Here is a 135,212-nt window from a genome sequence, read left to right on the forward strand (position 1 = left end):
AATGTTTATTTTTGAGAGTGCGCTTGAGCAGAAGGGCAGAGGGAGAGGGAGATGAGAATCCCAAGCAGATTCAATGCTGTCAGTGCAGAGCCTGATGTGGGGATTGAACCCACAACCGTGAGATCACAACCTGAGCTGAATTCAAGAGTTGGACACTTAACCAACTGTACCACCAGGTGCCCTTTGAACTAAATTTCTTAAAGTGAGAGTTTTTGAGACAGAGTTTGGCCTCTTTGCCCAGATTCTGATGAAAGGGATCGTTTTTCCAGATCTTTGTCAACACTACCCTTGGAGATATGTTTTGGATATCCCTCTGTAACTCAAGATTACTTTTCTTCTGGTACATTTCTAAATGGTTTTGCTTTTGACATTTAAATAAATATTGTCTGTTTGAACTTAACTTTGGTATAAGATGTGAGGAAGGAATTGGATTTATCTAACATTTCTCTTTTTTCTAAATGGTTAGCCAGTTGCCCTTATTGAGATCATCAAATAGTTGTCCCGATTATCAAAATAGTTGTAAAGGAATTAAAAAAAAGACATGCATATTTGAAACTACTTACTGATGTAGGGCCAAGGCCTTCTGAGTATGAAGGAGATGGAAGAACTTTGTACCCATGTATAAAATCCCAGGAAAAAACCTGATTGGCTTTGGTTAGGTCATGATGCCTATCTCTTAGACCTGTTACCACACGGCCAGGGGCTGTTAGGTCGGTACATCAGCACATGATCAGAATAGTTCTCAAATGGAAGTGAAGAGGGATATATTTTAGAGTAAAGTAAAGGGTATATTGCAAGCCCCCCCCCCACCAAAAGGGGCAATCAATCAACGGGTTGCAATGTTTAGAACATTTTATTAAAGTACAAAATTGTTGAAATTAAGTGAAATAGAAAAACATAGTAAATATTTACAAAAACATTGATAACACCACTCAAGTCACACAACATGTAAAAATGCAGAAAGGCCTTAAAAAGTTTGTAAGTTGAAAATTATAGAGATTTCCCAAAGTGGATATAACTGCTCCTGAGTATGGCACTCATAGAAGATCTTTGAATGCTGTCCTCCACTTTTCTGCAATCCAGTGCTCCCTAGATATTTGTTCTTTGGGAGATTTGGACTTGGAGACAGCCCAAGGGGACAAGTCAAGAGCTGAGATAGTCACATAACTTATGGTCTAATTTTCTTCATCCTATTGACTGTGTTGAGGTTATATAGACACAGCCAAGGTGTTTTCTTCAGCCTCTGCTAATATTCAAAAGGATATAAAGAATATGAGTAATTTTCTTATTGCTTGAGCAGAAATTCAGCACATAAAAGGCTGAGTGGGGAGTATTTGTATTAGAACTATAAAATTCTATCTGATGGAAAATTACCTAAATTTTAAGGTAAAACAGAATTAATCATGCTCTATCTCATATTTACGGAAAGTAGGAAATTGAAAGGAGGCAGAATAGACACTTTTATAACAATTTCAGCTTAATGAATGGTCAGTAAACTGTATTATGCTGAAGTGACCACACAACTATCTCTAGAGTCCAGAAGAATTTAAAATCAGATTCTAAAGACAAAAGAAAAGACAGTCAAAACATAGACAAAGCAGAGAAGAAAACAATGCCCATGAGGTGGTCACTATTTAGACAGTATTATAAAAAGGGAAGGGATACTTGGGCTTTACACACTTCACTTTGATGATTCGGCATTAAAACTACCTTCCCCAAATGAAATTCAGAAGGGAGGAAATTAAGGGATTCAGGTAACTCTAAAATCAGTCTTGGGCTCAATAAGACCATTACTTAAAATAATCACATTTTAGAACAGATCATCTTCATCTGATTCTTCGAGGTACTTTATAGGTTTCTTTGCCCGTCCAGATTTGGCCCGAGGAGCCACAGCTGAGTCTAAGTCCAGATGGAAATCCTCACTCTCCCCCTTGGATTTCTACAAGAGGAAGTCCATGTAATTTGCACAATGTTAGTCTGACAGCAACATTTCACTGGAAAAACTGTATCAACAGACTATAATTCAAGAAGTTTCCCACCTTCTAATAAGTAGTAAGAAATAGATCTAAGGCTAGTCTCTCATTGACTAAGTGGCACATTTTTAAATGTAGCTGTGATACAGTAAGTAAAAGCTAAATGGATTAGGAGATTTAAATTTATTTTCTTAAAAATGTGTCAGATTAAGAGCAAATCTTAATTATGCATTTTAAAACAGCTATAGCAGACAGACAAACTAGGATAAATACTCACCTTGCTTGTGACTGTCTTAGAAATCATTTTCTCAAAATTAGAGTCAGAATCATCAGAAGTGGATGGCTTCCTTTTGCGGCGATTTTTGGTTTTGGGAGGATCAGGCTTTTGAGAGACATCAGAATTCAAGCCTGGCTCCTTTTTGGTTCCTTTTGGTGCAGCCCTTTTTTTGGCACCTGCAGTGGAGGTGGAAGACTGACCTGCAAGTCAACACAGGCATTCATCATGTCCACGCTAGATGGATTATTCTACTGTGGACTTTTTTTAGCAAGCTGTTGAATGCTTACATTTAACATAGGAAAAAATCTAATAGAGCTGAAAATACATTAGAGAATCAAAACTATTCTTAACTATTTTTAAGTAGGCTCCTATTTTACTAGGCGGGGCTTGAACTCATGACCCTGAGATCAAGACCTGAGCTGAGATCAAGAGTGGAACACTTAACCAACTGAGCCATCTAGGAGCCTCAGCATCTAATTTTTTTATAGGTGTATGTTTTACATTAAACCTTTGCAACTGTTTATAAACCTTATCCCTGTCATAGATAATGAGATAGATAACACCTGGCATTTTGAGATATATGCTGATTTTAGACCTTCTGACCACCAGTTTTGATTACAAAGATCTAAATGTTTGCTTTCACTTGGGAAAGGTTTAATTTCAATATTACTAGTAATTTTTGGGAATAAAAAATTGAATTCATTTGTGGTAGCCAGCTTCTTAATCATAACATTAACCCTTTTGAAAGACTGAGGCTCACTTTTTGCTGCTGTCTTCTTCACCGCTACCTTCTTTTTAGAAACAGGGTTTATGACTTCAGTTTCAGCTGAGAAATCAGCAGCCGGAGAATCTAGAGAAGGTGGTACACTGTCCTTGGCACCACCAGCATCAAGGTCCATTACTTCAAATGGAAAGGAAAATAGCACATATAAGCAACACACAAAAATCCATTTCCTTCTCTGAGTTTCCATTTAAATACCAAGTCTGTGACTTTTCTAGAATATTTAAAACATACTCTTATAACTTTGTTCTAATTTCTGGATTCTTCATCAGCAGATATTTTTTGTACCTCTAGCACCCAGCAAGCATGTGATGACTTTCAGTATATTAAGTACAGAACCTGTTTCTGTGCAAAACTAACCCTAATGAACAACATCAACGCAATGCTAACAAGAACCCACATTTATCTTCCAAGGCAGGACTCGGATAACGTAGTCCAGATTAGAACCCACTAGACCCAAGTGCCCCAGTGAAGCAGACATCTCACTACTTTTAATTAAATACATACCTGATGTGGCACTCTTCTGTGGCTTCAGTTCTTTGTTAGTAGGTCTAGAATAAAGAAGAAACCATCAACATCCTGACAACCAATTCTACATGTGTCAAAGAATGTATCATTGACTATTGACAACAATCACGATGATAAGATTCATGTTAGAGAAGATACTTACACTGGTGGGGAAGTTTTGGTCTTAACTGGGCTAACATCTGATGGGACAAAATCCTCATCTTGAGTTTTTTCATCAAAATCTGAGAAATCATCATCTGAATCCAAATCCACTGTAAATTTGGTTTTTGCTATAAAAAACATACATCAAAGAATAAAAGAGGGGAACAGAAATATGTAATTCACAGATTGCTATAACAATTCACGAAAATTTAAGCTTTAGTTTAATATCCTAAAAGATGCTGTAGTTTTTTAAAAACTTAGTAATTACCGCTCTAGTATATAATAATTTCTGGGATTTGTGCCCTGAAATACACTGGCCCAGATCTTGCAACATATCTAGCATGTTGTTCGCTTGTGCTTACTTGCTGCTCTCCGTGGCTCTATCTCTCGTGGGGGAACATCAAAGTCACTTTCATTACTGCTCATATCTGATTCTGAATCAGACCAGGGGTTTCTCTTCTTTCCTTTTTTGACTGGTTTAAATGGCAACGTAGTTTGCTTCTTTGTCTTGGTACCTAGAAGGGAGATAGGAATTAACCACTTTCATATATTCTTAGCCACACTTTTCTCCATCTACCACCCATCCATCTTTCAAGTATTTATTGAGCTCTGTGCTAGTATTGAGAATACAACGGTGAATGGAAACGGATATAGTCCCTCTTCCTATTGAGCTTATATAGCTTGGTCATCTAATCCCATAAATAAATATAATGTGTCTATGTAGGGTATGAGGCATGTGTGTATGTATTTAAATAAGAAGACTGTTCCAAGAAATGCTTGAGCTGAGACCTCAAGTTTAGAATGAACTAGTTGAAGGCAAGTGGGTAATGAAATATTACAGCGCAGAAACTACCATGTACAAAGGACCTGTGGGGAAAACAGTACATGTAGGAAAATGAGAGAAATCCATTATGGCTAGAAAACAGAAGTTGCAGGGAGAGAGGCTGGTCTTAAGCCTTTAAATTTTTAAATTTTTATTTATTACTTATTTAAGTAAGCTGTACATCCAATGTGGGGCTTGAACCCATGACCTCAAGATCAAGAGCTGCATGCTCTACGGATTAAGCCATTCAGGAACCCCAAGGATTTTGTTTTAAACAGGGAACCAATATAACCAGATTTGAGTTTTAAAAAGTTCTCTCAGGTTGCAGGATAGTGATTGGAAAGGGGCAAGAATAGATGCAAGATCAACAGAAGGTTATTGTTGAAGTCAAGGCAAGGGAGACAATTCAAACAGAAAAGAATGGCTAGGATGAAACCTTGAGGGTGTTTAATGGCTGAGTAAGGAGGTTTAAAGTCACTAGTCCTGGCCCAAAGAGGAGAAGGGCAGCACCCTCACTGATCTTATACCATCCTTCATATTCTTGTCAGTATACCGATCTACGTCAGATTTCCTAGTTGAATCTAATCTTATCCAGCATCCTCCAACAACCTGGTTTTCTATCTCTCTGTCATCTAGTTTAAGTTTTTTTGTTCTGTTTTTTTTTTTTACTATTTCCCAATATAAGCGTGCCCCTCGGCCCCCGTTGAGGTCTTCTCATTATCCCATGCATATTATATGCCCATTTTTCTTTTCCTAATCTAGAATACCTAAATCTTATCCAGTCTTCAGGACTGTAACCCAAGTTTTACCTCTCTCACAAAGCCTCTACAATGTACATGCACCCACACTGATCTCGCCTTTCTCTCAGTTCCTACAATGGCTAGTATATATTGCTTTAACTTTCTTGATAAACCTCTTGAAGGTAAACACCATGCTCTCCCACTTCTTGTGCCCTCACATTATTTGAGAGTAATGGGAACATGAATGCTCAAAACATTCAACTGATTCGTTGGTTTTATGTGCTAACCGACTGCTAGCTAGGTTTAAAGTTAATATAATTTTGCACAATTTGGCATGCTTTTATTACTTCTTTAGTTTAATACTAAGATGTTTTCATCTGTTTTATTCATCTTTTCATTCCCCACAGAACTGAGCACACATTATCTATTAAAAGTAGATATTTGGGGCGCCTGGGTGGCTTAGTTGGTTGAGCATCTGAATCTTGATTTTGGCTCAGGTCATGCTCAGGTTGTGGGATTGAGCCCCATATCGGGCTCCACACTGAGCATGGAGCCTGCTTGAGATTCTCTCTCTCCCTCTGCCTCTCTCCCCCTCTCGCATATGCTATCTCAAAGTAAAAAAAAAGTAGATAGTCAAGGTTAGATTTACAGATCAATCAATGGAATTGAGTTGAGAATCCATAAATAAACCTTAATATTTATGACTAACTGATTTTTGACAAGGGTGAAGACAATTTAAAAGGGAAAAAAGGTTTTTCAATATGGTGCTGGGACAACTGGATATCCACATGCAAAAGAATGAAGTTGGACTCCTTCCTAACGCCACATACAAAAATTAATTCACAATTCATCAGAGACCTAAATGTAAGAGCTAAAACTAAAACTCTTAGAAGAAAACATAGGGGTGAATCTTCAAGACCTTGGACTTGGCAAAAGATTAGATATGATACCAAAAACACAAGCAACAAAAGGAAAAAAAGAAGATAACTTAGATTTCATCACAATTAAAAACTTGTGCTTCCTATCAGCAATAGGCAAAGTATGGAAAGAGCCCAAATGTCCATCGCTGGATGAATGGATAAAGAAGATGTGGTGTGTGTGTGTGTGGGACACACCTAGTCTTATTTGGCAATCAAAAAGAATGAAATCTTGCCATTTGCAACTATGAGGATGGAATGAGAAGGTATTATGCTAAGTGAAATTAGTCAGTTGAAAAAAGACAAATATCATATGAGGACTTTAAGATACAAAACAGATGAACATAAGGGAAGGGAAGCAAAACTAATATAAAAACAGGGAGGGGGACAAAACATAAGAGACTCTTAAATATGGAGAACAAACAGAGGGTTACTGGAGGGGTTGTGGGAGGGGGGATGGGCTAAATGGGTAAGAGGCATTAAGGAATCTACTCCTGAAATCATTGTTGTACTCTATGCCAACTAACTTGTATGTAAATTAAAAAAATAAATTAAATTAAAAAAACTAGAATAAACTGTTCTTAGAGGTTGAAAAGTTAAAAAAAAAAAACAAAACTTGTGCTTCAAAGGACATCATCAAGAAAATAAAAAAAATAATCTATAGGAGAAAATATTTGAGAATTATGTATCTGATAAAGGACTGGCATCTAGAATACATAAAGAAATCTTACAATAAACTCAACAACAATAAAAGACAACTCAATTAAAAAAATGGGCAGACTGCCTGGGTGGCTCAGTCAGTTAAGTGTTGAACTTTAGCTCAGGTCATGATATGGCAGTTCGTGAGTTTGAGCCCCACATCGGGCTCTGTGCTGACAGCACAGAGCCTTGAGCCTGCTTCAGATTCTGTGTCTCTCTCTCACTCTGCCCCCCACCTCACCCCCACACTCTGTCACACTCTCTCTCTCTCAAAAATAAATAAACATTAAAAAAAATTTTGGGGGGGTGGGTGCCTGGGTGGTTCAGTCAGTTAAGCAACTGACTTCGGGCTCAGGTCATGTTCTTGTAGTTCGTGAGTTCGAGCCCCGCGTTGGGCTCTGTGCTGACAGCTCAAAGCCTGGAGCCTGCTTCAGATTCTGTGTCTCCCTTTCTCTCTCTGCCCCTCCCCTGCTTGTGCTCTGTCTCTCTCAAAAATAAATAAACATTAAAAAAAAATTTTTTTTTTTAATAAAAATAAAGGGGCACTTAGGTGGTTCAGTTGGTTGGGTATCCGACTTCGGCCCAGGTCATGATCTTGCGGGGAGTTTGAGCCCCTAGGTGGGCTCTGTGCTGACAGCTCAGAGCCTGGAGCCTATTTCAGATTCTGGGTCTCCCTCTCTCTCTGCCCCTTCCCTGCTCATATTCTCTCTCTCTCTCAATAAACATTAAGAAAAAAGATTTTTAAAAAATGGGCCAAGGGTCTGAATAGGTATTTTTCCAAAGAAATATAAAAGGCCAACAAGCAACATGAAAAGATACTCAACTCAATCATTAGCTAATAGGGAAATGCAAACCAAAACCACAGTGAGATAACCACTTCATATCCACTAGCATGGCTAGAATGAAAAAGAGTGACAATGAATTAACAGTGTTGGTGAAGATGTGGAGAAACTGGAACCCTTCTACATTGCTGGAAGGAATGTAAAATGGTGCAGCTGCTCTGAAAAACAGTGCAGAGGGTTCTTTAAAATGTTAAACATAAAAAATCCTATCACCCCACACGATTCCACTCCTACATATCTATCCAAAAGAAATCAAAACATTAAGTCCACGGGGGCACCTGGGTGGCTCAGTCAGTTAAGCACCTGACTCCTGATCTCAGCTCAGTTCTTGATGTCAGAGTTGTGAGTACAAACCCCTGGGTTGGGCTCCACACCCAGCGTGGAGCCTACTTAAAAACAAACAAACCCATGAAGTCCACATAAATACTTATATATGAATGTTCATAGCAGTGTTCACAATACCCAAAAAGTGGAAACAAGTCAGATACCTATCAACCAATGAACAAATAAAATGTATATCCATACTATGAAATACTATTTGACAATAAAAAAGAATGAAGTATTGATACATGTTACTACATGGACCACCCTTGAAAGTATGCTAAGTGAAAAAAGCCAGGCACAATAGACCACATATTATATGATTCCATTCATATGAAATGTCCAGAGTAAGTAAATCTAGAGACAGAAAGTAGATTAATGATTGTATAGGGGGAGGGGAAATTGGGAGGAAACAGAGAGAGTGACCATTAATGGGTAAAGTGTTTCTTTTTGGGACAAAAAAGTGTTTTAAAACTGTTGAGTATACTGAAATGATTGAAGGTATACTTTAAATGGATGAATTTGATATGTGAATTTTTTTTCTTAATTTTTTTTAATCTTTATTTATTTTTGAGAGAGAGAGAGAGAGAGAGAGAGTGTGAGCGGGGGAGGAACAGAGAGAGAGGGAGACACAGAATCCGAAGCAGGCTCCAGGCTCCAAGCTGTCAGCACAGAGCCCGATGCGGGGCTCGAACCCACAAACTGTGAGATCATGACCTGAGCTGAAGTCGGTCACTTAACCGACTGAGCCACCAGGCGCCCCTGATATGTGAATATCTTAATGAAGAAGTTAAAAAAAGTAGATACTCAGTGAGGGCATAATCAAATGGCTAGTAAAATTCTTTTTAAAAAAATATATATTTTTGAGAGAGAGAGAGAGAGAGAGAGAGAGAGAGCACACAAGCTGGGAAGGGGCAGAGAGAGGGGTGGGGGGCGGGTGGAAGACACAGGGTCTGCGCTGTCAGCACAGGGCCCAATGCGGGGCTCGAACCCACAAACTGTGACATGACCTGAGCCTAAGCTGGACGCTTAACCAACTGAGCCACCCGGGTGTCCCTGTGTAGTAAAATTCTTAAATTTAATTTGCTGGGTGCTACTTATAACCCAGACGTGGTTATAGGTATTCAACTATAGGGGTAATACAAACATGACTAAGATGTGCTCACTGTTCTCAAGAAGCTTTATATAATATATATCAGGGCCTTTTAACTGGCTAGAAAGTGAAATCTAATAAACTGAGTGTGTTTTCTTTAGATTCCCAACTAAGGAATTCAAGTTGCCAAATTAACGAATTATTTCAAAATGATCTCTTCTAAAATAAATCAAATCCAAGGACAGTGTTAGGGGGTTCAAGTACACTTCAGACATAGTCCTCCATCATGTTAGTACTGAACATGTATGCGGAATATACTAGGTAACAGACAAAATTTAATCTCAACTCTATACATTTTACTTAAAATGTTTTAATACCTGGTTCTCTTTTCTGTTTCTTCTCCAACCTTTGTTTCAGACCTTCTAGTTCCATACCATCCTCTTGAGGGCTCCCTTCAGTGTTTTCACTCTAATAAAAGAGAGCAAGACAAAGATGGTCAAGTTCTGTCAACTTATTATTTGGAATAATGTAAGGTCAAATATACAAATATATATCTAGTCAAAGAGCGATTTTTTTTCTTTAAGTTTTGGTTAAGAGCTATAAAAAAAGGTATGGGCATGACTTTTTCAAGATACTTAAACACCAAAAAAAAAAAAAAAAATTAGGTTCACAGGAAAGACAAGTTTTGATTAAATATAGGATAACTTACAAATTATGGGCTTAGAAATTTTATAATATCATTTATTCAATTTTAAGTTGAAATATGTTTCAAGTATTTTAGTGTATAACTTTTCAAGAGTATTACCTTAATTTTCTTTTTAATTTTCTTTTCTGCCTCTGCTTTCATCTCTATGGTCACTCGGGGGATGACTCTTTTCCCACATGGAGAAGGCAAAACTTCAGCCATCTGTATTTTTTTCCCCTTTGCTTTCCCCCCTTTCCCAGGGAGTCCTATTTGTTCTTCTTGTTTTTCCTTTGTTTCAACAGCCTACAAAGGGGTAAAAGAAAGCAAGTTTATAAGCCAACAAAGACAATACAAAATCTAGGCTAGTTATAGGAATAGAATAAAAGGCAACAAACTGATTTCAATCTGTACATCTTAATATAAAAATTTTTTAAAAATTTATGTATGTATGCAATCTCTAAATCCAGTGTGGGGCTTGAACTCAGGACCTCAAGATCAAGAGTCACATGTTCTTCTGACTGAGCCAGCCAGGCACCCCACATCTTAAGGTAAATTTGTGGTAAACTGTACAACTAAGTATATCACCAATAATAGTGAATATATAACTAAGGCCCACTTTGACAAGTGTGGAGACAGAAGATTGGGTTCTACTCTTGATTCCACCATTTAAACTGCTGAAGATAAAAAGGGGAAACTGGGTTAGGGATAAAATACATAGGTACATATATACATATTTACAAACTTAAATAAGAAGTGAGAAAGGGTGGAACTCTACTTGTACATCCATACCTAAGTGTAATAATATAAAACTGCACGGTAAGCATTATAACTTAGTTTATGAAATGCTTTTCTTATCTTAAAATAATATTGGAAAACAAAGCAAATTAGTGAGATTTAGGTAACAAAGTATCTTCTGAAACTGATTAGCTAGTCCTGAAGGTAAATATCTTTGTCCTTTTAGGTTGACTTGGGGGGCTGGGTTGGTCTTCTTACACATTTAAATTCTTTATCTTCTCAGTCTCAATAAGTCAGAAGTCAGCTCTTGCCCTTTGCTCTCTTTGTCCAAAACCTTCTAGGTAGTATGCTTCCCAGTATCATTTACTTTATCCTAACAATCCGTTCTTTTATGTGTTATCTCGGAATGTTTCCTTTTGCCTCTTATATCCTTTCTATTTGCCAATTGTGAAATTTCTTGACAAAGAGGTATACTGCTGGAGTGTACTATTTCATTAATAATAACTCTTGGGGCACCTGGGTGGCTCAATCTGTTAAGCGTCTGACTCTTGATTCGGCTCAGGTCAAGATCTCGCAGTTTGTGAGTTTGAGCCCCACATCGGGCTCTGTGCTGACAGTGCAAAGCCTGTTTGGGATTCTCTCTCTCCCTGCCTCTCTCTGCCCCTCTCCCATGCTCGCTCTTGCTCTCTCAAAAATAAATAAATAACCTTAAAAATAATTAAAAAAAAAAATAAAAACTCTAATGCAGACATTATAAACGACACACCTCCAGCTCTTCAATAAAAGCAGCTAGGTCTTCTTTCCACAAATCCGATGGACTCTTTCTCTTTAATGTTTCTAGCTCTTGTTCCTTCATAAGATAGTCAGAAATTTAAGAGTTAATTTATGGGCATAAATAAATAGCACATAATTTTCATGAAGCAGTTTTTACTTTCACTACTAAAACAACTAAGCGGCATGTACCCTCTACCAATAACTCACTTTTTCATTTCTCAGCTTGCACAGTTCATCCTTCTTTTCCTTGGTGAGATACCAAAGAGGCATATCAAGAAGGTAGTTGAAGGTTGGTCCAGAATCTTTTACAGAGTCACCCTTTTCAGCTTCATTTTCATTGTCACTCTCTTCATTTTCTTCTTCATCTGGTACCTAAAGGAGGAATTAAAATGTAGCTTTAACAGGACATGTGGAACAGAGACAGATTATACACAGTCTTTAATAACATAGAAAAATGCTAACCAAGAGATTACCTTTTGCTGGGCTTCTTTCCAAGCCTTCACAGGATCAGAATCATAACCCCTCTGAATCAGAACTTTAATTAATTCCTTCTTTGGCTTATTTTCTATTAAAATAAAAGTAAACATAGATAATGGGTTTGAGCATGAGTTGTACCATATTAATTCAAAAGATTAAAACTAAAAATTAAATGGTCTTTGTCTTACATAAATTTGTATATCCTGGTATAGAGAGAAGTCTTCTCCCCAAACCACTGTGGATGTAAATTACCACAAGGCAGGCAGTCAAATCATGTATGAGACTGCTGACCTAATCATAACTCTTAAAAGAATAGAAGACAATCATACCTTTATTTCTGATAAGTCTCTACCTCAATTATACTCCCTTATTAACGTTTCAACATTTCATTGGGCAAGTTTTTAGTGCCACCAACCCAACCATTGGGTTCTCCATGCTGCATCCATTTCCTTTTTCTCTTCCAAGGACTACTGCAGCCAATTTATTACACTTTGAGGGATATTGAATTACTAGCTACTGATATTTCAGAATGAATTTCTGAGTGCCATCTTTTATTAATTAATTTGATACAGATTACATGTTTAGGCCCTCCACATTTTTATACTCAAGAAGACTGGATAGTCACATTATTTCATCTAAATACAACCTTTACTTTTAGTTTTCTTTGAGTCATGTCCAATATTACTCATTTTAGCCTTGCCTTAAGCAACAGTCTTATGAAATCAGGGAGCTGACAGTTAGTGTTATTAGTTTTAAAAACATTCATGAAATTGAACATTTAACTATGAAGTTAAACATTTTTGTGTACCACCAGAAAATTATTCTGTGATCACAAGGAACTCAAGTTGCCATGTTTTGGGACTTGCTCCTATAACCCATAAGTTAGTTACCTAGCTTTCCTACTTAGCCCTGGACAGGGTTGAGCTATTTCTTTTAATCTTCCTTATACTCCAGCTTTTATCAAAACTATTTACTTCCTGGTTACTTAAACCCTGACTTAGGTGCTTCTAGAAGGTCTTTAAAAAAAAAATTTCTGAGACATAACTCAGTCTTCAGTACACAATTTACTTGTAATATAAGCCATTTATAATCTTCCTTCCAGTCTCTTTTTTTCCCTATCAGACAGACCTAACTTCTCTTTACACAGGTACTTTTTCTAGCTCTCTGTTCTGTCTAAATGTGAACTAAATATTGATTTCTCAAGATAGTCTAAGAAAGCTATCTTTTTCAAACTATAAATGCCTAGGTATTTAAAATAAATGCTTGTATAAGTAACCAGCTGAACTAAATGGATTTTGCCCTCCCTCCCCACTATTATTCTCTCTAAAAATGTTTAAAGTTTGGCATAACTGTATAGACAGTTATTATTCCAAAAACATACCAATGATTATTTTGCCATCTATTTTCTCTAAGATAAAGCGAGCCTGATTGTTCAGTTTAGCAGATTCAGCACCAAGCATTCCTAGTAGCCATTCTTTTCTTAATCCATAATATTTAAGCCTGAGTTCAAAGAAGTCTCTTAGAATATCCAACACTGTGTCATATTTCTTTAAACATCCTACATGGTCAAAAAGCACCTAGAAAAGAAAAACAAGATTAGAGACAAGAACAGATAAATTGGCTAAACTTTAATGGTTTTAGAGAAATGAATTTATTCTTTGGAAATATAAAAGTATTCTAGGATATCCTTTTAAAACTGGTGGATCTTTAATACAAATCGAAACATATGGATCTCTCATAAAATAAGACATACCATAGAGTTGCATGTGAGACTAGTTTGGAGTTTGAAGACTTTGTGTAGTCCCACTCTCTCTGCCTCTGCCAATTTCTCTTCAGTCATCTTCACAACAAATTTCACAGTGGTGTCTGTATGGTATTCCCTATAATCGGTTATGAGAGGTGGTGTCTTCTCAGTGCCATTCAACATGGGTTCTAGAACCTGTTCTTTATATGTCTAAAGAAAGATAGAATAATCTTTTTGTTAAGTGTGTAAAACACAGGCTTATGAGTATTTAACAAGCTGTAGTACAAAGTGTTTCCTTGATCATAAAAATCAAAGAAAAAAACCCCACAGTTACGTACCTGGGTCCATGTTCTGATGGGAAGTTCTGAGATTTCAATGGTTGTGGAATTAAGAATAGCCACTTCACCACTAATCACATATTGATTTGGAGCCAGCTCTTCAATCGTACCCCTGAAGTTCTTGTAACTCGGAAGCTAAATTGGTATTTTAAAGAAGAACAGGTTTTCTAAATGTGACACTAAAAACAGAAATCCCCACAGCATTAAACAATAAATCTAATGAATATTAAAGTATGAAATAAATTTGATGTGTCCTCTTTAACCATATAGCCTGATGAATTGAAACCAGGTGAAAACGAAGGATCCTGATTACACACAGAATAGTTACCATTGGCAAAGGTTCTTCTCCATCCATCAGACGCCTGATATTATTTACAACTTCACGAATATCAAAGTTCGGGATTTTGCAGGACCACCCAGTACCGATTCCTTCAGCACCATTTATCAGCACCATGGGTATAATAGGAATGTACCATTCAGGTTCAACACGTTGATTGTCATCATATAAAAACTTTAATGTATGATCATCTTTTGGTGGAAATAACAACCGAGCCAAAGGGCTAAAGAAAACAATCAAAGAATGTTATTTTATAAAAATACTGGCTTTGATACTTAACTTGTGAAGGACAAGTATTGTCTCATATCTATGCATAAAACCTTCCATATTACGTTGGCTTTAATTGCTGACTAGTAATTGTTTAACAGTATTTATTGAGCACTTTGTATGTGCTAGGCACTGCAGACATAAAGTCTCTAAGGAGCTCACAGTCTACTACAGGGAGATAGACAATGCACATACATTTTGTCAGGTGGTGGGGTAAATGCTAAGAACAAAGAAAAAGTAGGTAAAAGTGATTGAGTGTGCTAAGGAACGGTCACACGTTCTGAAAGGATAATATTAGAGCAGAGAAGAAATTGAGAGAATGAGCCATCATGTGGTTATCTGGAGAAGGAGTAGTGTAAGCAGAGGGACCAGTAAGTTAAAGGCCCTGAAAGGTGTGCTTGGCACATTTATGTATAGGCAGAGGCCAGGTGTGTTCGGAACAGCAATAGTATGAGATGGAATCAAACCATATGGGGAGTGGGCACATAGATCATGTAGGTCCTTTAGATTTTGCTCTAAACGAAGCAGTTGGAAGGTTCTGAACCAGAGTGGCCTATTTAAAAAAAATCAACTGGCTACTATAAGGATGAAGAATGAAGGATAAAGAATGAAAGAAGGATGGTAGACTATATTAAAATACTTTAGGTAAACAGAATGCCTTAGTATTTTTCTAATGCAAAACCCATAGGATTTGCTGATGAATTGGATACCAATGTGAAAAAAGGTGACTACAAGGTTTTTAGTCTGAGAATTAGAACAATAGCATCCAATTTGCTGAGACAGGAAGGCTAAGAATTTTGTTTTGGACTTCGGTTTGAGATGCTTATAAGACATCCAAGAAGTAAATTTTGAGAGGGTAGGCAGCTCTACGAGATTCAGGTTGGGACTGTGAGTCTAGATGGATGGGATATCATCCATGGATAGGAAGTTGAGTGTAGCTAGTGGAAAGAGAGCTAATGAAGGAGCTTTGGGGGCAGGCCAGAAGTTAGAGCCTGGGAAGATGAGAAAGACCCAGCCAAGAAGACGAATGAGGAAAGCCAACAGTCTAGTGTCTTAGAGTCCAAATAAAGAAGAGTTTCAAGGAGGATGAAGTGATTAAGTATCCAATGCTGCTGAAAGGTTAAATAAGGTGACAGCTGAAAATCGACCATTCATAGTGTACTTTCCATAGACTTAGAAAGGAAGTAAGATTTCAGCTGTGGTATTTCAGAGGAATTAAACTCTTTACTCTAACCCCAAGTCCACAGCACGGTTTCTCAACCTGCGCATTGACATTATGGGTCAGATTATTTTTTGCTGTGGGGGACTGTCCTATGCATCATAGGGTGTATCTCTGGCCACTGCCTTCTAGATGGCACAGCTGTCCTAGTCATGACAATCAAAAATGTCTCCAGACACTACTATGTCTTCTGGGAGATGGGGTGGCAGTGCAAAAATCTATCCTGGTTGAGAACCACTGCTCAATAGGATGAAAGAGAAGAAAACATAAGAGACGGAAGTAAAAACATTTAGTTTGGCAAGGAAACAACTAAGAAATTCAAAGGCATGGCTGTCAAACTGAAATAGAATTTAGACTTTCTACTGATCATAAAGAGTAGCATAAACTTTAATGAGCTAGTTAAAAAAATTAATACTCTAAGCATTTACATCAAAAGCACATTTTCTGATTAACTGAATTTATATATTTTTGGCCAACTAATTATTTCAAAATTAGAAATGGCAATTCACTAGAAATTGAAAGCATACCCACCTGAGCATTGTGAAGATGTATCGAGGACTAGCAGAATCCTTACCACCATGCAGCCTGGTACCAAACTGACCAATGGGTTGCAAGAGGTTCAGATTATTGCTACCCACAAAATTCTGAGCCAAATTGATAATGGTCATCATTAGTGACATCTGGAGGTGGAAAAAGATTCATTAATCTGATCTGTAGGCTCTTAATAATAAAAATATCATTATAACTAAACCTCACTATAATTGTGTACGGTTTTATGAGGCATAGATGTTTATTGATTCTTCCCAGATAAATACATGGCAGACGTACCTAAACCTAAGACTTCCGGCTCCAAGTTGAGGGCTCTTGCCTTCTAATAGTTTTTATCAAGTCCTACTTAACCTTGAAGGCATAGCTCTTCTCTTCACCCTCAGCAGAATGAAATATTTCCACCTTTGTGTTACAACACTTTGCTCATTTCTATTCTAGCATGCATCACTTTATTCTATAGTTGCATGAATGCGTGTTGGCCCTCTGGTTAAATTGTGATTATACTTTGAAGAACATATTTGATTTTTTTTTTAATATATTTAAAAAAAAAAATTTTTTTTTTCTTCAACGTTTATTTATTTTTGGGACAGAGAGAGACAGAGCATGAACGGGGGAGGGGCAGAGAGAGAGGGAGACACAGAATCGGAAACAGGCTCCAGGCTCTGAGCTATCAACTCAGAGCCCGATGCGGGGCTCGAACTCACCGACCGCGAGATCGTGACCTGGCTAAAGTCGGACGCTTAACCGACTGCGCCACCCAGGCGCCCCTTTGATTTTTAAATATATACCTGGTGCATGGTAAGCATTCAACAAATGTTTGTTGTGTGAACATTTTGATTGAAAGTGACAAGCAAGACAATCATTACATTTTAAAGTACTAGAAAATGTGGCACGTGGATAGCTCAGTTGGTTAAGCATCTGACTTCAGCTCAGGTTATGGTCTTGTGGCTCGTTAGTTTGAGCCCCGCATCATGCTCTGTGCTGACAGCTCAGAGCCTGGAGGCTGCTTTGGATTCTATGCCTCCCTTTCTGTCTGCCCCTCCCCCACTCATGCTCTGCCTCTGTTTCTCTCTCAAGAATAAATAAAACATTGAATGCATGGGTGCCTGGGTTGAGTGTCCAACTTCAGGAGAGGTCATGATCTCATGGCTTCTGAGTTCCAGCCCTGCATTAGGCTCACTGCTGTCAGTGTAGAGAGGGCTTCGGATCCTCTTTCCATGGCTTTCCCCTACCACCCCGCCGCTCACCTGCTTGCTCTCTCAAAAACTAATAACATTAAAAATATGTATACATATGGTGAATGCAAAAATGGAATTTAATCACAAAATCTATAAAAAGGAATATGTTTGTGTAAAGTCAAACAATTCAGACATATAAAAAATTGAACAGTTGTCCTTTTCAATTGACAGGGATAACCAAAGTTAACAACTGGGAGGACACCCTTGTAGACATTTTGCTTAAGGTATTGTTTTGGCTTTTTCTCTGCACAGACAATGGGCTGGATATTCTCAGCGTTAGTACACACAGATTTACTTCAGTTATATCATTGACCCCAGGCATAGATGTGTCACAATCTAAAACAATTTGCCAATTGATAGCCATTTTTGATGTCTAAATTAAAAAAAAAAAAAAATTTTTTTTAATAACGTTTATTTATTTTTGAGACAGAGAGAGACAGAGCATGAACGGGGGAGGGTCAGAGAGAGGGAGACACAGAATCTGAAACAGGCTCCAGGCTCTGAGCTGTCAGCACAGAGCCCGACGTGGGGCTCGAACTCAGACCGTGAGATCATGACCTGAGCCAAAGTCGGACGCTTAACCGACCGAGCCACCCAGGCACCCCTCGATGTCTAAATTTTAGAATCAGTTATATTAAACATCACTAAATATCTTTGAATATTGATCCTTGCAGATTTATGAGTAACCTATCAGGATATTATTTTTGGAAATAGATTTGTTAGGTCCAAGGGTAAACACATTCATAATTTGACAGATTTCAGCAAATTGTCCTCTACTGTGGATGAACCAGTGTTCATATCACTAAGTACTCTCATTAAGTGTTTGGAAAATGATATTACAGGTATTACTGTTATAATGCTTTCTGGAAACATTATGGATTGTGTGTTTACCTCACCATGATGATAAGAGGACATCTCAGCCACTGACCCAGCTAACTGAGCAACCTTCACCTCTCGCTTGTCATTCCGTTTGAAACAGGTAAACAAAACCTTTCTTTGACCTGGTTTCAAACCTTCAAAATGAAAGAAGTGCAAATATTAGTATCCTCAGTTTAGCCATTTCTGGACATTGATTTCTGAGTATGATAGAAACACGCTAATGAATTGGAACTCACCATCCACCATAGATGGAATAGATCTCTCGTTATCAGAATTTGAGAACAGGATAAGTTCCTTGTTTATGAAGTCATTGTATGTCAGATATGTGGTAGTTTGCCCATACAAGTAATCCTGAGGGACCAAAGAGAGTATTAAATGATCTAGTTTAAAATAAAAAAGATTAAAAAAAAAAAAGATCACTGGTCTTAACAATATTTAACACCAAAAAAATCTTTCAGCATATTATTTTTTTTTCAATATATGAAATTTATTGCCAAATTGGTTTCCATACAACACCCAGTGCTCATCCCAAAAGGTGCTCTCCTCAATACCCATCACCCACCCTCCCCTCCCTCCCAACCCCCCATCAACCCTCAGTTTGTTCACAGTTTTTTTTTTTTTAATTTTAAAAGTTTTTTTTCAACGTTTTTTATTTATTTTTGGGACAGACAGAGACAGAGCATGAACGGGGGAGGGGCAGAGAGAGAGGGAGGCACAGAATCGGAAACAGGCTCCAGGCTCCGAGTCATCAGCCCAGAGTCCGATGCGGGGCTCGAACTCACGGACCGCGAGATCGTGACCTGGCTGAAGTCGGACGCTTAACCGACTGCGCCACCCAGGCGCCCCTGTTCACAGTTTTTAAGAGTCTCTTATGCTTTGGCTCTCTCCCACTCTAACCTTTTTTTTTTTTTTCTTCCCCTCCCCCATGGGTTTCTGTTAAGTTTCTCAGGATCCACATTAAGAGTGAAAACATATGGTATCTGTCTTTCTCTGTATGGCTTATTTCACTTAGCATAACACTCTCCAGTTCCATCCACGTTGCTACAAAGGGCCATATTTCATTCTTTCTCATTGCCACGTAGTACTCCATTGTGTATATAAACCACAATTTCTTTATCCATTCATCAGTTGATGGACATTTAGGCTCTTTCCATAATTTGGCTATTGTCAGCATAGTATTTCTATGATAATTCTTAAGTCTCTCAAAGATACAGAATTATGCAGACATATTTTACAGGTTTTAAAGATAAAGCCAATGTAATTGCTACACAATTAGGAAAAAGTGCATTGCTTTTGCAATTTCTTTCAGGCCCCAAACATTTATGTAGTAGTCTAAACAATCACATTTATATAGTTATCCATTATTAAATTTTAACTAGTCATCATTTTGTAGGATATGTAAGATTTTTTTTTACCTCAGGAAGGCCAAGTAACTTCCGTTGCCTTCTGTCCTCCATGAAATGAGTTAACCATTCCTTTCGATCATCTATCTGTTTCTTGCTAAAGGCCTACAAATTAGAAAAAACTGATATGAATAGGTTCTAAAATATCTCTTGTATACAAACTAAGCAAACATATGGTCCCTTTCTCTAAGATATGCTTACCAAAAACATTCCATAGTCTATAAAATATTCTATTATATAAAAATTTATGTTTCAATTGACTAGCTAAAGTAGTGATTTACAAAACCAGAATGTATGTATGAAACAGAACTCAAACTGACCAGGCTGATGGCGGCATCATCTTCAGGACCGGAATATTTGAATTGAATACGATGTCTTTTCATATCTGCAAAGTATTCCTTAGCCTCTTTTGATGTGCTCGTGCCCAAACCTATACAGCCAAGAATACCAAGTTACTCCATATAATCTTGTACAACGGTATATAACAAAATAAGAAGTTCTATACGGGTTTTCTTACAAACCTTTGTAGTACTTGACTTTCCATTTTTTATGATTTGGTGTAGAACTCTTCCATTCTTCAAATTCAGGAAGGCTATAGAATGCCATTTCTTGCTTGTTTTTAGACACCTGTGGTAAAGAAGATATTGCTATGGTTTTGTATACTCCTAGGTCCCCTGTATACTGTCCACCACTGGGCTTATAAGCATATAAAGGGTTGACTAGAGCCTTAAAATATCCATTATAGTAATTTAGAAGTTAATATACCTTTACAATAGGAGTGATAAATTCTTCCAGAAAACGGTGTCGCAAAAGAGAGGGCCAGTTGTGATGGATAAAATTAATCAGCAAGCCTTTGATATGGGAACCATCTTGGTCCTAGAAATATTTGGAAAGCCAAAACACAAAAGAATTATTCTGAGACCAAAAACAAATGATCGACCTACTGGTAATTTCTCAAAAATTTTTCTATGGGGATTAAAAAAAAGAAAATCTGCTCACTTAGTATGTAATATATATATGTGATGATTATAGCTCCAAGTTAAGTAGTTTCCTTACATAGGAGGAAAGCCATAACCGTAAGGCATGTTTAATTTAGTATTAACAATCTAAAATATTTGAAAGCAATTCTGACCTGATCTGTCATAATCATTATCTTCCCATAACGAAGAGTCTTCAATGAATCTTCATCTTCATAGTTTTTCTTGTACTGAAGACCCACAATCTTGATGATATTGTTAATTTCAGCATTTTCCATGATCTGAAATAGACATATACCAAAAAAAGGTAATGTTTTGTTTATAAATTTGAAAAGAACAAAGAAATAGGACACTATATATTGTCTGGGTTTTCTTGAGCTTCAGTATTTTCAGTTATTAGCCTATACATTAGGTAAAGTCAGAAAGATCTGTTAAGATATGCTACAATGTACCCAATTTCTTAAGATAATAATAAACTATCTGAAATATATTTCAAAATGCCAGTGAAGGAATGAAATATGAGCATAAAATCCTGCATTATAAAACTGGATTTAGATTCTAAAGATGGTTCTACCTGTTTATGAGAAGCTTCTCGAACATTGAGTATTTTTCCTCTAAGTGGGAAAACCCCATATTTGTCTCTCCCAACCACACCAAGGCCCGAAACAGCCAAAGTTTTAGCTGAGTCTCCCTCAGTCAGGATAAGTGTACACTCATTGGAGTTTCGACCCCCTAAAATAAAAATACACAAATTAAATTCTTGGCACATTTAGTTGAACCTCAAATATACTAACTCAGATGTGCTATTAATAGTTTTATGATAAAACACTAATAAGTAGATCTATATTAGAACTAAAGTTCAGAGTAAAAAAAAAGTCCTAGTTTCTTAGACTAATTTCTTTTTCTTTTTAAAAAAGATTTTAAAGTAATCTCCACACCCAACATGGGGCCTGAACTCACAACCCTGAGACCAAGAGTCACACACTCCACTGAGTGAGTCAGTCAGGCATCCCTCTTAGACTCATTTCGCATGATATTTATACTATTATAGAACATTCATTTGATATATTATGTTAAAAAATGTTAGTGATGGGGTTCAGAACATAATACACCAAAATAGGGCACGTGGCATATTGAATATTTTAAGCTGAATTGAAACAGATCATGAAACCCTCATGTGAGAGGTGCCCTCCATATACCAGAGACGGAGGGAACATTCTTATCTCCCAGAGTGACACTGAAAAGAATCTGAACGAACAGGCCTCACGGAGCTTCCTCCCCATTTACTATACTTAGTTCATACTCTTTGCCCTTATCATATCTTTTCACTCTTCCTCAAACCTAACGTAAAAAAACCCCTCAGGTTTAACCATTTCTTTGGGTCTTCATTTTCCTACGAAGACCCAAAGCTCCTGTGTCCAGTACAATTTATATTAAATAAATTTGTATGCTTTTCATCTATTAACCTGTCTTTATCAGTTTAATTTTCAGACCCAGCCAGGGACTTAAGAGAGCTGAGGAAAACTTTTTCCTCCTCTACATTAGGTAATAGATCACTATATAGATATTCTTATTTTATACTCTTAATAGTCATCTCAACCTTACTGTAATAGCCAAAAATTAGAAATGATCTAAATGTTCAATAACAGGGAATTGGCTGATTTTTTTTTAAAGTGATGCCTTTTTATAAAGTTAGTTAGTTAACTTATTTATTTAATAAGTAAATCTCCACCCAGTGTGGGGCTCAAACTTAGGACCCTGAGATCAAAAGTCGCATGCTCTTCTGACTGAGCCAGTCAGGCGCCCCAAATTGGTTGATTTTTAACCAAGTAAAAATATTCCATTGAATATTACATGTCAGAGGGAATGCTGTTAATGAGTAAAACAAATAACTGAACCAAAAGTTTTGAAGTTTGGAAACATTATTAGTTGTGTACCTGCATCATTGGCATCATCGAGTTTGGGAATTCCCTTGATCCTGTTATGTTTTACAGCTGAACACTTCTTGTTTAACTGGACTTGGGCTTTAAACTTCACCCAGTTTAGTATGCTTTCTACAATACCACAACCAATTGCCTGAAAATGAGAAGATTCATGTTAGGGAAGAAGAGTTCTGTCAGAACTCTAGAATACAAGTGAGCGCCTATAAAAATAAAAATAAAAATAATTCAACATTTAAAAAGAGGCAAAAAAATAATTTCCAGACAGAGGATGACAGCTCTTCCTGTCTTAGGTTATCATAACTGAGGGAACTGGTTCCTTTGGGCTCATTCATTCCATAAATATATACTGACTACACACTTAACATTGTGCTAGGCACTGAGATCCATGTTGGAGATCTAGCGGTTAAAACAAATTGGTCATGGTCCTTGTCCTCATGGACTTTAAGATACAACAAGGAAGATGGAAATAAAATGAGAAATTATAAGAGTGATGAGTGTAATGGATAAGTGAAAAGTGTGCTATATCTAATAATGTATGTCCACTGTTGTAATGGAACCAACTTAGTTGGGGAGAAGAGTAGAAAGTAAAGGCTTTCCTAAGGAAATGATATTGAAGATCTAAAGTAGTTAGCTAAGTAAGAGCATTCCAGGCAGGATTACCATGTGAAAAAGCTGTAAGGAAGGAAGAGTACTAACGCTTTTGAGTAATTTGAAGCCAGTAGGATGAAGCTTAGGTAACATAGGAAAAAGTTGCACTGAGGTGAGGTTGGAGATGTCAGGGTCTTATAGGCCACATTAAAGAATTTGAACTGTTTTTGATTACTCAAGAGCACACAAAAAAAGGACTGAAATGTTATAAACATCAAAAATCTATTATAGTAATACAGAAAAGAGATGATAGTGAGAAGCTATTGAGGTACCCCAAAGATGGATACCTTACTGGTTGGATTAGAGACAAGGCAGGGGGGTAAAGAGAAGGCTCCCACCTTTGTTTATGCAACCTAGTGTTTAGTTGGAGCCTTTTACTAAAACAGGAAATAATTTTGTTTTTGGGGAAGCTCTTTGTATAGAGGTCAGTGAGTATAAAGAAAACGGAGTCAATTTTGTAGGTGTCAACTGAGAGGCAACTTTAGGCATTCAATGTTTGGTAAGCAGTTAAATGGGCTGAATTCAGAAGTGATCTAAACGAAATGGTGGTATGTAATGGGGAAATTTAAGCATATGGATGGTAACTAAGGCTGTAGTAAGACCAGTGAGGTGAAAGCTATTTTTTATTTCCTTTTCAGAGGCAGAAGACCTGTGGGAGGAATCTTCGTTTTTGCAGGGCTGGGAAGGGCAATGGACAATAAAGCAAGGTGCTTCTATTTCTTATATCCGTCTAAGTACTCACAGCTTTGATGAATTTTTCACTTAAATGGCAGGTTGATCCAAAGCTCTTGACTTGTAAAGTCATATTCTCTTTTGTCTGAGAATCAAAGGTTGGGTTTTCAATTAAGGCATTCACAAAAATCCACATGTGATTTTTCACCTGCAGAAAAAGTTGACATTACATCACTAAAAACTTAGGTTTTTTATAGCCCTTCTCTTCTTGTCTTTAGAAGAAGAAAAAAAAAACAAAACAGGCTAAAATACCATACCTGATGTGCTTTTACTGCAACACCACCCTTGTTCTTCTTTTTAACAACCTCAACAAGTTTAGTCACAATCTGATCAGCTATATAATCAACATGTCTGCCACCCTATGGGGAAAAATACCAAATTGTAAAGCTTAGGATCCTCAAAATTATAATAATGACCAAATATTGAAAACAATTTAATTTAGCTCTCTTTACGCCAAGGTAGCCAAATATTCAAATTCATTTTATATAAAAGAGTAACACTTCTGTGTAAAGATAAATCATGATTAATACAAAAATAAAATTACCTTGGAAGTAGCAATGCTGTTGACAAAGCTAATTTGCTGAAAGCCTTTTTCACTCATTGTTAAGCATACTTCCCACCTGGGGTTTACTTGTTCATGGATAATTTTCAACGGATTGCCAGTTTCATCTACCTTATCCTTCAAATACATATCTACATAGCTACGGAATCCTTTTACCTGCACAGGAATTAAAAGTTATGGTATTAGAAAAAAGTTGTAAAAAGTATTCAATGATAGACCATGAGGATTTTTCAAAACCAGTGAAATAATGTTCACTAATGGGCATAAGAGAGTGGTCTTAAAGGGCACAAAAGGATTTATTTAGGAGACCGTTTGAGAATGACATTTCCTTTAGTGAATTTAAAAGAGCTAGGTAAAAAGATGTGGCATACTGTTTTCTTTTCAGGAGTGTATCCAAGAAGCGATAAGAGAAAAAAAAAATGTATATATATATATATATATATATATATATATATATAAAATGAGAAAAAAAAATCAGTGTTGCCTCTGATGATGACCATATAAAGTCTTTCATTGTCCTTAACACCCCAGAAAATACTTACTGGCAGCTTATTTCCATTGAGAAACACTTTGACATCTTTAGTGGATCCGGCAATATCATATGCTCTTCTGACCATTAGTGCAACAATATCTTTGTCTAGGCTTTGCATTTTAAACTTGGACAAATCAGGTTGGAAGGTAATACATGTATAATCTTCCCCATTGAAGGGCTTGAGTTCCATCTCACCAGCCCTTCCCATGTTATCCATCCACGTCTGTCAAGTAAAAAATAGGAAAGAGAAAAAATTCAAGTCTTTTCACAACGAACTAGAACTAAACACAAATTTATAAGTCCTAAAAAATAACCTAATATATGTTCATGAATAATTTTCCATGATTTAATAGCTTATAAATTTTGTTAAGTTAAACTAACCATTAATGCTGTTATACATTGCTAAAGTATTATTCATTTATTTTAAATGTTTATTTATTTATTTTTGAGAGAGAAAGAGATAGAATGAGCAGGGGAGGGGCAGAGAGAGAGGATACTAAGCAGGCTCTGTGCTGTTAGCACGGAGCCCGATGCCAGGCTCAAACTCATGAACCAGAAGATCATGACTTGAGCCTAAGTCAGATACTTAACCAACTGAGCCACCCAGGCACCCCACTGAAGTACAATTTATAATGGAGGCACAAAATACTTCTTCACTTGCCTGTTTGAACATTTTCTTGTATTCTCTACTGGCTGTTTCCACAGTAAATTTGGTACTGAATATGTTACACAATTTGGCCCCATAGCCATTTCGACCACCTGAGAAAATAAATGTAAAATACTTTGCTATCACTGTCAGTGTTAATCAATTATAGAGATTTATTCCAATATTTCTAACTTTTATGCCACAGTCATTTAAAAGATGTGTTTTTTCAGCAACCAATATGTTCTTTATTTTCCTCAATACTCTACCTGTTACTTTCTTTTCATCATCATCATAGTTACTAGAAGTTAGGAGCTGTCCAAAGATGAGAGCTGGGACATACATCTTCTCAACTTTGTGTTCAACAACAGGAATACCTTTCCCATTATTCCATATACTAATTAAATTGTTTTCCCTAAGAAAAGAAGAAACTTTTATTGTAAAACAGATGTAAACTAGTGCTTAATATTTTCATATTTAAATATCATTATTTCTAAAATATATAAATTGACAAGTCTCAATTTCATTGACTCTTCTTCATGTATATATCTTCTGAAATTCAGCATGAACTACCTTTCCCATCATGCTTAGTTCCTGACACTCCTGTAATAGGAGCCAAGAGGAAAAAAGAATGAATCCTTTTCCAACACCTGGGCAGACAGCGATAATGCTAAAAAAATATGAAATTTTAAAATGTTAGGATAAACAAAGGGAAATGATTTATGCCCAATGGAAAGGACAAAATTCAGGAACAATATTATTATAGTGCTTGCTTTTTAAAAATTATTTATTTTTTTATTTTGAAAGAGAGAGAGAGAGAGAGAGAGTGCGCACACATAAGCGGGAGACAGGCAGAGAGAGGGAGAGAGAGAATATACCAAGTAGGTTCCACACTATGTGTGGAACCAGACGCTGGGCTCCAGGGCTCCAGAGCTCGGTCTTACCACTGTCAGATCATGACCTGAGCCAAAATCAAGAGTCTGTGGCTTAACCGACTCACCCAGGCACCCCTATTATACTGCTTTGAAGAGGATCATCTGTACTGTCCCTAGCACGCTTAGCTTTCCCACCCAACAAAGCACATTGCAAAACAAATATGAAAGGGAAAAACATTAGCAATTGTAAACTTCCCTGCTGGCCAATAAAATGGTAAAAATTTATTTGGACTTATTTCTCTCTTAGCTACTTTATGTTAATTCTCAGAAGATAGTGCAATTTTAGGTATAACCAGACACACACTATGGATCTTATTCCGAGTAGTGCTTAATATTATCTACAAAAGACTAAAACTAGCTCATTTTTTTAAAGACTATGATATCAAGTCCTTCGGAGCAGTCAAATACATCATTAACACACTTCCTCCAAAGAACCTAAAATACAGCCATTAACTGAGCAGGCTAATAAAAAGGTGAAACATGCACCCGTGTATCCATAAAGGGACACCCAGCATTTATAACCAGAAACATTAGATCCAATTATTCTCTATCACCACCTGCTGGTTTCCTACTTGAATAGCATCATGAGAAGAAAAAGCTCTAGATTCCAGAATGCTTAGACAGAGCATTTATTGGAGATGCTTACTGAAATACTTAGGGATGAAGTGTCATAATGTCTGTAATTTATGTTGAAATGACTTAGAAAAAATACAGATGAAGCAAATATAGCAAAGTATTGATAACTGTTGGATCTGGGTGGTAGTTATCACAGATTGTTCATTGTAATATTCTGCTTTTCTGTACTTTTGCAAGTAAGGGGGGGGGCGTGGGAAAGCCAATGTTAGTATAAGGCAAAGCAAATGCAACTAACAGTAACAATGAGCTATAACAAAACAAAAGACCATGCAAGAGACTTACGGGTCAATTGTGACTCTAATACAAGACATTTTTGGGTCCCTTTGTTTGTTGTCTGCAGCATTGACTGGAAGAAAATACACATTTGTAAGAAATTAAAGTATTTTTTAAAAACATTAATATGTAGAAAGAAAAAAAATCTAAAACAGCACAGGAGTATTACCCAGGTATTAATTTAACATTTATTCATAGTGCTGCTTCTAGGAAAGAATTCAAATCGCTAGACTCCAGTAAACTGCCCCACTTTTGCCAGCTACATGGTTTGCTAGAAATGATACTTCTTATGAAGGATTTGACCGGTTGATCTTTATGTGAAAGAATTTACTTACCTAGAATCTCATCAAAGATTTTGTACAACCCAGGGACAAAGGTGACTTCCCTGTAGTTAATGCCAATATCTTCATCGTAAACCCACATTTGCTAGAAATAAGGCAAAGAAATATAGTTACTTTTACCCTACATTTATTCTGTCTTATCATTATGATTACTGTAAAGTCTTCTGGATTAAATACTACAATATACATAAGATAGCTCAGGCTGGTTCTAGTGACACTAAAAATACCTGAAGTATATAGCAAATTAACCTGAAAAAGTATACATCTTAACTACTTGGTAACTGCATTTCATTACGTGGTTTTACCTGGGTCACTAATTCCACGGAGCCAATATAGGTGTCTGGGCGGAGCAAAATATGTTCCAGTTGGGTTTTCTTTTGATAGATCCTTTCAATAGACAGTCTTTTCTTGGCATCTTCATTTTTCTTTGTTTTGTTGATTAGCATATTTTCATTTACAGGCTAGCAATTTTAGAAAATTGTAGAAAAGGGTTTTGTAATCAGAGGTTTGTTAAAAACAAAAACAAAACACCCACCGTAATGATTCACCCACTGTAACAAATCACAATCTCTTACCAGGTATTGGTGGAGCTGACATCGTTTTGTACAAACACAGCAATTTAAGTTAATTTGCAGCAAAGCTCCCAGGGGTCGGATTGAATAAACATACATTAAGTGCACGTGACGTGAAAATAGTTTCCTTGAATGTTTTAGATGTCATCAATAAAATACACCCACTTTTCTCATACATTTCACAAATATTTGCTGAGTGCCCGCTATGTCCCAGGCACATAACAGATTCTGCTCAGCATCAGTTTGGGAAGCCATCGATTCGATCCTTTGGCCAAGTTAACGTTTTGAATACAGAAGGGACATATTCCAAGCAACTCGGGCCTGCCGTCTCGTCAATAGGAACGTCGTGCAGTGCTCTGCACCTTCCAGGGTCAGGGGCAATCAATCTCATTTTCAACGGGAGGGAAGGAAAGGAAAGCATCTGTCTGTGCGGCTTAAAGTCACACGCGGACCATTATAATACAGGCCAGTGTAATACTGACCCTAGAGACAGTAAAACAGAACCCAACACCCCAGAAGCCAGAGTAGCCGATAATACTTCAATACTAGCACCATAAAGTGGTGTTATCCTCTTCACGATCCCGCCGAGCCCAGGAGACCCGGTCGACGCGGAATACCGGCTCCCAGCCGGCAGCGATCGGACCACAGCCCCAGAGCCTAACCCTTCGCCTGAAGCCAGAGAGATGCCGGGCCGCGCTGAACCTCCACGACCCGCCCCTTTCACGAGCTATACCTGCAGTGGTGACACCTCCATGGTGACGGTCGTGAAGGGGGTCGTGCAAGCGACTAAACCGGCGGGACCCACGAGGCCACCACGGAACCAGCCGCTTCTCCACAGACGCTCGTCGGTTAGAAAAGTTCTTCCAGTCGCATTTGAACCTTCCTGGAGCCCGCCCAAACCAGATGAACCAATCCCTGACTCGCTCTCACAGGCTCCGTCTTGAGAAACCAATCATAGCTTGTTTTTTATATCCACCAATGAACGCCTGAGTTGGCCGGGGGCCTGTTTGAACAAGCCAATTAGACAAGGGAGGCGGGACTAGAGGGGTTTCAAAAGGCACCATTCGGCGTCTTAGCGGAGAGACGGACAGGGAATCTGGCGAATGAGGAGGAGTCTATTTGTTCTCTTGGTGCAGACTACCCCGAAGAGACTCGGGGGGGCCACCGTGGTTTTGTGAGGTGCAGGCTGGGGCAAAAGGAGGAAGGAGAAGGGTTCCTCGCGAGCTGCTAATTTCTTTCAGATCCCTGAAATCTAAAAACCATCTCCCGTCCTGAGGCTTTTTAGCGAGAGGAACGGGAGTCCTAGCTTCATTTTCCTGAGGAAACCGAGAGCCGGTCTTCTGGGCAGATTCTGGCGTCTGCCTCAACCTCCCCTCCCAAGAATTTCTTTTCGAAGAAACCGAAGTGCCACAGTGGTGGTTTTGGGGTAGAATAGAGGGTGTGGAGAGGCCACGCAAAATGGAGAGCAGCATTCAAGTCCCCCAGTAGAGCGGCGTTGGGCTGCAAGCTGGTCAATCCAAAAGAATAGTTTGTGGTTACCGCTTCCGGAGCCGAGGACGGTGTTTAGGGGTCATTCGAGGACAGAAACTTTTTCCTCAGAAAGCCAGTAGGATGCCCTGCTGCTTGTTGCTTTTGCTTTCCTCTGTGTTAAGTTCCCTGAATTCTGCTATGCAGACAAGCTGTTCACATTTGAGGAGGAAATGCCAAGCCAAAGACTGAAGTTGTTGGTTTTTTTTTTTTTTAACTCTTCGGTGTAAACGTTTGAGTGGGTTTATTCTGTCCTTGTCAATCCACAATGTTAAAATGACAACGTATTTTTTTTTTTTTTATTCCCCTTACAAGATGCCAGAATAGAATAACTGCACAATTTGAATGACTACTAATTCTGTCGTCTGAACCACTTCCTTCCAATCATTCTTAACCTGAGATTCTATCCCTGCTGGGCAATTTGCCAGTCGTGCGGTCTGGATGGAGGCAGCTTTTTGGTGCTTTTGTTTTCTCTGCTGAGAAAGGAGAAAAACCGTGTTACCTCAGCTGTGTGAGGATTACACAAGATAAATGTAAGATGTTTAGAATAGTAGACTAACTATCAGAATCAGGAAGCCAGAATCTTCCTTAGTCTGGCTTGACGATTTGTGGCTTTAATTCTTCCCCCACCCCACCTTCTAAAAGAAATCAGAGGTCAAAACAAATTGTTAAATCACCCCAGCATATCTAATAGCTGCTGGGCTAGCAAAGCCCCAAGGAGGGCTGGTGATGGGGGGCGGGGAGGGGGGGAGGTTTGTCACCGGAAGTCAAGGATGGAGGTAGCCTATGGGCTAGGGCTAGGGTGATTGGAAAAGCCAAAGGAATGGAGCTTTGGCGTTGCTCTGGCCCGTGTCCACTGGTCTCCTGGCCTCCAGTAATTCCAAGTGTTTCATTCCACTCTCCTCACTACATGTGTTGATACCAGTAGGCAACTTCCAGAGCACAGGACCACCAGGGTCTCAGAGCAGTTGTAGGGAAGCCCATCCAATCCAGTAAGCTGTGCTCATCCAAAGGGCTGACCAGGCCTTGGGCTCCAGGGCCAGCCATTGATTCTCTGCAGCCTCCCCAGAACAGAGGCTGGCCCTGACAGAGAACTGCCATGCTGCTTTCTACTTCCTGGAGCACAGAGGCCCCACGAGGTAGTGGTCAGTGGACATGCTTTCCCAAGGACGGCAGCCCAGCCTCTGCCTTTCTTGGCCTCTGCCTTGTAGGTCATCCCAGCCTGCAGTACCGTATGAGACCCCGCTGGGGATGAGGCAACAGGAATTTAATAAGCAGCTCTCGCCCTATTTTCTAGGACCCTGCAGTTTAGTTTGATCCTGATTCTGTGAGGCTCTGTTCCAAAAACCCAGAAGCAGAACTGTGGAGTCAAAGGGACTTGAGTCACACAGGCTTGAGTCAAAAAATTCTCCGTGAGCCTCAGTTTTCCCATGTCATTATCCTTTATCAAAAGTGCAGAGGGATAAATGAGATATGGAAGCACTTAGAACAATTTTCCAGCCCTCTAGTGGGATCATCTTGTTATGGGGAGGGTTGGGGTAGGGTTGGGGCTTCTCTTTAGGACACAGGCTGTTTCTTTGTCAGTCTCTCCTCCTTTCCAGAGCCTATCACAGGGTGTCCTACAGGATGTGTTGGGGGCCATTGAAGGAAGTCTGGGATGGGTGGGCTTGGGAGGCAAGAAGGGGTAGGGAGTCAGTTCCAGGGGCTTTGGTGGGGAGAGGGGGCAGCTACCACATCCTCATTACTGCCCGCCTCCCTCATCTTTACAGGGAGCTCAAACTAGCTACTCAGTGCCTTGCCCCATCCCTACTTCTGCCCTGGGTCAACATTAAGTACCGGAGTCAGATTCCTGGCTACAGTACTTGGCTGGGTGTATGACCTTGGCGAGTCATTCAGTTTCATTGTGTCTCCATTTCTTCACCTAAAATGGGGATAACGAGAGTACCTCCACATAAGGGATATAACACATGTATACAGTGCTTAATGCATTGCTTGGCAAATAATAAATGCTCCAAACATGTTAGCAGTTATTACCTCTACTCCTTTTCAAGACCTTCCTCCCTCTCCCCTGCCAATTCTCCAAGTCCTCTCCTCCAAAACCAATTCAAAATTCCCCTTGTTCAGGGAATCTTCTTAGACCCTTTCTGCAAGGCTTCCTCCAGTTGTTTGGAGTACATTTGCATATGCGGATGAATTCCTTTGATAAATATTTTTTGGTTGTTTTCTTATGGGTATTTTGCATTTTCTGTCTCTCCACTCAGCAGCAGGGGGAAGGGGTCCTAAAGGAGCTGTGTCTCCATCCTCCACCAGGGAGTTCCTCTTGAAAGTGCATTATTTCTTCCCTCTAGCTGGCTGACAGAGTGAAGGGGGTTGGACTGAAAATGTGGCTCTGGATTTCGGGGATGGAGCTGGCTAGGCTAGGGTTCACTGGGAATTCCTGAATGAGGCTGGACTGGTCCAGGGTCTGGGGTGGTTAGGGCTGGGCCAACAGACCCTCTTTACCTTGAGGTTAATGACTGATAGGGTCAGATCAGTACTTTTTACCAGGGATACCAGTCTTGGGATGGAGGAGGCCAGGAGAGCCTAAAACATTCCATGGAGCTCAGCCTCTCCCTTCTGGTGGCACTGCAGGTCTGGTCCTTGGACAATTAGGGGTTTCAGACAATGGGGCAATGAGGGCCACCAAACAGAGCTGGCAGGAGAACAAGGGAAGCTCCGGTGGGGAGCAGCTCAAGATGAGAGATTAGTCCCCAATAAGTTCACACAGAGGTTTCCTTCTGCAGTCTGGCAATCCAGTGTCTATCGAAAATTTAAAAGTGTACACACCTTTTGACTCAATAATTTATCTTCTAGGAATACTGATACATTCCCACAATTGTGTGTATACATAAAGTCATTGCGATATTATTTTTATTAGCAAAGGACTGGCAGCATGGAATAGAATGATAGGTGAAAATTTATAAAGGAAAATCTCACTAAAAGGGAGCCAGGAAGCCAGAAGGGAGAACTCTCACACCCTACCGTTCCTCATCAATTGCAGACCCAACAGGAAGAGACGTACCTTGCAAATCCATACTATAGCTACTTCATTACTACCCCAGCTGGAGGGAGAAAGATTTCCTCCTCCTCCAGCAACAGCCTAGCCAATGAGAGATTCCCACAACTGAGCCAAAGAAAAGCCACTAGGAACCCCATTTTGCTCCAATGGACTTTTTGTTTCTAATGGCCCTCCCTACTCCCCACCCCCCCCCCCCATAAAGAAGTGGTCCTCTCCTTTGTTCTTTTTTTTTTTTAATTTTATCTATTTGTTTTTTGAGAGATACAGAGAAAGCAAGCAGGGGAAGGGCAGAGAGAGAGGGAGAGCAAGAAATCCCAAGCAGGCCCCACACCGTCTGTGTGGAGCTGGATGTGGGACTCGAATTCATAAACCGTGAGATCACGACCTGAGCTGAAACCAAGGGTCAGAGGCTTAATCGACTGAGCCACCCAGGTGCCCCTCTCCTCTGTTCCTTGGACTTGCCTATGGTTTTGCTGTAGCTTGCTTGTCCTGAATTGCAGTTCTCTGCTATTCCCACATAAACCCAGTTTTGCTGGTAAAATAACTGATGGTTTTATTTTTAAGGTTAACAATATGCAGCTATTAAAGAGAATGAAGTTGGCCTAGGTGCGCTGATATGGAAACATCACTAAGATATATTAAACATTTAAAAAGTGGGGCGCTGGGTGGCTCAGTCGGTTAGAAATCCGACTTTGGCTCAGGTCCTGATCTCACGGTTTGTGGGTTCCAACCCTGAGTCTGGCTCTGTGCTGACAGCTTGGAGGCTGCAGCCTGCTTCGGATTCTGTGTCTCTCTCTCTCTCTCTGCCCCTCCCCTGCTCATGCTCTCTCTCTCTCTCAAATAAAAAAACATTAAAAAATTAAAATAAAAATTTTTAAATGAAGTGAAGAATAGTATGTAGAACAGAATCCATTTGGGTAAATGTGCATTGAAAAACTCTGGAAGGGGGGGCGCCTGGGTGGCTCAGTCGGTTAAGCGTCCGACTTCGGCTCAGGTCATGATCTCACGGTCCGTGAGTTCGAGCCTCGCGTCAGGCTCTGTGCTGACAGCTCAGAGCCTGGAGCCTGCTTCGGATTCTGTGTCTTCCTCTCTCTCTGACCCTCCCCTGTTCATGCTCTGTCTCTCTCTGTCTCAAAAATAAATAAACGTTTAAAAAAAAATTAAAAAAAAAAAGAAAAACTCTGGAAGGAATTATAAATGGTGGAAGGGGAGGAAAACTCCTCATATTTTCCATTCTATCCCATTTGAAAATTAAAAATTATAGAAGGGCACCTGGGTAGCTCAGTCAGTTAAGCGTCTGACTCTTGATTTTGGCTCTCAGTCGTGGGATCGAGCCCCGTGTTGAGCTCCACACTGACAGCATAGAGCCTGCTTGGGATTCTCTCTCCCTCTCCCTCTCTGCTCCTCCCCAACACTGGTGTGCACGCCCTCGCCCCCTCCTCTCTCTCTCAAGATAAATAAATAAACTTAAAAACATTATAAACATTTATTATTTTTATAATGTGAAAATTTAGCTTAAACAAGCACAATTTAAAAAATTTCCCTCAGTAATTGTGGATCTTGATAATCCTGTGTGTTCCTTATCTTTTGCCAGATGACTATTTTTTTTTTTTAGTTTTAAAATATTTATTTATTTTTGAGAGAGAGAGATGGCGTGAGAAGAGGAGGGGCAGAGAGAGAGGGAGACACAGGATCCGAAGCCGGCTCCAGGCTCGGAGCTGTCAGCCCAGAAGCCAACACAGGGCTCGAACTCATGAACTGTGAGATCATGACCTGAGCTGAATTCGGATGCTTAACTGACTGAGCCACCCAGGCACCCCGCCATGTGACTTTCTACGGGTTTGTTTTCTTCCCTGCCCTCTGCCCTTTTCACTCCTGTCCCTTTTTTCCCACCTCACTAAAGGCAAGGCATACTTGTCTATACAAGCTTGTGTGAGAATGTAAGTTTTGTACATATAGATTTTCAATATATGTGGATCCAGTGGGGAGACTCCCTACAGAAAAACCAAACTTTGGGCCAAATTGAGGGACAGGGACAGTGTGTTGTGGTGGTAAGTTGTAGCCCAGCTCTTTTGTCACTAGTTGCATGGCCTTGAGTAAATCCCTTCCTTTCTATAGGTCTGCTTCTCTACCTGTGAACTGAAGTCTAGGTAGCCCAGCAAAATGCCTTCCACAGAGTATTAGAGAGGTAATGGTGGGGCTGAGGAGGGCAGTTAGTGGAAGTGAGACCAGGGTTCTCTAACCCAGAGGAGCTCCACTTTTGTCTTTTTATGTCCTGTGTAAGAGTTTAGTTCTGTGTAAGATTTCATTTGAAAATGAGGATTGACTAATCACATTAAACAAACCAACCAACCCTGGGTAAATGATTGTTAAGGGCCCTTCTAATTCTAACACTGTGTAATTCCAAATATGACTTTTTGTGCACTGAGTTGTTTTCAATCAGTTGGGTTTATTTTATTTTTAAAATTTTTTTTACAGTTTATTTATTTTAGAGAGCGAGAGAGGAGGAGGGGCAGAGAGAGAGAGAGAGAGAGAGAGAGAGAGAATCCCAAGCAGACTCCACACTGCCAGCACAGAGCCCAACATGGGGCTCGAACTCATGAGCAGTGAGATCATGACCTGAGCCGAAGTCAGATGCTTAACTGACTGAGCCACTCAGGTGCCCCTAATGTTTATTTATCTATTTTGAAAAAAAGAGAGGACGAGCAGGGGAGGGGCAGAAAGAGAGGGAGAGAATCCCAAGCAGGCTCTGTGCTATCATTGCAGAGCCTGACATGGGGCTTGATTCCACAAACCATGAGATCATGACCTGAGCTGAAATCAAGAGTCAGACACTCAACTGACTGAGCCATGCAGGCATCCCTCAATCTGCTTGAGATTGAAGAAAATCAAAGGCCTGCAACTAAATGCTGCTTACATGTTTCTCCTCCCTTTTGATCATGAAAAGAAAGAAGCTACAGAAGCAGAATGGTGGGAATTTTACAGAGCACAGAAAAGACTGTCAGTTGGAGCAGGCAGTTAGTCCTTTTCTTACTAGAAGAACCAGAAGACACAATAGGAGAAAGCCTATGTGGGCTTTTAAAATGAAGCTGTCTTGAAGCCCTTTGAATATTTAAGAAAGAAATTTTGGTATCACAATCCCAGATTTCAAGATATACTACTAAGCTGTAGTAACCAAATAAGATAAAAATAACACACGGATCGATGGAAGAGAATAGAAAGCCCAGAAATAAACCCACAATTATAGGGTCAATTAATCTACAACAAAGAAGACAAGAATATGCAATGGGAAAAAGAAAGTCTCATCAACAAATGGTTTCTTACACTATGCACAAAAATAAACTCAAAATGGATTAAAGATCTAAATATGAGACCTGAGACATAAAAATCCTAGAAGAGAGCACAGGCAGTAATTTCTCTGACGTTGGCTATAGCAACATTTTTCTAGATGTCTCCTAAGGAAAGGGAAACAAAAGTAAAAATAAACTGTTTATTGGGACCCAATCAAAATTAAAAGTTTCTGCACATGAGTGCCTGGCTGGCTCAGTTAAGCGTCTGACTCTTGATCTCAGTTCAGGTCATGATCTTGAGGTTCATGGGTTCCAGCCCCATGTCATGCTCCACGCTTTCAATGGGGAGCCTGCTTGGGATTTTCTCTCCCTTTCTCTCTGCCCCTCTCCTGCTTGTGCTGGCACTCTCTGTCTCAAAATAAGTAAATAAAACTAAAAAAAAAAAAAAGCTTCTGCATAGCAAAGGAAACAACAAAACAAAAAGACAACCTACTGAATGGGAGAAGATATTTGCAAATGATATATCCGATAAGGGGTTAGTATCCAAAATATGTAAAGAACTTGTACAACTCAACACTAAGAAAATGAATAATCCAATTTAAAAATGAGCGTCAGAAGACATGAAGAGACATTTCTCCAAAGAAGACATACAGATGGCGAACATACACGTTGAGCATGAAAAGATGCTCAACATCACTAATCATCAGGGAAATGTAAATCAAAACCACAATGAGATATCATCTCACACCTGTCAGAATGGCTAAAATGAAAAAGAAATAAGTGTTGGCAAGGATGTGAAGAAAAAGGAACCCTTGTGCACTGTTGGTAAGAATACAAACTGGTGCAGCTACAGAGTTCCTCAAAAAATTGAAAATAGAATTACCATTAGATTCAGTAATTCCACTACTGAGTATTTACCCAAAGAATACAAAAAGGCATATGTACCCCTATGTTTACTGCAGCATTATTTATGATAGCCAAAATATGGAAGCAACCCTAGTGTCCATCTATAGAGGAATGGATAAAGAAGATGTGGTACACACACACACACACACACACACACACACACACACTGGAATACTACTCAGCCATAAAAAGAATGAAGTCTTCCATTTGCAACAACATGGATGAATCTAGAGGGGATAATGCTAAGTGAAATAAGTCGGCCAGAGAAAGACAAATACCTTATGATTTCACTCATATGTGGAATTTAATAAACAAGACAAACAATCAAAGAAAAAAAGAGACAAACAAAACCCCCAAACTCTTAAATATAGAGAACAACTACCGCAGAGGGAGGTGGGTGGGGAGATGGGTAAAACAGGTGAAGGGGACTAAGAGTACACTTCTCGTGATGAGCATTGAATAATGTATCGAACTATTGAATCTCTATATTGTACACTTGAAACTAATATAACACTGTATATAAATTATACTAGAATTAAAAAAATTAAAAAAACAAAAAAGAATTTTGACCTGATCAATAAACATTTAGGGCAAGTAAGGAAGTATTCTATTCAAGGATGGGAAAAATTCAGGATAAGATTTGTCTTTGATAAGTAAAAAAGAATAATTAATGAGAGGTACTGATGTAAGAAAGTACCATGTAAAGAAAAAGTTTCCAATTAGAGCTGGTCAAGAATAGACATTCTTAGGATCTAGGGACTTTTCTTACCACTGGAATGTTGGAGTCTAGACGACCATTTTCTGAGTATGTTGTAAGAGAGATCTCTCCAAAGTGAGGGTTATATCTAGTGATCTATAAGATCCCTTCTAACTTTAAGATGTTATGGTGATTTTACACAGGAGTTTGTTTCTGTAAATTGTGCTCTAAATTGTTTATAGTATTCAAACATAGTCCCATTTAACAAAGAGCAACTTCTCAGAAAGCATAATCAACTAGAAAAATATAACATAGTCCCTGTCTGGAGTAGCCTCTGCCTTGAATGACCTCTGTGATGGTTAATTTTCTGTGTCAACTTGGTTAGATTATGGCATCCAGTTGGGTCAAACACTAACCTAGATGTTGCTGTGAAGGTAGTCTGTAGATGTAATTAGCACTTACAATCAGATGACTTTGAAAAAAAGGATTGTAATGCCTTTGTAATGCTGGTGGGCCTCATCCAATCAGTTGAGGGCCTTAGGAGCAAAAAATGGAGGTTTCTCAGAAAAGAAAGAATTCTGTCTCAGGACTGGAACAGAAATTCCACAAGAGTCTCCAGCTGCCAGTCTGCCTACAAATTGCAGACCTGTCAGCCCCCACCATCGGAGCCATTTCCTAAAAACCATGTAAGTTTTCTGAGTGCCAATTATGTACTAGACATAGTAACCAGCCCTGTACATAATTTTCCCCCTAATCTTTACACCAACCCTTTATACTGAGGAAACGGAAGATTAAGGGGGTTAGGTAATTCCCTCTAGATTGTAAATTTCTACTTATCTTTTAAGACAAGATCTCACATCACTTCCCTTTGAAGTTCTCTCTAATCACGCACTCTGGGCTCCTCTGTGCTTTCTTGGCATCCAGTACATTTCTCTTTGTTACATAGCACTGATCATTGTGTGTTTAGCTGCAGGTCTCCCTCTTCTGGCCACAAGCTCTTCTGAAGGCCTGCTCTTTTGGAACCTTCAACACCTGGTACAATGCCCACTCCCCAGGAGACCCACTGTGAATGCTATCAGTACTATCATTGTCCACCTGGGGGCAGCATACCCAGCGGCAGGCCCTCTTGTGCTGGAGTGCCAACTCTGGAGGGACAGCCAGTCAAACCCCAGAGTGAAAGGAAAGATCCGCACATGCCTCTGTTTACTACCCCCTGGAAGCTGGGACCCACTGTACCAACAGTTTGCTCCATACTCTTGGGATTCAGTGGAAGACTCAGTACCCATTGCTGACATTGGCTGTGCTGCCTTTGGGGACACTGGGGCTGTCCCAGGGCTTTTGTAACTTGAACTCAAAGATTCAGTGAGGGAACTGATGGAATGAAAACCCGGAAGGGGCAGAAGGGGTCAGCTGCAAGAGTCCTAGAGGAGACTTTTCCTGAGTAAGGCTGCATCCCCATGAAGTGAAAAGGGGGGAGAATTCTGCACTAGGGTGAATGAACCCTGGTTCTAACTGGAGTAGGTAAAGAGAAAGCCCAAGCAATCTCATTCACAAGACCCTGACCTCCAATCCTTCCCTTAGATTTTCTGTTCTTTCCAGATCACTTTTTAAAAATTAACTAATTAATTAATTATTGAGGAGGGGAGGGGCAGAGAGAGAGGGGACAGAGGATCCATAGCAGGCTCCCAGCAGACAGTAGAGAGCCCGGATGTAGGACTCGAACCCATGAACCGTGAGATCATGACCTGAGCCAACAGCAGGCACTTAACCAACTGAGCCACCCAGGTGTTCTATTCCTGGATCGCTTCTAAGGCTAGGGTGAGCTGGGGGTGTGGATAGATGAGGCGCTCTTACATCAACATGTCTCACCTGAGTTCAGCAGAGAGGTGGGGACCAAGTTAAAATTGTTCCTCAATCTTCCTTCTGTTCCTCTGTCCTACCTCCACTGCCATCCCAGAGGTCCCAAAGTTCTTGAAATTCCTCACCCAGATAGGCACTTACCTGACATTCAGGAGGCCAAACAGGACAGGCACACCTAGAAGGTATGACAGGAGCAGGGTTGGATTTCCTTAGAAGAGAGAAGATTAAAACTAGGCTGGTTCTTAGATTACCAAGTTCAACCTCCTCATTGTACAGATGGGAAAACTGAGGCTCAGAGAGAGGTATAACAGGCAGAGAGCTGGCCTGGAGGATGGGGTGAGAAAGCCAGTATGTCTCCTAATGTGGTGGGGAATGGGGTCACTTGGACTTGTCACTTTCTACCCAGTTCTGAAATTGGCAGAAATCCCAGAGAAGGTCCTTGGGAGGTGTGATGTTTTGATAAGAAATATATATTGGTCTTTCTTTGTTCTTGGCACAGAGCTTCTAAAACCCTTGGAATTTCCTAAGAGAGCCTTCAAGGTGTCTTTTGTTATGTTAATGAGACGACTTTTGGAAAGCCCCTAGGTAACCCGAGGCTGGGGGCCAGTTGCCAGGGAGCCACCCCAGTGGTTAGAGGGTGGGAACTGTTCCAACCCCCAACCTCTGGGGAGGGGAGAGGTGCAGGAGATTGAGTTCAATCACCATTGGCCAATGATTTAATTAATCGTGCCTCTGTAACGAAGCCTCCATAAAAGATGGGGCTCCTCCTCTCTTTCTGGGTCCCACCCATGGTTCCTATGATTCTGACACCAATTCTGATGTGTGGGTTTTCCACTATCATCAAACAGCTAGTTCTCTGAACACTGCCCTATTGGGTTCCCCTCCCATTCCTTAATGAGAGTCAGGGTGGGAGTAAGGGAGGAGACAGGTATTCCTAGGAGCTAGTTGCTCCCCCTCTGACTTTGGTTTGTGAACCTGGGGGTCTGATCTGAGAAAGATCACCTGGAGCTGCAGAGACATGCCCTCCCCCTCCCCCCCAGCCTATCACCCTCCAAGAGCCCTTGGGTGCTGCTGGGAGCAGGCCTCTGGCCAGATGCAGGCTCTGAGACCTGGTCCAGTTTGGCAGCTACTGCCTCAGTCTCCATCTGAAGAATGAATGAGTGAATGAATGAATGAACGAATGGAGAGGGGGATTCTGGACTGGGATCTTTGGTTTCATATCTATCTATAAATCTCCCCCCTCCCTCCCAAGTTCTTCATTTTGTCACATCTATTCATCTTTCTCTGCCTTCCATCTCTGTGTCCTACTCCAGATTCAGCCCCACCGTCTCATGGCCTTCCTCTTTTTAGTACCCTTTCCCCTTCTTTCTTTCTTTTTTTTTTTTAATTTTTTTTCCAACGTTTATTTATTTTTGGGACAGAGCATGAACGGGGGAGGGGCAGAGAGAGAGGGAGACACAGAATCGGAAACAGGCTCCAGGCTCTGAGCCATCAGCCCAGAGCCCGACGCGGGGCTCGAACTCACGGACCGCGAGATCGTGACCTGGCTGAAGTCGGATGCCTAACCGACTGCGCCACCCAGGCGCCCCTTTCCCCTTCTTTCTATCCTTCTACTTCAAAGCGTCATAGAATCTTAGAATCAAAAAAGGTCACAATAATGACACCACTAATTGGTGACCTGCTTTCAGGTATCTATGTCCTTACACTTATATAGGTAGCCTCATCTGATCTTCCTTAGCAGCCCTGCAGAGTGAGTAGGGACTGACATCCCCATTTTACAGATGAAGAAATTGAGGATCATTGTGGTGAAGTGACAAGCCCACAGTACATGGCTTATGACTGCAAGACCAGAGCTCCCTGCCCCACAGCCTGTGTACTTCAACCTGAGGCCAAATTTTTCTCCATTCCGGGCTGTCTGGCTTTCCCTGGCTTGGGGCCCAACTTCTGCTGCTTTTTAGATCATCAAGACTGGGTGGGGGTGAGGAACAGACTGCACAGATCTTGAGGATTACTGGCTCCAAGCATCAAGCCTCTGGACACCGGGAGGACTGAGGGGGTGAGGCTGGGAGGGATCCAGGTTTCAGGAGAGGAGAAGGTGGGGGCTATGTGGATTAGGGGTTCCAGGCAGGTTGGCCCTTCTTTCTGGGCCCCCTCAGTCCTATCCCTTTGCCCTCCAGTTGTCTCCAGTCCTCATCAGCCATCTTTAGGACTACCCCTACTTCGCACAGGACAAAGAAAATCAAAGACTGCAGTAGAAGAGGCCGCTGACAACCAGAAGCCCTGGGGGCCAACGTGGCTTCTCTCTGAGATTCTCTCTTCCCACTGCCGGGGCTAGATCTAGGCTCTGGGCTACATCCCCAGCACCCCAAATGAGGGCACCAGAATTGTCAGATGGGTGCTAGATCCTGCCAGGCAGGGAAGGCACAACAGCCTCTGGGTCGCCCAGAACCCTGACAGCTGGAGCTACTGGAGACAAGAGCTTCAGTTGCAGAGGGCAGCCTGGCAGGAGGAAGAGGTGCTATTTGGGTTTGGGCAAACGTCTCCAAGGCTATGGCGCCTCTGGAGGTGGTATGGGCAAGTCAGTAGGAGCCTGGGTTCCATTATCACACAGCTGGGTTTAAATCACATTTAGTTGCATGTGACCTTAAGCCAGTCTTTTTACTACCTGGAACACCATCTATAAAATGGGTTAATAAGGTTACCATGGTGATCAATAATAATAACAGCTGACACGTATTGAGCCTTACTCTGGGCACTGTGCTAAGTGCCTCTGTGTAATGTTTCTGTAGGTTCTCAAACAACCCTATCAGACTGGGCTGCCATTAGCCCTCCTTTACAACTGAGGGTATTTAAGGATAAGAGGGAGGATGTCACTTGGCCAAAGTCACAAAGCAAGTAAATGGCAAATCCAGGTTTTAGTGCAGGCATTTTGGCTCCAGGCTCTTAATCTCACTCACTTGGCTGGTCATGGCTAATGACCAACACTCACTGGGTACTTAATATGTAGCTGGCACTGTTGTAAGCATTTTACACATTCTCACTCATTTAATCACAGTAGCCACCCTACATAAGGGTCACTTAATGCAAAAGATGAGGACGCTGAGGCGTAGAGAGGTGTGCTCACTTATCCGAAACCTACTGCCAAGAATCCAGTCCAGGCAGGGGTGCCTGGGTGGCTCAGTCTGTTAAGCGTCTGACTTCGGTTCAGGTCATGATCTCATGGTTTGTGAGTTCGAGCCCCGTGTCGGGCTCTGTGCTGACAGCTCAGAGCCTGGAGCCTGCTTCAGATTCTGTGTCTCTCCATCTCTTGGCCCCTCCCCTGGTCATGCTCTCTGTCTCTCAATAATAAATAAATGTTAAAAAAAAAAAAAAAAGAATCCAGTCCAAGCAGCCTACTTGAGAGCCAGCAGTCTCTTAAAAAACAAACAAACAAAAAAGTTGTTTCTTAAAAAAATTAAAGTACAACACACATACAGAAAAGTGCAGAAATAAATGTTTAGCTCAATGGATGTTCATAAAGTGCATACACCATGTAACTAAATAATAAACATCACCTGTACCCTGTGAGGCCCTTTCTAGTAACTACTTCCACCATTCTCCCCAAAAGTAACTCCTATCCTGATTTCTAACACCATAGATTAGTTTTGCCTCTTTTTGAATTCTTTATAAATAGAATCCTACAATAGTAATCTCTTGCTCACTTTGTGATTCATCTATGTTGTTGGTATAGCAATAGTTCATTCAACCATAGATTTATCCATTCTACTACTGATGCCAGTGTTTGGCTATTCTGAATAATGCTGCTATGAACACTCATATATGTATTTTGGAATACACACACACACACACACACACACACACACACTTCTAGTGGGTACATATCTCAGAGTAGAATTGTTGGTTGTACACATTTGTTTTCTTACTGATATTAGATGACAGTCCCCTAACTCCACACTTGGTACTCAGTCTTTAAAATTCTTACTGATCTGGGGCACTTGGGTGACTCAGTCGGTTGAGCATGCAACTCTTGATTTCGGCTCAGGTTATGATCTCATGGTTCGTGAGATAGAGTCCCACGTCGGGCTCTGTGCTGAGAGGGCAGAGCATGCTTGGGATTCTCTCTCTCTTCCTTGCTCTCTGCCTTTCCCCTGCTCTCTCTGTGCGCATGAGGTGTGCACGCTCTCTCTCTCAAAATAAATATATAAACATTAAATTTTTTTCACCAATCTGGTGGGAATAGAGTGGTATCTCAGTATGTTTTTCCATATCTATTTACTAAATGAGGTAAAAACAAGCAGTCTGTACAGCTTGTCATAACAACCCTATGAGGTATGTGTGGTATCATTCCCATTTTGCAGATGAGGAAATGGAGGCCACAGTTGCTCCCTTTCCCCTTCCTCACTTACAATACACTCATCTTTCCTGGAAGCCCCTTCCCCACTTTTCCCGGTGGGGTTAGGATGCCTGGTTACCACCAAGTTTCGGGGGCCCCTTGGGCCAGAATGTTCTTCTGGGTAAGCAAAGAGGAAGGGTTGGGGTGAAGTCGACAGGGGTGCGGAGGCAGAAAGGATGAGGCATAAAGGTGGGTGTGCGGAGATTCTGGCCCTTGGCATGGGATGAGAGGGCCGGCAGGGACGTCTGGGAATATAGAGAAGGCATGACTGGGGATATTTGTGAACTCCCAGTGCTGGTGTGGAAAGAGGAGGTGTGCATCCAGGGAATAAGAGCGACTGTAAATATGGGTATTGGGGATTTCTCTGGATCCCAGGGCCTCTTTCTGGGGTTTTGCTAAGTCTGAGGACTCCTCTGTGGGGTCTCTCAAAGCTAGAACCCGTTTGAAGGGTCAGTCTGGGTTCAGCAGCCCCTTGGTAGAGTCTCTCTGGAGTTTTCTAAGAGGAAGGTAGCACTCTGTTCCCCAGGCTTGGGGGAGTAGGAGGCAGGGCCTAGAGGCCTGGAGGTCCTGTGGGAGAAGGACACGGGGTCTGCTCTGATTCTGGGCTTCTGATCTATCAGGCCAAGAGGCACCCTGGCAGGCAGATACCCTGCTCTTTGACTCAACAAGTGTCAGGGGAGGCAGGGCAAATAATTTCCCCTTCCTCACATGTGTCACTCTCCTCCCAGAGTCCCCTCTGTGTCTGTACTTTTGCAAGTATCATCTGCATGGATTCTCCCAGGTTGTACCTCCTTTGTCTCCTCCTACCCCAACCTTCCTTGAGTCCTTAGCCCTTAGCTCACTGGTGGTGCTCTGGCAACAGAGAAAGCATGGCTCGGGGCACTATGTCTGTAGCGGGTAGTAAATATATTTGGCTTAAGTCTTGGCTCTATTAATTACTAGCTGTATGCCCTCGAGTGAGCCTCGTCACCTCTCTGGGCAGTGACAGAACTCTCATAGGACTCAACAGCATTCACTTGGCTTGTCTCCTACACATTCTCTGACCAATGAGAAAGTGATTCCATGGGTGTCAGTTGGCTTGGAAACTGCAAACTCTGGGGGGTTGGGAGCCATGCCGGCATAGGGCCTGGGACCAGGCAAAAAGACTCCAGAGGTTCTAGATTCCTAGACTGCCCAAGCTGGGAGGGGGCTCACAATTCAAGGAGTTCCCCTCCCCCATTTTACACATGATAAAACTGAAGCTGAGGAAGGAGAAGTGGCCACAAAGCTGGCAAGTGGCCAAGCTGGTTGGACTGGAGATATGAAACCAGATCCTGGCCAGCTCAACTGCAGATGGGCTCTCCTCTCCACTCCCCATCCTCCGTCTGGGTGTCCTTTTCTCGAGCTACGTGTCCTGAGGGAAGGACCGAGGCTCTAGCCTCTGAACCAGACTTCCCTCTGTACTATGGGGTCTCTATGGAGATCCTAGCTCTCCTGATCTGTTCTCTCCAAGTATGGGGCCCCGGTGCACAAGGAGGCAGCTGTACTGATGTGCCATTGCTCAGACCACACCTGCAGCGCCCCCTGGAGGATGCTCTACCTGGGGTCTGGACATCAGCCAACCTGGAAGGGAGTTGAGCCCCCCTATTCCGGGCAGGCACAGTGGGAAGTCCAGGGCGCCAGGGAGGGGTTGGGAAGCCAAAGCTCTGGGGAGTTCTGGGGTCCATTTCCATGCCAATGCCACTTCCACTCTCCTTCTCTGCACCCATCGTGCACTCTGTACCATAGTCTTTTTCCCTCGGCAATTGTTTAGAGTACTTCTGACAGCTGTTTGGAAGGCTGTAAAACATGAGAGTTAATCATACAGACTCTGGAGCCAGACTGCATGGGGTCAGACCCCTGTTTTTCTACTTGCTTGTTGTGTGACCTTGAGTATGTTACATACCTTTCTGTGCTTTAGTTTCCCTTCCCTATCTTAACAGGGGGACAATGATAACTCCCACTTCATGAGATTGTTGTGAACTACATGAGTGAAGCACTTAGAACCATATGGCTCGTGTTAAGTGTTAGCTTTCATTATTATGTGTATTTTTTAAAAAGTTTTTTAAAAATTTATTATTTATTTTTGAGCAAGATAGAGTGTGAGCAGGGGAGGGGCAGAGAGAGAAGGAGAATCTCCCTCAGGGGATCTTCTGTCAGCGCAGAGCCCAACATGGGGCTTGAACTCATGAAACTGTGAGATCATGACTTGAGCTGAAATCAAGAGTCAGATGCCTAATCAACTGAGTCACCCAGGCACCCCTATTATGAGTACTTAAAAAAATTTTTTTTTGAGAGAGGGAGGGGGGTGGGAATATGAGAGAATGCATGCGAGCAGGGGAGGGGCAGAAAAAGAGGGAGGGGGAGAATCTTAAGTATCCATGCTCAGTGCTCAGCACAGACACTCAGGACTCAATGACCTTGAGATCACAACCTGAGCGGAAATGGAGTTGGATGTTTAACCAACTGAGCCACCCAGGCGCCTCATATTATATGCATTTTGTCTACTCCATCAGATACTCTCTAGAACAAGCCCATGAGATTGGGGTTTCCCTGAGGGCAGGACTATCAATTCTCGAAGAAGCCAGCCTGAACCCAGTAGAAGTTTGCAACTGAACTAACAAGGGAGCTAATGAGACTCTAAGCAACAAGCCAGGAAGGGTATGGGCTGGGAGAAGTGGGCAGGGAGTGGGAATTTTTCTCACTCTTCCATCAGGAGCATCTTCCTGGTGCCCTGGGTGTCTAGAAGCTTAGGGACAGAGAAGGATGCTGAGGGGGAGGCATAGGTTGTTTTTCTTTTCTTTCTTTTTTTTTTAAAGTTTATCTTATCTTTTAGAATCCAGTGTAGGGCTGGAACTCACAACCCTGAGATCAAGAGTCGCATGCTCTTCTGACTGAGCCAGCCAGGCGCCCCACAGTGGTTCTTTTTCTGGTAGAGCCCTGGGCGCCCACTCCTTAGGTTCCAAAGCCCTTTCTTGGCCATTATCTCGTTTTCTCTTGCAACCCATCCTGTGGGGTAAGCCCAATTATCTCTCTTTCTTTCTTTCCTTTTAAAATAGAGGATAAGGGGCGCCTGGGTGGCTCAGTCGGTTAAGTGCCCGACTTTGGCTCAGGTCATGATCTCATGGTTCGTGAGTTCGATCCCCACATCAGGCTCTGCGCTGATGGTGTGGAGCCTGCATTGGATTCTCTGTCTCCCGCTTTCTCTCTGCCCCTCCCCTGTTTGTGCTTTGTCAAAAATAAATAAACATTAAAATAAAAAGAGGATGAAAATGACCCTTCAAGATCTTAAGTGTGTCCAAGGCCACACAGCTCTTCAGTGGCTGTGCTGCAGTTTGAATCCAGGTCCTCTGACTCCAAATCCTATGCCCTTTATGTAGCCTCTCCCAGACACCAGCAAGCTGTGGGAGGCAGGGGGGAGACACTAAACCCAGTCCTCTGAGAACCTCCAGTCTGCCTGGGGAAACACAGGCCCTGCCTCCAGAAGAAGGAGAGGAAGAAGCAAACACACGGTGCTCACTGTATGCTGGGCAATTTGCACAAGCCTCTGTTTCTGTCTGTCCCCTCCCCATCCTTCTTTCTTTCTTATCACAAAGCCCTATTTTCCAGGTAAGGACAGTGAAGCTCAGAGTAACTTTTTTCAAGTCCAGTGGCAAAGCAGGGATTAGAATCCAGGTCGGCCTGATGCTCTTTCCCCTAGCATGGAAGATGGTTGTCTCAAGAGTTACCTTCTCCATGAAGCCTTTCCAGGCGCCAGATGTAGAACTGACCACTTGTGTGTCTGGGTCCCCACAGCACCCCATGTGGATGTCTCCCAGGGCACCTGTACACTTCTTAGACTCGTTTTATTTGTATGCCTGTCTCCCCTCACTAGGCAGTGAGCTCCTTGTGCGCAGGGAGTGATCTCAGCCAGCTCTGGGTCCTCGAATGTAGCACAAAGCCTGTGCACAGTGTCCAGTAAATATGTGCTGCATGAATGGTGGGGAGGTGCTTCGATGATCTACTTATGTCTATTTTCCTGCCTCTTTGGAATTATCGCAGACACTGATGTTTGGCGGTGGGGGTGGTGAACACCAGTGGATGGATAGGGGTCTGGGCACCTGTCTTACCTGGAAGCCTTTCTGGATTTCCCATACTCACCTGCACTCATGCTTCACTTCCAGGTCCTTCTTTTGGCTTCAGTCCAGCCTCTCCTGCAACTCCTTCCTCCATGTCCCAGCACCTTTAGCTCTCTCAGGTTTGCTGTCAAGGGGGCAAGTCTGGCTTTGGGGTTGGAACCCATCCTTTCAGTTCCCATTTTATTCCCACAAGCGCTTCAAGAGGCAGAATAGGTGGAGATGATGTACCTCCATTTTATAGTTAGGGACAATTCCAGCTCCAAGGGGTGGGGTCCAAGTTCATACAATACGTTGGCGCCTCAGTGATGATGGAGGGGGATAGAGCTAGGGGAAGTTTTCTGAATCAGGTGCAGGCTGGGCGTCCCCCGGGGACGTAAAGAGCCTGGCTCTGTTTGCCCTTATCCAAGACAGAAAAGACCCCAGTTTGTCTGTGAGATAGCAGGGAGAGAATCCCAGAATCTTGTCCCCGGGCCCTCCTGCCCCCCACCCCGTCAGAACTCTCCAGATCTTCTGCAGTCTTGATAGTTGCCAGTAGGTGCCGTCAGTTTGCAACTTTTGTGTTCTGTCCCTACAAGTTCAGCTTCCAGACCCTCTCTTCTTCCTATCACCTGGACAGTTTACACTTGGAGAAAGTGGAAGGGGGCCTACTTGCTGGGAGACTGAAAGATCGCTGTCCTGGGAGTCTGAAAGATGGTTTCTGATCTGTACTTTGGCTTGGCTGCCTTGTAGCTTTATAGGCCAAGCCAAAAAAAAAAAAAAAAAAAAAAAATCCATGGTAGGTCGCCTATTATGCCCTGACAGGCACCCTTACCCCTCAGGCATCCTGAAACCAGCTCCAGGACAGCAGAAAGCTTTGTGGGGGAGGATAGATGGGTACCTAGGGAACTGGGGACCAGAGAGAGAACCCAGGAGACAGGTCCCTACTCAAATGTTACTGTAGGGTCCCTCCCAATCCCAGCAGGACTGAGGCGAGCGTGGGGGAAACAGGCACCAGCAGGATCTCACAGAGGACCTAGCCAGCCCCTAGCTAGCCCAAATAGCAAAGCTGGTCGAATTAGGAAAAGACACCCCTACCTGGAAATGCTTGTCTGCCACCTGCTGGAAAACTGTCATAACAGCTACACAAATCTACAAGGGGCTACCAGAGAAATAGGAGTTGTGCGATGCACAATTTGCACAACGACGGTGGCAATCTCCCTGGTCAATCTTCCTCTGGGGAGGGAGTCGGGCAGTGGAAACAAGCATCCAGGAAGGAAGAAGGGGCTTAGCACCTCCTTCCCCAGGAGTTCGGTTGATACAGTTCTCTGGAAGGCAGAGTGGACCAGGGCCCAGATGAGCCCTGGGGAGATAGGGTGTGTGTGTGTGTGGGGAGGGAGGGGGGCGGGGAAGCTGGAAGGACAAGTGGGAAGAAAGTCTACTAACTTCTTAGGGCCATCAGGCTCTTCTGGGTCCCTCGTTGGGTGCTTGCTGCCCTTTCCCCACTTCGCTCGACTAGGTCTCCAGTGGTTGGGACTGGAAGCGCTAGGGTGGGGTGGAAAGGGCTCTGGTCAGGGAGACCGAATCCGCGGAGCCGGGAGTCCAGGCGAGGAGGTCGCGTTCTCAGTGGGGGGGACTGCAGCCGCCTGGGGGGGGGGGCGTAGGGGAGGAATCCTCCAAGGTCGGGGAATGGGGCCAAAGAGCAGCCCCTTTGCGTCTCCTCTTCTCTCTCTCCCCTCCCAGGCTCGGGTTCAGAGGCGCTCTCGGCGCCTGCCAAGGCTTCCAAACTGCGCCGCTTCCTTCTGCGGCAGAAAAGGACTTTCAGATGTTGTAGCCGCGGCGGCGGCAGCGGCGGCGGCAGCGACTCAGGACAGCGCCCCCTCCCCCTAACGGCCGCCTCTCCCTCTCCCCCCCGGCGCCCCCGCTCCCCCACCTCTGGGAAGGCGCTGGGGGTGTGGCCAGGGGCCGGTATAAAGTCCGGGGGAGCCGGTCCCGGGCAGCCGCTCAGCCCCCTGCCCCCCCGCCCCCCGCCGCCCGCTGCCCGCCGCCCGCCGCCCGCCGCCTGGGCCGGGCCGAGGATGCGGCGCAGCGCCTCGGCGGCCAGGCTCGCTCCCCTCCAGCCCGCTTGCTAACTTCCCTGGCTCCGTCCCTGTCCGCCCGCGGGGCCGCCCCGTCTCCCCGCGCCCTCCGGGTCGGGTCCTCCAGGAGCGCCGGCGCTGTCGCCCCGTGTCCCTGCTGCCAGTCTGCGCGCCCGTTCTTCCCTCCCACGCCCCGCGCCCGCGCCCCGTCCTAGCCCGGTCATGCTGCCCCTCTGCCTCGTGGCCGCGCTGCTGCTGGCCGCCGGGCCCGGGCCGAGCCTTGGCGACGAAGCCATCCACTGCCCGCCCTGCTCCGAGGAGAAGCTGGCGCGCTGCCGCCCCCCCGTGGGCTGCGAGGAGCTGGTGCGGGAGCCGGGCTGCGGCTGTTGCGCCACTTGCGCCCTGGGCAAGGGGATGCCCTGCGGGGTGTATACCCCCCGCTGCGGCTCGGGCCTGCGCTGCTACCCGCCCCGGGGTGTGGAGAAGCCCCTGCACACGCTGATGCACGGGCAAGGCGTGTGCATGGAGCTGGCGGAGATCGAGGCCATCCAGGAAAGCCTGCAGCCCTCTGGTAAGGTGCCCCTGCCCTTGCATGCCCTCCTCGGTGTGCTCCGCTCCTAGAAGCCCTTTCCCCATTCGGGCTGGCCTGGAAAGCCCTTGAAAATCTCCAGTGAGTTAAGAAGGCGGGTACCTGGCAGGGCTGGGCTGGCATAGGACAGGCTCACCTAAGGAAACTGCTGTTGAGTCCCTAGCAGGCCGTCGCCCCCAGCAAAGAAGACTCTGTCTCAGCCCTTCATCTCCAACCTCCTCAAGGGTGCCTATTTGGGAGGAGAGGTCTCAATGGTTGTCCCAGCTGCTGGGGTAACAGTGGAACATTATGTGACTCGGTCCAGCCACCCAGCCTGCAAGTGAGCGGCCTAGGGCCAGATAACTAGAGGATGGGTTGGGCGGCGGTGGTGGCTTTCTGTTCCTGATCCAGGGACTTCCCTCATCCTGGCCACAGGTGAAAGCCCAGGGGTCTAAGAAGCCAGGGCGTGGCCTTTTGACATCCAGGTGGGGTGGAGTGGGACATCCAAATTAGAGGGGCTTTGGTGGTGAGGGGCATCAGAGTTGCCCCTCCCTAACGCCCCTGGGCAGCTCACCTTGCTGTTTGAGAGGTATTGGGAAGACAGAGGTCTCTCTGCCAGGCCTGGGCACCTCATCTTGCTCTGGTACACAGGCACCCCGTTCCTCTCTCCTGGCAGGTGTCGTCTGAGGTAGCAGAAGAGAAGCGAGTCTTGGCTCCCAGCCCAGAGCTGTAGAAACCTAATGGTGTGGGATAGGGAGCAGAGAGAAGGGAGAGGGAGGGCGGGGGGGTGGGGGGGAGCGGGGGGGGGGGTGGGGAGGAAGAGCGGGAGAGAGAGAGAGGGAGAGAGGTTTAGAGGGCCCTTTGCCCTAAACTCATTCTTATACTTTCTCCTTTTCCGTTTCTTAGTGAGCCTCTCTCAGTTTCTCCTTATAATCGTTCTCAGTCTTTCCTTCTCTCTTATTCTTTTGTTATCTCCTGCTCTGTCTCTGTCTCTAGTTTCATGACCAACATTCCCGAGTTCTCCTTTCCTCAATGACTTCCGCCTGTTATCAGTTTCTCTTTCTCTGTCTTGTTCCCTTTCTGCTTCTCTTTGTCCTCGGCCCCTTTCTGTTGCTTTCTCTCCGTGTCTCTGTCACTGTTTCTCTTTCTTTGTTCCTGCCTTTCTCTGTTACTTTTGGAATCTCTGTCTCTCTGTCTGCCTTTCTGTATTTCTGCCTCTGTTTCTGGTTCCCTCTCTGACTGATTTGTTCTCCCTCTGCCTCTGTCTGTGTCTGTCTCTTTTCCTGGTGCTTGAAGCTTCCATTGTTGCAGTCCGGATGCTGGGACTCCGGCCCCAAGCTTCCTGCCCTGGGTCCCAGACCGCTCCACTTCCTCAATCCTCTGCAGCTTGTTAGCGGAGGAAAGCAGGATGCAGGGAAAACAGGAAGGAGGTGGACCCCAGGGGTCTGGGCCTCAGGCCTCTCTGCCCTTCCTGTCCCTAGGCAGTGAGAGATGGGTCAGCAGAAAACATACTAGGAGAAATGCCAGCCTGGCACCCGGCACATCTGGGAAGCGGGGGTGGGGTGGGGGGATGTCCTGAGGGAGTAAGGCACTGATCCTGGGGCACAGATGCCGGTGCCAGTGGGAGAGGAGGGGTACTCGTACCAGACCAGATTGTGAGTGAGGGCTGAGCTCCTGGGCTCTCTGAGTATAATGGGATCTCTTTCCCTTTCTATCTGCATCCTCCACTGGCCAGTGGATATGTACCAGATTAGGATGGCTGGTAGCCTCCTCTTCTCTCGCTGACTTGAACATGGGGCAGAAGAGCCCTCAGATGGTCTTGAGCACCCCTTCCCCCCTGGCTGGGTAGGAGCTCCCTATCCTGTAGTGGAGGAAAATCTAATCCCATTGGGATAGGGGCTCTGGGGGAAATGGTATGAAGTGTGTGATTGTCCTGTGGACATCATGCAAATCGGCCTTTACATCCGGTTGGGATTACAGGTCCCAGGTCTCTAATGCCCTCCCCCCACCCCCCACCCTCCTTGCCTGTCCTCCACCCATTGCAGGGGATGCAGAGATCTGGAGAGGGGAAAGGGCAATCCTGGAGGACCCTGGGGAATCTAGGTACCGACTTGGCAAGCTGTGTCCATGCCTCCTAATCATCACAGAAGGACCCCCTGCACCATGTGAAAGGCGCCCCCTAGAGTTGTGCAACAGCCCTGCAGGGTCTCTGGTGAGAAAAGATGGCCAGAGCTTGGGACTGATCCTCACTATTCTCTCTAGCCTTCCACTGTCAATAGGCCACTGTCCCTCCTATGTCCCAAGGCTTGGGCCTTCTTGCCTTGGGAATAGTTCGGCAGAGGGCATCAGGCCCCTCTTTCTGCCTTTTCCTCTTGGGGCTAAGCTTCGGCAGGTGACTGGGGGAGGGCAGCCACTTGGCATACCCCTTCCCTTGGCCTGCTATGCCCAGCTGCCTACTATTTGCCCCAGGAGCGGGTGTCCTCCTTCCATTTGAAGCCTCTACCCCCCTAAGCTCCCCATAGCCCTCCTGTCTCAGCTTTCCGAGCCAGAAAAGGTTGTGGATTAACACTGCTCAGGCCCCCAGAGGTGGGGGCGGGGTGGGACGTGTGCGTCAGAGGTCCACAATTCTGCATCAGTGTACTGACCCTTGACTCATGGAATCTGGGGGAGTGGACAGTGGGAAGATCAGCGTTTGGACTGGGGAGCTCCTAAACTGTGCTCTTGGGTCCCTCTGGGACAGGGTTAGGGAACAGACAGACTGGGTTAATTTTTAGTCAACGCAGCAAATATTGTCCCCTTTACTTCAATACTGGGAATCCAGTCATGTCATGGGAACAGGGCCTTCCCAGAAATTCTGTGCCTTGGGGGAGGTGGGAGGAGGAGCATGGCTGCTTAACATTTTTTCTTTAGTATTGGCAAAGCCGGAATTATTGGTGCCTCGGGTATCAGGAGTCTTTCCATTTAAAGACATAGGAGCTGCAGGGATAAGTCTGTCCTCCTTCGCCCCCACCCAGTCTACTGCATTTCCTCATCTGTAAAATGGAGGTGACACAGGACTTGCCTCACAGGCTTGGGGTGTCTGGCATGCGTAAGAGCTCAGTCAATTGGAGCCATGCTGAGGGTGGTAATGAATAAGAGGCCGAGAGGGTTTCGGTTGACGCTTAGATCCTTCTCTGATGCTGGGGCTTTGGGGGCACAGTAGGGCAAGTGAGCAAAGTAGGGGAGCATTCAGAGGAGTTGAGAGGGGTAGGGAGGAACTTCGGTGCTTTTTGCTGCCGTGAACATGGGAAGGATGGGCCCGCTTTCCTTCAGTCTGAGGCTGGCAGCTGGCACAGCGGTGAGGGGATGCCCCGAGGGCCAGACCTCGAAGAAAGGGCGGGGTACTTGGCATGGGTGATCTTGGCTTCTCTAGCCAGAGTCCAGGGGGAAGGAAAAGGCCTTTCTTGCAGGGCAGGTGATCCTCCAAATTGTGGCTGAAACACCGGTGTCGGGGTGACTGGGCCCACCCACCTCACAGCCTCACCCTGGGTGTCTTGAAGGGGATGTGGCTGGAATTGAGGAGGAATCAGGGGGATGAAACCAGGCTGCCAGAAAGAGGAAATCCTGTAGCTTTGACCATGAACTTTTCAGCCAGTGGTGCCAAAGCTGTGAAGTCTTTCCTCTCTCTGGGCTCCTTCAGTTGCTGGAGCGAAGACCAAGGTTTCCCCTGTGGCTGAGTGTTGTTGGCTTGGCTCCAAGCAGGGGCTGGAGGAGATGACCTGGCCTACCTTGGAAGTCCCGCCTCCTAAATAAGCCTCCGGAGGTCAGATGGTCAAATCTTTTGGGGCAGGGGCGGCTAGGTCTGACTCTGGCTCCTGCTCAGAGGGGATCCCACAGGGATTGGGGTTTTTCCGGAGGGCCCCACCTGGGTGAGCAGTACCAGGTGGCTGGATTTCCTGAGTAAGCTGGGAAGTAGCAAGTATGTAACCGGCTTTGGAGATGGGAAGGTTAACATTTTCAGAGACCCAAGGCTACAACCCTCACCCTCCCAAACCCAGTGCCTAGGGCTGGATGCTGGGGTCGATCCTCAGTATGCCTATTAAGCAAGGCTGGGCAAGGAAAAGTTACAGATTAAGTGGAAAGTCAACAGGCTATGGTGCAGGCAACGTGCCCTGCCCCGGGTCTGTGTCTGCCCAGGGCAGGGTCAGAGTGCCCGAGTGCATGTGGGGGTGCACGTGTGGACCCGTGTGTGCCTGGACACGTGACTGTTTGTATATGCTTGTGGTTCTTAAGTCCTGACCTGTCTGTGTCTGAGTGGGCAGCTATGGATATACGGTGTGTCCCTATGAGATTAAGGAAGCAACTACTCTCCCTATCTGGTGTGTTCTTCTCTGAGCTTAGACACAAGCTGGGGACAGACCCAGACCAGACCTGGCAGAGCAGCTGGGAGTTGGCATGGTGGTGTTAATGAAGGATTGATCTCCTCTGTGGAGTGCCCTTTTGGTGGGGAGAAGTAGTCTGGTCTCAGGCGAGAGGGGTCCAAGTATGGCACTGATGAATCTCTGGACTCAAGTCTGGGTGTTCTGGAGACTTCTAGGGCTCTTCAGTTCTTCAAAAAAAGAAAAAAAGAAGCTTGCCTAACAACAACAAAAAAGTGGGGAAGCCAAGGAGAGGGAGTCCAGGCACGCTGCCTGCTTAGCTTTCTCCAGATAATCCCCCTCAGTGTGGCATGGGGCCCTACCCACACAAGAGCATACACTACGCTTCCAGCCTTGCCCTATGGCCTGCGCGGCCCCAGGTTTCAGTGAGTGGACCCAGTTGTCCTCCTTAGAGATACCTCCTAAGGGAAGGGATAAACATTTCATATATCCATTAACACTCCCCCGAGTGTTAGTCATTTGTGAACTTCAACTTGTAGAGACTCAACATTGGAACGCCAAGTTGCAGTTACATTTCTACTCCAGATCTCACTTTGTTCTTGAGGCCTTTATCACTCTGATGTGCCACACTTCCAGGGGTGGGGGGCGGGGGAGTCTCTCTACTTCCACTTGCTAGAAAACTCTTCCTTACTTCTCGAACCTAAGAACATTCTGCTTGCCTACCAAGAGGAACAAGTGTCACTGTGCAAAGTAGTGCTTCCCTTTATAGTCATGAAAAGAAAGCAAACGCAAAGAAAAGACAAAACCCTTTTTCAGGTTCCAAGGGTGCCCCTCAGGTTAGCATTATGGGCTGTGGCAATTGAGTCCTTGTGATCCCTTCCAGCCTTTCCCGAGGAAAATGGTGTGCTTTTGTTCATGTCTTAGCTTAGCTTCTGTCGTTCCAAGATTTGGTTCTAATTTCTTTTTTCTTTTCTTTTCTTTTCTTTTCTTTTCTTTTCTTTTCTCTTTTCTTTTCTCTTTTTCTTCCTTTCCTTTCCTTTCCTTTTTATAAAGTGTTTATTTATTTATTTTGAGAGAGAGAGAGAGTGAGCATGAGCAGGGGAGGGCAGAGAGACACAAGGAGAGAGAGAATCCCAAGCTATGCGATGACAGCACAGAGCCCAACATGGGGCTTGATCCCACGAACCATGAGATCATGACCTAAATAAAAATCAAGAGTTGATGCTCAACCAACTGAGACACCCCAGGTGCCCGTGGCTCTAATTCTTTTTTTTTTTTTTTTTAATTTTTTTTTCAACGTTTATTTATTTTTGGGACAGAGAGAGGCAGAGCATGAATGGGGGAGGGGCAGAGAGAGAGGGAGACACAGAATCGGAAACAGGCTCCAGGCTCCGAGCCATCAGCCCAGAGCCTGACGCGGGGCTCGAACTCACAGACCGCGAGATCGTGACCTGGCCGAAGTCGGACGCTTAACCGACTGCGCCACCAGGCGCCCCCCGTGGCTCTAATTCTTTTAGATCTTCCATTTCCTCTTTCACTCCAATACCCACTTCCAGACGATAGCTCTGAAACACTGTGGCCCCATCCAAAAGTCTTGTGACTTTGTGCAAGGTGGATGCAGGGGCAGGGTCACTGGCCAGCCTGGGCCAGAAAGGTTCCTTGGGAGAGCCTGGATCCTGGACCTTTTCTCTGGTTCTCACCGAGGGTTTGGGTCTATCTGCTTATGGCCCCCTTGACAATCCTGGTCTTCTGAAATGTACCCGCATCTCTTGCTACCCACATCACTGGGAGGTGTTTTCCCCTTGGTTGACCCTTAAGAACTTGATGTTGTCTCTGAGGCTGGAGTCCCCTCCAGACTATCCTTCTTGGGATGTTGAATATGCAAAAGGATAGATCTATCTATAGCTCTATTTATTCCTTACCTTTGATTCTTCTTTCTAAACCAGCCCTCCACCCGTGACAAAACCTTCTTCCCATCCTTGGTGACTCAATTTTATAAATAACCTTTGGTATGGAATCTTGACAAAGCCTTTCTGAGAGTCTCGATTCCTCGTTTCCTGGTTTCCCTTTATCTACCTACTTCCCCCCACCCCACACCCCCAGAACTAGGAGAACAAAAAGAGAACTAACCCCCCAACTAACTTTGGCTAGGCGGAAAAATACCATTTGACCCAGAGGCAGCTCTGGGACTGCTGCCATGCATGGAGGAACCTGCTAACTCCTCAGGAAAAAAAAAATCCTGACGCAAACCAGATGTAACCTTCTGTCTGGCTGCCAACATCTGGAATGCTGGCAGGGGCTTTGCACTCAGGCCGGCAGTGAGCTGCCAAGCCCAAGCGTTTCAGAGGTGGCTCTGAGCTGCAGAGAGGACTTGCAACCTCTTTCTCCAGTTCAGGCCTGTATTCCTGTTTTGGCTGCCTGCAGGGTGGAGTGGTGGTTACAGTTCTGGGACTTCTGGCTCAGGTTATTCTTGAGTTCAGGTAGAGTCTTCAGGAGATCCCAGGGAGAGTGTGTGGGTCCAGCCTCACCACCTCCTATCTCCAGATTCCCCAGTGCCCTGCCTCTGGGCCATAGTTGTGGACTTTCGGTGGGGTCTAAAGTCCAAGGATGGGAGATGTCGAGGTGGGGGACTGAAGTGATGTGTGAGGATGTTTTGGGTCCTGCGGCCACACAGTGTGTTGCACACACATGCGTGTGGGTGCACACTTTCTCATGCAGGCAGGCGGACACACCCACTCCCGCTTCTTCTTCCCTGTGTAGCCAATGGGGAGAGCCCTTTGGGCCAGATTTCTCATCACTCATGGAAACTCTGAGTTTGGCCATTTGGAAGAGGGGCGGCAGAGCCAACAGATCTGGGGATCCCCTGGCTGGCTCAGCCAGATGCTGAAAAGACCAGGAAAGGAGACAGGAAGAGAGAGCAGACGGAGAGGGGGATGGTAGGAGGAGCTGAATGGAGGGGGGTACGAGATCCAGGGGGGAGGCCCCTGCCCGCCTTAGACCTCCCTGCAGGGCCCAGGGGACCCTCCTGCTGTCTGCGCAGCTGCAGCTGGTGACTCATCTGAGGGCTGGACTGGGTGGGGTGGGGGACAAGTCAAGGATGTTAAGAAGATTTTCTCCTCAGGAATCCAGGAGAGCAGGGAGGAGACAGGGGTGTTGTTTTCACCCCCCCCCCCCCCGCCAGCCCAGGGTCCCCCACCCTTTCTCAGAGCCAGGCTGGAGAATCCCCTAGAAGAAAGCAGGTGGGAGGCTGGGTTGGTGTTCTGCCCTGTCCTTTCCCTGTGCTGACCTCTCTCCATCTCGGCCTGACTACAGACAAGGATGAGGGTGACCACCCGAACAACAGCTTCAGTCCCTGCAGCGCGCATGACCGCAGGTGCCTGCAGAAGCACTTAGCCAAAATTCGAGACCGCAGCACCAGCGGGGGCAAGATGAAGGTCATCGGGGTGCCCCGGGAGGAAGCTCGGCCCGTGGTGAGGACCTCAGCCCTACAAATGCGCATGTGCACAGGCACACACACGCCACCACCACCACCACTGGATCTGGACTATGGTCATTCAGAAACATTCTTTGGATGCCTACTGTGTGCAAGATGCACCTAGTATGCGTCATCAGGACCAAATCCTCATTTCATTCCTTGAAATTCCTTTCTTGGTCATCAGTTATATACCTTGATGCAGTTGAAGTAATTTTTAAGTACTGAAATACTTTTATACTAGTTTGTAAATAGCGGTTGCCCCAAGCCTCCTGGTGTTTCTTAGCCCTTCTCTTGGACTCGCCACCCAGACCTTTTCAGTAACTCAAGGGCTAATGCTGGCCACAGCAGGGGGCCTGCCGACCTTGCTCCAGGGTCTGGTTACTGTCCTTCCTGATGGGGGGTTCCCAGTGGATCCTTGCCTAGGTCTTACAAGTCATTAATGATATGATGTCAACTATCCCTCCTGCTTAGAATACACCCCCTTCCCAACCATCTCCATAGGGTTCCACAACCTCTTTCCCCACAAAGTCCTTTCCATTCACAGTCCTCCTTTTTAGAAGCTCTTTGGCTCAAGATCCTCTCTTCAGTGTCCTTCTGCCCTGCCCACCGGTGTCCCCTGAACCCATTGGGCCCTGCCCAGTCTCTGGGCCTTGAGCCTCCTTTCAGGTCCTTCAGTTGTGAGCTGACCTCCAGCCTTGGTCTTCCTGCCTCTCTCCCTTCTGCTAAGCTGTTCCATCCTCCCTTCCTCCAGCCCCAAGGCTCCTGCCAGAGTGAGCTGCACCGGGCCCTGGAGCGGCTGGCCGCCTCACAGAGCCGCACCCATGAAGACCTCTACATCATCCCCATCCCCAACTGCGACCGAAATGGCAACTTCCACCCCAAGCAGGTGGGTCTTCATCACTGCTGGCTCGGTCCTGACCTGAGTTCCTGGGGGCATTCCTGGTCTCTCCACAGGAGATCCTGGTCCAGGATGGAGATCTCAGGGAGGGGAAGACCTCCCAACCCAAACCTAACCCCTTGGGCCCTCCCTCAGCCTCCTGAGCCTCAGCTTATTTTGCCCACCACACTCATTTTGGAAGTGAGGAAACTGAGGCCCGAAGTCTCAGAGTGAGTTAACGGCAGACCAGCTATCCTGCTTCCCCATCCAGGGCTATTTCCATCACCTCCGGATTCACCATTTAGCACTCCTGCCAATGTCTACCTCCCAACACACTCTCATTCCCCCTGCTCCATCCTATGAGTAGTTCTCCTTTGTCATAGAATGTCTTAGGTTTCATCTTGGAATGGAGGGGCTCGGTCAGGAAGGGTTAAGGAGGAAAATCAGCCTGCCCCTTCCCCCAGGCTGAGTAACGAAACCACCTGGGGTATAGCCAGATCTGACAGCTGGGGACAGGAGCTTTGGATGGAAACAGAGGAAGAAGGGGGACAGGAGCGAAAACACGAATGCAGAAACCTCCATATTCCCTCATGCCCTTGGAACACGGGTTCCTCTGATAAGCCCTCAGGAGACTAGGATGTTCAGCAAGGTTGGCCTGCCTCAGCCCCATCTCTGACCCATGAGAGGTGGGCTTACTTGGGAGGGTGGCATACCTGGGCAGAGCAGCGGGGTGCCTTGTGCTGGGTGTAGCCTGGGGAATCCTGGCTGGGGTCTTCTTCAGCTCTTTGTGGGCACAAGCACATGCATTCTCCCACTCTGTGCTCTATAGACAAATCCGCAAAATGGGCTGCCACTTTGAGGCCTAGGCAGGAGGAGAAGGGCTGCCTCCAGGTCTGCAAATCCGAGGCTGGCATGAGGAGGGTATGGGGTGGTGTGCAGTGAGTGGACGACCAGAAAGGGCTCCAGAAACCAGTGCCAAACCTGTCTGCAAGCTTTATCCCAATATAAACTTTATCCTTGTCCCAATTTTTAAAAACTGTTTTCCCTAATTAAAAAAAATGAATAGACTTTATTTTCTAGAGCACTTTTAGGCTTATAGAAAAATCGAGCAGGAAGTACAGTGTTCTCATCTACCACCCCCCCCCCCCCGCCAGTTTTCCCTGTTAACATCTTGTATTAGTGTGGTATATATGTTATCACAGATTAAGGAGCTAATATTGGCACATTATTATTATTATTATTATTATTATTATTATTATTATTTTAACATTTATTTATTTTGAGAGAGAGTGTGTGTGTGAGTGGGGGAAGGCAGAGAATCCCAAGCTCTGCACTGACAGCATGGAGTCTGACTCTGGGCTGGATCCCATGAACAGTGAGATCATGACCTGAGCCGAAATCAAGAGTTGGATGCTTAACTGACTGAGCCACCCAGATGCCCCCATTATTATTATTATTTTTTTTAAATTTATTTATTTGTTTTGAGAGGGGGGAGGGGCAGAGAGAGAGAGAGAGAGACAGAGAATCCCAAGCAGACTCTGAGAGGCGGGCTTGATGCGGGGCTCGAACTCACAAACCATGAGATCATGACCTAAGCTGAAATCAAAAGTTGGACGCTCAACTGACTGAGCCACCCAGGAGTCCCTAGTGTTGATACATTTGTTAACTAAAGTCCATAGTTTACATTAGAGTTCATTCTTTGTGTTAATTCAGTTCTATGTGTTTTCTTCCCCCAATTTTTATCCCACTGAAAGTTCTGACACTTGACCCTTTATCTCTAGACCAGTGCTGACCTCTGAGACAACCTTCACTTCTTGGCCAAGTTCTCTCTACTTGACCTTTCCTTCTTGGCCAAGATCTCTTTATGCCATGGGCTCAGAGGGTCCACGATCATGAAAGAGCCTCTGCCGTTACAGGCCATCTTGGATCAACTGTCTGACTTGAGGGCTGGGCTGGGGTTGAGGCAGGCTGCCTGGGAACTGACTTCTCCCACCCTTGTCTTGACAGTGTCACCCGGCCTTAGATGGGCAGCGCGGCAAGTGCTGGTGTGTGGACCGGAAGACAGGAGTGAAACTTCCAGGGGGCCTGGAACCAAAAGGGGAGCTGGACTGCCACCAGTTGGCTGACAGCTTCCGCGAGTGAGCCCTGCCAGGAGGCAGGGGGCTCAGTGCTCCCTGTCACCCCATCCCCTAGAGGCTGCAGAGCTGACCTGGAGCCTGGGTCTGAGTCCTGGCTCTGTCTCTGGCCCAGAAATTTCCCTTTGTGTGTGTATGTGTGTGTGTATGGGTGTGCCCTTGGGGTGAGCCAAAGCCTAGGGGTGTCCTCTCTGGGCTTAGATAGCCTGAGAGGTCTGAGAGTGGCAATAGGGAGCCCTTGTGTTTCCAAATTGATCCTGGACTCATTCATTCATTCATTCATTCATCCAGCCACTCATCTAAAAACATTTATTGACAACATACTACAGGCCAGCTCTAGTTTTTAACCCTGGGGGCTCTTATTCTGACTTTCTCTGATTTGGGCATGTGAGGCTACTTCCTCTAAGCTGAGCACAAGCTTGTGGGGCAAGAGGAGTCTCATGTCCGGAATCAGAGGAGGGAGGTAGACATGTACCTTGACCATCGTTCCTTGTACCATTGTCCCTCCCCTCAATCTAGTCAGAGGGTGGAGGCTGTAAGGAAGGTGTGGGTTGGCAGATGATTCAGTGGTGAGGAGTCCCAGACCCACTCCCAAAGATCAAGCCTGCCAGGGTGCCCTTCCTCTCTTCCTTAGTTCCCTCCAGGGGGAAGGACCTATAGAGACAAGCCCAACTTTGGGTCTGGTGTGCTGTCTACTTGGTGGCCTGGCAGCCCAGACCCTGCTTTGGGGGAGGGAAGAGGGTCAGAAGAAGGCATGTGGGACAGAGGGCTGGGGAGGTGGGCCCCATCTCTGAACAGTCAGGGTGGGAGGAAAGAATGTACAATTGAACTGCATGTGCCTGATAGAGAAGAGACACACATGCTCGGGGGTGAAGGACTTGCCCGGGGTCCTGCTTCCTCCCCTGTTTTCGTCACAGCCACAGAGTCACCAAGATGACTCTGTCCTTCTAGTGGCTCCCTGCCTGTGGCCTTGCCTCCTTCCCTATACCTCCCTACCCTCCAGGCATTTCTGGCTTGACTGGACGGAAGGAGACTTAGGGACCTACCAGTTGACCATGATGTCTTGTCTTTTTTTTTTTTTTTTTTAACAAAACAGAACAAAACAACAACAAAAAAACTAGGCAATTGTGTTTGGTTGATTTATTTATAATCAGAGACAGGGGTGCGCCAGGGGTGGGAAGGCGGGGTCATCATGCAGTCCCCAGCCCTGTCCTACATGGTAAGACAACTGCAAAGAGTCTACCAGCTCATCTTCTTCCCTGCAGCCTCTTCCCAGGGGGCTTCCCTAGAGTCATGCTGTCTGTGTTCAGACTCCGGTGAGCAGAAAATGGCTTCTGAAGGAAGACAAGCAGAGACAGCCCTGTTGGACCAGAGCTATTTCTGGGATCATCTGGTGTGTGAAGCTGGGCTATTTCCTAGGGCATCAGGCAGACTGGATTTGCATCTGGATTTGATGTATTAATTTAGTGAAGGAGACATTTCCCTGAAGTTGGGGAGAGGGGGTAGACTCTCCAACGCATTCCACAGCTCTGACTGCCTAGATTCCTTAATGGGGTGGTTGTGTTGAGATTTGATTCTGCGAAGTTGGGAGTGGGGCCATCTTTGATCTTGCTGTCCTGAGCTCACCAGGCTGTGGGCTCTTGGTGCCAGACCCAGATTTTGTGCCCATGTGGTATGACTGGATTTCTGGTCGTGTCCCAATGTCCCTCTTCCCCATCTCTGTGTTCTGTGTGTGTGACACTGATCTGGGTGGGGGCCCCTTCTCGGGAGGTCATGGGCAGGGTGAAGGCCCTGTGCACCAAGTGTGCGGCACTCTGGGGGAGCCCCCTCCTGATGGGTTGTCTTCTGGGTTCCTAGCCCCTCCCCAGTTCCAGAAGCACGCCCAGGCCTTTCGATTTCATTGGCCCCTGATGAGGTGGCCCCTGTACTATCTGTATCTTGAAACTGGGGCTGCAATCCTCCTCCCCTTAGCTCTGCCCCAGTGGCAGCATTCCGCAGCCATCTGGTCTCCCTGAGGCACCACAGGACACTGCCAGCAGTAGGAGATAACAAAGTGACCTTGGTTCCCTGACCACCCTTCATGGAATCCCGTACTTCTTGGGCTGAGGCCAAGGCATGTTGGAGTAGCATATCAGCTTTCACTGACACATAGACCCTTAAGTTCTAGGTCCTTAAACCAAATAAATGTAGGGATAGTATCTCTTTCCCTAAAGCATCTTTGTAAATTCCCCTTTTTTCTCCAGCCCCCTCCTCTCAGTGCTGTACCTTGGCAGTGGGCACTAAGAGGTCCTTTTCCTTTCCTGGGCTTCCAAAGAAAGCTGGATCTGCTTGGGAAGTAGCTGCATATATGGCCTGGGGTATGCCTCTGTGATATTTGTGGTATATGTGTGTGTGTGTGTGCGCACGCGCGAGTGCACACATGCGTGTGAATATAGCAAAGCGATGCCTTTGAATGTACAAAGCGAGACGTGAGTGTATGGGCTTTTACAGGGCATGTATACCTGATCCGGGCGTGTGAAGAGGACACACTAATTTGAGAGGCATGTCTGCGTGGGTTGTGAATCTGAGTGTGAATGTGTGTGATGTGAGGAGGGAGGGACTAGAGAAATTCACAGAGTGTGTTGCTACTTCCCTCTGGCTGTGAATGAGTGGCCTTCGCTCATTAGGTGTCCCCACTGCAGGATGTGTGGGGAGCTCTAGCACCAAAGAATAGCGGATGTGCACCTTGAGAGAGGGAATTCAACATCCCACAGAAACACTGCCCCCCACCCACCCCTGGTGCTTGCCTCCGCGATCCCAGAAGCAGGTCCTAGGTGTCCAAAAAGAAGGAAATAAAAGCAGCTCTGTGTCACAGTGGACACCCTCTACCACTGCCAGGCCAGAGGAAGTAAACTGCCCTGGGGAGTGTCACAGGGGGGAGAATCAGGCTCCAGAGAGGAATTGCTGGTCTAGTTTGCACCTAACGCCACCCCCACCGCCCCCATCACCACCCCAGCCATGACCTCCAAATACCCTTTAATGGTCACTCTAATAGTCACAGGGCATCGGCGTCTCTGGCAGAAGTGGAAGGGAGGAGGTGGCAAGGACTAAACTCTCGTGTCCTGGTGGCACTTACCCAGATAAACTTAAAACTGAGGTCCTTGAGTGCTCTGCTCTCCTCCCCAAGAAATGTTATGCCCCTCCACTGTGGCTTGGAGTGGGGATGGGGGTGGGTGGGAGGCACCCCATCAGGATCCCTTAGCACATTGGTGCCCATCTACATACATCAGGCATTTGGTTTCCATTTCCCAGCTCATTAGTGGAGATCAAGCCCTGCTGTTGCTGAGGGTTGGGGGCTGGGTTTTCTGCTGGCAAGCAAGCAGGGTGGAAGTAGGGAGAAAAAAGGGGAGACTTGGACAGACTCCAGTATTGGATTCAGGCAGGGGCATCTCTGGAGAGTTGGCCAAGCTTCCTGGCCCCTCCTCCTCCGAAGGCCCCTGGGTTCCGGCCACTGCAAACTCCTTCCAGGAAAAGGCCGCTTGTCCCAACCCCTCTGCCCTCTGGGCCAGATTGGGCTATACCAAGCTGCTCCAGGAATGTCATGAGGCATGCAGGACTTGGGGTGCCTGCTTGGCCCCCCTTCCTGGGGAGGGGGAATATGGCTGTGGGGTAAATGACCCTAAACATTCCCAGCCAGAGAAACTCCCCCTGCATTCCAGACTCCTATGGCAATGTCACCTCTGACCTAGAAGGAGAAGGCAAGATGATGTGGTTGGATGGAGCTCGGAGGCAGGCTGACAGCTGGGATGCTGGGTCAGTTGTGGGTTGGGTTGTGGGGTTGTCAGAGGGAAGAGGGGAGGAGGGGGTGGTTTGTGAGTCAGGGGAGAGGGTCAATGGGGGAGGAGGCATATTCATGGGGGAGGAGGGAGTTAATGGGAACAATAAGTGGAGGAGAGACAATGGGGGCAGGACTTTGAACACACCCACGGGGGAACAGACACCACTTCAGCCAGCCAAGGGTCTAATTAGATCCTCACTGTCAGAGTGATCTGTCCCCTCTATGTCTGAGGCCCCAGGGGCTGGGGAGAGGTAGGGTCAGGGAGTAGAAGTGGGGGTGCAGAGGATAATTAGAAACATTCTCTACTGAGTGAGCAGGCGCCACCAGGCCCACTTCTCCCCTCACCGCCCTCCTCTCTTCCCCAGGTCCCCCACCCCCTTCCCAAGGACCTGGACATTTCCAGCCAGACTAGGGGAGGGGTTGGTGGAGCCTGGGAGTAGAAACCCAGTGGGATTGGCTTCCCGGGCCCTTACACAGTCTCTAAAGTGCAAACAACATATTTTCGCCATGCAACGGTATTTAATTACACATAAAAACAGAGCCATTAAACTGAAATTAAACCCTTGTTGGAATCACTTAATTCAGGGCATGACAAATTGCTTTCAGTGGAGGCGGCAGTGAAGTCCCCCAGGGAGAGATGGAGATTAGCGGCTTCCATGGCTGGCTGGGTCCCCTCGTTCTCTTTAAAGCCTGGCTCTCTTGCCAGCTCTAAATTCTGAAATTGGGATCAACCTTCTTCCTAAAGACCACCCAAGCCAAGGGAAGCCTCTAGGTTTGTTTAGGATGATAGAAATGGAGGTTTGGGGAATCACAGAATCACTGTCCAACCCAGTTTTAGACAACACTCCTCCATTTTATCGATGGGGAAGTTGAGACCCGAGTGCCAAAGTCCTCTGGAACCAGGATTAGAACCTTGGCAACAAGCCATGCCCAGGAAGGCTGCTTTTTTCAGGCTTTGTATCCTTTCATCCTGGGCCTGGAGACAGGAGTTGGGACTGAGCAGGTGAGGGTTCCAGAACCAGAGCAGGCCCTAGTTGGGGAGGGTAGGTTTCTCCAGGACTGGGCTCCCACCTGATCCAAGTCTAGAGATGGCAGGGAAGCCAAAATGGTGGCTCCGGTTGCTTACCACCTGGGTGAGGTTGGGCAGGTGGGACTTTCTTCTCCTATGAGCCATAGTTTGCTCATCTGTTGAAGGGGTTGGCGATTCCTGTTAAGACGGGTGGGTGGGATGCTTGAACAGGGCTTGGGGCTGAGTCCAGTAGGTGGACCTATTAGACTTCCTTCTCAGGACCTCTGCTTCCCCATTTGTGATAAGATCCAGTTAGGACCTGGTGGTTTCTAGGACCTTCGCTTGCTCTGACTCTGTCTGTTTGCAGCCCTTTCTTCTCCTTCCAGGCCCCTCTTTCCTTAGGTTTCTCTCTCTCCTCTGTGGTCTGCTCTTCTAACATGGACAGAGGTCTGGGGTCTGTACTACTGCCCCCTAAATTTCCCCTGCCTCACCTAGTCTTCCAGTGACTGTGTGAGGCCCACCTGGGAGGTGAAAGGAGATCACATGGGAAAGGGGCTGCACTCTGGAGAGGGGCTGGGGGGTGGATTGTGTGCACAGCCTCCCTCCCCCATGTGCCTCTATGATCTGGGACCCTGCTCTCCTGATTGAAACCAGATGGGTCTACTGCAGGCCGGAGGCATCTCAGAAGTCCATTCTCTCAATGCACCCCGCCCCCCCCTCCCAAAACGGGAGTTGGGTATAGACTAAGGGAAGGTGGGGATGTGGGGGCTTCTCTTTGCTGGGGCTAGGAGAGAGAGGCCTTTCCCTTTTCCCTACTCTACCTACTAGTGGCCTGTGAACTTTTCTATTAGCTCAGGAAGGGTGGCAGTGGGACGCTGGCCGGCTGAGGACAAGTCTCTCACTGAGGCTTGGGTGGACAGCAAGCCCCCTCCCCATCATCTGACAGCCTCCTCTGGGAGCGGCCCTCCCTCCCCCACCTCTGCAGTGAAGTTCAGCTGTAGGCTGTCAAGTAGGGGCTGACTATGTCTGTACCCTGTCTCCTGCAGTGGCCTCAAGGTCATTCCCCTTCCCCTTGGCCTCCTAGGCCTTGGTAGACAGAGAGGTTCCTGTGTTGGGGGTTGGGGTGGAAGGGCTGGGGCCCAGGGTTCCCGTCATTGCAGGCCTGGCAGCGACCGGGCCGCAGATGGCTCCCCCGCCAGCCTGGCGGCCAGCACAAATGCTTTACAGCTGTACCTCTATCGGCTTGCCCCGAAGAGTCTAGAGACAGAGGCAGGAAGCTGGGGGACCCAGAGGGGCACACATAGATTGCTGGCGTGGGTCTGGGACAGGCCAACACAGCTGCCCGGCAAACCCAGGTTGCTGAGAAAGCGAGAATGGCAATGGAAACTGGGACCCTGAAACTGCAGAAAAAGCGTCCTTACATGCAGGGGCTGGAATGGGGGCTCCTTGGGGAAGGATCGTGTTGCGGGGGTGGGTGCTGCCAGGGCCAGGGCTCAGGGGCCCGGCCTTCCTCCTGGGTCCTGGTCCCTGAGCAGAGCCGGAGCTTCTAAATTGGAATAGCAGGGAGGGAAGCCCAGTCTTGTCCCCACCCAGGGGAAATTGGACCAGACTGCTCAGGAAATAAATTGAATTTTCCAGCATCATGGAAGGTTAGTCGGACAATAGAGGTTTTTTCCCCCAAAAAACATAAGAAAAAAAAAAGTCCAGTTGCCTTTGGCTGAGCTGTTGCCCAACTTTGTTTCTCAGCCTCAGTTCAAGGCTTCCCATTCAAAGTGACATGTGACTGCTCAGTGACCCTGGCCTGATCGCTGGCCCTGTGAGGGGTCAGGCCAGGCCATCCCGGAACTGTGACCACCCCCACCTCCGAAAGCCCTGGGCAGGTCCCGCCCCATGCAATGAGGGAGAGGCTGTGGTAAAGACAAAAACCCTCCCCCAAAGAGATTTCGAATTTAGGGGGCAGTGAGTCCTAGATCCCAGGCAGTAGGCCCAGAGGCGTTTATATTGAAATGTAAACTGAGACTTGAAAAGTTTTGAAAAGTTTTCTTTTTTGGGGACAGTGGTGGGGAAGGTTGCCTTTAAAATGCAAGGGGTTTTTGTAAACCCCTGCATGGGGATGTTCTTGGGGCTCTAATGAGGGGAGCAGGCCCACAGGCTGGGGAACGGAGGGCCAGCCTCCGTTTACGCTGTCTGCAGACGGTGGCCTTGCAGAGGACTCTGCGCCCTGGCAGAGGAAGGGAGGGTCAGCACAATCCAAAGCAGAGGGCAGGTCTGGAGTGGGGGGAGAGCAGAGGCTGCCCCTAGGCAGATCCCAAAGTTCCAGGCTGGGAGATAAGGTGGGGGGAGACCACACAGGAAGCTCTGGGGAGAGCCCTGGGGAATATCTCAGCTGGAGAGGAGTGTGTATGGGGGGAGAGAGGGTGGCTCTAGCCTGGTGGCTGAGAAGGGTCACTATCAAGAAGACCAGGGCTGGGGCGCCTGGGTGGCTCAGTCGGTTAAGCGTCCGACTTCGGCTCAGGTCATGATCTCACGGTTCGTGAGTACGAGCCCCGCGTCGGGCTCTGTGCTGACTGCTCAGAGCCTGGAGCCTGGAGCCTGTTTCGGATTCTGTGTCTCCCTCTCTCTCTCTGACCCTCCCCTGTTCATGCTCTGTCTCTCTCTGTCTCAAAAGTAAATAAACGTTAAAAAAAAAAAATTAAAAAAAAAAAAAAAAAGAAGACCAGGGCTGAGAGCAGCCTTTAAGGTCTTCTCTAGTTCACCCATTACACAGTGGGGGAAACGGAGGCCTAGTGGGGTCTGTGACTTGCTTGTCTGAAGGCATAAATGACCTGGCGGCAGCAGTGGATTAGAACTCAGGGCAAGTTCTATTTGCACCATCTCCCGGGGAGTCCAGGGGGGTATTTGGGCATCTACCCTTTTTCCATAAGAAAGGACTCTTCAGGGACCAGAAAGGGGAAGCTAAGTAAGGCTATAGTTGGGGAAGAAGGAAGGAGGTCCTGAGGGAAGATTCTGGGATTCTGGGTGGGAGGTTATAGGGGGAGATGTGCCCCTTTCCAGGCAGAAAGAGGGAGGGGTGACTTTGTCAACATCCGGAGTGGCTTGGGGCTAGGGACCTAATCCCTGATGGAAGAGGAGGGGTTTGGCAGAGACACTAGGAAGAAGGGCAGACAACCCTGTCCTGGTGAATGTATGTAGAGGCAGGGGATTGGATTTAATGACCTCGGTTCAATAAGCTCCAAATGTGATCATTATTATCATCGTCACCGTGGGTTTGGGTCCAGATTGCTTGGGTTCAAATCTCGCTCCGCTATTTATTATGGTTGCACCCTGGGAAACTGACTTAATCTCCTAATCCACAATTCTGTATGTATCAAACAAGGTTAAGTAATGGTACTTATGCAGTGGTGTCGTCAAGATTCAATGAGCCTACATATGGCAAAGCTTCTAGCAAATGCTGCAGGCATGATGTGTGCCAGGCACTGTTTTAGGTGCTGGGAGTTCAGCTTTCCTCACAGAGCTCCTGCTCCAGTGGCATGGTACTTGGAATATATTGAATGCTCAATGACAGATTGATACGAGTGCCATCCTTCTCATAATGCACGTTTGTACATTCACGTTCAGTGTCTCTTTAGGCTTCCCACAACCTTAATTTTGTGAGGTGGGTATTATAGTGCCCAGAGAAGTGACTTGTCCTAAACCATGAAGCTTGTCAGTGGCAGTCGGGACCTGCCACTCAGCTCTGCCTGACCACCCGGGCTTCTAATTCTTGATGCAGAAGAGGGAAGTGTTGGGGGGGGGGGGTGGGCGGTGAACTAGGCAAAGATATGTCCCATCTCAGTGTTAATGCGGCATCACATCTCATGTTGTAGAGGAGAGAACATCTTTCCCGGGGCACATACAGACCTCTTCTCCATTCCCTGCCCAACCCCAGTGTGCCTAATCCTGCACCGCTCACACGAGAGCTCAGCACACGTTTGGTGAATGAGTGAATGGTAAATTGAATGGCATTCTCCCTTCTCCTTCCCCTCTTGTTCTCTGGTTCCCTCCTCCTGGCTTGCCTTCCCTGGCCCCCAGGCCTGCTGCCAGTCAAGCTCCACTTGACTACCTTGCTAAGACTCGATTGCAGGGAGTAAAGGCTGAGATACCTTCCAGGAAGCAGAGACTTACCGAATAAGCCCCGCTACCTCCAAGGGCGAGGGTCAGGAAGAAGAGAGCCCCAGCCAGCTGGGCACAGGGGGACTGTGGGAGTGGGGAGCTCAGCTGGGAGAAGATTGAATTGTGTCCCTCCAAATTCACAAGTCCTAACCCCAGTGTGATTGTATCTGGAGATAGTATTTTTAGGAGCTAATTAAGGTTAACTGAGATCGGAAGAATGGGGTCTCCATCTGACAGACTTGGTAGCCTTATTAAGAAGAGAAGAGAGGGATGCCTAGGGTGGCTAGTCAGTTAAGCATCCGACTCTTGATTTCGGCTCAGGCCATGATCTCATGATGCGTGGGATTGAGCCCTGAGTCAGGCTCTGTGCTGACAGCATGGAGCCTGCTTGGGATTCTCTCTCTCTCTCTCTCTCTCTCTCAAAATATATAAATGAACTTAAAAAAAAAGAAGAGAGCTCTCTTTCTAGAAGCACACACTGCAGAAAGGCCATGCACACAAACGATGAGAAGGTGGCTGTCTGCAAGCTAGGGAGAGAGCTCTCACCAGAATCCAACCATGCTGGTACTTCAGGTTCCAGAACAGTGACAAAGTAAGTGTCTGTTGTTGAGGCCACAAGTAAGTGTCTGTTGTTGAGTCATGTTATGGCTGTCTGAAGAGACCCACACCAGTGGGATTGGGATGCCTTGGTCCTGCTCTTTCCCATGTGGCCCTTCCATGTCAGAGGAACCAAGGACTCAGGGCTAGATCAAGTAGGTTCCTGCCCCAGCCTGTCTCCTTAGGCTCTTATCTCTTTCCTGGCCTAAAATCCAAATTCTCACAGCTTCCTCTTTTGATCACACTTCTCCCCAGCCCAGCCCTCAGATCCAGTCTCCTGCCCCCCCACACCCCCAAGCCATATTTCTAAAGCACAAATCTGGTCACTTACTCCTTGGCTGAAGAGCCTCTGATGTCTCCCTAGCGGTCATCAGATGAAGTTCAAGCAGGTTGCTGTGCATGATTGTACATTGTACGACCTGTACAACTGCATACAGTGGTCTTGAGTTCAGCCTCATTCAGTCATTCATTGACTCATTCATTCATTTAATAAGTATTCATGCCCTAGACATTCTCAGCCTAGCACCCAAGGCTCTTGATAATCTGGCTGCCGATTCTGCTTCCCCTTACACTTACTCCCTTGAGTACCATATACTTCAGCCACGGTGAATATGGTATCGTCTCATACCTGTGTGTTCCACATGTAGATTCATCCATCTGCTTGTCTGAGAATGCTGAGGCAGTAGAGTGGGCACAAATTTAGAATCTTATTTCTTGCCACTGCCCTTGAATATGGGCAAGTTAACCCTCTGAGTCTCAGTAAAATGAGATTGAACATACACATTGTGACTCACATTGTACTTAGCACATAAGAGCCCCCCAATAAAAGTTGGTTTCTCTCCCCTGCTTTGCATGCTAAACTCCTATTTACCCTTGAAGACCCAACCTGAATGTTACCTCCTTGGCAACATTGCCCTCATTCCCTCCAAATGGATAAGGTTTACCTTCCCTGTTTCTAAACTTCCTGCCAGCCCTGCATGGCACTTACGAACCTCTGTTAGAACACTGTTACGCTGATCTGTGTGTCTAGCTCACACGAACAAAGCCTCCAGCCAGAAAACCCTTGTTGCATGAAGCAAGGCACCGATCTCTGGGTCGGGAGCCCTTCACCTCCTAGCCCTGCCCTGGGTCCAAGCCCTCAGCCTGTTGGATGGCTCGAGAGTTAAGGACAGGAGGCTGAGGATGAAAGAGAAGAGGTGAGCAGGCAGATGTGTGTAGGTGAGCAGACAGATGAGGTGGCAGGGCGGGAGGGTGCTTCGGGTTTCTGGGGAGGTCACTCTGTAGCCAGAGAGGAGGCAGGCTTTGGAGAGGGTGGGAATCTGAGGCTTGAAAAATGGTTGGCGGTGCAGGTGGCTGTCCCTCTCCCTTCCCATCAACTCTAGCTGGCCTTTGCTCTGGGTCCAGCCATCTGGGACAATGGGGTGAGGAAATTAAATGGGACAAGAGTGAGGGCACCCTGGTGGCTCAGTTGGTTAAACGTCCAACTCTTAATTTCAGCCCAGGTCATGATCTCAAGGCTCGTGAGATCGAGCCCCACGTCTGGCTCTGTGCTGACAATGCAGAACCTGCTTGGGAGTCTCGCTCTCCCTCCCTCTCTGGCCCTCCCCCCTCTAAATAAATAAATAAACAGTAAAAAAAATAAATGGGACAAGAGTTGGAGAGAGGAAGGTTTTTCTGTAAAGAGGGAGAGGACAGGTTTGAGAGCAGGTGGGTCAAGAAAGAATGAGGTGAGAACGAAAAGGGAGAATGTGGGGAGGGAGATTGAGGGAGGGGTGGACAGGAGGTATATGTGTATAGACAGCAGGACATGGAAGGATGGAAAGTTGGGAGGAATGACACTGGTGAGGGAGGCTTCAGACCAAGGGCTGCAAGGCCTGGGGCCTCCTGGACAGAGAACTCTTGAGATGTGAAAACCCCTCCTCTCCTGACTCCTGGCTTGGTGGCTGTCCTTCCTCCCCTCTGCCCATCAACCCTCCTACCCTTGCTGGGCTGGCTGCTCTCCCCATCGGCAAAAGTCTAAGTCAAATTTTTTGTTAAATCTTCCTGGAGGAAAGATGAGTTTTATGGTAAATGCGGCAGAGAAGATAAATTACCTTCAGTGGACTCAGCCCACGGCCAGGTCGAGGGGGGCTGCTGGGGCGGGAGGCTGGAATTGAAGTTTGGTAGTGAGAGGGGAGGCAGGGCCCCTCAATGGCAGTTCAAAGCCGTTGGGAGAGTCTCTTCACAGACCCTTCAGGGCAGCTCCTGCCACTGGGTCATAGAGCTCAGCCTAAACAGAAGCAGCAGCCCCCCTTCTTAAGGGTCTCTAGGAAAGTGGATTTCCTGAGGCCCCTCCTGTACCATCTGGCAAGACTTGGACTGCCAATTGCCAACTGGCAGAAGCTAATGGTAGAACGCCCCCCCCCCCCCCCAGCCCAGGATGAAATGATGAAGCCATTGTCCATTTCTCCAGGGCTGAGTTGGTAGCCCGGGGCTCATCTGGGTTCAGAGACTCTTCCAGACTCCCCTTGAGCTGCCCATGTTTCACCTGCCTCTCGTCCCTCAGGGAGCCCGAGTGAGACCTTGGAATCCATCGGGGGGGCTACACACACTCACCTTCAGCCCTGGGACACGGGCAAAATCTCAACTCTCCGTCTTCCTGGCATAATGGTAGGCAAGGAGTCGTGAAGAAGAAAACCGAGTATGCCAGAAATGTGGTGAACACCACATGAATGGTTTAAGAGATGGTTTATGAAGGGAAGCCAGTGGCTACTGTACTGCTGTGGCCAGGGGAGTAGGAGGGAGTGTGGCAAATGCAGTCTTCTCTAGGACACTGTCATTGCCTGCCAACTCAGGTCGCCTCTCTGTGTAGGTCTCCACCTCTGAGGGGGCAGCCCTGATTGCCTTAGAACCAACCGTTATGCCAAGACAGAAATTTTATTTTCCATGGGAACTACACAGGCACCCATGGGTAAAAGGGGTCTCTGCCAGCCGCCTGAATATAACCTTGAGAACTTGGCCACTGTGACCTCGAGAACCTTGTCCAGTGTTCTGTACTCTCCAGGGATGGGGCAGTGCCTGAGCACAGGCTGGGTGGGCTGCTCTCAGCCAGTCCCTCCAGCCCAGGGCAGCTTCAGTCCAGTTTGGCTGCCTGGGTTGAAACCATAATCTGTCAGGCTCAGCTTTGGCCAAAGATAATGATAATGATGCGGTGGCAGGGCCCACAGCTGGGAGGAGGCAGGCACTTGCTCCTGGTAGAACAAAAGTGGGCTTCTTCTCCGAGCCTCTTCCATCCTCATGTTGTGGTTTTCTTAGGACCCCAGGCCTGTTAGACAAACTATTCCAGCTTCTTGGGAGTCTTGATGGAAGTGGGGTGGGAGAAAGACCGCCCAGCTTCTCCAGGCCTCTGGAGTTGGCTGGCTGTTTGCATTCATGACTCTCTGCTGCTCCCGTGTGGCTGGAAGGCCAGTTGATGCCCTACTGCTGTGCACACTTGTCGGCGTTTCTCTATGAGTGTGTTTTGGGGACCAGGAGACTCTCAACAAGACTGGGGCTGAGGCAGAACCAGAGAAAGCTGACCCTTGTGTCGGGTCTCCCGGCCCCCACCTCCTTCCTGTGGGTTGCATAAGGAGCATTAGGGCAGTTGTGACACCAGCTGGAGGACACTTGCTAACAAAAAAATTGAAAGAAAAGATGGGGCTGATACTCATTTGCAGTGCGGGGATTAGACATCGGGAATGTGAGGACAGCTGGGTGGTCTCTGACCATAGGGCCAAGTTTCCCCTTGCTAAGCTGCCCTGACAATCATGGCCACATTGGCCTAAAGAATCCAGGGCAGGCAGATCCTGCTTTGTCCTGGGAACAGCTGCCCAAGAAGCAATTGCAGAAGTGGCAGGGGGGTGGGGTGGGGGAAGAAACGGATATGGAGGGAAATAGAGTCAGTCCATTCCTCCTTTGGTCAATTCTTGCAGACCATCTTTCCCAGGTCAGCCTTGAGCTAGGGTAGCATGGGTCCTGACCCAGCACCTGCTGTTTGCCACGACAGAGGGTCACACGTCTCTAACTCAAGCTGCTGTGTTGGTAGTATCCACGTTGATGGAGTCCGGGGTCCTCAGAGGTTGTTTCCATGTGGTCCTCAGGTGTGGGTGTGCTTCAGGATCACAGGGAACTTGTTAAGATGCCCACCAAAGTCTGAGAACAGCTGGTCCTGTCTATGGCCTCCTTATTTGGTTGAGGAAACTGAGACACAGTGGGGTCTGGCTGAAGGTCACTGATGAAGGTCACAGGGTTTCAAGGATTTCACCAAGGTGTGGTATCTCTCTCCTCCAGTCCAATAGATTGGCTCATCAGTGTATGATGGGATGTCTGGGAAGGTGCAGAGGGAGCTCCCTCCCCCTACATCCTCTCTGTGTCCTGCAGCAGAGTACCCACGAGGCTGAGGACCTGGGAGGCCGATTGGACCGTGTCATACTCTGCGAACAGGTGGCATACATTTTCCTGGGACTCTGTCTGGCTCTTGGCCACAAATCCAAAGATCCTGGTGGGAGAGCACAGGCTGAGTGAGGTGGTGGGGCCCAGAGAGGTTAGGAGAGGTGATCTCAGCAAATACAGTGCTCCCCCGCCGCCCCTTCCCCAGCTCGCTGAGGATAGGATATGCCTCCTCCTCCTCAAGATCTAAGTTTCCCTCATTTTGAATTGGGGGGGGGGGGCTCTGAGGACAGGACCTGTGTATTCCTCATCCTAGTGGGAGGTTCCTGAGGGCAAGGATGTGTTTTGACCATCAGATTGGGCATCCCTATAGATTAAAGCTCCCTGAGGTTAGACCCTGTGCCTCCTACATTAGACTGGGGGCTCCCAGGCTCATGACTCCTCCTTCAGACTGGAGGCTCTCTGAGGACTGGGGCTGGTGCCACCCCATCAAAACCATGGGCTCTCTTAAGATCAGGACAGGGGCTCCCTCCTTCTGTAACTCCCTTCTCCTGTTGGGTCCCAGGCCCTGCCCCAGGGAGACCTTTTATGGTGACTGACAGTGCACAGGAAGGCCTTACCAGGAGGGCTTGCAATATTTTTGCCACCTGTGGGAAAGGAAGATGGACATTTGTGAGTACTGAGACCTCTCTGCATTCCGCAGGACTCCGGCTGAGCAGCGAGGGGAGCACAGCCAACTGCGTCCACACCCCACGGGGTCCCACCCTGCCTTCATCCCGTTGCTCCTGGCCCCTCGAGGCTCACAGGCTCTGTCTGTGATCCCAGTCCCAGAGTCAGCAAGAAACCCCAGTGGGCAGCTAGGCCCTGGATGGCTTTCCTGAGTTCAGCCCAGCCTTGAACTCACTTCCGTTGCTCGGGGTCCATGCCACAGAAGCGGATGGTGGTGAGGGGGTAATGGCGCCGGAAAAACACCCTGGAAGAGGCAGGGAGAGAAGGAGAGCTGATGAGAGCCTATCCCAGGGCCATGTCCTACCTCCATCATCTCCAGCTCTCCCGGAAGTCACATGCCCTGCTCTCTAAGAAACCTCCCAGCTAGACCCTTACAGCCTGCCCTGCTGGGCCCTGGGGCACACGTTGGCACTTCTTTCCAGTCATGGAATGAATCTGCCTTGTGTCCTACATATTGGGGTTTTTTACCCTCTCCCCACCCCACGCCCACTGTGTCATGTAACTGCTTGAGGATCGTAATGGCATCTTGCTCATCTCTTGTACCTCCAGCCCAGGAGCGGGCTCCTGCTAGACTGTGAAGCCCTAAGCCTGGGGAAGGAGTGATCTCATCCACTGTGTCCCAGTGGGCAGCCAGAGTCTGGCCTTTTGCAGATGCGCCATCAATGGATGCAGATTTAACCAGTGCCCAGTGAATCCTGGTTAATTCCATCTCTGTTGGTCATAGGGAAGGGGGACTTTGGTAGGAGGTCATTGGTGTGAGGCTCAGAGAAGGCAGGGAACTTGCCTGGAATCACTCAGCAAGTCACTGACCACGTTGGGTCCACGATCCTGAATCTTACTTTCATCACTGATCCATGGCCGTCTCAGCCATCCCCTCCACTTCCCCCTGCCCAGCCCAGCAGCCCCAGGGCAAGGGAAGTCCCTTACTTCCTCTGGACATCCGTCAGGGTGATGCCTTGCTCGGTGACTTTGAAGTGGACCACGGTTGGTGTGGGGAGGACGTCCCTCTCAAAGGTGGTTGAGATGGCCTTCCGCACGGCCAGGGCTCCGCTCAGGGTCTCTACACTCACGGAGGTCAAGTACAGGGCATGGCAGCCTGTGGAAGGTAAATGCTGTGCTTGGGCCCTGCCAGGATCCACCATGCAGAGGACCAGTCCCAGAGGACTTCGGGATCATCTGTGACTTTGCATTGTTCTGGTCTCTGGCCCTTAGGGTGGAGTAAAGGAGGGGCTGTTGCCCTATGTTAGGGATGTCCAGACAAACCTTCCTTCTTTCCAGAAGCATGGGTGGCACTGCCTCGACCTCCACCCACCCTGGGGCCCTGGTTCATTGTCAAGAGAAGGTGGAGAAGACAAGGATGGGGAAGGGCCCGTTGCAGGAGCTGTCACTCAGACAAGGGCTGATCTGTGCCTGGCCTCTGGACGAGAAGACGAACGACCTTTCCCCCTTGGAAACCCCCAAGACTTGGACCTGATACTCCACAGAGGATCCCAGACCCACAGACCACCTCCAGGGCAGGTCCCTCAGGACCAGAGAGACCTCGGCATGTCCACATGTGCCCATATGTGTGCAGGATGGGGTGTAAGCCTCACCCACCTCCCTGTCTTCTGCCCACTGCCCGCACCCCCCAGGCCTGCGGCCTTTCACCTCCGGGTTTACAGGGATGGGGAGAACCGGGCACCTTTGTAAGGATGAAGAAATAAAGCTGTGATGGGAACGTGTGCGGGCCTGCATGCCCATGTGAGTGAGTGTGGGGCTGGGAGGTGCCCGCACACGGGGGCATAGCCAAGACTGGAGCCTCTTCCATGCCACTCACCTGCGGATTTCTTTAGGCAGGAGGCCCGGCTGCCTGTAGCAGGGTCTGAGGCTTCTCCACCTCCCAATTCTGAGCCAAAGCAAAGAACAGGCCCCGGAGGGGGCGAGGGCGGAGTGAACGGACCCTTCTCTTAGGAACATTAATCCCTTTGAACCTCTCCCACCTCCGCCCCCACCTTCAGGAAGCAAGCCGCTGAGGAACCTGGAGTGATTACCGTAATCGGACAAACGGGGCCACTTGGGGCTCCCCAGATGCCTAGCTTGCAAGTCTTTTGATCCCTCCTTTTCCTCCTCACTCCTCCAGCCCCTGGATCTGCTGTAATCACCTGACCCTCAGGAGCCTCTGACCTCCTCCCTTCTTTCAGGCCCCTCCTAAACCCAGGCCTTTCTTTTCAGAAAGTAGGGAGGCCCTCCACATCACCACACTGGCAGCTTCCCCTGCCCCGACTCCTCTCCCAGAACCGCCCTGCTGCTCCTCCTGCACACCCTGAGATCGTCTAGTCCGGCTCACCAGCCTACTGGGCTGTAGGCTCCGGATGGGACTTCTGGTCTCGGTTTGATGTATGATCTGTATACCTTGGGGTGAATTACTCAGCCCCTTGAGCCCCCTTTTTCTTATCTGTGAAATGAGGATAATACCTATTTGACACAGTTGTGGTATGATGACGGCTGTCCCCATTTTGTAGAGGAGGAAACAGAGGCTCAGAGAGGTCAACCTCCTCAAGCCAGGAAGTGGCGATGCCGGATGGATGCTAGACAAAGCACTTTTAACTGTGACACTAATCCATAAATAAGGTGAGATGTGACCACTAGGAGCCTTTGTAGTAGGAACACACAGGCCCAGTGCCCCGATGCTGCCTCTCTGGGGCCCACACCCACCTTTCTGCGGGATGGTGAGTTTGCAGGGCAGGGCCAGGGCCATGATGGAGTGCTGGCACACAAAGGCAGAGAGGCTCCCTGCAAGGAGACGGGCAGCTCTGTGTGAGAAGGCCTGTCCCCGACCAGCCTCCCGGCCCGGAAGGGCAGGGCCCACCCCGGGGCCTGCAGGCCGGAGACGCTCACCAAAGTAAGGCTCCTCATCTGCTCCTTTGAGATGCACCCCTTTGGCAGAAGACTCAATGAGGAAGTGGCGGATGAGGTCACTGTTGTCCTCACCTGGACAAAGAAAGAAGAAAGAGTGCGTGTGGATGGGAGTTCCAGAGTCCAATGTTGGCCGAAAGCTGACCATCTCATTCCCTGACCTGCCTCCTCCTGGTCTGTCCAGAGGTGAACTTGTCCATCCCCCTGGCTCTGGGTGGGACTGCTGGTAAGAACCCTGTCTTCAACGCCTCCCACAAAGGAGGTGTCAACGCCTTTGCTCAAAGGCTTCTGTGTCCAGTAATTCTCTCAGGAGATCCTTCTCTTGGTTTCAAGAGCTACGGGAGTTGGTCCTCAATGACTACTCAAATCAGATTTTAACGCATCAGCCTGATTTCTCTCTCCCCCTACCCACTCCTTCCCAGGGGCTATTATTCTCCACCAGACGGTCCCTGCTGACGCCAAGCTGGCCCTGGAGGGTGAACAATGTCCGTCTGCTTGTTCTCACCAGCCCCTGGCTTCCTCCTCTCTGTGCTCGCTGGCAAGGCTCGTTGACAACCAACGCCACCCAGAGATCACTTTCTTATTTAGACAGAGAGGCGTGGTGTAGAGAGCATGCATTTGGGGTTTTCATCCTTGCTCTGGGGGGTCATCAGCTAATTCTCGGAGCCCCATTTACCTCATCTGTTCGTCACGTGAGAGCTGCAATTCTGGGGTTTGGTGAGGGGCTGGTACTTAGGTACCTTGTACTATAATGATATGATCTGTCTTTATCTGTCTTCCCAGCGTATCCTGGTGTAGGGTGGATGCCCCACAGCTGTGTGTGTTGTGTGTGAGGCCACAGGAAAGCGTGTGATAAGCTATCACATGTGATAAACTGTCACACACATATCATAAGCTAGGGCACACACATTATGACTACCTTAGGTTCCTTCACAATAAATCTGGTCTGGACAGAGGTGGGCGCCCAGAGGAGAGGATCCTGGAGAGGGGCTGGGAACTTCCTCTTTGGCCCCCCAGGAGAGCAGAGCGGGGAATCTGGGGACTCTGGGAGGCAGAAGCAGCTTAGGCTTGCCGTGGAAGGAGCTCCTTCTAGAGTCCCCCTGCAGGAAGGCAGCTGGGAGAGCCCTGAGGTGGACCGTCCTCCCAGCTGTCATTACAGGCCCTGCTGCAAGGCAGCAGCAGAGCTGGGACTAAAGCCTACCACACTCCATTGCGTCTGCGAGGTCTTGAGTGAGGACAGAGACCGGTGTGTACCTGATCGGTTCTGGGCAGGTGCAGGAGCCTCATGCACCTTCAAGGCAAGGCCGAAGGAACCTCGGTAGGAAGAACTGTCCCTCACGACGAAAGCCCCTGGCTCCTCCTTCCTCAGCAGCTCGATTGCTGGAACAATCCTTGGGTCAGAGACAGTTAACCGCACCCTCCTCCCTCTCTTCTGGACACCCTCTGTCCCCCAGCCCCCTTAGGTCTTCATAGAGCAGACATTACAGAATCACTTTTTGTTCCCAGGAAGTCCTTTCTATTATCTAATCTCTACCCTTCCTGCTGCAGTCTCTATTTCCTCGAGACAAGAGGTTCACAGGATAACCCCCTTCCCTGGACCTACCATTTGTCTTTCCCTCCCCTAACATGACCCAGGGCCCCATATGCCTGATACAAGGTGGGGAACCCAGACTCTTGGGTCACTCATCCGTTGAAACACAGTGCTTCCTTTTACCTTGTTCCCGGGTGATGCTTGGCTTAAACCAGTATTTAGATGTGTCCATCACAAACTTCATCGTGGGCTGCATGTCCCTGGGGGGACCTGGAGACAGAGAAGGTGGACCCTGTAGTCTGGACAGAGGGGAGCTGAGAGACCCTCCCCCCCTCCTCTGTGCAGTGGTCCCGTTCAACCCGCCCCACCCTACCCCAACCCCATTGTATCTCCAACGTCCTGCAAGAGGCAAAATCCAACAGAAGAATTCCAGGGCTTGGCACATGTAGGACTTAGGAGCCTCCCCTTGTATCCTTGGTAATGAATCACAAACAGATAAAAATCTCAGTTTAATGAGAAACAGTTTCTCAAATCTAGTGTTGTCTGGTGTGGACCGAAAGAAGGGATAAATAAGAGATTCTGAGATGCATCATCTGTTTGATTTTACCCTCTCTTCCTCCTTAAGAATCCTACAAGTGTCTTGTGGGGGGGGGGGTTGGAAAAGAAATTGAAAGAAAAGGTTGAGGAAAAGAAAGCAGCAGATCTGGGCCGATGAGCCTGTGCAGAAGTCAGGAGACAGGATTCCTGACTCTGATTTGGGACAGTTGTTTTGCTCCTGAAGCCCAGAGAGGACCGAATGTACTAACCAGCCTCTCAGGGTCTTTAATACTCCAATAGCCTAGGCGATTAGCATGGATTTTGTTTTGAGAATGGTTTGCAGAATTTGATAAGGTTCCAGGGTATAATTAGTGATATCCTGGGGCATCACCAAACCAGGATGGGAATATTACCAGGCTAAGTAAATGTGCTTTTTGAAATGACAGAATGGCCATTTTCCCGGGTCCCCTAAGACAGAGAGCTGTGGTTCTCAATTTTGGCATCTTAAAAAGGTGTGTTATGGCCGGTTGAGAGTAACTCATTATAAAAAAAATGTACTAAAATCTGCAAACGATTTGCCCTGGGAAAACGATCAGAGCAGATTCAAAGCACACCCGTCATACCATTTTCTCTTGCTTACATTGACATGGCTCCCTGAATGGCAGCGTGGGCCAGAGTGAACATCACACCCCCCAGGAGTCACCCTGATGCTTGTGGCTGAGTGAGGGCTGAGAAGCCTCAGGAAGGAGGTGACTGAATGAGGCCAGAGCAGGGACAGTGTCCCCGGGGGCTGTGCAAGAGCTTTACTCTGGAGAGATGTACCCCGTGGGTGCTAAGGCTGTGCCTCTGTGTTTCCTGCTTTGGGTTCTGGCTGGTTTTGTTCTTTTTGGATGCCTGTAGTCACAGACTACGGGAAGGAGGGTGTTTGCTGTTTTGTGGTTTTTAGCTGTCTGAATTGGAATGCATTGTCTCGGTCAGCCCTCTGTGTGCTCGTCATCCATGAACGTCAGAGGTAGGACTGACTCTCCTTCTCCCTCTCCCTCTTGTGGGTTAGTCATCAAGCCTGCTGTTTTCATATCCCGAGGGTCTCTTGGCTCCGTCCTCTCTCCTCCACTGCCCTGCCCTGCCCTGGTTCAGGCCCCCGTTATAGCTTGTCTGGACCACTTCGTGATGAAAACCAAAACAAAACAGTTTTCTCTACAGTTCCTCTGCCAGAGTGATCTATCAAACGTGCACCTCCGACCCCATCACTCTCTCGATTGAGACGCTCTGCTAAGGCCCCCGTGGCCTAACGGGTAAAATCCACTCTAGCCTGCGGTTCAAGGCCTTTCCCAATCTGGCCCCAGATTACTCAGTGACTTGACCCCACACCCAACACTGCAGTCATTTTCCTAAACATGCATGTGCTTCTACACCTTCATGACTGTGGACTCGCTGTTCCCTCTGCTGGGAATGCCCCTCCTCTCCTGCTCTGGCTACAGACTCCATCCACTTTCCAGACTCAGCTCAGATGTCACGTCCTCTGAGGGGCTTTCCCAGGTTTTCAGACTAAAAGGATCACTCCTCCCTCTGTGACCCCCCAAGACTTAGGACATCTCTTTACTTCTGTGTTTATCCTACTCTACACGGATTCCTTGGCTTTTGTATCTCTTTCTAGACTGTGGCCATCTCTCTGTCCCTACTACTTGGCAAAGTGCTTGGCACACAGTAGGTATTCAGCATGTTGACTTGCTATTGCAGAAACCCACTGATGTTTTATCTATTCCCCCAAGCCAAACTTCACAACGGTTTAAGTATTGATTTACAACATACCCTCCGAGGATGTGGTAAGAGGGGCATCTGGCAGGGTCTGGCTGTGGCTCCTGGTGGCCGGACAGGAGTGGCCGGAAGAAGTGGCCCCAGGTCGGACAAAGTCCTGGTGTCCTGGGGTCGGCTGGGATGGAGGAGACCCTGGTTCTGGGCAGCCGTTGATCAGCACGATGGGTATGTCCACCATGGAGTTGGTGATGGAGGGCGGGCAGCTGCTGGCATGCTCCTTGGCCAGTGGTGGGGAGTGGGTTGCTCTGGGCTGGCCCATGCTTGCAGTGGGGTTGCTGGGGACCTGGAAGTCACTGGCTTTTGGGCGAAGAGACATTTGGCCAAGGCTGTGGAGACTGGAGGAAGAGCTGGCTGGGCTTTCCAAGGACCTAGAAGATGACTGATGGCTGGAGATGCTGGAGTGGAGGAGGGACTGGCTGCTGCAGGGAGGGCACCAGACAGGCGGGGTGTTAGGATGTCAGAGTGGACACTCGGGGCCTAGAGTTCTGGTTAAACAGAGTATTGTATACTCCATTCCCCATAGCCCAGGACAAAGTACATGCCCACCTGATCCCCAAGGGATGCTGAAGGGTACAGAAATATCTCTGTACTGCCAAGTCTTTGGTCACTTAAAGCAGCCAATGAGCTGATTCCTTGCAGGTCATGTGGGCTTGGGCTGGACTGGATTCCCTCTGCCTTCCCAGCCAGGAAGTTCTGACAGCTATCACACAAGCACCCCAATACTCCCAAGAGCTTTGCACGCAGGCTGGACCCAGGCTGGACCGTGTCTACGGTGGATGCAGAGGGAGCTCCCCAGCTGGAGGAAGAGGAGGGGGCCAGCTCTGCATCCAGCCAGACTTCTCTCTGAGCTCAGAGGCCCATGCCAACGGCCATGGCTGTGGAATCCCAACCTCCTTGCCAACGACTGCCTTGGCACAGCAGCTTTGGAGTCAGTGTGGGGGACAGAGGTCCTGCAGTTTGGTCCTTCTGGGCAGGGTGTCTGTGTGTGCAGCTCCACTGTGAGGCCTGCACACGGGGCTGTGGCAATTAGGAATAATGCTCAGGCAGGTCGGCCTCCCTCCTCCTAGGTCTTGCTAGCAATAAAGAGGAGGGAGGCTTTCCTTTCCTAAATGGTTTTCCCTAAGCCCCCAAATTTTATTTATGCCCTTGTGTTTTGAGGTTGAAAAAAGAGCTCTCTTCCTTGAGATGGGTTGTATGAATGCTGGAAAAGGATGCAGGTAAGCCTCATCAGTTCTTTTCCCAAGAGGTAGGCATGAATAAAAATCTTTGTATATTGAGTTATGTTCTAAGTGCTTGAGGAAAGCTTGAGGCCCAAATGGCTGTGATGGCGTAAAAGAGAATATTCACTCATGTTTTTGGTACACATCCTGATTTTGCTCAGATAGAGCAGGGTGCCCATCTATTTTAGGATCTGTGTGTGTGTGTGTGTGTGTGTGTGTGTGTGTGTGTGTGTTGTGGAGGCAATATCAGAAGCTATGATGGGAGTGACCTACCTTCCAAACACATAGCTGATGTCGGATGCTGGGCTGGCTGACAATACAGAGACCCTGCTGCCCCGCTGTGGGGCCAGGCCCCCCAGCCCCTTCTCCAAGCCTGGAGAAGCCACCAGTGGAGAGCCCAAGCCATGGGGGCCTGACGTCTTGTTCCCCACGCAGGGGATGGAGATGCTGGGAGAAGGTGGGGAATGAGAGGAGGGAGCCCCACAGTGGGGAGGGGGGCGCTGGTGCCCCCTGCCCTGGCTCCCAGAGAAGATGAGGCTCTCGCTGCTGCTTCGAGTTTCTCGAGGGATGTCTCTGGAAAGGAGGAGACCACCACTGTGTGGGGAGCCGAAGGGTGGAGTGACAGATGGGCTGGAGCAGCGCTGGGGGCCATCATGGCACCTTGATCTGGTGGAGGTCACCTCGATGTACTTTATGTCTGGGGAGAGAGCAGAGCATCGATGAAACCTGGGAGCCTGTATTCACAGAACAGGAATGCTGGAAGAGTCCTCAAGCCCATCTGGTCTCTCCTCTTTTAGACCGATGTAGAAACAGGCTCAGGGAGGAGGAGTTTGCTGGATTAGGATTAGCACCCAGCTCCACCTTCTAGGCACTGTTTCAAAGTCACCCTCTTTGGGATATCTTCCTTTCATGTGGAGATGCAGTGGAATGAACACAGGTCTTGGAATCTGACAGACTTGGGTTTCAGATCTGACTCTGCCACTTACTATCACAGAACTTGGCCAAAGGACTTCAGCAACTAGAACCTTGGCTTCCACACCTGTAAATGGGGGTGACTATACCCAGCCTCTTTGTGTTACAGTAAGGATGAGACAAGATGGAGACATAGCACTGTTCTTGGCACATAAGTCTTTTAAACTAGGGAATCTTTTCCTGAGTGAATGTCCCCCTCCCCAGGTTGAAATGACTGCTTTTTGGAGTGTGCCAGTCACATTTTCTGATGCCTCCATTGGTCAGGGTGTTTGAAGGGTGTTTCTACATCTGTGTCTACAATGAAGGCAGGGGGTCTCAAGCTTGGTGGCACATTAGACTCATCTGATGAGCTTTTAAAAGTCCTAATGCCCAAGGCTACACCTTGTGCCAAATAGATCAGAATATTTGGTATAGACCCACACCTCAGGTTGTTTGTTTAGTCCCCCAGCTGGTTCAAATGTGCACCAAGCCACACCACTGTGGCCCCCAGCCCAGCCCAGCACCACCACTTTACCTGGGAGCTGGTAAGATTCGTATAATCTGTTTCCACTGCAAGCCTGCTGAATCAGAGTCTGCATTTTAGCAAGACTCCCTGGAATCTGAGTGCACTTTAGAGTTTTGAGAAGTCCGCTTTAGAGCAGGAGCTCCCAGAAGGTAGGGTTTGCTACATTATCAAGCTGTGGACCTCCCAGGTCATGCTTCTAGCTGGTGCACAGTTGTTGGATATTAAACATGCCCCAGGGTGGTGGCTCACTCCAGTGCTCTTTCCTTTTCCCAATGGGGCATCCAGGACTCTTGTTCTGAGAAATTGCTCCTCCCTGGAGTGGGGCAATGGGTGGTTTTCTCCAGGGTGAGTATGGACACCCCTGGTCCTGACCTGGGGGAAGGGAACTGTCCTTGGTGCTGTTCCAGCAAAGGTGGTGGAAGGTGTGTGTTGGGGGGGAGGGGGGCTACCTAGCTGCTCCCTCCTGGAGGCCTGTTGAGTCCTGCCTCCGGCTTCCCAGGATGGAAACTGGGGCAAAGTCAGCGGGAAACTGCACCTTCAGCTCCTGTCTGCCGGCCTCCCACCCCCTTGGGCTTTGGCACATGCACCAACTCCCGCCCACCATGACTGTGGAATCCCTGCCTGCCCCAGCCCGCTTCCCGGTAGGACCTCTGAGCCTGCTGGCGGTTACTGCCTCTGTCTGAGCCTGCTTTGGGCTGGGGTGGAGGTGGAGGATTACATCAGATGAGGGGGGCTGGGAGGCTGACCTGAGCATGCTGTTCCAAGGGGTAGAGGAACAGTCCTGGCTTTGTCGTCAGACAAACCTGGGTGTGAATCCTGGCTTTGCCACTTTCCCGCCAAGAGGCATCAGGTAACATTCCTAACCACTGTGAGCCTCAGTTTCCTCATCTGCAAAGTGGGGATCTAAAACCAACCTCCTGAGATTTTGGTAAGGATAAAATACATTGATGAATGATGCCTGGAGCTTGGCGCATGGTAGGCTTCAGGGAACTTCTCCTGAGTGCTTGCTTTTTGAGGCCAGTATTGGTCAGATGGCTGACACTGTCCAGCTAAAGTGGGAGTCCTACTGCTGAGGGCAAGAGAAGACGATTTGGCACATGTATTGTGGGTTCTGAAAAAGTAGAGGTCTTGGAATGGGGTGGATTCTTCCAGAAGGTTGGCAAGCACAACTTCTATTTTTATAGGACTTTATAGTGCTTATACCCGTAATCCTCTCGGCCCTTATGCTCAATGCCAGCAGCCATTGCTTTTACAGAGGAGGAAACTGAGGCTCAGAGAAATGTGGCAATGGAGCTGGCATTTATTGCATAATTTTTTAATGAAGGCTGGTATTTATTGAGTGCTGTGTGCCAGCGCTGTTGCAAACACACTACCTGTATTGGCTCATTTAATCCTCACAACAACTCCGTTGAAGTAAAAAATGTTATTCCATATAACAGATGAGAAATCAAGGCTCAGAAAGGTTGAGTGAGTTATCCAATGCCACACAGCCAGGGAGCGGAGGAATCCGACTCCTGCTCCTGTGCTCATTTTCGGGGGCCCCTTCCAGGAGGAGGGGCTCCTCAGGACACTTTCCCAAGGCCTGGTCCTTGTGAGAAGTCCTTGGCTGCTTTGGAGAGGGTCTCTTGGCCTGGTGAAGCTCTGAGCTTCCTACTCACTGGGTCATCCAAACACCAACCAAAGACCTTTCTTGGGGACTGCAGAGTAGGGTTGGGAAGGGAGGACTGAAGGAGTCCTGGAGCTGTGAGTCACCTCTCCCTGCTGCCCTGAGGTGCATGTGGCTGGGGGAGTGGAGGCCCCCACACCCTCCCCAGGGTGCAGCCGCTGTTTACAGGCCCGTGGGGCAAGTCTGAGCAGTGCTGGGTGGATGCAGGCGCCAGCACCAAGCTGGGCTGGTGGAAGGGGGCATGTGGGTGGGGGGCAGAGAGATAGTTATTAAACACCCTTCACTTGGGATTGGCAAACAGCCTTGCCTGGCAGAAATTGCTGGAAAATGAAATGTGGGCTCCTGTTCCAAAGATGGGGAAGGGTGTTGGAGATGGATATGGTGTTTGCTTGGAGAAGCCATCCTCCTGGTGGGATGCCCCACCCCCCCCCACCCCCACCCAGGGTAAGTCTGAAGGAAGGGGCAGGGGCAGAGGAGCTGGGGGAGGTGTGTGAGTACTGGGGGGAGGTGGAACCCCAGAAGAGGAGCCCTCAGGCTGCCTCCAAACAGATTTGTTCTTCAAAGCTCTGGAGGGCAGGAAACTAGCACCAAAGAGAGAAAGGCAAGAACACAGACTCTGGAGGCCAGAAGCCTGGGCTTTGAGGCCTGGCCTATGACTCACTGGCTGTGTGACCATGGGTCATTACTTCTTCTTCTCCCTGAGCCTCATTTTCTCATTTGTGAAATGAGCCTGCCACTATTTCCTTCACAGGGTCGATGCTGAGATCATGCACTACAAAATCTATGTACATTTAGGGAAGGGAGAAGCATAGGATCGCCGACGCTTAATGTCTAATTTTGCCAAGTGAGGACAAAGAGAAACAGTAAACATCCGCTAGCACCACAATTCCCCTTGACACCCCGAGAGAAGGAGGGATGAGAGGCAAAGGTGGGGCATCCCACACATTTGGATACCTTTGGCCCAATGAGAACTCACCACTGTGCCCAGAATTAGCTATGCTGCCATGGGCTGGCAATTGCTGTCACCAGGAGTGGTGGTCCTGAGGCGAGGGTTTCGGCAGGTGGAGATGCATGAGACAGGTACCACCCATCACAGTGATGTGCTATTAGTGATCACAGTCTAACTGGGAGCTGACTACGCTGGCTCTCTCAGGAGGTAGTGAGCTCCCAGGCATCACTGCCATTCAGGTGGAGGTTAGAGAGAGTATTTTCTTATTCCATCACAAGAGGCTAGGGCAGAGCTGGGGGGCTTCATCAGGACCCTCTGACCACTGTTGGCTGCCCACTCATTCCCCAAACCCCTCTGCTACCCAGAGTCAGGTGGACATAGCTCAGAGCATCTGAGCTTCCAGGCTACTGACCTTTGGCCCCTGGAGAAAGGGCCTGGTTGTCAGTGTCCCCACCCCATACATGTGGATGCTCCACAGAGACTGGTCTTGCCCCAGCTGGCCTTGAATGTGTGGAACCCGTGCCTTCGGGCATGAACATTAAAGCCCTGGGCTTGCTCCTGCCAATGGTAATTAGACCTAAGCGACCTTCCCTGCAGAGACATGCCTGTGACTGGCCTCCAGAAGCAGGAAGATCTTGGGGGCATAGAGGTGGTTCTTATAACAGCCCTGGTCGGCAATGCTCAATGGGAGGGGGAGGAGGCAGGCTGGAGGCTGGGAACTCGGGCGCCAGAGGACCTGGGTGCTGGGCTCACCTCTGCCCCAGACCCTGAACCTATCCTGGGGCTGGTCCTAAATGCAACCCCAGTGTTTAATTAAAACAGCTGTGGGGTGCCTGGGTGGCTCAGTCGGTTGGGCATCCGACTTCGGCTCAGGTCATGATCTCATGGGTTGGAGCCCCGCGTCGTGCTCTGTGCTGACACCTCAGAGCCTGGAGCCTCATTCGGATTCTGTGTCTCCCTCTCTGTCTGCCCCTCCCCCGCTTGCACTGTCTCTCTCTTTCTCAAAATATAAATAAACGTTAAACATTTTTTTAATCATGCAAACTTACAACGAAATAACTTATGATAAAAACAAAAGTAATAAATACAACTCACCACATTCCAACTATTTTACTATAATCTAAACTCTATTTTTAAAAAGTTTTGTTTATTTAAGTAATCTCTACGCCCAACGTGGGGCTCAGATTCACGACCCTGAGATCACGAGTCACATGCTCTTCTGACTGAGCCAGCCAGGCACTCCACTATCATCTATATTCTTGAGGTTATTAATATCTATTGTATTGTATAATAGAAATACTATAAATACAATAACGGCCTTGTACAGGCATGTCTTTCCAGTGCTACATTCAGTGACATCATGTTGATAGTTTGAAATCGGTCCTGGTGGCAGATGTTTCAAATCAGGGCTCTCTCCCATCCCATCGTGGAGCTAGGTGTTAGACATTTACCAGCACACCACCCCTGAGACACAGCAGGGTTCTGCCCTAAGTAGACTGACCTCTGTGACTCTACTTCCAGCTTGGGACTCCCCAGAGAGATACTCCCCTAAACAGCAACAGGGGCCCAGAGAGCAATCCTACAAGAGTTTCAGGGGACCAGGGTTAGGACCTCAAGAGATATATCATAGAACAGTGAGGTTCAGGGATCCCACATTTATCAAGCTCTTATTTACTGCATGGCATTGTGTGAAATTCTTATATATAGTAGCTTATTTAAAGTCTGAAAAATCGCATAAAACAGGTATCCATCACCTTTCCAAACTCAGTAATAAAATAGAATTGGATGGTGAGGGAAACTTGTATTTATCTCCTTTATACAGGAGAGAAAACAGAGGCTAAGTAACTTGTTTAGGGCTGCACAGCACCTCCCAATAGGACATAGTCTCCTGCTCCTCTGATTTGTTGGAAAAAGTCCTTCTTCCTCATGAGGTCTGGTCCCCCCTCCTGGCACTGTGCCCCATGTCCTTACCCAAGGCTTCAGGCTCGTCTTTCTTTTTCTTTGTGGTAATGCTCTGGGTAGGTTCGGCCCAGGGCGTACCAGCTCCTGGGGGGAGCAGCTGGAAGGTGGGGTCCAGTTCCAGAATCATCTGGTTGAGGCTCTCCAGTGAGAAGTCAATGTAGGAGTCAAGGTCCTCCAGGGCCCCTGAGGCCTGCTCAGCAGGGGACTGTAGGAGGCAGCTGGCTTTGGCCCCAGTCTGTGGGCCTTGCTGGAGCCTGCTGGGGGGCCCCTTGTTGGGTGTAGGGGCCATCAGGGCCTGGGCTCCCCAGCCTTCTGTGGTGTAGTAAGGACACTGGGGTGGCAGGCTGGGGCTGGGTGCTGGGTGCAGGACCCTCCTGGGTTCTTCACAGGGAGTCAGGCTGACTGCATGGCCTCCTGCCAGCAGGGGGCTGGACATCACTTGCGACATGGTGGGGCCAGTGACTGTCGGTTTACCTCTGGTTTCAAATCAGCCTCAGTTACACCCCAGAGATGTCGCTTGCCAACCGGAAGCTCCCAGGACCTGAAAGATACCAAGGTTGGGAACTGAGTAACTTTGGTAGATGAAGCCCCTGCCACCCCTCCCCACAAGGCAAAGGCTTATTTATTCACTCATTAAAAGCATGGATACTGGCAGGGGTGGGGGTGGGGGTGGAGTGGCGCCTGGCTGGCTCAGTCGGAAGAGCATGTGACTCTTGATCTCAGGGTTGTGAGTTTGGGTGGCATGTTGGGTGTTGAGATTACTTAATAAGTATTTAAAAAATAATAATAAAATAAGAAGCAAGGATACTGGAGCCAGACTGTCTGGGTTTGCATCCTGGCTCTACTACTTAGTAGCTGTACAATGTTGGACAAGTTAATTAACTTCTCTGTACCTCAGTTTTCCTGATCTGTAAAATGAGTTAAGATTTGTAGCATACTTAGAACAGTGCGTGACACATAAAAAGCATTATGTAAGTGATTCTTAAATAAAATCTCTTTTATTGAGAGGTTATTGAATATCTACTATGTCACAGCCTTATTTATTAAATAAATACTAGCTAATATTTATTGAGTAATTACTATGCACACATATTACACAGAAAACCATTTAAACTCCTCCTAACAACCATATGAGGTAGATACTATTATTTTCCATTTTATGATGTGTGACTGGAGAGACAGAGCGGTCAGTTACCCGCCCAAGGGTCATACGGCCAACAAGTATCAGAGCAGGACAGGACCTCAGCCTGCCTGATGTCAGAAACCCTGTATTTAGCTGCTACTGCATGTGGGCCAATTGGTGAAACAGACAAGCAAGTTACCGGGGAAGAGGCAAAGCAAGGAGACTCTGTAGGCACTGGTGTGGAGGTCAGGGAGGACTTCCTGGAGGAAGGGACATGTAAAGGGAGACAACAAGGAAAAGCAAGAGCTAGCTGAGCAAGGCAAGTAGGGTGAAGAGACAGGTATGTTCAGGGCCCTAGTGGGCAGGGGACATCACTAGGTATTACTGAGCATCTGAGAAACAGAGAGGACCTAGTTGGATGGGGGGAAAGATGAGGTGGGGGGAGGCAGGCTGGCCAGACCCTGCAGATGTAGGCTGGGCTCCATAGTGCCTGCTGCACCCTGAGGGCAATGAGGAGCCACAGAATAGTTCTGAGCTTGGCAGTGACATCATCAGTTGATAATCATTCCCTGTGGGCTCATTTGGGAAAGAGATGTTCCAACTTCCCTGTTTCCCTTAGTGTGGAAAGTTCTCCTTGTTGTCTAGCCTTAATGCCACATGTTAGTAGTTTCTTATAGGTTGGGCTGGGTAGGTGGTGACAGGTTCTGGGATTGGGGCTGCCAAGAAAACTGTAAGGAGAGGGGACTTGCTGGTTGTACGACCACTGCTAGCCCTGAGCCTCACTGTGTGCCCCACACCACCCCCTGACTCTACTTCTCCCTCTTTTCAAAATGCCTCCATCACATCAGACCCCAGGGCTGGAGAAGGCATAGAGACCAGTCTAGGGCAAATGCAAACTGTGGAGTCTGAAGATTCAGATTCAAGTCCCAGCTCAAACAGCTCTGTAAGGTATAACTCTGATCCTCAGTTTCCTCGTCTGTGAGCTGAGAATAAGAATTCCTGCCCTGTATCCTCCCAGAGAGAGGTGTGGAATCGGTGAGTGAAAGCAGCTGGGAAATTCTAAATACTTGGAAAGAAGGGCTTATGTAGAGTATAACACTTTCATAATAGTAATCATAGCTCCCGTTTACTGAGCACTCGCCATGTGCCAAGCTCTCACCTATGTGTTTTACACGTGGTAACTATTCGAATCCCCCACATCACTAGGAATTGTTGTATCTCTATTAACTAGTCCATTTTACAGGTGAAGAAACTGAGACTCAGAGAGGTTAAGGAATCTACATAGGTCACACATCCAGAAAAGTAGAGCTGAGATTCAGACCCAGGCTGCGGGACTTGGGATTCTTAACTCCCTTTACCGCATGGAGTTCAAATGCAGAGGGATATCCGAGGTCCAGAGAGGGTGTACGATTTGCCCAAGGTCACACAGCAAATTAATGAGAAAAGCCAGTCTCCCTTGTCCCCCATGGCTCCTGTAGGCTCTGTTGCCAGACTTCTCCTTGGCTGGGGCCTGGAGGGGGCGGTGCATCCCAAGCTTGGGGAGGATGTCTATAAATGGCAGTGGAAGGGAATAGTCCTCTGAGCTCCTTCCTAGGAGCAACCGAGGACGCGGAGCTGTGGCTCTTTCCTCACATGCTCCAGGTGGCCTGAGTTTACTGGGGCAGGATCTCAGTGCACCCTGAGGGGTTTTTGGCTGGGCCCCACAGAGGAGCCTGGGGTTACTGACTTTGCAGAGCACATTGTGGGCTGGGGTTATCACTCGGATGCCTGCTTACTGATTGGAAAACTTCTACCCTTTCCCCTATGGGCCTCAGTTGTCCCATCTGTATGATGGGGATATAATAATAATGGAGCTTAAAATGTACTCATCTCATTTTCTCCGTGGCTCCATGAGGAGGCTACTATTACTATGGGGCTGGAGAGGTTCAGGGATTTGACTCAGGTCATAGAGCCTGCAGAATCCACTGGTGGAAATGGGGTTTGAACCCAGTAGTTTTGAGCCTGGGTGGTCTTGGCTCCACAGTCCCAAACTCTTAACCTTGTGTTACTGCTTCAGAGTTAAGACCCATTTCACATTTGCTCCTTCTGGGATTCTGGAACCCAGTGGGACAGGCCTGGGATTGAGTGAAAGGCAGGTAGCCCCTCAGGGTCTTGTTCAAACTCTCTTCTCACCTTGAACACTTCCAGGGCAGGGGCTGGATCTCACTCCTTTATTCTTGGACACCCTCACCAGCCCACTCTCTAGCTCTTTCTTTCCTCACCCTCTAGGTGAGGGTTGCTGGGGCTCCAGACTCTGTGTGTGTGTGTGTGTGTGTGTGTGTGTGTGTGTGCGTGTGTGCGCGCGCACGCACACCTGCCTCTGTATGTGTTGGGGGTGTATAGGGCTCCAGCCAGCTCTGCCCTATTCATAGGTCCTTCCCATATATTCCCCTTTCTGATTTGGACTCAAATAACTTTGTTTCCAAGGGCTCCGGAGGCAGGGGGATCCTGATACCTTGGCAAATCCCTGTTTCCATTTCATTGACTTACTCTCTCCCTCCTACTATGAGCCCAGGTCAGCAAAGGGGGAGGGCGACAGAAGGCGAAGCCTGAGCCTCCTCTCCAAAGCATTTTGCCTCTACAGCCCATCCCCACCCCACCCCCATCCTTGAAGAGTGGCTTCTGATTTTCCCATCCCAGACTCACTAAAGCAGACCCTCGTATGGCCATCCCCCCCCCCCCCCATTCCTGGCAGCCTCTGAATGGCCCAGCATGGGGGCTCAGGGACAGGCTTCGTGCTGTGGGCTGGGAGGCAGGAGGCCTGGGTTCTCTGTCCATTCCTTTCCCAAGTCTCTGTGACCTTGGGCAAGCCTCTTTCCACCCCAGCCCTGGACCTTGGTTCCCTCATCTGTACACCGAAGGGTACAGATTTCCTTCTCTTAAAGCGCTGAACTCTGGGGTCTGTGGTCCTGAGACCATCTCTCTGTCATCTACGGCCTCCTCCCCTTTCTCTCCACCTTCACTTGGAGCCCCAGGACACGTGGAGAAGCTGAGGACAAAGGGTTAAATGAGGTTGGCGAAGGTGCTGAGTCTCCCTCTCGTCCTTAAAGAATAAAGGCACATACCTGGTGTCCAGAGCGGGCAGGCGGCTGTGTTCACTCCTGACTCCTGGGATCAAGACTGCTCAAGAGGGAGGTGCAGTTCACCTTCAGACCTGCCTGAAGAGCAGCACTTGGCCCTCCCACCCTCCCTCCCTCTTCCCCTCCAGGCCCTACACGTGGCTGATAGCCCACAGGCCCCACCCCTCCTGTGTCTGGATGAGCTCAGGTGGGGCTGGCAAGGGCACCAGGGAAGGGAAGCAATGGGTGGTGACCCGGCCTGGTGTTTGCTGGGGCTGTGTGTGTGTGTGTGTGTGTGCGCGCGCGTGTATGTTTCCCAAGCTTCTTGCTTGCCTGCTCCCCCGCCCCCTGCCCCATGCCCCTTGTTATGGGAGAGAGGGGTCTATGTACCATGTGATCAGTGGAGCCTTGCTTATTAGGACAAGCTCTACCTGTTAGGGACAAGGTCCTTGTAGGACTAAGGTGCACCGTGGGCATTCCTCCTACCATGTGGCAGCCAGGAAAGGGAATGTGGGCTGGCAGAACCAGCAGAAAGTGAAGTCCTTGCCTTTGGGAAAGGAGGACATCGGTGAGCAAGGACCCTTCCCCTGTACTCTCTGGGCTGGGTCACACTGTGGCAAGCCCAGGGTAGGGGTGCACTGGAATTAAGGCTGGGCATAGATTTTTTTTTTTTAACGTTTATTCATTTTTTGATAGAGAGAGAGACAGAGCATGAGCAGGGGAGGGGCAGAGAGAGAGGGAGACACAGAATCCGAAGCAGGCTCCAGGCTCCGAACCGACAGCACAGAGCCCGACACGGGGCTCGAACTCACGGACCGTGAGATCATGACCCGAGCCTACGATCATGACCCGAGCCGAAGTCGGACGCCCAACTGACTGAGCCACCCAGGCGCCCCTGGGCATAGATCTTCTATTTTCTTTTTTTTTCCTTCTTAGCCTGGGAATGGGGCTTCTGAACCAAGGGGAGGCGCTCTGAGTGTCTGGAGGACTTTGAGAAGGGCTCGTACATAACCTTGCTCCTCTTCATTCATTCACTCAGGGGCTACCCTTCTGCGTGGTCTGGTCTGTGCCCCCGGGGTGGAAGTTCCATGCAGGGGTGATGGCAGAAAGACCTCAAGTCTAAACATCCCCTCTCCCTGGCCCCAACCCCCTCCTTGTTCTGTGCCAGGGGTCCCAGAGAGTTGCAAGGGGGCATCCAGTCACAGTGGGGGGAGGGCACTGGTGGCAGAGCCGAGCCAGGTCTGGGCATGTTGGTCTGCTGAGAGGGAGCTGGCAAAGTCACTAGCTCAGGGACTCCTGGTGATCCCAGCAGTGGCTAATCTCAGGGATGGCTGGGTGGGTGGGTGGGCCACTCAGTGCCCCCATTATGCTCAGTGAAAAGGCTTCCTGCTTCAAAGTATTTGATGCCCTGTGGCTTGGTGGAGGCATGATGAACCAGCGTCATGGGAGGCCAGGGAGCAAAACTGTGCCAAGTTATAAAAAGGTGCTCCCTCCTGACGGTCACGTTAAAAGGCGTCTCTGGAGATTCGTGCAGCCCGGCTGGCACATGGCTTGAGGAACAGTTGTGTCTTTGAATGAAGAAAATGAGGCGGTTGCAAGCTGTAAGCTACAAGCCGGGTGCACTGCATGCAGTGGCCTTACCCACTGCAGTAGCTCAGGAAGGGCGTTGGGGGTGGGGGTGGGGTGGGAGAATGGGGTGGGGGTGGGGGAGTGCAGAGGGACAGATGCTGAGTATCTGCTGTGGAAGGGGCACGTCACAGGGAGGTGATCACGTTGGGCCAGGATTGTGGTGGTTCTGGCATTAGTCCTGGCTGCCTCCCTGGGGACTGGCACAGAGGACGGCCTTTATGGCAATTCTTTCAGGGCTGGGAGGCCCCCCAGCCTTATGACCCTGTGCCTCAGGTTATAGTCTTTCTTGGAAGGTGTGGCTGTTTTTGGTTTACATTTGGTCACTTTCTGCACCTTAGGCCAGTCCTCAAACACTGATTCCAGTCTCAGCGACCTTCCAGACCCTGCCTACCCATCCCCATGCCACCCTGCTTCTCCCCCAACCTCTCTCTGCTCCTCTCCTGACCCTTCCTTCCCCCTGACACGATCAGTCTCCCCAGAGCCTGGGGCAGCATTTCTTCCTGCATCTGTGGATATGTTGTGTGATTTTTCTTCTATAGCTTGTTTTTTGTTTTGTTTTGCTTTTGATGTTTTATTTATTTTTGAGAGAGCGCAAGCAGGGGAGGATCAGAGAGAGAGGGGGACAGAGGATCTGAAGTGGGCTCTGCACCGACAGCAGCCAGCCGATGTGGGGCTTGAACTTCTGAACCCTGAGATCGTGACCTGAACTGAAGCAGGATGCTCAATCAACTGAGCCACCCAGATGCCCCCCTTCTATAGCTTGTTGATGCGATGGCGTATGTTAATTGATTTCCCAAAACGCAGCAGATGCATTTTTCTGTATTTCTCACCCTCCCTTGCCTGGAGTCCTGGTTAGGCAACAGTTTCTGTCAATCAAATGGCCTTGGGAACGTGGTTTGTTGCTGCTGGTCAACACGGTGGTGGAGACACTGGGATTTGGGGGCAGCTGCCTTCTAGCATCCAGAGTCCAGCTTTGTGGGTGTGGAGAGGCTGTTCCTGAAAATGGCTTCCTGATCCTGAACCAGTTAGGTGATGGTCTTAAAGTCAACAGACACTGGGTGGCTCCTGATTCTTTACCTTCCTGAATGCGCCAGAGGCGGGCTCCCAAGTCGGGTCGCGGGTTTTTCTGGGAGCCATTCCTGCAGGTGCAGCCTGTTCCTCTAGCCTTTCTGATGATTTTGTGAGCACAGGATGCACGGAATTCCTTTCTGCTTAAATTTGCTAGTGTGGTTTCTGTTTCCTGCCGGTGACTGATATGGGGCCAAGGGGGAAGGGTATGTGGGTTGGGGCTTCAGCGGCCTGGCTTTTCTGTTGCTGGCAGTGGAGATACAGGGGATGCTTTTAGGCACAGTAGGACCAGGGAAGGAATAACATGGACATATTTGTGCCATAGAAAGATCTTTGCTTCTGGGAGTTGCCGAGCCCCCTGAAAGCATAGCAGAGGCGCAGGCCTTACTTTTCTCTGGAACTCTCTTTTCTTTGGTGTTAAGACAGATGCAAAAGATGTTGGGGAGGGATGTTCTTTGCTGCAGGGGGGCAGAGAGAACTGACCTGAACATTAGGCTTTATTTGCAGCACACGAGACTAAAATTAATAGCAGGAAGGCCTTCTCAACAGAGACGGTGGTGAGAATTTTGGTAAGTAAGAACTAGGTTCTGCATCAAGGTCCAGGGAGAGCAGAGCAGGTAAAAGGCCAGACCTGGCACTCTGGAGGCCTGAATTTATACCTGGTCTCCATTGCCATTTGCTGTCATGCTCCAGGAAAGATAGCTATCCTCTCAGGGCCTCTGGATTCCCCCTGAGCGGGAGGCAAGTTTCGTTTTCCTTCCCCTGTTGCAGTGGGAGGGGGGAGGGCATTCTGCCCTTACAAAGGAGCTGCCTTCAGGAGGTGGAGTTTTCTCTGGTCTTATTCTGTTCTTCTGACTCCTTAGCTACAAAATGTGCATGCCTGAAATTCCACCTGCAGGTCAGGTGAGGCCCAAGCCAGGAACATCGTTGTTATCGTTATGAATACCCCCATCCAGGACAAAGGGCGCCCCATGCCGTCCCTAATGCCAGAGCCGGAGGGGTCCCTGGCACTGAAGCCATCTTTGAACTCAAGCTTTATAATCCATTCGTCCCATCAGCAAAAAATGTTGAGCAGGCACCCCCCCCCATAGCTATTAGTTTACAAATTATATACATAGAATGTTACATACATGAACTATACACACACACACACACACACACACAAATATATATATTAGTATGTACATTACATAAGTATATGTACATTACAAAATGCATTATGTGCATTATCCATATAGGTACAAATTAGCTATAATGTACAATATTATGTATACTGTAAAGCCATACAAATAGAAATTAAAAATATAATAAACACCAAGTTTTAAAGTAATTTTTAAGGCTTTTCATTTAATCATGGTATAAAATCCCTTTTTGCTTTCACAGTGAGAGCACCACCACTGAATATGCTTCTTTATTTTTTGAAAAGCCTGATTTAACACTTCGTAGAGCAGTGGCTTGAATGTCTGGCCCTAAATTCGGTTTATTTCATATTCAGCTTTTAAGGCTGTCACGGCTAGAAAGGAGGCCTCATGGAGATACCTAGATCCAGACGGACGAGGTGCATTGTGGGCTCAGCTCATTAAGTCATGACATTCATGTTTCAATTTTCAGTGCCATCCACCAATTATGCAAAGGTTTTGTTCAAAATTGACTTTCAAATTTCCATCCTCTCTCATGTCAATCAGTTGTTCTTGCAAAGAAATTGGAATGTGGTGCATTTTAATACTTTCAGCAAATGGATTTAAAACCCACTCAAACTCTCATTTGGAAGATTTTTTTTTCTTTCTTTTCTTTTTTTACTTTAGAGAGAGAGAAAGTGAGCAAGCGGGGGAGAGGGGCAGAGGGAGAAAGAGAGGATCTCAAGCAGGCCTCATGCTCAGCGCAGAGCCCAACACAGGGCTTAATCCCATGACCCTGGGATCATGACTTGAGCCAAAATCAAGAGATGAACGGACCCTCAACCAACTGAGCCACCCACGCGCCCCTCACTTGGAAGATTTTTAACCAAGTTAAAAAAAAATTTTTTTTAAAGGGTGGATATGAAAGATTTTGGGAACACACAAGGTTTCCAACCACAAAATCTTATAACAATGGGAACACTTTCAAACTTTATTTCTAAAGGCTCTATATACTATTTTCCTTCCAAAAAAAGTTACTTCCTCAACAACTGTTTAAACTTCGCCATTATCCTGCTGAAAAGGATTTCATTTTTGGAAATCTCAACAGACAACCCTTGTTTTTCCTTTATGAAATGTCACATGAAATCATGTCCTAGGATTAAGGGGGAAGCGCCTTTCCTGCCGTGTCTTTGCAGAAATCTTTTTAGGCCACTTGTCCTTTCTTTAGGAGGGTTAATTTAGATTGAATCAGACATTACAATCTGCAAATTCCACTGACCTGGGCATATGTAAGCGGCGGTAGGTCACGATCTGTTGCAAAGCAAACAAGAGAGTAAGCATGTCACTCTCAAGTCGTCTGCCTGAGGGGCACCTGCAACCTCCCTGCAGACATTGACCAATGTGGGGGACGTGATCGGCCAAGAAGGGGTACATAACATCTGTATGTCAAATATTATTAGAGCTGCATTCCTTCCTTCCTTTTAGATGGAAATACGTGCACATACATATACCTTGAATTCTAAAATTCTTCTTCCCAGGTGCCGATGGATCATTTTGTGCTCCCCTAGGGGTATGTGCATTTTGCTCTGAAGGTCAGATCTCAGTGGACTGATGGGTCACTGAGGCTCAGAGAGGCACAGAGGCGGGGCTAGGGGTGGCTTAAGGGCCCACGGCAAGAGGTGACAGAGCCAGACTGAAACTCAGGTCCTTGCCTTCTTGGGCCCTCCCCTGATACCAACCAGGGCATGTGAAGTCAGTGCAGGCTGGTCTGTGCAGTTCCCATCCCCACTGCACAGGGTCCTGGGGCCCCAGGAATACCTACCCTCTTAGGGCCCAGGGCCAGCACTTTGGCATTTTCTCTACCCTGTGTTCTCTGGGGAGCAGCACTGGGTGGGCCCCAAGTACAGGGGTGGACATGCTTCTTGTTAGAATACCCTTTTCCTGTCCACCCCTTCCTCTCTTATGGCAGAGCCTGGATCATTGGATCAAGGATAAATTGTGTGGCCTCTTTGGACCAAATAATCCATACTTGGCTTTGGAACATAATTTATGGATTCTTATACCTTAATCAGAGTTAAGTTTGAAAAGAAAAGCAGTTACCTGGATCCAAAAACAGGCAGGCTGAGGGCCTGACAATGCTCCCCTTGGGCAGACCTTGTTGGACTTTCATTCTTCTGGGGGAGGGGAGATGGAAGGATGCTCCTCGGGACATCAGTGCCTGTGCTCCACCCCTGGACCCAAGCTGCTGGACCATCTGCCCAGGCCTGGCCTATGGAAGAGGATCCCCGGCTAGCTTGAGGGAGGAGGAAGGTGATTCTGCATAGCTCTAGGCCCACAGTGAGCTCACTGGATGAGCAAGGCTTCCTGCTGAGCCTGGTAAGTGAGTAAAAGGACGCACTGTGCTCTCACACCTCCCTGCCCCCAATCCCCCCGCCAGCATGGCCACCCTTGTCTTCACTTCCTGAGCTCAGCTCTGTTGTCATGCACCTGGTGGCCGTTTGCACACAGCACCCCTGGAGCCACGTGTGGCCAAAGAGCGTGGCATCCGTGGCAACACCCATGTTGTCTGTTCCCCAGGTTCAATTTCCTTTTCCTCCTGGGCACACAGTGAGACTGCACTTCCTGGCCTCCCCTGCAGTTAAACAGGGCCAGGGACTGAGTTCTGGCCAGTGGAATGTAGTCAAAGAAATGTCACCTATGTCTTATCCTGGTCTGATCCCTGAAAAGTTCACCTTGGCTCACTCTCTTCCCTGTCCAATGGTCAGATATGGAGGGCCCAGGGGAAGATGATAAGGCCTTCACCAGAGTTGGGTGGAGGGGTCCTGGCCCCTGCAGAGTTATGAGGAGAAGAGCCCACACCCACTGCACCTATGTGAGAAAGAAATCTTCATATGTGAAGCCACCAAAATGGTGCAGTGAGTACAGCGGTGACAGCCTGATTAATACAGTGTCTGACCCCAGATGAGAAGTTGGGGGGCTTGAATTCTTTAAGATTTTGTGAGCCAATATTGTGTAGGACTTACAATTTAGACTCTGGAGCTGGACTCCCAATTTTCCCCACCGATGAGCCATGTGACTCTGGGAAAACTGGTTAATGTCCCTGAACCTCAGTTTTCTGGGATGTTTGAAAGGTATGTGCAATGATTCCTGATTCCCGCCCACTAAACATTTACAAATGGTAATTATTATTAGGTTCATTGATCCTGCTGGACTTGGCATCCTCCAAAGCAGGGACCATATTGGATTCATCTCTCTGGATCCCTGCTGGACCTGGTACAGGTTGCTCCTGGTCTAGTGGGCAGAGACGACTCAAAGCTCTCTGCTGTAACCCAAGGCAGGCTGGGATGTGCCACAGAGGAGGGGTATAAGTAAAGTGTTCCCTGGGGGAGATTAAGTCTGTCTGAGGTGCAGGCAGAAGGCTTCATGGAGGAGGTGGCATTTCAGTAGGTCCTTGAAGGAGAAAGGGTAGCGTTGACACCATAGAAGTGGGCCATGGTTGTTCTAGGTTAAGCAAAGCTCCCATGAGTTAAGTCTTGAGGTAGAGAGAACTGGACCTGCCTGGCTGGAGCAGTTGTCCCCTAACATTTCCAAGACCCTGGGAAAGATTACAAATAGGGGCAATTGGAGGCAGAATCCTAAGATGCCATCCGCTACTTACTCAATCAAATACTAATCTAGGTACACTATGAAGAAATTTTGCAGATATAAAGTTTCACGTTGGCTGGCCTTAAAATATGGAGGTGAATTAGATGGGCCTGACCTAATCAGATGAATTCTCTGTAAGAAGAGAGTTCCCTCCCATCTGGTAGCAGAACGGGAAGTAATAGAGATTTGAAGCATGAGAAAGATTTGACTCGAGTGACCCTCAGTTGACAGCCAGCAAGGAAATGGGGACCTCAGTCCTACAACCACGTGGAACTGGATTCTGCCAACAGTCTGTGTGAGCCTGTAAGCAGATTCTTCTCCAGAACCTCCAGACAAGAGCCCAGCCCGGCTGACACTTGGTTTCGTCCTTACAGGAACTCAAGCAGAGAACCCAGTTAAGTCCACCTGGACTTCTGACCTGTGGAGCTGTGAGTTCATAAATCCGTGTTCTTTCAAGCCACTCTGTGGTCATTTGTTAACACACAGCGATAGAAGGTGAATACAGATGCCCAAATACCATGAGTCTAAATATCCAAAGGTTCTAAGTCAAGCTTACACACCATTAATGAAGTATGTTCTGTCCATACATCTTGGCATATATACCTTCATAATGACCTTGAGGGCCACGGTCAAATTCATAATTCTCTGACGACTTAAAATTCTGTGCCAGCAGGCAGCTGCCCAGGGAGGGCTGGCCCCTGGGTCCCAGGCCCTGGCCTGTGGTCTGACCCTCTTCTCTTGTCATTCTTGGTTCCACCCTGCACCGGAAGGGGTGGACAGGCAAGGCCAGATAAGCTAAATTCCATCTACTCCCCTGCAAACTGCTGTCCCTTGTCTGTCCTTGGGCCCAGAGTGCAGTTTGCCTTTGGGAAAAGGAACTTGGAGAAGTCTCAGGGTGTTTAGATAGGAAATAAAATAGTGTGTCAAGTGTGTTCTAGAAGGGAGGCTGTGGCTCTGGTGGGTACATCCACTTCAGACCTTTGGAGTCCTCATTCCTCAGGGGCGGCCACAGCAGGATCCGTCTGCAAGTGGGGGACCCAGGGAAAGGGACTTTCTTTTTTTTTTCTTTTAATGTGGTAAAACACATATAACATAAATGTAACAGCCGCACTTAGCACACTCACAATGTTGTGCAACTATCCTCTCTATTGAGTTCCAGAATGTTTTCATCATCCCTAAAAGGAAATACTATACCCATTAAACAGTCACTCCCCATTCCTTCTCCACACACCCCCCACCCCCCCACCCCCCACCCCGGGCCCTGGCAACCTCTGATCTGAATTCTATCTCCATTCATTTACCCTTTCTGGATATTTGCTATAAATGGGATCATACAATATGTGTCTTTGTGACTGGCTCCTTTCACTTAGCATAATGATTTCAAGTTTCATCCATATTGTATCACGTGTCAGTATGTCCAGCCTTATTATGACCGTGTGATGCTCCATTGTACGAATACATCACATGTGTAGGGGCCTTTTTTTTTTTTTTTCCCTGCCAGGATCTAAGACGATATTGGGCAGGGGACTGGGGAAATCCGCTGGTGGCTGTGCTTTTTTGTTCTTTCCTCCTCTGTGCCTCTTGGGTTCTGTCACTCTAGAATATGCTGCTGGGGCCTAGGGACCCAGGGAGACAGCCAGTCTCACCACGTCCCTGAGTCTTTGCAACCTGATCCTGAATCCCGCCCAGTGGTGGTGGCGGTGGCAGATGCAGCTGGTGTGGACCCGTCCCAGAAGGATGCTCCTGTTTGGGGGTTCTCAGCTGTCCCTGGTCAGGGTGCCCCAGCCGAGTCCAGGAAAAGCCGGAGCTCTTCTCTGGTGACAGTTCTGAGGTCACGCAGGGTGGGGAAGCTGCTGGTGGGGGTAAGGGGTGCATGGCCTCAGGGGTTAGCATTGCTCAACTGCTGGGCCTGGAAGTCAGTGGGAGTCCAGCCTGGCACCCGGCGAAGTCGGCCCCATGCCCAAAGGGATGCTTAGATCTTCACTCGCAGAGCCTGTTTTCCAGAGAAATTTAATTCCACATTGTTTGCTCTCTGCTCCGCAGACGCCTCAGCTGAGGAAACCACGGGAATCTCATTTGAAGAAGAATTTGGCCCCTGGAGCCCCCTCCCCACTTGCTGGTGGGAGGGTGCCAAGCCTTTGGTCACCCGCCACCGCAACTGCAAACCCCAAGCCACAGGAACGCAGTGGGGTCACCTGGGGACAGAGGGAGGGTGGCTGGACAGCGAGTGGGCAGCAAGCCTGTGGGCCTGTATCACATGGGGGTCTGCTGTCTTGTGATGGGAGCTCTGGACTTGGAGCCCCCAGACCTCAGTGTGAATCCAGGCTCTGCCACTCTGGTCTAGGATCTTGGGTGGTCACATCTGTGGCTAACCATAGTCACCTGGCCACTCTGGCCCTCCGCCAGACTCAGGCAAGGAGCTGAGCTTGGTGCTGAGGGAAGCCGCATATAGGGGAGAAGGGAGAGGCAGGCATGGGAGGTAAGTGAGGGAAGAATTTTCGAGGCTGGTGCTCTGGAGGCTGAGCCAGGGTGTGCCCAGCACTCACAGGTGCCTTCTAGTATCAGGGGAAAGGGCCCACATTGATTATAGCATCAGTTATGGGTGGAGCACTGCTCCGGGTACTTTACAGATTCATCGCATTTCTCCTTATAGCAATCTTACTCTGTAGATGCCAATATTCTCTTTTACAGATGAAGAAACTGAGGGAGGTGAAGGGACTCGCCCAGAGAACAGGTACCAAGGGCAGAGGCTGGACAGAGGCAGCCATTCCTAAATACTATCCTTTCCACACCATGTCATGGGTCCTGGACTTGGCCTTAAGGCTCGCTTCATAGTATTTTTGAACTAGAATTGACCTGGTATAAGTTGCCATTATACAAAAGGGGGGATTGAGGCCCAGAGAGGGGAAGGGACACGTCCAGAGTCACAGATGGCAAATCTATCACCTAATCCTCACTGGGCACTTGGCCCATGTGGGTACCGCCCTGTACTCACATGGCCCCTTGAAGCCAAGGCTGTCTGTAGTACCCAGCAGGATAGAAACCTTTTGCTCTGCCGAGTTCAAAGCCTGTCTGTCAGTCTGACCCTGCCTCTGGTCCTGAGAGAGTGCGGATGGCTAGGTGCCACGTGTCCCCACTCTCACGACAACTCTAGGTCCTGTTGACAGGGTTCAGGAGTGCCGTGCCGGTAGAGGAAGGAGTACTCTATGCTGTCTTGTCCTAACAGGTGTCTGTCACCTGTGCTGATGGCTTCCCATCTCAGCTCAGCCACTGTCCATCAGTGTCACCTGAGCCTGGTCACTTCATTGGTGGGCCAATGTTGATGGAGCGTTTTCTGGGAGAAGCCCACATGCTAGGTTCTCCGGAAACAAAGATGACATAATGTCCCGCCCTCAAAGAGCTCACGATATAGTTGGTGAGGCAGATCTGCAGTTAAACAGTGGTCATTTCATGACATCCTTGCTCTAAAGGAGGACGCGTAAGGTATTTGGGGGAGATCAGGGTGGCCTTTCCAGGGGACTCAGCCTGAGCTGAGACCAGAAGGGTCACGGGCCAGGTAGGTACAAGGGCAAAGGAATGGGTGTGTGAGGGGGAATTAGGAATAATCTGAATAGTTGGAGCAGATGAGGTGAGATGGTGGCAATGATGGAGCGGGGACACCAGGATGGCCGGGGGTGATGCCCTACATGGAAGCCTTTGTACGCAAGTAGGTGTCTGGACTTCATCCTCAGGGCAGTGAGGAGGCGTGAAGGATTTTGATCAGGGGACTGACACAACCAGATCTGCGTTTTGGAAGGCTGACCTGGGATGGCCCGATGGGGGTGAGGAAGGCAGCCAGGCAGCTGATGGGACCTGGTGAAAGGGGCTGAGGCATCCTCTGGCTGGGCAGTGGTGGCCTGGACCAGGGAGGGGCAGGACTAAGGGACTGTTGTCTGCTGGTTGGAGGCAGAGGGGGAGAAGGGATGTTATGTTTCTGGCTTGGATGACAGGGTAATTGGGGTGCCATTCATCCCAACAGGAAAATTGGAGGTGTTGCTCTGATGGTGGGGATGGGGACGCATATGAATTGAGTTTAGGGCTTGACGATTTGAGGTGCTCATGGGGCATCCAAAGGGGGAGGTCTGAGTGATGGTTGGTTGATATAAAGATTCGGAGATCAGAGGAAAAGTGAGGAGTGGAGTTAGAGATTTTGGGGTAATCCTTAAATCAAATGCAGATGAGTTAAGGGACCACAGAATCCTCTAGAAGTGGTACAGGATGACTTTGGCAGAAATGGCCAGTGCCCTGTCCATATCCCTCTGGCGCTGTACCCTGCTATCCTGCCAGATGGCTATCTCTGCAACAGGAGCAGCCCAGCCTATGTGGAGGACAGGCCAGGAGTGCCCCCGGAGTATGGAAACCACAGCTCCTGCCCCTTAGGAAGTGTGCCCCTCACAGTCTCCCAGAGGTCTCCTGGCAGATAGAGATGGTTGCCCGAGGCTGTGCGTCCGTCCCCGGCCACGGGCCTCCTCCCCTTCCCTGTGTCACTTCCATTTTCCTACCAGTGCTTCCTGGGATCACCTCCCAAGTAAATGACTTGCATGCTCATTCTTGTCTTAGAGTCTGCTTCTGGGGGAACCCAACCCAAGGCATCAGTTTACTTAAATAGGATGTGAGTCTGCCCATTGGAGTAACCGCTCCCGTGTATCGCGACTCTCTAGCTGGCCTAGAAGAGGCGTGCAGGTTCGTTCACCTCCACGCCTCCAGCACCAGGACAGCCAGGTCAAGCAAACTGTCGAGTGTATGAATGAATAAACCCATCTGTGGCTTCTCCTTGCTTTTAGGGTCAAGAACAAACCCTTCAACAAGCCACATAAGGGCCCTTCCTACCTCTCCATCCGCATGTCATGCTGTCCTCTCCTCCGCTCACCGGACTACAGGCCCCTGCCCCCTCCTCCCCTTACATTTTCCACGCTTCTTCTCCCAGATGGCACCCTCGGTTTTCTCTGCCTCCTCTGCTCCTTTGCCCTGCCTTTCACCCCAGGGAAGACGTCCCTGACCAGCCTTGTCCAGCCCAGACCAGTGGGATCCTACTGTCCTATTCTCCCCTGGCACTCCTGTATCTCTGCTCGCTCCCTAGCGTAGACGTCAGCTATAGACTTCTGGAGTTATTTAAGTAATGTTTAGACTGGTAGCTTTCAGACTTTTTTTGGTTGTGACCCACAGTGAGAAATACATTTTATGCTGGGACCCAGTGCACACAATACATGAATAACTGAAACAATACTTTTCCTTACTATGTGGGATACACTGATAGTTTCCATTCCGTTCCATCCCGTCTCATTCCATTCTAGTCTGTATTTCATTTCAAAATATGCTGGCTGGGATCCACTCAATGGACGGCAGATTTGCAGTGTGAAACTGGTCTGGACACTAAGCTCGAAGGCTGTAAACTCGAGATGGTAGAGGCCAGGTCCACTTTTATTCAGCACTGTATTTCCAGGGCCCAGCACAGTGCTTGGCTCAGAGAGAGGTGCCCCATCAATATTTGTGGAGTGATCGTATGATAATGTACAAACACAAATGAATAAGTGAATGAATTGCCTACCCCACCCAGACCGGAAAGTGTGGCTTTGATCAGATTCTTCCGTTACTGAAAAAACCAGCCCACTTCCTGTGGCTCTGATCTGCAGCCTTCATTCTAAACTGCCCTGTCTCAGCCAACAGCTCCCCACAGCTCATTTCCTGCTTTTTGGCCACCTTATCTCTCTCTCTCTAAATATTCCACAGCTTTCCCTTTCCAGGTGAGTACGCTGCCCCCCGCCGAGTTCCTTCCCCCCCACACCTTTTGCACAGGGTGGGGCTGACCTCTTGGTTCAAGTACTTCCCGAATCCCAGTCCCATGTGGTGCAGGGCGTTTCTGGGTCAGGTGTGTTCTTGGTTTGGGGCTGGGCATTGGTCCACATGCTGCTGATGGTCTTTGGGGTGGGAGCAGCATGAGTATGGTGGATAGACGTTGATGAAATAACTGTGCAAATGCATAATTACAAACAGTGAAAAATACTCTGAAAGAAAAGCCGAGGTTGCCTTGAGGGTATGTAATGGGGAACTTCCCTTTGGGGGATCAGGAAGGGCTTCCCCAAGAAAAAGACAATTAATCTGAGACCTGAAGATTTAGGCAAGTGAATTCAGAGGATAAGAGAAAGAGCTGGCAGGGGGAGGGGACTGTAAGTGCCAAGGTCCTGAGGTAGGAGTGAGAGCTGTCCACCTGAAGTGCCAAAGACAATTCAGTGCCACAAAGAATGAGGGGCTTATAGTAACAAGGCTGGGTGGGGGGTGTAGACAGGGTCAGCTCCTGTGGGCTAGGTTAGAGATTTTGGATTTATCCCAAGATCAGCGGGAAGCAATGGTGTTTGAAGAAGTGTGATGATACTGTGTTTTTGAAAGATCCTTTGGCTGTATTATGGCTGAAGGCTGGAGGTGGTCAAGAGAGGAAGCTGGGAGACCGGTTCGGAGGCTGTGGCATCCCCGAGATGGAGTGGAGATGGAGGCACATGACTGGCCTTAAGAAATACTGTACTTAGTGGGTCATTTTTTCATTCAACATTTTTAAACACCTACCGGGAATCTGCTCTGTACTGTCTTGAGCCACAGTCAGGCTGGTCTCTGGCTTCATGTAGCTCACAGTCTCTCTGGACCAGCCAGAGGCGTCCCAGCCAGGTTGAAAGTGCAAAGTGCTCTGAGAGGTTCAGATGGCCTCTGCCCCAAGGCACACGCCTGGAGGGAGAACGGGCACCTGGGGTGGGTGCTCTCTGCAAACCCCTTTTGAGCTCCTGGCAGAGAGAAGTCAGGGCTCTGGGAGAGGAATCCATTAAGGTCTCCTCTCCACCCTGCCATCATTTGCAGGGCTCTTGACCCTGGGAATCTATCTGGCACCCCGGGGCGCATGTCACCCCTGCGAGGCCCTTTTCTCGGAGTAGTAGAGCCTGAGGGTTTGGGAGGGCACAGGGGTCTCCCCAAGTGCCTGGGGGCAGCTGTGCCCACCAGGCCAGGTGAGGGCCCAGCCCAGTTCTCACTCTCTTCCGGCCTCTGAGTCACTTTCCCTGGAAGTGTATTTCTTTGCAACCTCGCTTACTCACAGTCTCCACCCTCAGCCCCGCCCTTCCCTGGGGGAAGGAGCAGCAGAGGAGCCCTGAGGTGTCTCAGCAAGCAAGCCTGACCCCCTATCCCAAATAAGGCCAGGGTCTTCCCCTTGGAGTGGGAGCTCCCTGAGGGCAGGGATGTTTCTTTGCCTTGAAACTGGGGCTCCTGCAAGGGTTTGAGGAGTGTTCCCTCCCAGAGGCCCTGTTGCTGGTAACCTTCCTGCCATCCCCAGGCCCCCCAGAAAGCTCTGAGGGACCCTCCCAAAGTCTAGATGGTGAGTGGTGGGGTGGGTGTGTGAGGCTACAACCGCTGCCTTCCCATCTGTCCTCTGGGTGCTGAGGACAGGACTGTTGGGGGTTCCAGCTGCGCTCGGGGGCCTGGGCTGTGGGGAGCATTTGTAGGCTTTGAGGTGTTTCCCCAATCTACCCATTTCATCCATAATCGCCAGGGCTCACTGTGGCTAGAAATGGGGTCAAGATTTATGGGTTGTGGTACATGCATGATGTTCAGGCTTCTGACTTCAGGGTGGTTTTTATGTCTGCCTTGGGGTACTGACAGCATGTACCCTCTCCCTCTACTTCCTCCCGGCCTCATGGGTCTGCTTCATAGACCAGGCAACAGACCTACATAGGGAAGGCAAGAGCTGCCTCCTGGAAGGTCAGAGGGGGAAGAGACTCTGCTGACCAGCACCAGGGCCTGGGGGCAGCCCCACCATTGGGCCCCAGGGCTAAGAGCTCAAGATCATCCAATCCAGCTCCCTGACAGGGAGGGATTCTCTCCAGGGTGAGCTGTGGACTGAAGCGTCCTCCAATTCTTGCTCTCGTCTTACTGCCTTTGGGTATCTACTCAAACCTCCTCAGATCATGGGGAGGGGTGTTTGGAGGATAGGACACTTGTTCCCGCCCCCCCACCGGCCCCCTTTGTCCTGGCACTCTGGGTATTTAGATGGACTATCATGGAGCTGTGGGCTTTCTAGAAGGTGGGGGGTGGGGAGGAGGCGCTTGAGTGGCTCAGTGGGTTAAACATCCTACTTGGGCTCAGGTCATGATCTCGAATTCTGTGAGTTCGAGCCCCGCGTTGGGCTCTGTGCTGACGGCTCAGGGCCTGGAGCCTGCTTCGGATCCTGTGTCTCCCTCTCTCTCTCTCTGCCCCTGCCAGCTCATGTTCTGTCTCTCTCTCAAAAATAAATAAATAAATAAATAAATAAATAAATAAATAAATAAAAAAGAAGGGGGGGGGAAGGGGGTTAACAGAGTGCAGAGGTGATGAAGGGAAAAGGGAATTAACCCAAACATTCTGCTGGAATCTTCTACAACTGATGGGGCTGGGAGACAGCTCCACAGGCTTCAACATGCAGGTGAAACAGGAAGACCGTGAGTGACCAGGGATGCACGACGGGCTGTGAGAAGATCCGAGGGCACAGGCACAGCCTATGTGTTCGAGGGCTTCAGAAATACCCCACACCAACTCCCTTCTTGAAGGACTGAGGAAAACACTTGGGAGTAGCCTCCAAATTTGGCAGGGCAAGGACCACAAGGGGAGTAAAAGAGAGACACGTTCAGAAGGTTCAGATACTGAAGGGGGAGGTGTTTGGGGGAGGTGGCCTCAAAGAGAAGCCATATTTTCAAGACTTCTGAGATCAAGAGTTGGGGGGGGTACTCAGGAGCAGCGAAGGAGAGAAAACTCCCTCGGCCTGTTCCAGCCCCATGTAGGAACCTCCTCCTAAACGGGGAGTCCTGATTTCAACCCACACGGCAGAAAAGGATTGAAAACAAACCCTGTACAAAGGTGTTCTTAAGCAAGAAGGTAGGAGACCTGAACCTTTCTTCAAGCAGAAGCCTGCCAGCAAGTGTGGACGCATAAAACAGTTAAGTCGGAGCTAATCCAGTTGAAGGGAGGTGGGCATTGAGGAAAGGCATATGCACCCCAACTGTTCGGCCCCCTCCACCCTCCTGCACCCCCCTGCCCTCCAAGGGTTCTGTACAGCACGGTGTGCTCTCACCCCCTCCTGGGCAGTGAAGGAAGGCTGTCCTGGGTGTTGGGTTGTGGCAGAACAGGAAGAGGTCCCCAAGGACTCCTGCCCAGCGCTCTTCTCTTTATACCATCTGCCATCCTCGCCCGCACCCCTCCGTTCACTGGGTGCCTTCTCTTACCAGACCCTGAGGAGCTACCCAATGCGCACACAGTCACTTGGCCCCAGAAGGAAAAGAGGGAAGTGTTAAAGCCCCATCTGGCGCACCATTTTGGGGGGGTGGTTGGGGACGTGGGAGTGAGGTGTAGAACTCTCTGCTTCTCCCCGGCAGCCTGGGCCGGCTGCAGGGTGTGGTGGGAGTCAGGAGGTCGGGGCGTGAGCCTGGCCCCAACTCCTCGACGGCAGCGAAACGTCACTGGGCCCCACCTTTCTTGCTTGTAAAGTGGGACAACCCTCTCTGCCCTGCCAGCCCCCTGTTGTCAGAGACAGAATCTTCACGTTCTGTGGCAAGATTGCCTGAGTGAATTATACTCTCAGGAGTCCCCTGGCCCACTCTGACCCCGGGGGAGAGTCCCCATGCGTCTTTCTCAGGGTTGGAGGTGACCTCAGAGCTGCCCCTGCACTTCCTCAGCGTGAGTGGCTCCGCATGGCATGTCCTCCCACACCGTGAGCTGTAAGAGGTGGACCACGGCTGAGGGGAACTCCTTGTGGTCACCTCACCTACCTCCCAGACACATACAGACACAAACGCATACATATCCTGAGGTATTGAAGAGTTTACCACACCCCGGAGAATGCTTTCCACAAAGCATTCCCTCAAAGCCCTGAGTCACCCGACTCCTTCACTCTGGGCACCCTTCTAACTGATATTTGTCCTTTTAGTGTTTCTCTGTGCATGGAAGCCAGACGTCATGGGTTCAAGTCCCTCTTCTACCACTGAGCTGTGGTATGCTGCTGGCCCCACATTATTTGCTAAGCTCCGTTTTTTCCCTTCTATAGAATAGAAATAATAGCGCCAACCTTATAGAGTGGCCATGTGGCTGAAGTGAGGTAATATGTGTGTGACAGGATGGAAATTATTAGTGCACGAGTGTTCCTTCCCAGGCGTTCCCTCCTCCCTGCCCGTTGGAGCACATTCGGCTTGGCTTACTCAGTTGCTTTGCCTCCCTCAGCCTCTGAGGAGGGTGCCGACTTGTCAGAATAATCCTTGAGCAAATGTGATGTAGCATTGAGAGGAGGGAGAGAGAAGGGGAGTGGGGGCGGGGCTAAGAGAGCAGGGCCTTGTGAGGGCAGCTGCCCTGTGTCAGGAAGGAGAGCCTGGAGATCAAGGAGCATCGGAGGGCAAGGAGGTCTCCACAGCATCGCTGTGACCTACAAATCCCTTCTGGTGGGGTTAAGGAATTCCAATCCACAAGCTGAGTTATTTTGAAATTATCATTTTTTGGGTGGCCATTGTGGATGGTAAGGCGGCTTTGAGACGGGACCACTTGGGTGATGACCTTGTAAGCGAGAACATATGTTAAACGCTTGGCACACAGTAGGGACGCGGTGGGCAACATGACCAGTGCCGAATCCACTCAGTTTTGGATGATGCTTGTGTGCACATGCACTGTCTCCCCCACTGGACTGGGTGTTACCTCGGTGTGGATGTGACCACATCAGCCTGGGAGTTGTGCTTTGTCCCCCCGCCTGACCCTATCAGACTGGGGCTTCTTGAGGGTAGGGACTTTGCATTCTTCATTAGGCCAGTGACTCCCAGTATGTTCTTCCACCCCCAGGCTCTGTGTGAGGCCCGGGAACAGGGTCCTGCTTGCAGATTGTGTCATATCTCTATTTTGCCTGACTGATGGCATGACCGTGCCTGGGTGGGAGGTGAAGGTAGAGGGGAGAAGAGGGGAGAGGTCCAGGCCCAAGACATCTTCTTCTGCCGTGTGCTGCCCAGGAAGGTAAAGAGAAGAATAACAGAGAAAGCATCCTGCCCCTGCCCAGCCCCAGAGCTAAACATGTCATTCTTGCGAATGAAAAATCCTATCCCCACCCAGTGGGTTCCCATAAATCCAGGTAAGCTCTGTCTAGTCCTCCTGACTCTGTCTCATGGGGCGGGGCAAGGGCGAAGCCAAACCAAGGTTCTGTCTCGTGGAGTTGAACGTGTTTACTTGTGTTTGGCATAGTGGCAAGGTTGGAGGCAGAGGTCATCATGACAACAGCTCAGAAACTCCCGCAAGAAAGGAACAAGGTGTTTGCAATGTGGACAAGTTAGAATCTGTCTGCCTTGGGTCACGACTTGGTTTTTGTGTCTCAGCCTGGAAGTTGTTTAAGGCTACCCATAATCCAGTTTAGTTTGTTGCAGTGCAATTCGATTCCAACATTTGCTGAGTACCTACTATGTGCCAGCTACCATATTGGGTGCTGGGGGGAATCTTAGGAACAGGATCAGGATGTTGCCTTAAAGGAATCCTTCTCCACCCGAAGGACAGGTGTGTGCACACAGCTGTCTCTTTTGCAGAGAAATAGCAGCTACAACAGAAGTGTGAACAGGTGCCAGAGGTATGAACAATGAACCTTCTTCCGGGTTGGAGAAGACTCTGTAAATGTGGGAATGTTTGATGTGAACCTTGAAAACTGAGCATTCAAGAGGTGGAGAGGGGGGAGGTGGAAAAATAGCATGAACAAAGTGGGCATGGGGGATAGCTCAGTATGAGGCGGGAAGGAGGAAGAGTAATTCCATTTATTGAGCACCTACTAATCTCCAGGTTCTGTGCTAGGTGCTTTGCATGTGTATTATCCCATTTAATCCTCCCGGTAATTAAGGAGGTGGGTACCGATTAAGGAGGTGGTATCGATGTTAAGGAAACTAACATTTGGAGAGAATAGATGATTGAGCCATGTTCTGAATCAAGTTCATCTGACTCCAAATATCAGGCTCATTTTACTAGGCCAGTGGTTTCTTGAGCATATTCTATGAAACTTAGGATTCTGAAGAGGTGCTTTAGGGACATGTCCGCTTTTAGTTTCATAGATTAAAATATATTTTAATCACACTCTCAAATATTATGTAATAAAAACAAGTTTTCCTTCCATCTCTGTGCAGATTTTTGAATTTCTTATAAATGTGTCATTGATTAGAAAGACTGCACAGTCTGCTTAGGTCCATCCGTGTAAAATCATAAAAGAGAAAACACTCCCGTGCCCGCCACCCTCCATCATGAGGCAGGTGGGACTTCCAGTCCATGACGGTCAACTAAACGCACATTGTGTCCTCTTTCTTCAGAAATGTCTTAGAAATAAATAATAAACATATACACCTTTCCAAAGAAAGGCTTAAGGGAAGGGCATCTGTGGGCAAGAGAAATCTCAACAAATTTCTGGAGGAGTGGTTTGATGGGGGAGAAACTTGGGACTTGGGTTTGTTGGGTTAAATGGAAGACGGCAAGGGGATATGTGGCTGAAGATGGGGGCTTAACTGAAAGTCTATAAATGGAGGGCACCTGGCTGGCTCAGTTGGTTGAACGTCCGACTCTTGGTTTCGGCTCAGGTCATGATCCCAGGTTGTGGGATCAAGCCCTGTGTCAAGTCTGCTGAGTCCACTCAGCGTGGAGCCTGCTTGAGATTCTCTCTCTTTCTCCCTATGCCCCTCTCCTCTGCTCATGTGCTCTCTCTCTCTGTCTCTCTCTAAAAAGAAAAAAAGTCTATAAATGGGACAATAAATTTCCCTGAGCCTTGCACACAAAGTGCTCGGCCAGACAAGCACGGTGCTCAGCTCTACTCCCCACCCCCATATTACTTTTTCCCCCTAAAATGGAGAGTCTTCTTTAAAGAAATTAAACTGTCTGAGGAAGACTAGGAAAGTTGGGTTTTGAGGTGGTATTTTCAAGTAAAGCACATCACAGGCTGACATTTAGAAGCCCAAAAGTGTAAATAAAGACCAGCTCACTCTGAAACAAAGCCTGCCATTCATCTCTTCTTATCCATGTGCACGAAACTTCCAGGAAACTTTTCTACTGCCCGATTCTTAAATATGAAGGGACAACCACGAGCCAGGAGCTATTTAAGGAAACCTGAAATATGAAATAGAAAGACAAAGATAAACAAACTGAAAATAAGACCTCCGAGTCAATCACAACAATTTATAGGTAGAAGTTAAAAAGAGAATTCAAGAAGGCACTGGATTTCTCAAACATGAGTAGTATTAAAAAAAAGGAACACTTAGGGAACAAAATAGTCCCTGGACATTAAAAAAAATTAACTAATATTCATAGAAATGTTGGAAGTTAAAGTCAGGATAATCTCTCAGAAAATAAAGCAAAAAGGAAAATAATCAAAATTTTATTAGAGAAAAGATGAGACAGAGGAAAAACGAAACAATGCAGGAAGTCCACATTTGATGAATAAGTATTTTAGGGAGAAGAGAGCAAGCAGGGGAGAGAATTTCCAAATAAATAATTGAACGGAATTTCTCAGACCAAAAAGACTCAAGTCTTCAAACTAACACAGCTCACAGAGCCCGCAGCATAAAGAACACACAAGATTTTGAAATTTCAGAATACCCAAGAAAATGAGAAGGCATCTCCTAAAAGTTTCCAGAGAGAGAAAAAAAGTGACCTACAAAGGGATGAAGATCAGAAAAGTGCCAGATTTCTCACCAGAAGTGCTTGATGCCAAAAGACAGTGGAACAGTATCTTCAAAATTTTGAAGGCAAATGATGCTCACTTTAGAATGCACTACCTGACTCAACTGTCTGTTAGGGACCAGGGCAAATCAAAGACACACAGAGACAGACGAGGGCTGAGGAAGTTTACTTGCCACACGGTCTTTCCGAGGAAGTTATTTGAGGATGTGCTGAAGTAAGACAAGGGGGGAACCAAGAAAGGGAAAAGCAGAATTTTTGTCAGCCTGCAAGTTAGCTTGGTGTGTGGTTTTAACTGATTAATTAATTAATTATGATAGTATGTTTTTCTCTTAGGTTTAGGCATCAGGGTTATGTTAGCTTTGTAAAATGAACTAAGTTTATGATCTTTTTTATGCTCTGAATGTGTTTGCACAGGGGATAATCTCTTTCTTGAATGTTTGTTCCCCTCCCCAGTGAGCCCAGCCCATTTAGACTTTTTTATTTTTAAAAGTTTTATCCATTCAGGGGCACCTGAATGGTTTAGTCGGTTAAGTGTTTGACTCTTGGTTTCAGCTCAGGTCATGATCTCACGGTTCATGAGTTCAAGCCCTGAGCCAGGCTCTGTGCTGACAGCATGGAGCCTGCTTGGGATTATCTCTTTCCCTCTCTTTTTATGCCTCTCTCTCTTTCTTTTTCAAAATAAATAAATAAAACTAAAAAGAGTTTTATTCATTCATTCATTCATTCATTCATTCATTCAAGCTATCTCTATGCCCAATGTGGGGCTCAAACTCACAACCTTGAGATCAAGAGTTGCATACTCCACTGACTAAGCCAGCCAGGTGCCCCTAGATATTTTTCTATTTTAAAAACTTTTTAAATATTTATTCATTTATTGAGAGACAGAGAAAGAGAAAGACAGAACAAGTGGGGGAGGGGCAGAGAGAGAGAGAGAGAGAGGAAGAGAGAATCTTAAGCAGGTTCCACACTCAGCATGGAGCCCAATGCACTTTGAGATCATGACCTGAGCTGAGATCAAGAGTCTGATGCTTAACTGACTGCGCCACCCGGGCACCCCTAGATTTTTTTTTAAAAATAAGCAATATTTTGACAATATTTTCTATGTTTTCTTTCATCATTGTTTTATGACCTTTGTGGCAGGTCATTCTGCTATCCAGTATTTATTCTTATTCTTCCTTTGCTTGAAAGAAATCAATTTTGCCAAGTTAGAAATTAAATTTCACGGGTCCTCTTGCGGAGAGGTGGGGAAAGTGACCCAGTTCTGGCCAGTGAGAAAACACACATGTACTGAATGAAAAAAACGACCATTTTCTGGGTAAAAGGGACAGACTCAGCTGCCCTTTGGCCCTTCTCCCTTCCTTCTGCCTGGAACGTAGATAGCATGCCTAGACATGGAGTAGGAATCCTGTGAGCGTGAAGACAAAAGCCACTTGCTAAGAAAGTGCAGCAGAAGGACAGAACGAGCCCTGGTCCGGGGTACATCACCTAGCTTCACACCAACCCAGGTCTGCTCACCTCTGCGTTTCCTGTTGCATAAGAAAAATATATCCCTTATTAGTTTAAGTTACCAATTGTTCAGATTTCTGTGGCTTCTCCCCCCTCCCACCCCCAGCAAATTCACCTTTCACTTGATCCAATCTTTAAACTCGGAGCTGCCTTCTGGAACACAGAGGTATTCAGATCCCTGAAAAGGTGTTCAGATCCTCTGGAACACAGAGGTATTGAGTGAATTGAGGGCTGTCATTAAGGGGGACAATTTTTTCCTCTCCCCATTCTCCCATCAGCCTATGAAACAGGAACTTACATCCTCTTGGAAGTATTGGGAAGAAACCTTTCGACTTTCTTGCCACCCCCTTCCTGGGTCCTCAGTGTGAGAGAAGCAGTGACCTCTTGGGTTGGTGGGGCAGGGAAAAGGTATCAAGTGTGCAATTGCTCAGCCTGTTCTTGGCTCTCGCTCTGGGACTGACCTGACTCCAAATGGCATGTTGCCCTCTCTGCTCCTGCGTCCTCCAGGCGCTGAGCACCAGGGCAGGCCCAGCCCCGGCCCGAGAGGACTTCAATAGTCCAGCTGCTCTGGTGTGAGTGGGTGGGTAGGGTCAAGTCAGGGGAGAAGGGAAAGGAAGCCCATTCGGGTCTTGGGTCTCAGCCACATCCTCCGATCCATCTGGACCAGCAATAAAGCCGACATTTTAATCCCTACTTGTCTCCTGTGACTATTTCTCAATTGGATCAGAACTTGGAAAATCGAGGGGTGTGATTAACTAGCACCCGCAAAACCCAACATCTGTTGACTACGTAGCCCCAGTGGGAAAAGCCACAGTTAGATGAAAACAGTGGTTTCAAAGTTTGATAATTATTGGACAGTGCTTCTCTATACTTAATTGCGTATGTCTTTTGATCTCACTGTAGAACGTGTATCACTTTTTTTTTTCCCCCAGAGTAAGAGGCTGGATTGAGAGCGACAAGCTTCTAGGTTATGCTACCACTTACTGGCTCTGCGGCTTGACTTTTCTGGGCTTCAGCTTTGTCAGTTATAAAACGAATGGGTTCGACTAGGTGATGGGTAGGAGCCAACCCAAGTGTTGATATTCTTTCATTCATTCACCGCAGTTTTATGGAGTACCTCATTGATATGTGTTGAACATTGTGTCGGGAGGCTGTACAAAAAAAATTGTACAAAAAAAATTATGGCCCCACCATCTTGGGGTTTAGAATCTAGTAGGAGAGATAGACGTCAAATAAGCACATAGATAAGTGTGTAGTTATAAGTATCTCACTCTTAATTAATAAAATTTTAAGAAATAAGCACCTGGATCATACGCAGCACTCCTACTGGGTATCGCTTACCCACACTCAGGGAAAGCCCTGCTGGTTGGTCCGACAGCCACACCAGGTGGTGTCACAAGTTTTGTAACTGTGTCAGAACCGCCGTGCTCAGGAAGACATGGCAGAGGAACTTCCAAAGGGCCAGGCTTTCAGATTAAAAAATGGTTAAACACTTTTTTTTTGAAAGTGACAAATTAATAACATGCTTGTTACAAAAATTCAAGCAGCACAGCAAAAAAATTGCAAAGAAAACCTCTTTCCTTCTCCCCCTCCAAACTCACTTGGAAATAGAAACAATGGGTAGATGTGTGCCCTTCCAGCAAGCTGCTCCCCCAATTGTATAGGCTCTAGGAAGGCAGGGATGGGACCCGCCTTATTCACTGCAGTATTCCTAGTAGGTGCTCGGTAAATATTTGTTGAATGAGTTAACAAATAAGTAATAATTACACATAAAGGCTCAGGCGTAGGTTTTGTAGAAGATCACAAAGAGGATCATGCCATGCATGCTTTATTTCATGTACCCTGGTTTTTTTGTTTTGTTTTGTTTTTACTCAAAAGTCCATAAGGAACTTTCTTCCGTGTATCCATTTCTAATGTATGCACTGTCTTTGTTGTGGGTTGAATTGTGACCCCAAAAACGTATGTTGAAGTCTTAATCCCCCCTACCTGGGAATGTGACTTTATTTGGAAAGAGGATCTTGGCAAGGGGCGATTGAATGCAGATGAAGTCACACTTAATTAGGGTGACTGGTCTCCTTATAAGAAGACGAGAGACAGAGATGCAGCGACGATGTCAAGTGATGACAGAGACAGAGGCCGGTGTGATGCAACCACAAGCCAAGGAGCACCAGGGATTGGTGAGCACCACTGGAAGCTAGGAAGAGGCGAAGAAGGATTCTGCTCAGAGTCCCAGAGGAAGCCTGGCCCTGCTGCCTCCTTGATTTTGGGTTTCTAGCTTTTAGAATTGTGAGACAATGAACTTCTCTTATTTTAAGCCACTTCGTTTGTGGTATTTGTTACAGCAAACCTAGGAAACCCAAGACACTCCTCTTGAAGGACATTTATGTTGCTTCTAATCTTACATTATTATAATAGTGATGCTTGCTGCCATTTTCTGAGCAGTGTGGCTGGGACCTGGCCTGTTTGGAGAGAGGAGCCCTAGAATTAGTTCCTTTCTCCAGAAACTCTTTGGAACAATCATGGACTCCAGTCCGGGTGCCAGAGACTCAATTCATACTTGGCAGGGTTGCCAGCTAAAATACAAGACGCCCGTGTCATATTTGAGACATACCTATTCTAAAAAGTTATTTGTTGCTTCCCTGAAATTCAAATTTAATGGGGGCATCTGTGTTTTTATTTGCTGAATCTGGCAACCCTAAATCTCAGGGCTGTGGGCCACCCACACTGTACCTGAAGGAACCCAAGGATCCCGATTTTCTGCAGGAATTCTGGAAGATCTCTGCTAGTCCTGGATCTCTGACTCTCCCCTGGCATCCTCAGTGTTCTCAGTGGAGCCCAGATGTCCTGTGGGGCCTGCCTCCCTCAGAACCAAGCTGAGTCTCCCTCCTGTCCACATCAAAGCAATCAGTGCTGCTTTGCTCTGCCCCACCTTTTCGGTGGCAGACTGTCCCCATCTCCCTCTGGCCTGCTCCCTCCCTTCCCCATTCACCCCCCACCGTGGACCTGGCCTTCAGGGAACTAACTAATCACTCCCCTGTGTGCCATGTGCTGACTGAGGTTAGGGAAGGAAGTGCTGTGGGAGCCTCTAACAGTGATGGCCAGGGTCTCCCAAACCCGCACTACATAACAAATCCCCCAGGGCTTGCTGAAAATGCTCTTCCAAGTGAGTCAGCCTCAGAAATCTCCAGGGAGGCGTCCTGTCTCCAGCTTACTCTAGACAGGTGGCTCTCTAAGTGTATACACTGGAGTATTTGTAGGATCAGATTTTTTTTTTTTTTTTGGTAGTTTGGTGACCAAATAACCTTAAGTAAGAAAATGGATTTAAACAGATTTGCACCTGCTCAAAGTTACTGCAGGAGTTTTCAAGATCTGCATAGAGGCAGAGGACGCAACTTTGCTCAAATCGACCGGACCACAGAACTCTTTTCCCAGGGAGCATTTTGGGAAATGTCACTTTTAAGGATCCAGAGGGAAAGTAGACATAACCAGATAGATATCAATATGATTTAGAGTCTAGAATTTATTTCGTTTTGGCATTTTTGGGGAATTCCTTCCCTTTTGGATGTATCGTCAACTTAATGGAGACAAGTTTCATGGAGAGTAGATGATACAACTTAAAAACATGAAAGAACTTGTGTGCAAAGAATACTTTGAAACGTTGAAAAAAAAAGTCTGTGCTAAAGCTTTTAGGAGACTGATTAAAAATAAATGTCAAAATTCTTCGAAATGTGAAAAAAAAAAAAAAAAAAAGAAATCTCTAGGGAGGGGACCTGGCCTAGTGTGGAGGCCCAAGGGAAGTCCCTGCAGGGAGGTGATGTCCAGGCTGAGGCTGAAGGTTCAGTAAGGGTTAGGCAGGTGAGGCTTTGGGGCAGGCCAGCTTCCGAGAGAGGCAAGATCACAAGCTCCTGCAGGGAGATGGGAGAGGCTGGCCTGTCTGAGACCAGGGAAGAGGCTGGTGTGGCTGGAGTGAGGAGGGCTGAGAAGAAAGGGGGGAGTTGAGCCTGAGAGAGATGAGGCCACCTCTGGCCAGGCCTTGTTGGCTTCTGCAAGTGTCTGGTTGCCCCATTCTCACACGACCGTCACCCTCCTTCCAAGTCTGGAATTCACTCACTAAGCCGGGCCTTTCTGCTAGGTGAGGTGGGAATCAGAGGCCATGAACACCATGAACCTTAGCTCCATGGGGGCAGGGGACGCCCGCCCGCGGCCTATGAGAAATGGGTGTGGGAGTTTGCCGACAGATTTAGAAAATCCCCATGTCAGACAAGTCATGTCGAAAATACTGTTTTTTGTTATTGAGAAGATGCTATAAGTGTTCAAGTATGTGGTAGGCATACCACACGTCCTTGTGTATTCCCCTCCCTCTGAGTGTGGGCTGGACCTAGTGACTTGCTTCTAATGAATAAAACATGGCACACATGAGAGGATATCACTTTTGAGGTCAGGCTATTCAGGACTGTGACTTCCATCCTGCTCGAACCCACTCTCTGTGACTCTTCTCTCTCACTCGCTCTGTTGAAGCCAGCTGCAGCCTTGGGGCTGCCCTATGGAGGAGCCCATGTGCCAAGGTGCCGAGGGAGCCCTCCAGCCAACTGGCGGTGAGGGAATCAAGGCCTCTGGCCCAGCAGCCCACGAGGAGCAGAATCCGGCCAACGACCGCGTGAGTGAGCTTTGGACGGTGACTTCGTTGCGGCCCTCGAGAGACCCTGAGGCGGAGGACTCGGCTAAGCTGTACCTGGATTCACGACCTTCACCGTGACCTGCGGTTTACTAAAAGTTGGTGAAAGACACTTCAGTTTTAGGGCAATTTGTAGCAGTAGGTAACTAATGCAAAGTATGATTTGGAAAAGTATGACTGATTTGAAAGCCATCCTTGTCACCATCCTAACGTATATATACAATCACGTAATTTGAACTCCTGGCGGGCAGGCTAATTTTGAAATCTCCTTTTTCCCCTCCATCTATCAACAAGGGGCGCGATATCGTACATCAGGGTCTGTGGTCCGTGTATGTGTCTCCCGGGGTCCCGCCAGAAAGTAGAAACCATACCGGTTACCTTCACAGAATTTATTTTATTATTCTTCTTTAAAATTAAAAAATTTTTATTTGTGTTGTGTTTATTTATTTATTTTGAGAGAGAGGCAGAGAAAGCACGAGCGGCGGAGGGGCAGACGGAGAGACAGAGAATCCCAAGCAGGCTCCATGCTGTCAGTGCAAAGCCTGACCTGAGCCAAAATCAAGATTCGAACACTCAACCAACTGAGCCACCCAGGTGCCCCTGTTATTATTGTTTTTTTAAACCTTCACAGAATTTATGAAGAATCACATCACTTAATTCCATCACAGCCACGGTGTGAAAGGTGAAAATCATCAATAACCAATAATCAAAATCACTCTCTGAAAATCCTCTAGATCATTAGGACCTCGGGCCTCGGAAACTCAAAAGCAGAGAATTCCTTAGCTTTATATTGTCGCTGTGTTTCAGCTTGTCTTTCATTTCCTTGGGGGCGGCGGAGGCTAAGAGTCTATTTTGAACACCAGCAGAGATTTCTCTCCCTCTCCGTGTCTCTGATAAGCGTGGTTAGTTGAGTTAGCTAGTGGGGGGGGGGGGGGCTGTTGGTGGTGACACAGCGGGTAGTAAAAGCATTCCCCATTCCTGTCACAGTTCTACAGCTGCAGTTTTCCAGGCCTGATTGCCCATTGTGTTGATGTCCCAGTTTACTAAACCACTTCCCTAGTCTGGTTCCCAGTTTTTGACCTTTAAAGAAAAGACTTCAGTGCACGCATTTATGCAGATAACACTGGGCTTCCGCTGGAATTATTTCCTTGGAATAAAGTCCCAGGAATGAGATTATTGGGTCAAAGGAAGAGAAATAGCTTTATGGGTGTTGCTGTGAGATGCTTTATTGCTTTCAAAGGAACTATGCCAACCAACGTCAACAGTTTAGAGCATGCGAAGGGATAGCTTCAGGGCAACAAGCAATTCACTCTTGGGAAATCGGTTCCCAGGCCCTTCGAAAACTACCTGAAAGGCCTCACAGACGAGGCAAATGGGGTGCAGTGTGGAGTCCTGGGCTGAGAAATAGGAGGTCTGGGGGCGCCTGGGTGGCTCGGTCAGTTGAGCGTCTGACTCGGCTCAGGTCATGATCTCGTGATTTGTGACTTTGAGGCCTGCGTCGGGCTCTGTGCTGACAGCTCGGAGCCTGCTTCAGATCCTCTGTGCCCCCCACCCCCCAATAAATAAACACGTAAAAAAAACTCTTAAGAAATAGGAAGTCTGAAGGTCTAATGCCGAGGCTACAGAGTAGTTAACAGTGTCGACTGTGGACAACGGGTCCTCAGTTCAAATTCTGACTTTGCCCCTTAATCTTTCTGAGACATGTGTTTTGTCACCTATAAAACAGGGATTATAGCAATACTGAGCCTTGCAGAGGTGAGGTGAGGATGAAATGGGTTATTACCTGCTGGGCGATTAGATCAGCACATGGGACATCACATGGTAAACACTGAGTAAACAGAACAATTGTTATTACCATTTCCATTATCTAGTGACTGAGGCTCTATCCTCGTCTCTTGGTCTCGTTTCTCCAGCGGCTGGTCATCTCTTCCTCCCGACTTCCACACGAGACCCCACCCAGGCCCTTCAGTTTTCCCTGCGGGTCCGGTCTCCTTGTCTCTGAAGCGAGAGTAGTCACTGGCTTTCAGGCGTTGAGTCCCAATGGTCTCTGGATGCCCCCTTGTGGCCAGCTGGCTTTCTCTTGCTCTCCTCCACTAAAGGGGAAAACCAGCCCTGCACTCATGAGGGACCAGATGTGTGTGTATGTGTGTGTGTGTGGTGGAGGAGGCTTCCATTTCTGCAGATAAAACAGGAAATAGCACGTCAGGGCATCCTCCTTGCTAGCTAGAAAGGGGATGAGTCTCTATATGCTTATACCTACGCACGAATGGGAACTGCTTGTGCTGGCTTGCATGTGTGTACGTGAGCACTTGTGTGTACACTTGATATCACTCTTCTTGCCCCAGGGGTCTCATGGGATTCCATTGAGACTGGTCTGAGAAACGAAAGCAATGTGCGGACATCACCAGGCCACTATTATGTATAAGAGCACCTATAACCACTCGGTTTATCCATTTGCTCAGGTGGACATTCAGTTCCACAGGTATTTACTGAGCGCCTACTACGTGCCAGGTCTTCGGAGGTCTGGGGAAGCAACAGTGACAAAGACAGAATCTGTTTCTGCCCTCTCCCAATCTAGTGGGTGAGACAACCGTTGCAGTACAGGGAAAGGGTAGAGTCGCCACGGAAGACTGCCTGGAGGAGAGGACACTTGAGCTGAGCCGCGAAGCTGTGGGTGCTCTAGGCCCTCCGCAGCTTTGGGGTGGAGGGGTTTATACAAAGAACACTTGTGGGGGTTTTGAAGTGCCGATTTTAACCCCAGCTCACCGAGCTAGTCTTTTTCTTGGGGCCTGTTTCCTCCTGAGGTAAGCCAGTGGGCTGGCCATGATACCCACGGTTTCTGTCGACCTTGATGTTCTCTGATCTTTCATTCCATCAGCCTGAGGAATTCTCTTTCTTTCTACTTTTTGGTCATACGCCACCCCCTTCCCTGAAGAAATGAAAACCAGACTGAGTGAGAGAGGAGCGGCAAAACACTGATACACTCACGTAGGACCCGTGCCTGCACACACGTGTGTGTGCATGTGCCCCTCCATTCCCACCTTGGCTCTGCCAGAACCCCCGGGGAGGGTCAGCAGTGATCTGACAAGAGAGAGGTGGAATGAAGGTGAAGCTTTCTCCTGGGCGCAGCGTGGAGGTGAGGGCCCAACAGACACGGCTCCTTCTACTTGGCCCGGTCGCTTAGCTTCCTGGAAACTGCTTCCAGGTCAGCCAAGTAAATACCCACCTGGCAGGGTTTCTGCAGTGATCAGAGGTGACATATGGGCAGTGCCACCCCCCCCCCCATCCCCGTTGTAGGACCTAGCAGGCTTTTGGAAAATAAGAACTAAAAAGCAGTTACATTTAACAATATCTAGGGTGGCTCACACACTTGGCCCTGCAGCGGAGAAAGGGTTGACTAGAACACCACCCTGACCCTCCCAGTGACAATAACCTCAGGGAGGATATCAGACAAGTGCCCAACTCACTATAGATGGCTCTGTTCTCCGGTTCCAGTTAGAATGAAGCTTATTAACTGGGTAACTTTGGCCAAGTTACTTAATCTTTCTAAGTGTTAGTTTTCTCATCTGTAAAATGGGGACTTAACAGCAACCCCCTCACAGAAGTGCTGGGAGCATGAACTGAGGTAATGAATGTGAAAGCACTTAATAGAGTTGCAGGCAGATAGTAGGTGCTCCATGCATTGGCAGCTGCTTGTATTGGTCAGGACAGGCTAACTGGTGTAACAAATAGGCCCAAGAATGTATAATGGCTGAGAGACGATTCGAGGTTTGGTTTTTGCTCCTAGGATGGTCTCGGGAGATACCAGGTTGGCCGTGGAGCTCATTGGGAGACCAGGTTGCTGCCAATTCCGCCATCTTCAACGTGTGGCTTCCAAGATTTCTTCGGCCATGGGCATCCAGGCAGTGGGTGGGGAAGAGAGTGTAGAGAAGGTACATCAGCCTCTTACCGCCTCGGCCCAGGAGCTCCACATGTGCTCACATTCTATTGGTGAGTCTCGTGGCCTCATCTTAATGCCATGGGGGCCAGGAAATGTAGTTCTGGGCGGGCAGCCACTTCCCAGGGTCGACTCTGTGTACTACGGAAGGGGAGGCAGGACTCTCTGGGAAACAAAGATTTCTATTTCTGTTATTATTGCTCTTTCCATCCAGAGCAGAGCATAGTAAACATCGGGTGGGAGGTAAAAGCACAGGGGGAGCTTAGCAAAGGGGGCGATACATTCTGACTTCCGACGTGTGTGTGGTGGGGGGGGTGGAATCTGAGGGGTCTTGAAGGACAGGCAGGACAGCCACATAGGGGGAGGTGGAGAAAGCTCATGGAGGCCTAAGGGAATCACATGAACAGAGTCAAGAGGGAGGAAAGCTCAGGGAGGGGGAGGCGGAGGCGGGAAGGGGTGGAGAGGTGTGTTGGCAGCCCACGAGGAAGCCTGGAATGTCAAGATAAGGGGGTGGAAATGCAGAGTCACGCGTGGTCTTTCTGCAGTGGAGTCCAGGGGAGTAGGTGGTCATGGAGACAAAGGAGGGAGAGATGGGGGAGGAGGTGAGGAAATAGAAAGACAAAGGAGGTGGGGGAGGAAAGTCTGGGGTTCACAGAGGAGAGGCTGGAAGAAACAGAGGAGAAGGGGGGAGGAGAAGGGGTCTTGGGCCGACCACACCCTCAGGTCTCCCATTTGTCACCTGGCAGCCTCCCTTCTTGGAGGCCTGCCCACTTGGGGCCCAGCCCTCCACACCCTCCATGCAGGGGGGGAGGTTTTATCTCCTCTCTCTGCTTTGTTCTCTTTCCAGGAAGGAAGTGGCTCCAGATGCCGTGGGTGGGACATTCCTTGGCTCTGCGCACCGTTCCCAGATTTCTCCTGATTCCTGGTGACAGAGTTGGCACCTCTAACCAGTCTTGGAGAGGGGCAGAGCCTTGCTCAAGAACACCCTGCACCCCAGGAAATCCGAGTCTCGTTTTGAACCACCCTAGCTCTCTAGGTGCAAGACCTGCCTCCAGAGAGATGCCATGACAATTCTGTTCCACCCAGGCCTGCGAGGCACCTGCCACGTTCCCAGTGCCGTGTGGGGCACCAGGGAAGTCGCACGGAGAAACCAGACAGGGTTTGCCCTGGGAGCTCGCAACAGACTGGGGCGAGGGGGGTGGGGGATGAGCTATTCTTTGGAGATCTGTAAACCTGGTGGAGTGGACCCACGGGGAGCTACAGGAAGGGGAGTTCGCATTAAAGTGTTAGTTGGAGGGAGTGGCATTGGTAATGGGTCATGACAGAGACACGGGACTCGGACAGGTGAAGATGGCTGGGTGGGGATTTCAGGGGGAAGAAAGAGCCCAGCAAAGGTGGAGCAGAAGGGAAACGCAGGTCTCAGTGGGGGAACACAGACCAGTCCAGTTGAGCTGAAACCAAAGGGGTGATGGGGAGTCAGGGGGGTAGGGAGCAGGGTGGGGTTAGACAGAGGAGGGCTCGAATGTGAAGCTTGTGTTTCACTGAGAGGCAGTGGGACCCTTGTGAGGTTTCTGAGCGGAGGAAGGACCAGGACGTAACTGACAGCCTGCTCTTTGTGTGGAACACACCTTTCCAGCCGCCCTCACCCCGTGGTGAGACCGTCCACCTGCCTGCGGGGCGGTGCCAGGGTCCGGCCCCGAGCAGCGCTGACCACACTGAAGCGGCCACAGGGCTTGCGCGTGGGCAATTCGGCTTCCGGTCTCAAGAATCAAATCAGGCTCACATTTAAAGGACTGAGATCCCGGGGGAAGTATCAGCCCTGAGCGGAGAGGGAGCCAGAGAAGCCTGGGCTTGCCTCTTGGCTGCTGCACCCACCAGCTGTGGGACGTTCGGCACGTTGGTAAATCCCTCTGGGCCTCAGTTTCCTCAGAGTGACCTGAACATAACAACACCTGTGGCTCATGGGTAAAATAAGATGGCCATCCTGGCTTACTTCAATAAATATTAGTCTTCTAAATATTGGGAATGGCACGGGTGGGGGAGCTCTTCAGTACTGTGGCAGGCCAGCCTGGCAAAATGGCCCCTGCTCCTTTTCACCCCGTGTCTGCCCTGGTTGGGGGAGAGGAGGGTGCAGCTGGAACACCTGTGCCCTTCCCGGCCCCGGCTGGCTCCTCCCCCGGCTCTCCCACCTGGTAGGATGGGTAGGGCCCTGGGATCTGTGGCGTCCTGGGCGCTGTGACATCAGGCCAGCAGGAGCCCTGCAGCGCCAGGGGCTGGGAATGAGACTACGTGGGGGGAGGGGTGGCGGTGTCAGGATCTCTGGGCCCTATGCCCAATGCTGGCACAGCCACCAGGTCACCAGCGGGTGCCACTCAGGCTGGCTTGCCGGCTCCCTTTCCTTTTGTAAACTTTCTCCAGGAGGAGCGTTACAGAGAGGGGCTTCAGGATGGAGGTTCATTTTGCCAGTTTTTGTCCAAAGTCCATGAGGAGGGACGTGTTGGAGCTGTCTGCCCCCTTTGGCTGGTCTCAGAGGCAGAGCAAACGGACTCATGATCCTGCCTCGCTAGACCTGGCTGGTCGTGGGGGAATCCCCAGGTTAGACGAACTTGGGTCTAATCCTGCCTCTGCCTCTTATTAGCTGGGTGACCTTGTGCGCATTATTAACCTCTTCCAGCCTCAATCTCCTTGACTATAAAATGAGAATAGTAACAGTACCAACTCACAGCGTTGTGAGAACCCAATGAGCTAATGGTTACACAGTCAGCACAGTGACCAATGCATATTAGGAGCCCCTTAAATACCAGTTTCCCTCCTTCCCTTCTTCTTACCTCTCTTCTTTCCATTCTAGGGAATTTCAAAGCTGCTTTGAAGGAGGAGCTCTGAGGCAGCCCCCTCCTCATAGAACTCCTCGAAATCCCAGGTCAGGAGACAGGGGCAAACTGGAAACTGGTGACTTCACCCCCAGGCACAGACCTCTGAGGTTTTGCCCTTGCAGGAGTGGCTGGCTGGTGTAGTGGGGGAGAGGAGTGGAAACGAGCTAGACCCCTGCTTTCCCAATCCTGAGACCAGGTCTCTTAAACTCTCACAGGCCACATGTCCCATCCCACCTCTGCCAGTAGCTAATTCACACTAAGATGTTAAGTGAATAAGTGAATCGATGATATTCACACCCTAGGGGCGTTGATAGCTGTTAAGGGCTTTCTGTTCAGCCAAACTGCCTTCTTAACCAACATGACTCCCCTCCCTGAACTCCGCTGGGGCTCTGGGGCTCGTCTGGAGTGCGGATTGCCTGCAGGGAGTGGAGGCCCAAGTTTTGGCTCTAGTCAACCGAGGAGGTTCAGAATAGAGCTAACCAGGGGACACAAGCCAAAGGGCAAGGGGTAGGCACACCTGGAGCGCTGGGTCACCTTTGTGACCATCAACTGTTGGAGAGTGGGCGAGCTGGAAGACTTTCAAAGGTTTGGTCAGACCAGATGACACCTTGCACGTGGCCCCCTGCCCACCACCACTCCGTGCTTCGAGACGGACAAAGTCTGGAAGGTGGAGAGACGGGGGGGGGGGGGGGGGGATGAGAGGTAGGTTCGGGCATGGGGCTTCTGCCCATTGTCAGCACAGGCAGCCAGCACCCTCTGAGTCATGAGCACACCCACCTCACCTGACTTTTCTCTGGGGAAAGAAGGCAGTGGTGACTGAGGTGAGCTGGCCGCAGCCTCCCTGGGGCACAACACAACTCCCAGGAGACCTGGGCCTGGGCTGGGGAGTCAACCAGGGAGCTTGTCAAAACGCACATTCTGATTTCAGAGGTGTAAGGCCTGAACATCTGCGTTTCCTATAAGCTCCCAGGTGCTGCTGGTTCAGGACCATGCTTGAGTAGGAAGGATAGATAACGGGGAGTGGGGGTACTGGGGACTCTCCAGGCTTGAGGCAAGTCCTTGCGGTGTTGGCCTGTGACCTCTGGTGTCTCCATTCTGACACCCTGCACAGCTAAGACCACATGGGGGTGGGTGGCCACAGTGCTGAGCTCAGCCACTCGACGGCTCTTCTCGATGCTGTTCCAGACTGACAGAGGAAGGCAGCTTCCCTTTGATGGGGACTAATAATAATAACAGCTGCCCACCACCAAGAACTAACCACGAGGAGACCATATCTCACTTATAAGTGGCAGAATTAGCCCTAAGATATTTTTGTTTGGGTCTGCGGGACTCTGGGTCTAGAGAAAGTGCAGGGACAGGACACATTTTTTTTTTTTTTCCTCTGGCAGATATTTCCACTCAGGACCTCTCTGGACCTTTTGGGGGTTAGGGAACTTGTTAACAATACCTTTGTCGGACCGTAGCATGGCACTGAGCTGGGGGATCCGTGGGGGTGTGGTATATGGCCCCATCCTGCCTGAACTTAGCAACCCGGTGGGAAAGCTGACACCTCACAGAGGCTCAGATCATGTTAGAGGCAATGTCCCCTGCAGGGGAGGCACCTCAAACCGGCCGTGCTCATGAAGGAGGTCTCAGTGAGCTCAGGTAAACACCGAGCTTTGTACCCCAGGAAGCTCCGGGTATAGGCACTTCAGTCTCTCCCCCTCTCTCTCAGGGCTGGGTTCCTGTCAAGGAGACAGAGAAAGTTTCCACTGTGTGGAACTTGCATGTGTGTGCAAGTGCGCGCCTGTGACACCACCCACATGGAAGTGCCCTGTTATCTTTTCTTTTTTGCAGAAAATCAGGTCAGTGGTTTGACAGTTGTCGTTAACCACATGGTGCACTGAATAGGTAGCATGAATGGCCATGGCCTCCAAGTGCTGAGGGCAGAAGGGTGAGGCCGGGGTATGGGGCCACCGGGCCACGGGGGCCCCCAGAAAGCAGCCACATGGCTACCAATCTGGGGAGGGCACGTTGCTGGCCGTGTCCCGTTTCCTCTCAACATTCCTCTCGCTCTGCTGGGGGCCTCGGCCGCCTGCCTGGGGTTGAAGCGTCCCGAGTGGACGCTGTTGAGTAATCGGGGAACCCGGCCCGCGGAGAGGCAGGCCATCAGTTGGTCCGTGGCCGGGCGCTCTGCAGGAGGGGTGGGCAGTGTGGAGAGCTCTGGGGTTGAAGCAGGGTGCAGTGGAGCTGTCCCCACAGGGAACAATAACAACAACAGCAGCAGCAGCAGCTGAGGGCTCTGGGGTGCAGAGCATTGTCACACGTTTCCTCACCCCGCCCACGACACCCTTGGAAGGGGCAGGAGTGGGCGTTATTGTTATGTCCCGAGTTGCTGATGATGATGCTCAGAGAGAGAGAGTGTGTGAGGTCAAGGGCCTAGTTCAAAGGCATCCAAACTCCTGCCCTGGCTTCACACTCCCCTTCTGGGGCCCCTGAGGGTGCCTGGGCCGTGCACCTGTTGCCTTTATAGGTGGTGGGAGGCAGAGGCCACAGCCGCCCTGGGCCAGGAGTCCAGGTGGGCTTAGCTGGGTCCTTTGGCTCTGGGTCTTTCCCAGGCTGTGGCCGTCTCAGGGCTTGACTTGGGAAGGACATGCCTCCCAGGCCCTAAGCCTGAATGGACAGGAGACAGAGAGCAGAGAATCTTCCCCCCACCCCTGCTCCATATAGTTCTCATCCTGGCTTTTAAGTTCCCCATTGCCTTGTCCACCAACCACACCCCCTCCAGCTCCCAAGTCCTTCTCCGCTTTGCTTTTGCTTTCGTGGCGGTTTCCTCAGAGGCTCAGACAATAGAGGCTGATGATCCAACCGCTGAGAGCACCACCTCCCCTCCCCCCTGCAGCCAGAAATCATCTGTTACCCATCGCTGGGGCCCAGGCTGCCAGACTGAGACCTTGTGCATCTCTCCTACTCCTTACTGGAAATGAGTCCCCCGTCCACCCCCGCCCCCCGCCCCCGTCCCCCACCCGGCCTCCCTGGGGAGGTTGGAGGACTCATCTCTCCCTCTCCTCCTCTGCTGGGCACCACTCCGCAGTGGGGAGGCAGGCAGAGGCTGGCGACTGCTGCCCCCAGAGACCCTTCCGGGAGAGGACCCTCATTGTGATGTCTCTGGGTCAGTTCAGCTGCCCTGGTCTGGACTCACACTCCGAGGAGCAGCTTGCCGTGAGGTTACGATGCTGACGTTGCACAGAAATGTGCTGGAAATTACAGAGTGCCTTGGAGGGAAAAACAAACTGGGGTTTCAGTTCCCATGGAAACGGCATCTATTTGCAGAGGAGCCTGCGTCAGCACCTGGACCCCGTGCTGGGGGGTGGGGGGTGGGGGCGGGCATCAGAGGGCAAGGTCATCTGTTTATGGTCTGAAACTCTTTCAGGACAGCATGTCTGAAAGGGCCCCCCTTACCTTTAGCCTTGACTAAGCTCTTCCCACACAGAGGCCCGTCTGCTGGGCATATCTCTGCAGCACAGGGGATTTTGGGTAGATTTTAAACTTATGAGTCAAGGGTGTGGGAAGACCCCAAATTCACCATTTATACATTTATTCCACAAATGTTTTTGACCTATTCTGTGCCAGGTACTGGGCTCGGCTGGCCAATCAGGAACTGGTCTGTATCAGCTCAGGTTGGTGGCTGAAGCCTCCTTTCCTGGAAGGAGCTGCAGTCATGAAGGAGCACGGTGGGCACCTGCTGAGGACCGACCACATGGTACAGGAGCACACAGGTGCACCCAAGCCACTGCCCTTGTTCTGCAACCAAAGCAAGAGACTTCTGTTCTCATGTGCCAAGGGGGGCGGGGCTACTTCCCACACCTTTTGGGGAAAAATTGCCCCTAAATGGTCAAGCATGTACTCACATAAGAGGGGAGTATTCCAGTTACTGTGAAGGAAAGGGTGTCTTTTCCAAAGGTGTCGTCCAGGCTGAAGGGCTTTTTGTCTAGCGATTGCCAGGCCGAGGCCCTTGTTTTGTGTTAATTTCCCAGTTAGGTATCATTTAGCAAGCCAACACAAAAAGGCTTTATTTCCACACGACTTTACTGTCACAAAGAGCTCCTGTCTCCCCTATGTCATTCAATGTAATTCTCCCGACAGCTGTAGGAAAGTTGTTGGAAAAACATCATGCCCATTTTCAGAGGGAGAAACAGAGGCTGTGGAGGGTAAGGCACTGGTCAAGGCTACACAGACAGTAAATGTTGAAACCAGAATGGGAATTGGGCGCCAGATCCCTTGTTTTGCCCCGCTCCTGCCTGTCAAGGGGTACCTGGTGACCAGACCGCCTCTCCCCCTCCCTGGCTGACCTCCAACCTGCCTGAGGAATGGGAGAAGTCAGCTGTGTGTGAGAGAGACTGGGGGCGGGTGGGGAAGGACGCTCTGAATTTCGTCTCTTAGAGGCCGCATGGCAGAAAGACCACAGGCCCATCTTCCCCATCATTTCACTCATCAGTGCCTCAGTTTCCTTCTCCATACATCGAGGGAGTGTGTGTGGGGATCTGAAGGATCTACACCCTTGTAAGAATTCTAATGAAATCAAGGTTCTTGGTGGTCGTCACTCAGATGGCCGTTCCGCTCTTCGTGTGGGAGGGTGTAAGGGGGGCAGGGCCATGGCCCTCACTCTGCAACCAAAGCAAGTGACTTCTTCTCTCATGTGTCAAGGGAAATAGTTCCTTCATCTCTTAGGGGAAAAGAGGCACCCCTTGGAGCTGATTTGCTTCCCGGTTAACTCCTTAGAGTCTGGTAACACTGAACAGATTGCTGGGCCCTTAGGGTAGTGACAGAGTCTGGAACAACTTTAAGGAGGGAACATTAAGATTGGGGGCAGAAAGCAGAGAAGGAAGAAAATGTTCCAGGCCTTGAGGCCCTGCTTGGTTTGAGGGGGTGTGTGCAGTGGCATCAAAAGGGGCCTCAGGATGCTGAAGGTCTTTGAAGGGATGGTGGGTCATGGAATGTGTCTACCTGTCACGTCTGCGTCTGGCTAGGAAAGGAGGGGAGGGGAAGACAGGGAATAAACACATCTGAACATCTGCCATTAATGAGGGGTCTGGAGTTTCTGAACCAAGGATCGGATTGCAAGGCCTGACAAGGAGACAAGATGTTGAAGCTTGGGAAGAATCCAGGAGGCGAGGCTGCGGGATCTGGGCGTACCTCATACCCCTCCGGTGTGGACATCGTTTTCTCCATTCCGAGGAGGAGGAAGCTGAGGCTGGGAAGTTGAGTGGCTTGCCCAAGGCCCTGGAGCTAGTGAGAAGAGGAGGTGGGGTTCCTGTGACTGCCTCTCCAGGGTGGAGTGGGGGTACTGTGCTTTCAGGGGCGGACAATGCTGTTACTTTTTTGAGTCAAAGACCTTTTTTTCTTTTTTTAAAAGTTTATTTATTTTGAGAGAGAGAGAGAGTGCGTGTGTGTGAGCAGGGGAGGGGCAGAGAGAGAGAGAGAGGGAGAGAGAGAATCCCAAGCAGGTTCCACGCCGTCAGTGCAGAGCCTGACGTGGGGCTTGAACTCACAAACCGTGAGATCATGACCTGAGCTGAAACCAGCCTACCCAACTGAGCCACCCAGGTGCCCAGAATCCAAGGCCTTTTAAACTCGTATGGGACCACTGCTCTGGCTAACTTGCCTGGAGACTCCATTATTGTTCTTCTTGTTCTTTTTTGCTGTCTCTCTCCCTTCCACCCCATGTCCTGTTCCCTTCCCACTGATCCCTCCACTTCCCAATCTCTACCTTGCTTCTGGTCCCAGCTGCTGGCCTTGGGCTGATGAGAGAAGCCAGCTGTAGCTGTTGGGGAGGCTGGGGACCTCCATGCTTTCCCACCATGACCCTTCCCCAAAGCTTTGTTCGGCTGTCTCTCAACGTTAAGGTGATTGAGCTGTGCCAACAGGTGTGGGTGAACTGCAGGTGTCTCAGTGTTACTGGTGAGTGTCCATGGCCCCTCGATCATGTGTGTGCTGCAGTGAGTGTGCATGGAGGTTGAGGGGACTACTGCTCTACGTGGGAGTGTATGCACATATCTATACTTGTGTATGTGTGTGTGTGTGTGTGTGTGTGTGTGTGTGGTGTATATAAATGCTTGTGTGTTTCTTAAGCATATTGTGAATGTACATGCTTTTGCGTGT

General features: G+C 48.2%; 3 protein-coding genes and 1 long non-coding RNA gene across 4 annotated transcripts; 1 reads left to right on the forward strand and 3 right to left on the reverse strand.

Moving 5' to 3' along the window:
* Window positions 1–834: 834 nt before the first annotated feature.
* Window positions 835–29,467, reverse strand: TOP2A (DNA topoisomerase II alpha). The gene is made up of 35 exons (XM_015078581.3): window positions 29,308–29,467; window positions 28,308–28,463; window positions 27,997–28,087; window positions 27,671–27,734; window positions 26,087–26,232; window positions 25,836–25,933; window positions 25,185–25,397; window positions 24,625–24,798; window positions 24,338–24,439; window positions 24,091–24,228; window positions 22,695–22,833; window positions 21,332–21,489; window positions 20,913–21,038; window positions 20,546–20,656; window positions 20,302–20,407; window positions 20,101–20,210; window positions 19,793–19,885; window positions 18,614–18,728; window positions 18,390–18,511; window positions 16,243–16,391; window positions 14,217–14,448; window positions 13,889–14,023; window positions 13,560–13,760; window positions 13,188–13,383; window positions 11,803–11,894; window positions 11,537–11,701; window positions 11,322–11,405; window positions 9,941–10,123; window positions 9,513–9,603; window positions 4,063–4,215; window positions 3,702–3,828; window positions 3,539–3,582; window positions 3,011–3,151; window positions 2,251–2,450; window positions 835–1,939 (listed from the first exon to the last, which is right to left on the reverse strand). The coding sequence occupies exons 1-35, from the start codon at window positions 29,326–29,328 to the stop codon at window positions 1,811–1,813; spliced, it is 4,605 nt and encodes a 1,534-aa protein (XP_014934067.1). The 5' UTR covers window positions 29,329–29,467; the 3' UTR covers window positions 835–1,810.
* Window positions 29,468–41,273: 11,806 nt separating this feature from the next.
* Window positions 41,274–50,278, reverse strand: LOC106980528 (uncharacterized). The gene is made up of 3 exons (XR_003412491.2): window positions 49,864–50,278; window positions 49,516–49,579; window positions 41,274–49,170 (listed from the first exon to the last, which is right to left on the reverse strand). It is a non-coding gene; the product is annotated as an uncharacterized LOC106980528 (long non-coding RNA).
* A 181-nt stretch (window positions 50,279–50,459) lies between these two features.
* On the forward strand, window positions 50,460–63,029 carry IGFBP4 (insulin like growth factor binding protein 4). The gene is made up of 4 exons (XM_027033817.2): window positions 50,460–51,066; window positions 58,734–58,891; window positions 59,648–59,782; window positions 61,781–63,029. The coding sequence occupies exons 1-4, from the start codon at window positions 50,718–50,720 to the stop codon at window positions 61,913–61,915; spliced, it is 777 nt and encodes a 258-aa protein (XP_026889618.1). The 5' UTR covers window positions 50,460–50,717; the 3' UTR covers window positions 61,916–63,029.
* An 11,351-nt stretch (window positions 63,030–74,380) lies between these two features.
* TNS4 (tensin 4) lies at window positions 74,381–95,015 on the reverse strand. Its single transcript, XM_015078534.3, has 13 exons — window positions 94,902–95,015; window positions 90,684–91,215; window positions 84,894–85,317; window positions 83,395–83,819; window positions 81,229–81,315; window positions 80,769–80,894; window positions 79,497–79,589; window positions 79,314–79,391; window positions 78,436–78,504; window positions 77,547–77,715; window positions 76,795–76,863; window positions 76,511–76,537; window positions 74,381–75,999 (listed from the first exon to the last, which is right to left on the reverse strand). Exons 2-13 carry the CDS (start codon window positions 91,120–91,122, stop codon window positions 75,858–75,860), a joined length of 2,148 nt encoding a protein of 715 aa, XP_014934020.1. The 5' UTR covers window positions 91,123–91,215; window positions 94,902–95,015; the 3' UTR covers window positions 74,381–75,857.
* Window positions 95,016–135,212: the final 40,197 nt, after the last annotated feature.

The sequence above is a fragment of the Acinonyx jubatus genome, chromosome E1, assembly GCF_027475565.1.
Source record: "Acinonyx jubatus isolate Ajub_Pintada_27869175 chromosome E1, VMU_Ajub_asm_v1.0, whole genome shotgun sequence".
Classification (NCBI taxonomy): Eukaryota; Metazoa; Chordata; class Mammalia; order Carnivora; family Felidae; genus Acinonyx; species Acinonyx jubatus.

Bases quoted from the DNA above. Each gene is read 5' to 3' on its own strand.
- TOP2A (XM_015078581.3), bottom strand. From the start codon at position 29,328: ATGGAGGTGTCACCACTGCAG. The intron at 24,440-24,624 runs GTAATTTTATTT...TTTTCCCCATAG, and splicing joins ACAGCATTGCTACTTCCAAG to GGTGGCAGACATGTTGATTA. The intron at 3,829-4,062 runs GTAAGCACAAGC...TGTTTTTTATAG, and splicing joins AGAGCCACGGAGAGCAGCAA to CAAAAACCAAATTTACAGTG.
- IGFBP4 (XM_027033817.2), top strand. From the start codon at position 50,718: ATGCTGCCCCTCTGCCTCGTGGCCGCGCTGCTGCTGGCCGCCGGGCCC. The intron at 58,892-59,647 runs GTGAGGACCTCA...CCCTTCCTCCAG, and splicing joins GGGAGGAAGCTCGGCCCGTG to CCCCAAGGCTCCTGCCAGAG. The intron at 59,783-61,780 runs GTGGGTCTTCAT...TTGTCTTGACAG, and splicing joins GCAACTTCCACCCCAAGCAG to TGTCACCCGGCCTTAGATGG.
- TNS4 (XM_015078534.3), bottom strand. From the start codon at position 91,122: ATGTCGCAAGTGATGTCCAGCCCCCTGCTGGCAGGAGGCCATGCAGTC. The intron at 85,318-90,683 runs GTAAGGACATGG...CTCTCTCCCCAG, and splicing joins AGACGAGCCTGAAGCCTTGG to ACATAAAGTACATCGAGGTG. The intron at 80,895-81,228 runs GTAAAAGGAAGC...GGATTGTTCCAG, and splicing joins AAGCATCACCCGGGAACAAG to CAATCGAGCTGCTGAGGAAG.